General features: G+C 44.9%; 1 protein-coding gene across 1 annotated transcript; it reads right to left on the bottom strand.

Annotated features, from left to right (window-relative positions):
• Nucleotides 1-245: 245 nt before the first annotated feature.
• Nucleotides 246-60331, bottom strand: LOC138568965 (ecto-ADP-ribosyltransferase 5-like). Its single transcript, XM_069646715.1, has 4 exons — nucleotides 60211-60331; nucleotides 54721-55496; nucleotides 25703-25738; nucleotides 246-642 (listed from the first exon to the last, which is right to left on the bottom strand). The coding sequence occupies exons 2-3, from the start codon at nucleotides 55478-55480 to the stop codon at nucleotides 25710-25712; spliced, it is 789 nt and encodes a 262-aa protein (XP_069502816.1). The 5' UTR covers nucleotides 55481-55496; nucleotides 60211-60331; the 3' UTR covers nucleotides 246-642; nucleotides 25703-25709.
• Nucleotides 60332-144179: the final 83848 nt, after the last annotated feature.

Raw genomic sequence — 144179 nt, forward strand, 5'->3', positions numbered from 1 at the left:
GTGCCAGCCGCAGTGTTTTTTCTCTGCCCATATCACATTGAGATGATGGCACCCATCCACAGAGTAGGTGCACAGTCATCACCATTGACCCTTTCGCTTTACCCCTTAGATTAGACGTGAGTATTTTGAACTCTTGCTCTTACTTATGGAACAATATTCGAAGAGTTGTGAGAGGTCTGGACTGTATATTAATACACTGGACCATGTGTCTGGCAATACGTCAGTTACTTTGTTTATTGGCATAAACTGCGCCGATCAGAAAGCTCAGAGAATGAGCCATTATCCATATCTTGGTTTGTAGCATGGCTCATCCAAAACACATATCTGTTTACATTCTCTATTATTGTCTATCTAGGTATTGTTTATTCATTGAAGAAGTGGCAGTTGAGGTTTTTCTCTCATTGGGCATTGATCACAATGGTTAGCCCATTGCCAACTCGTCGGCGAGGCTGCTCATCACTGTATCCTGTGGTCAGTAGACAGACATCTGTATTTAGAACCTCCAGCAGAGCCTGATCTCCAGAGCCAGAGTACATTGTTCTGGTCGCATCGCTGCCCTCTTGCACTCGGCCTTCATGACAGTGCTTTGTGTCTGTAGGTCTCCCACTCCAGCATTGTCCGTCGCAGCTTGGCCTCTTGTGCCTAAGAAATACATAGAAGAGTGTCATTAAAAGAGTGTTCGTTCCTGTGCCTCATTCTGCATAGATGATGTGAGGGATGTCGCTGTATACCGGCAAGTGGGAAATGATGGCGCATGTGTTGACCCTGTTCTCTATGGTGAGTGGTGCACTTTACGTACGGCTTCCAAACTGTTCCTGTACACGTGTGAGTGTAAGAGCACATCACAAGGTAACACCTGTGTCTCGACTCTAGTCCTTGCCCTAGCTATTGATGCGTATTGGTCCAATTCATGAAACTGCATGGGAGCATCAATAAATACACATTAGATTATCACTCACGTGTGTGGGGGTTGGGAGTCATCCCCCTAACCATATCCGTCAGTGAATTCAGTTGCAATGACCTGCCTCAAAAAGCAAGTCACTCCAAATGCACTTTTTACATTTCCAACTTTGTTTACAAGGTGTATGTGTAAACACAAAAAGAAACACTCATGTTAACGTGGTAAAATGTGCCATCCCAGAAGACAATTTTCAATAGTGAATCAGTGTATTTCAAGTCTTCTGGCATGGAGGGCTGAGAAACACATGTGGCAACCCAACACCAATGCAGTTGCTCTCCTGACCGCTAGGCAGGGGCATTCCAAGTCCCACCGAGTTGTATAATTATCTGTGTTTGTGGTATTGATTGGCTTTTCCCCAGAGGCTAGTCGTGGTGAACATATTGGGCTCCTTACAGCACATGGTGTCCGCTCATTTGGTCGAAAAAAAAAGATCGAATGACCATATGGTCGAAAAAAAAAACATGGTCGAAATTTTTTTTTAATTTATTTATATATTTTTTTTGTTTTGTTTGGTTAAAAAAAATATATATATCAAAAGGGGGTATCAAAAAAAAAAGTAAAAAAAAAAATAAAAATAAATTATTCGACCATTTGGATTTCGACCATTTGGTGTCGACCAAATGGTCATTCGACCACTTGGTTGTCCACCAAATGACTGGTAGCCAAAGCACATCAATTCAGCGGGAAGAGAAGAGGAGTTGTGAGGGGGTTTAGTTTAGTTTATTCTTTGTAAGGCGCACCTAACCCTGAGGTAACTGGGTTCTTGAACTTGAGACATAGTTACCGAAGCATACTTGTAGTACATTGGAAATCAATGCTTGTCGACCATTAGTTACAGGTTGGTTGACTTGCAAAATAATACAGAAAAGTGCATGGTAGCTTCGCCGGCGGTTACATTTTGGTTGGCGGTGCTAAGGAAAAAAAGTTAATGCAGTGTGAGTTTATGTTAAGGTACATAGAAAACATAGGTACAAGGATTTCAACAGAGGAGGATCGTGGTTGAACCTGAGGCCTGTTAGTGTTGCATGTCTGAGAGCTAGTTCTTCACTTTGGCTCTGAAAGGCCAGAAGGAGGGTTCGGTTCTGATCGTGAGAGGGAGAGAATTCCAACATTTGGTGAGCTGAGAAGCTGGCACTGCCTGCTGTTTTTAGATTGTACATTGGGAGTAGAAGGATCTAGTCGGTCTGGCTGGCAGAGTTTGAAAGACATTTGTGCACGATCACTAAAATGCAGAGCGAGATTTTATCGCGCACCGGGAGCAGGTGGACATCCCGTCTGAGGCTAGATATGCGGTTAGTCCTGGGGATGTTTAACGCTGATCTCAAGGCATTATTCTGGAGGACCTGTAGTCTATTGATGTTCCGTTCTGAGGAGCCTAAGAAGAGAGAATTACAATAGTGTATCTTTGATAAGACTAGAGCCTTGGCTAGTGTGATCCAGCTATTAGGGGACAGGTAGGATTTGCAAGCGTTGATCAGCTTGTTGGTGTTGGCAGTTGTTGAGGCAGTGGCGCACACTTGTTTCTTGAGAGAGTCCAGATATACTCCCAGGGTCTTGACCTCCTTTGCAACCTTGATTGTGTTTCGCAGTGTTGAAGGATCAACACTGAGGGTCAAGTTTGTTTAGACGAACTTGGGAACCAATGATCAGGGGCTCCGTCTTATCATCATTGAGGCATAAGCTTTGAGCCGCCATCCACGCCTGAATTTCCAGATAGATATTGTTTATCAGCTTGGAATCAGATGATAAACAATATCATAGCAGCCAGTCAGCGTAATGAGAACCTGGGCGCCATCCGCGTAATTTGGATAGGTGACATCCAAGTTATCAAGACAATCAAAGAGGAGCTTGGTGAAGATGTTATAAAGCGTCAGTAAGACGCAAGAGCCCTGTGGAACTCAGCAGTGTATGGGGACGGGATAACCTGATGCTGAAGGATCGAAGACCCTGGTGGTTCGATTAGAGAGGAATTATTGGATCCAGTTTGAGGCGTTTGAGGAGAAGGAAGCAGCTGTAGTTAGGTGTTCTGTACGGATCTGTTGATTGAGCAGATCGAATGCTGCTGAGAGATCCAATAGTAGGATGGCAAGATTGCCTTTATCTTTGGCTTCGTCCATTTGAATTTTTAAGTCCAGGAAGGCCGTCTCTGTATCGTGCCTCAGTTTGAAGCCAGATTGGTGGAGGCCTAATAGATTATTATCCTCCAAATGTTTTTGGATTTGGAGATAGGCCACTCTATCTGACAGAGGCTCCAATCAGGATAAGCAGCTCTTCAACAAAATTCCTAATGTCACTACCAGGTGGGCCAACTTTAAAATTTCCCAGGAAGTGCGCATTGATAGATTTTAGGGAAGCTTCATTGACAGTATATCACCATTTAGCGCAAATTGTTTTTCCAGCGGGGTGCCTAGGCCCTCTTACACCAACTTACTTAACGCTTGCAGTCACTGCCAGCTACTAAATGTTCCAAAATAGCTAAAATAACTAATGTAAGGTTGTGCAACCTCTCCTTAAGACAACCTAAGTATTCGTTGGTGGCTTGCATTAATGATAGCTAGTTTCATTTTGCAGCTGTGGTGGTACGGGCTAGAGGCTTCCAGGATATTTTCTGTTCTTGTTCTCATGAATTTATTGGCAACAGTTTCCTGATGGTAGTCAGCCTTTATAGCATGTTTCCGGGCCGCTACTAATATAGACCAGCCAGAAAACACTGACCAGAGAAGACTGCAAGGTGATAGGAGGAGGGACAGTACATCACACAGCAGGGCTGGAACAAAAATGACAGGTGGCAGTTTGTAAGTGGATTTTTGGGGCCAGAGGTTGGGGGAAGGGATGAGGGACTCAGGTATGGGGGTGGAACCAGGGCCTTCAAGGAATGAACAAGGGTTTGGGGCAGGGAAAGTAGATGCATAGAGCGGGAGAGGGCGATTTGGGCCAGGGGAGATGGGGTGGGCCAAGGGAGGTGGAACCGGGAGTGGGTGGATCCATAGAGCATGGGAGGTGCAGGGTTTGTAACCCACCGCCAAATCCTACCCATTACAGGCTGCTCCAAGACGGACTTAAAAAGGCAGTCTTGTTTGGAAGTGGCGTCGACCAGCCATCCATAAGACATACAACCTCCGTAATGCTATTGTGCTCTCTTTGGAAGTCACGCAGAGATATGCAGAGTGAGACACGACCTCTGGTTGGAAGAAAAAACAGAAAGCAGCAAAGACATTCATAAGACAGGACATCAAGGAACATCTGAGTGAGGGCCAACCACGGCATGCGCACACAAGGAGACAATGGACAAAAAAAAAAAAAAAATGGCCGATGTCTTCCTTCTTGCCTGCAGCTTCTTTCATACTTCTCATGAACCACATGGTAGGAAGAAAGCTAGTATCAACCATGATGGTTTGGGAAACTCCCCACAATAAACGTGCAGTGGAATGAGAGCTATAAAGCATGGCAGACATATTTTATTATAAACCCACCTACTCTAAATCAGAGGTCAGATCCTAATTGTCACAGGAGACACTGGCACCAACTACTCAACCAAATACATTGGCCTGCAAAACTGCGTCCTTGATGTTTTTTTCATTAAAAACAATTCCTTGTGGTATACAACCAATTGTTCCCACAATGCAAACAAGCAAACCTTTTGCTTCTGAAAAACACCATCTCAATCTAAAAAATTAATTCAAAATTTAAAGTATGATGACAGTGTTGCCTAACTATACAAACAAATGAAAGAAGCACACAATAGTGACACAAACTGCTCTCACATAATTCTGCCACAGTTGCTACAAAGTGCTGTAAACGTACAATAACCCTGTCCTGCAGGTACGAGGTTATTGCCAAAATAGACTTAGGCAGGTGCGCTTCAATTGTTCCATTTATCGCACACTTCCAAATGACCTGCAAATAGTAGTAAAATCTGCAGCCCCTTGTTTGCAGCTGAGAGTCTACCTTTCATTAGTCTCATGTGGTTACAACAAAATCGGGCCCTCAGACGAGGAAAAACTGCGTTTGAGAGTTAGGCAACACTGCAGATTTGCAAATTATTTTTTAGTGTTATGTACCACTTATAGTTAAAACAAAGTTTTAAGGGCCACATTACATCTGAAATTTGAACCACTTCTCACAAGTGTCATGTAACATAGGTCAGAAATGATGTTATTTTCCGAAGCGTGCATGAGGACGGGCCTGATTCATGAAAGTATTTTATAATGGCGCAATACCATAGGAAAACATTCCATGAATCAGGCACGTCTGGAAAGGTTTCGCAACAATTGTGCACTTACAATTATTTGAATAATTCCTCTTGTTTGTCAAAATATTATCTACCACTTAGATACACAACTTGAAATGTATGCATTTTTTATTCATTCACTGGTTATTCATAAGGTGCTTGTACGACAAGACAGTGTTTCAAAGAGCCACAAGGCAAAAAGGGAAGGGAACAAGGGAGTAAATAAACAGTGGAAAGACAATGAATAAATAATAAGGCAAACAGCGGTCCTACTAGGACTTGTAACATTCAGAACATACAAGTGCATTGAGAGAGAAAAAGGGGAGGGGAATAAGTGCTATTAGGGTCCATCAGGGGGGAAGTGCAAGAGTTGCCTGTTAAGGGAGGGCAAAAGGTAAGTGCATGGGGGGAGACGTCCCGAGTGGAGAGGGAGGTCAACTGCCCAACAGGCAAGTGCAGGGTGGAGACAATCCACCCAAGGCGGATGTGGGCTCAGAGGGCAGTGTGGGGGGCTGCTGGTGGCGATTGGGCAGAAGGCCAGGACCCTATTGGACTCTTAAGGGACGGAGCCGCCAATCTCAGCAATTGTGACAGTTAATGCAGTGGTGATGCTTAAACGAATAGTGTTATTCAGAGCTGTTGTCTGACTAGTGCAGCACAGATTCAGGAATCCCCACAGCACGTTCCTGAAGCCACTATAGCACTAAGCTTATTGTTGACATATTTCGCTTTGATGGGAAGTGTCCTTGTTAGTAACACCCAGCCCTCTCGAACATCGATTACTTCTTTCTAAGGGCCTCATCACAAGTTGGGCGGAGCGGTAAAAATATGGTGGTAATGCTATTACTGCTGCATTACTGCTTCGCCCTACTATGATTTAGGTGGAAAGTAAGGGATTCACCTCCATCCAGCTGAGGGTAAATCAGCAGACTTACTGCCCATTTTTGGTGCAATTAGCGCATCGGTATTAGCACAGTATTTGCACCACAAATGCGGCATTGGCCCAAATGGGACTTATCGCCCCACCGCAACTTTGGTTCCAGCGCTAATAGCACTGGACCAAGTTGCGCTAATGCTAATTGCATTGGGCCGTATCCCGGCGGATTTACTGCCGGGATACCACCCAACTTGTGATGACCCCCTAAGAATTATGCTGCATCATCCCTTTCAAATATCACTATTCTTACAAATTGTTCGAAATGCCAAGTGATTCGTGAAAGCCAACCTAAATCTGAGAAACAAAACACTGAGCAAAAAATCAGAGCTACACTCTCCATGAGTGAACATAGGTCAATGAGGCCAAAGCTTCAGTTTCCAAAATCACCACTGGCAGGTTAAATCTGTCAGCCACAAAAGAACTTTCTGCCTCAATTTATTCTTGCATTATTAAAAGTACAGTAACAGCCTTTCTCACTCATTGTGCTTAATGCATAAAGCAAGAGGGTAACTTTTGCAATGCAGCCTAAATCACTCATACATGTACATTTCAAATGGTATTTCCCTAGCACTACCTCAACTGCCGTAAGGCATAGTAAATCCATAGCTGTCTGTCTTTTGCAGCCACCTTGCCTCCTCACCCCTAACCCCGCCCCTTTTTCCTTTTTCTTTTTCCTGTTAAGCCTGGCACTATCCCAATTGCCGTTAGGCATAGTAATCATAGCTGCCTGGCTTCGCAGCCACCCTGCCCTCCCCTCCTCCCCATCCCCATCTTTATTTGTTCTTTGCACTTATTCTCATCATTTGTCCCGTGACTTTTGATAGCAGCTTGTCTGTTTCCCCTCCTTCCATCCTTGTCTTCTCCTCCCGCTCCCCCGCTCTATAAAATTTGTCTCTGACCTATTTTTGACAGTAGCTTGTGTTGTTCCTCTCCTTGTCTCTCACTCCAAAACCCCCTCCCCTCTTTCCTCCTCCTCCTGTATACTTCATGCACTACATTAATTGTCGTCAGGCATAGTAATGTTACTGCTGGTTTTGTCTCCTTCTTTTACCTTCCCCTTTGCCTTATCTGTTCCATGCACTTGCACTATCTGAAATGTCGCCAGGCTTATTACGATGGTTATTTTTCACATTCTGTATTGTTTCAAGGACTTTAAGAATGTAACTGTATTTTCCCATGTTCCCTCCCTCCTTGAAGCGCTTTGAAACACATTGTGTATAGGCGCTATATAAATAAACAATCAATTCAATTCAATTCAAATGCCATCAAAAGTAAAACAGGCAAAGAACATTCAAAAACTCACATCACATCACTTCTCATTCACCTACCAGTCACTCACACCTTCTCTTACATCCACACATTGCATTCTCTACACAGGCACACACCCACCCAGAACATTCAAAAAACACATTACATCACTTCTCATTCACCCAACATTCACATACATACATCTGACACGCACTTCACACATGCAAAACACACATCATATTACAAAAAAAGCCTTGTTACCTTTTCTTGCAACTTCGGTCCGTCCTTCCAGGCCCCCTCAGCTCCTCTGTGTTGCTCACAAACAAGAACAAGCCGATAGAGAAGGGGTTGGAGCTGAATGCGGCATGTGACATGTGCCACATGTCACTGTCAGCTTCAACCCCTACTGAGTGCCCCCCCGGGCCATCCTTCACCATGATGGGTGAGGACTGGGCCGGGGACCCACCAGACCTGGTGTGGCGGGTCCCCCCTGCTGCGGGAGGGCCTGCTACACCAGGAGCACCCGTTTTCTTTAAGTTGGGGTTGCAACAGAGTCCCAGGTGTTTCAACTGTGGCCCGCAGGGGTCACACTTGTGACCCCTGCTTACCCCCAAATGACATCCCTGGTCAGAGCCCATTGTCAAAGGCTTTTTCTGCATCAAAAAAGCCTCAGTATTTGCATCAACAGAGGTCTTTGCAAAGTGGATGGAAAAAAGTAAAACGTTATCTGTAGAGAATGTACTACCTAAGAACGCAACTGATCAGCCTGTACAAAAATAGTTTTGTGGGTTTTGAAAGTCACTGGCATACATTTTCCAATCTTGCTCTCATGCAATTTAGAACATGTGAAGGTTCTTTAATGAGCTACAGGATTAGCGCTGCTAATCATTACTGATGGATACAACGCCGGGCCAAGGTGTGTGAATTGTCAATATCAGGGAGATCATTGGTGTGCCTCCAATGATCTCTACCTCAATGCCTGTAACACTGAGATCCTTACCGTTGGGACCCCTGCCCCCTCCTTCTTACCTTCACTCTGGCCTTCATCATTGGGCTCCCCCCCCCCAGTGCCTTCAACTGAAGCCAGAAACCCTCCCTCACACTCAGTACATTGCCAAGAAGTCCAACTATCAGCTCTTCCTTCTCAAAGGAATTCTACCTTTTCTCACTTTCCCTCAGAGGCTCAATGTGACTCAAGCCCTGGTTCTCTATTGACATGACTGCACAGACAGCCTCCTCCTGAATTGTCCTTCTTCCACTCTACGACCCCTCCAGCTTATCCAGAATATGGCAGCGAGACTTATCCTTGGCCTTAAGCCCAAGGACTGCATCTCTCTTGCACTAAAAAGTCTTCACTGGCTCCTGGTTGCTGCACAGATTAAATTAAAATCCCTCTGCATCATCCACAAGGCTGTCTGGGCCCGGGGACCACACTATCTTCAACTTTATCTCACTAAATGCTCTCCCTCTAGACCACTTCGCTCCTCACGCACCAATTCTTTGTGTGTAAAGCATTTTTCGAAACAGAGGGCAGAGGGCCGCTCAATCTCCTCTGCGGGCTCTCGCCTTTGGAATAGTCTGCCCCTGTGCCTTGAGCAGGATCTTCTCAAATTCCAAAAGCTACTTAAGACTTTCCTCTTTTCCTCCTCCTTCCCTCCATCTCTCCACTGCTAATCCCACAGTTGCTGCCTACCTCACAGGTACCCACAAGGGGCATCTCACCTGCCTGTTATATACGAGATCTTGAGGGCAGAATTTCTGGAGTTGACAGAGTCTCTGTGAGTTGTGATCAATAGTTTTGCCTCTGCCAAGGGGAATCTTTATATGTCAAATCCAAGTCCAGCCTGTAATAGTACATGATATGATATGGCATTTATAACGCACCTATACACCTATACACAAGTGTTTCAAGGCATGACGAGGCAAGGGAGGGGGAACAGAGGGAAGACAGAGACAACGATCTTAATAGGCCAAGTGACATTGATATTGTGCAAGTGCAGGGGCGGGCGAGGGGAAAAGTGACAAGGGAAAGGGGAGGGGAGCAGTGCAGTACATGGGATCAGAACAGTAACAAGAAGTGCGGCCAGCAGGTGGCAGGTGAAAGCGTAAGTGTAAATAGCAGGTATCCAAAAGTGCAGATAGGGGGTCTGTAGGGTTACAGATACTGACCCAAGTGCAAGGGTTGCCGGGAGGCAGTGTGGGTGTGCAACTTGGTGGGAAGGGGCCTAGGCCTGAAATCAGAGGGTAGCCAGGTGACCAGTGCAGTATCAGACAGGAAATCAACAGGGGAGAGGAAGAGAGAAGGCGGGCTTCTTCCTTGGACAAGTTTGGATGGTGTGTTTGGTGATTATCAAAGCAATTCCACAAACTGCACAAGTAGTATCTGCGGCATACACCCTTGAGCTGCAAATACCCCTTTGTTAGTAGAGAGTGAATATTAAGGAGTGAAATACCTGTGCCCTAATTATCTCCAGGAACCCCTCCTGCAAGATTCTTAACATCATTGAGGCTTGCCTACTACAAGCGCAGAGCTGCACACTGTACCCGTCATGGTTGAAAAGTCTTTGTTGTGACAGGAGTTCTGGCTTCGATGACTCCAGTTATTTCCTTGGCTGAGAGGAAAAGACAAGGTTAAGAGTACCCTGTAAGAAAGGTGGCCTATAGATACTCACCCTTCCAGATGGAAACAATCATCCCACTGTCTCTCTGCATTCATGCAAGTCATGAGTTACCTTACTGCGTTGCAGTGGATCCGGATGCCGGGGTGACCATATAGCTAGGCCGCTTCTACCTACACATCTTCCTTGTGTAGGGGAGGAAAAGCAGCTCCTGGGCCATAAAGTGTATGCTGTATGTCCCTGCAACTATGCAGAAAACAACCACTTTTTTTGGCCTTAAGGAAAGAGAGCTTACGACAAATGCACTACGCAAAATGGAATCTCTGTAGAACAGGACCATCACAGTACCATCAAAGTAGCATACGCCAAAGGACTTTGTCAGGAAGTGCTAAGACCCACTCTCCTCTTGGGAGACTTGTTGGTGGAGAGATCTTAGTTGTGAGATCAGAGGAGAAGTCTTTCTGCTTAATGTGATTGGTGGCAGGAGGATGAAAGGGGAAAGAGTTTAATACGTTTTACCGGTGACACCAAACTAATTTTACAGATCAAAACTTCAATACATGATGATGAAACCCAGTCCCAGCATTCATGATCTCACGATTGGTGCCTCAGACTATGATTCAATTGCCTAACTTGAATTTGGGCCTTTTAACAAAAATTCTTGTCAAACAGTACAAAGAGTGTAGGCCCGAAAATCAGATACATTAGTGTATGTTGTTCTTAGACCATCATTTAGCAAGATATTGAGTCTCAGAGTTACTGGAGTGAAGCTACAGGAGCTGTTATTTCTATTTCATGACAGTGCTTTGTTTTTGTAAGGCAGAAGACAAGCCAGTGGGCACTGTATTACTAATGTCAGCACCAACATACTAGAGGGACAGAGGGAACTTTTTCAAACATGTGCAGAGCTTGATCTTTTCACTTATTTAGGCACTCCATGTGCCAGAGCTTAGAGGGTCTCATTACAAACGCTGCTCATTACCTGATAGCAGGGCTAGGTGCTGTGGGTACACATAAGGGGCCTCATAGCTTCAAGATGACACTGCTCATTGGCAAAGAACAGTTCTCATTTCTATGGGCATGCCCGGGGGAGCAGAAGGCCTCACTGTGAACCCTATTCAGCAAACAGGAACACTTTTAATTCCTTAGAGAAGGCACTGGCTCGGCGTTAGGCAACAGTAGGATTCTTCATTGGTTGAGCGCCGGTTAGGTAATCCATTAAGCATGGGAGGCTCTTTACAGTAACATTAAGAGAATACATTAAACAGCTGATTGAGGAAATATAAGAGAAAGAATGTAGCTATAGGAACAGTGACAATATTCCCTATGGCAGCAGTCTAGTCAGTCTAGTGCAAAGTGAAAACAAGGAGGATAATAGGTGTTCCATTACATAGGCTCTTGGTGAGTCTAAACAATCACTTGAGGAATAGGATGATGAAGGGTATGTCTGTAGAGATAAGAAAAATCAAATAGTCAAAGCAGAGAGGGGAGTAATTGTTTAGCTGGAGCAAGTTTTGGTAATTATGGTTTAATCTACCTGGTTATTCTTCTGAATCTATTCTGCTAAGAGGCAAGCATAGATGAAGAGTAGAATAGTGGCTGAGAACTGAGAAGAGGACAGCAGAAGGCCACAGAAATGTAGAAGATGCAGGTGACAACTTAAGAGCACAAACTTCTGAAGCTAATGTGTCAGACTCTAAAGGTTTCCACTCCATCCATGAAGGTTCACCAGGTGAGCTGAGGTCTTGGTAGAGGGCCTGAGGAATTAGTCCAGCTAAGAAGAGATACAGAGCCATTTTGCTCTTATCTCTACTCTCTACCAACTCATCGAGCAAGAGCAAGACGTGAAAAAACTGCTGCATTTGTTACTTTCCTCCAATTCCCCTTCCCCTGCCTTCCCTTGACACCTACACAAAGAAATATTTAAAGGAGGGACTTAGAAAGGAAAAAGAGGCTTTTTACATGAAGTACGGGAGGACAATGTGGCTGCTATTTTCTCTCATGACTCTAGTGAATTCCAGAATCTTGTATCTCAGAGTTTCGGCACTCATTCTTTAGTTGATGTGCTAATGTGCAACATCAACAGTCCTAGTTGGATTGAGCATTTTAGAGAGGTGTATGTTAGTAATACAGTTCCACTATGTGCCCAAAAGAGCGATTATCCACACCTGACACAACTTTCAAACAGTATAGAATTAACTGAAGCAGGAAATGCTGTAACATCCTTAGGTTCTCATAAGGCTCCTAGTCCTGATGGCATCCCAGGCGACTTGTATAAGCCAACCAACTACCACTCAGCCCTACTTTTATTACATGTGTTAACAGGTAGTTCTTACAATCAGGGTTTAAGAATCTACCTAGCACAAACCTAGTATAGTTCAGATTTTCGAGGAAGGAAAGAGATATGATAGGATATGATTGGTTATTTATAACACCCTTAATACCCAGAGGTTTCTAAGCGTGGACCCGGGGATCGAACCTGCGGTGCTCCGTCTCGGCTTGCTTCCAAGACGAGCACGTTGCCCCTGAGCTATCCTCCCAAGATGCAACACAATGTGCTAGCACCCCATATTCTTACGTGATATTTCACCCAAGATAAAACGCGTCTCTTTAGACTGCAAGATTTGGATGGAGTTGAAAGGTATGCTATCTATGTAGAGCTTTCACAAGGCTTTGGGTACCCAGGAGCACTGCTTGAACCTACCATTGGCAATGGATATATACCATGAGGGCAGGTTTATTATGTCATATCTTGCCTTCATGGATTTGTCCAAAGCCTTCAATAAGGTAAACAGGCAATCTATGTGGATGGTGCCATCCCCCTGCTTTCCCATAGGTGAAAAATGAAGTTTTACCTGCATACGGTTTGATGATTATGCTTAGCAGTGGATCATCCATTCAAATCACTGGTTACCCCCCAAAGGATAATCCAGCATAATAAACTACACCACATTAGCCCCAATTGAAAGTTAGAGCTGGCAGTACTGCACCTCCCCCAAGGTTAATGGAGAAACACAATAGGAGTAGATTTGCCTGCTTTTTCTACATGAGTTGAAGTTCACCACATATTTTTGTCATAAAATCTTCTTCCAAAGTAGTCAAAGGAATGAACCCTCATCAAGCAATTGGGTCCAAAAAAGATGGGACTGTCTTCGGGGTTCAATTACAGACCACAACAACTTATTTGGATGCATTTGTTGGCATACTTCATGAAATCATAAATTCAGCAAAGCCATCAGTTAACTCTTGAAAAGCCCTCGGTGTCCTCCCCATTAAAACTGCATAGAGCAGACAAGGTATTGCCTGTCTCTGAAAATATGGACTATCAACAGTTTTAGTTAAATGATGCCCCTCTAGACTATTCAAATAAAGATAGAAAAACTCGGGATCCATCACACAACCTTAACAAGCACCCCAGTCGATCACAGAGGAGTCAGTCCAATCCCTTGCTATCCCAAAGCTCAAAAATGCAGTTGTGACAATACAACTATAGACACTTGCATGACGGTGTCTAGCAGCTGGCCATCCTTTCCCAAATCACATGGCGCATGGGGGCATGCCAATTTAGGTTGTTTTCAAGTTGCCAAAACAGGTTTTGAGATAATTATTGGCGGTATCTCCTGCAACTGACACTAAACATGTCTATCAGAAACCAAATAGAACACCTTTGCTATAAATTTACAACAAGCTCTGGTTGTAAAGTGGGGATCACTTTGTGGAATCCCAAAGGCCATTGCTGCTCAGATGAATATTGCAGTTCTCTTATCTTTGGATGCAGGCTTAAATTCATAGAGAATTAATTATGTGTGCACCGAAATACACGAGATGGGTCACTCCTCACTTTTTACGCCTCTCTGGATCATTGGCCTCGCAGTACAACATTTGGTTGTAAAAGACTCTGATGAGAGCTATAATCACTGAATAACAGTTAATGAGATATCTAAAGAAACAATGAAAGCTGTGCATTTTCACTTTAATCATGCTTATTATCTTGCCTGTGTTTTTAATTCATATTACAGAAAGCTCATCACACATTTTTGGTTGCAAATCCATCCTGCTAGGAAGGATCATTGGTGTCTGGTTTCCAACATGATAATCTACCCAGTGAAACAAACATGTAGTTATGATTTTTTTGCCCATGGTATTCATACCCCCGTAAAAACGCTATTGAGAATTCTTGGTTTTAATCAATGTCAAATAGTATATGTTTAATAATGCTTTCACATAATTTCGGAATATGTTGGAGTCTTGAAAATATTATCCCACCATCATAATAATAGACCCTTAATTGTGATAATTTATTATATTTTAGCTATTTCAGGTACTGTTACAGTTGTGGTTTGTTTTAGTGGTTTGGTAGGAGATTACAGGAGCAGCTTCTGTATCAATGAATGTTACTGATGCATGTACTGTTCTATGCAATTATTGCAAAAAATACCCTTTTACAGCTCCAATAGTGATGGGACTCTCACACAAAGGATGTTGCCAGTAGGATCACAATATGTTGAAATCAGTGATTTGTCTTCTGCTTTGTTTTATGAATTTTTCGTTCAAATAAACAATGCACTATTACTAGCAAAGTCGGGGACTGGTGGTCATGACAGTCCCTACAATGGTAAGCGGGGGCCAAGTCCTAAAAAAGAAGTGGGGGGACTCATTAACATATCAAATGCATGTGGTGTTTTTAGTCTAGAAAATGTCCTACCATAGCATAGACGGTATATTATGTTGGCCGAAAACCAACCACATCACATGTCCAGTATCATGAGCACGGAATTACCAGCATAACCATAGAGCGTCCATTTTGTAACAATAGAATTCGCCATTTTGCAATTACGCTTTTTCTTGCTTTTCTGTTTAATGCACAGAGCAAGGCCACAAGTTACATGCTAAGAGACTAGCCCAGACAGCCTCAACTTCAACACACTGTTCTCCCTCCCTCTTAAGTCCTTGGAAGTAAGCAGAAAGGCATTTAATCACCATGCAAGTGCCAGCTAGTCTCGCTGAAATGGCAGAAACTGTAGAAATAGACAGTTAATGGCTTGAATTATACTCTCTTTCACGGCCCCCCTTTCCTGGGCCCCTTTAGATCGAGCCAACCTCTAGCTCACAAATAGAAACCAAGAGATAGAGAGGCTTGGAATGTGTCCCTCCTACGAACACAGCTTGCTTGCAGAACAAGAGCACTATGTTCTAGGTAACAAAGAATCGTGCCTGCACCTTCGCAGATCGCAACTGTTGCTGAATATATGTCTCTAAGGGTGTCATATTCGTCATAATTGTCAATCATCGAACCTTTGCTAAAGAAAGATACATTAGGGGTGGTTTTTGATGTGTCACTGCTGATAGTATGATGGTCTTTTCGTATATATGTAACTGAGGTAAAATGCTCGCTCTCTTGCGTCTCACGAGGTCTGGGTAACCCACGTTGCGAGACGTAAAATCCGGTCGGCCGACTGAGACTATTTGCTTTGCAATAAACCCTAGATTTTGGAAATAGAGCCTTGTGCCTGGCGTATCAGTACACGTGTGGTGATTGTGCCTTGTTTCCATGCACAAGGGTCCCCCAGTGGCCCGTCAAAAAATGGTGCGCGAACAGGGACCCTCCCCCATTTGCTCCATTGTGTACGTTGTAATTTGAAGGCGGAAAGACAAATCAAGGATGAGGCCATCAAACTGGGATCGAGAGCTGTTCGGGGCGCCCCTGTGAAAGTGATGAGAGACTCTGTGCAGATCTGTACACAACTGATCCCTGATCGACGCGTCCTGCCAGAGAGCAAGAAGGCAAGGGTCCCGAAACGAAGCAGATTGAGCCAGATACGCAGACGCGACGATCCTTGGTTGTGTCAGTATACAGACGAATTGCGTCCTCTTGAGAGATGACTTGATTGATCAGGTGAGTCGTGCCCCGATTCTAATAGTCCTGATATTGGTTAAGAGTTGCTCTTGCAAGATCAAACGCCCAGGGGAAGGTACGAATAAGATCAAACATGCCTGGGAAATTGTCTTCCTGTCTAGTGGGATTTTTCCGCTGCGGTAGACAATCTTTGGAAACTGGCCAGGTTGCGCCACCTGTAGGGTCACCAGCGTATGAGATGTATGTGAAGTATGGAATAGGGGCAATAATGTTTTGTGAAATTTGGCATAGGCAAACCAAACATGTAGAAGATTTGCAATGGCCTTAAAATGGGAGTTATGAGATGGCACGCATAGATCATTTGGAATCAGTATTGTTGAGCAAGAAAGCACGCCCTGCAACATTTGACGTCTTTAGAGACTGGAGGAAGGAAGCTCTCCTCCGCGTAAGAAGCAGAGAGAAGCATGCGCGTAGGCACAAATCCAATACAGATAGAGCGCTAGAACAGGAAGAAAAAGAATGGGATGAGCAAATTAGAAAGGCAGACAGGAGTCTCCAAATAGGAATATATAAAATATATCCCCAACAAGAATTGCATGCATCAGGCGAACTAATCAATAAGATTTTAAATGAGAATAGACAAAAAGTCCCGAGAATACAACTGACATAATTGCACCAGTGCCCATTGTTCAGCTTCAGCCCTCAGCCCAGCCCTTCCGTGCTACAGAGCCTCCATTGCAGCCTCAGTTACCACACCCCCTCCCAGTGGTTCCATCTGCACCAGCCCCTCCTCTACACGTGATTCCACTTCCCCCTCCGCCTAGAACAGGAAGAAAAAGAACGGGATGAGTAAATTAAAAAGGCAGACAGGAGTCTCCATACAGGAATAGATAAAATATATCCCCAACAAGAATTGCATGCATCAGATGAACTAATCAATAAGATTTTAAATGAGAATAGACAAAAAGTCCCAAAAGTACGACTGACATAATTGCACCAGTGCCCATTGTTCAGCTTCAGCCCTCAGCCCAGCCCTCCCGTGCTACAGAGCCTCCATTGCAGCCTCAGTTACCACACCCCCTCCCAGTGGTTCCATCTGCACCAGCCCCTCCGCTACACGTGATCCCACTTCCCCCTCCGCCTACCGAGCTTGAATCCACAGTAATCAGAGAAGACAGTATGGGAGGAGCAGGGCCTGCACAAAGTGTGTATGCTAGAATAACCCGTAGTGCGGTCAGCAGGGAGAGGAAGAAGGAGTTGAAAGAACAAGCAGAGATATATATTGAAGGAAATGATGAGGCCACGATGCTAGGATCGATATATGATTATAGAAAGCTCAGTGAAAAACAGGTACTGTTGGAATGCATGGGGGAATATTTTAAGGAGAGATGGAAGCAATTAATTGGAATGGTGCCGCCGCAGAAGTTCGGGAGTTGAATGCCTTTGTGCGTATAAGAGAAAGTGATTCAGAGATAAAGGAACATGTGGACAGGCTTTTTGAATTTAAAAATGAACTTGATGAATTGTATACAGAGATGTTTTCTGTACCTGGGTTTCGGAACAAAGAGATAAAAGAGTGAGACGAGAGGCGGTACATATGTACAACAGCGATTTTTCCCGCCGTCAAAACAGGCTAGTGAGGAGAAGAAAATATGCACACGAGAGGCCCTTAGATGGTTTACAGATGCTAGCATCCCTACAATGGAGGTGCATGAAACATTTGATCAATATACATTAGCCATGCAAAGGAAGGCATTACAGGTAATGGTTGAATATTTACAAGACAAATATGTAGATAACAAGCAGAGTTGTCCACCCGAAATAATGGAAGTGTATAAGAGAGCATTCTCACAAAATACAGGAGAGACTGCCTTATCCCTTGATTTAGCGATAGTGCTTCATAAGAGAGAGGGAGAAGGAAGAATGAGTGCGATATTTCCCATGAAGGAGGTTCCACCCACCTTTGTGCCAAAAGTAGAAATTCTGCTGCGAATGTGCAACCAGCGCAAGTGACAGAAGCACATTATACAGCACAATATGTGCACGTCCCTTTCTCCAGACAAGAGGTGAATAATATAAAACAAACGATCCTTGATTTAAGAAAAAATCCGGCGGGATTCTATAAAGAAATTGAGTCCTATTTAAAATCGTCCATCTTTACGATGAACGACATTGATTTATTATTCCCTGTGATTCTCCCAGCAGATATATGGAAGCAAATTAGGAATTGAGACGATCAGGATAGGTTCAGTGGTTCGTGGGTGGATTTAATAAGAGAGGATGCGGACAGGAAAGCAGGCGAAAAGCTATCGTCAAATATGTCAGCATTACCAACACGAATAATACAGAAATTGAAGATTATAGTTCCCGAAAAAAGAATTTTAAGGGACAAACTAACTGCATGCGTGCAAGGCAAAGATGAGTTGGCTACGGACTATTTTAATAGATTTGAAGAAGTATATACAGATTTTAGTGGACAGGATTTAAGCACTGAGCCTGGGAAAAGATTATTTGTTGACAAATATGGAAGAGGATGGTTACCTCCGATCCAAAATTTGATAATGACATCTGAAAGTGCACGGCAAGCAAAGTCACAAAGTGAGGTATTGCAAATGGCCCAGTATTATGAAAACAGAGTGAATACAGAGAAAGAAAAGGAAGTAAAAGACTGAGTGAAGTTAAAAACGAGAGTGCTACTACAGCAAGTAGCAAATCATAATAGAGGTAGAGGAAATGCACAAGGAAGAGGAAATTATTCGAACATGCATGGAGGTCCACTTGGACTAAACCAATGTGCATACTGTAAGGAAGAGGGACATTGGCGAGCACAGTGTCCACATTTACAAAATAGAAATGGGAATGGCCAGAGAAGACAGAGCAGAGGTCGCCTGGCAGCACAGGGGCAGAATAGAAATTATAGTGCACAGCAGAATCAGAATAATCAAGGAAATAGCAACCAGAATCAGAACTAAAATCAGAATTAGTGGCAGTGGTTACCACGCAAAATATTCCACCAGAATATTTCCTATGGGATTTTCCCATTCATTTTAAACGCACCTCTTTTTTGGTGCAATGTTAAAGATACTGCCGGGTTATTTATTTAATATTTATTCCCCGGTTGGGTCTTTTTGCCAGGACTCGGTTTTAAAATGGCGTTTGTGTTCGCCTCTGTAACTCCAACCCAAGTCGAGCCCTTTGTTCCACTTTTGGCAGGCTTCTGCACAGAAGCCTCCAAAAGTGGTGCCACTCTGTCTGGGTCTACAGGATGTGTGGGAGGGGGGAATAGGCACCCTGGACTGAGTTGCCTCAGCAACTCAAGTCGCACTCTTGTGTGATTGGCCCAGTGGTGAGCCGCCCGGCTCACCACTTAGCATGTTTGAGTGACAGCTAGGACTGGTGAAAGGGGGGTTTCTGCATAAAAGCAGGGCTTTGGGGACTGGAACTTCAGAAGTCACCACAGGACCTAAAGAATCCGAAGAGGGAGAAGCTGAGCCGACCTGCAACGACGACACCACCGGTGGAGCCCTGCTGAACTGACTCACCACTTCCCAACGACAGAGAAGATCTTCATCCTGGAGAGTCTTCTTTCTTTGAACTGGTGGGGTTAACCAGTTCGCCCTCTTTTCGCCTTCCTGGATTGTCTCGTGGTCGAATCACCTGTGCCAAGCACCCCGGCGGCTGGATAGCCACGCTTCACCACTACCGCAAATAAAAGGGTAGTACCTTTTAACCGGGAAACTTCGCGGCTGGTTTCTTCCCTGGCAGTGCAACGACCTACAGCTTTCCTCCACGTCGAGATCTTCTCTTCCCCTGGACGAAGCACTGACTTGCACTCGCTGCCAGGAACAACTGCCCCCGCTGGAGCTTTCTCACCATTTCAGGTACTGAGTCCCGCCTGATCTCCCTTGCAACAGACTGTTCAAGGTGTCCCGTAAATCCTTGGCTCTCTATCCTGGGGTGATCTGGGACCTGTTAACTAACTTTTCTGAACTGATCCAACTCATTTTGAACTATCTGCAAAGACTTTTAAAGCGTACTTCAACTGTGTGATCTTGGGCACATTCTGCCTTTCTCTCTCTGAGAGTGGGCCTGGCCTATGAACTTTCTTTCTCTACAGTAGACTCTGCCTTTCTTGACTTGCTGTGGTTCTTTTAAAAGTGTTGGTATTGTGTGCTTTTCTAATTCTGCCTTTTCCCTCCCTTTTTAAATAATTATTGGAGTGCCATCTTGGTTAAGCGCTCACCTCTGCATTTAATAATAAGTGGTGTTCTTTTCCTAAGACTTGTTGAATAATTAATCAGGGAGGTGTATATATTTCTAATGACTGTGTTTGAACTTGCTTGACATATTAGTGCCAGTGTATTTTGACAAGTGTTTTTTTAAATAAATAATTATATACTTTTATACCAAAGCTCTGGTCAGTGTTTGCTTGTGCTACTGTATTTTTGTACCTAATGTGTATACTATATATACTGCCTAACTCTTCTTGAGAGAAGTCTGACTGCTCAGCCACAGCTAACAGGTAAATCTGGGTGGTACAGACTGCTACCAATTAGGTTTACTGCCAACCCCTGTAGTCTTAAACTTTTTGCAGTGGTCCCTAAGGGAACTGCACAGGTTTCTGCCTAACACTCGTTGCCTGATGAAGCAAACCATTGGGATGATTTTTATAATGTCTCTGGTTGGCTGTAAACTGCAATAACTGTTTTATTTGATGTGGTTGCATTGAATCTTTGTCATTTATCTGAATTTAATTAAATACAATAACAAAAAAAATAAACAACACAAACAAAAACAGATCATCACTCTCCAGCTTCAAAATCATTGTCAAGCCCACTATCTCTTCCACAATCCGCAATCGTGGTTTTGGCCCAAACAGGGAACCCAGACACCCATCCTGGAGACCATAACCACGGAGACAAGGGGAAGCGGGCGGCAGGGACCCTTCTTGGTTTGTCTTTGGCATTTTACATGATAGACTATAAAATTCTTCTTGTTCACCTACCCAATTTCTGTGGTCTATCATGCACAGCCCTGTCCTGGATTAGATCTTTTCTGACAGGAAGGGCGCAGCATATTATGCTGGGATAACAATGGTCAAAGCTGACTCAGGTACCCTTTGGGCTGGCCAGGGGCTCGTGCCCCTCCCCACTGCGCTTTAATGCCTGTACATGACCCTTGATCTTCTTAGCCGTATCTGGGGTTTCAGATGTATTTAGCAGTCACTAAGCTGGTCATCGTCCTTGACCCAACATCATGGAAATGCTATGGTGGCAACAAGTTGTGTGGTTCAACATCCGGCCTGGACGGCAGACATTTCCCTAAACGCATGCACGATGGTAGTCCTCCTCACGGGCTTTCAGGACATGCCGTTCACCCTGCCCTTCTTCTGACCCAGCGAACTTGGTCCAGCACCCATCCCAGATGTGCGAGTGTGTATTCTGCATGTCCAATTCGTTCAGGTTCTTTCTGCCATGAAGAGGTCTCCTATTCAGCTTAGCCTCATTGCTGGACGTTGCCCCTCTGATCAGCTCTGTGTCATTCTGGAGATTCTAAATGGATTGGCTAATCCTTTGACAACAGGTGAAACCATTTATGAAAGTACCTCATGCCTCCAGGACCCACCTGTCAGTTTTAGCAGTACCTTTTTGTCCCAACAATTTGCTACACTCAGAATTCACTAACAAGCTAGTACAACAATAAATAAAGAAAATACCCTAGATTGGATAATGGATCATAATTGTACATCCACTATTACAGTTATGATCCATACAGTTATGATATACATCCACTATTACCTCAAACACTGCCTACCCTACCCACCACTATTACCTCAAACACTGCCTACCCATGGACAGACCACACTTGCATTGAGTTCACCATCCCTACTACCCCTGGCTCCAAAACCCTCACACACGCTCCACCAGCCAAAACAAGAAGCTCAAAAAAACTCAACTCCGACAACCTCCGACCATACCTTGACAATCCAAGTCTAGCCCCCCCATTTTCTCAGGATCCTAACATGCTAGCAGACATCTTTAAAGACACACTTACTAATGCTATAAACTCAATAGCTCCACTCGAAAGCAATGAAAGAAAAGAAATCTTTTCACTGCAACTCTTGGTTTTCGGATGAGCTCCAAATCCATTGTGCACAAAAGTGTCAGCCCCAAAAAAACTGGCAAGCCAATCCTAATGACTCAAACAAGAACAAATTCAAACAAATAGATTGCCAATACAAAGAAGCTATTATCACAGCAAAAATGAACTCCTTCAATGACATGATCTCAAATGCCAATTCTCAAACTAAGGAGATTTTCACAATCTTCAACGAGATTGTCACAACCCCCACCAACACAGATGAGATCATTAAAGACAAAACTTGGTGCGCAAGCATTCAGTCTGAAATGCTCAACAAAATAGATCTCCTCCAAAAAAAAATCCAAGATCACTACAAAGCCCTCCCAAATCAAAAGATAAACTCAGGTACACAAATCAAGCACAATGATACCCCTCAATCCCAATTCTTCTTTAAAAACATCACTTAATCGGAGGTCATTGATCTCATTAAACATCTCAAATCTTCTCTCTGCAAAGGTGACATATGCCCACCCAAAATCATTAAGGAATGTGCCACAGACCTCGCCCCCCTCATAATTGCCTTCATTAATGCCTCATTCAGAACAGGTATCGTGCCTGACAGTCTCAAAGAAGCATGGGTACGCCCTCTTCTAAAAAAGCCTACACTAGACCCGGCCCAGCCCAACAACTACAGGCCTATTCTGAGGACCGTACACATTTTGAAAAGTGATGTTCTATGGCAAAACAACACTTTTCTGAATAGCACCATATTCTGATGCACCACTTTCGATTAAACTTCATGTCAGTGCCTTACAGCCTGACAACAGCCCTACAGACCACAGAGAGTGCAGAGTAGCCAGTGCATGCTCATTCTGCTCGCCCCAGCATCTCTTTTGCCCCTAAAAAAGGGTGCTGAATTACAGCACCCCTTAGGTGTCATTCTGGATAAAAGACATGGCATTTCTTACAAAGAGCTAGAATTTGCTACTTAGAAAGAAAAGGGGCCTCATTACAAGTGAGGCGGTAAGGGTTTAACAGCGCCGGTAAAGGATCCGGCGCCGTTAACCCTGTACCGCCTCATTACGAGGTTCCCTCGCGGGACCCGCTCTGGACGTCTGGTCAGAACAGACGTCCTTTGCGGGTCCCGTGAGGGGACCAGCATGCTAACAACGGGCCCATCATTAACGGCCCGTTATTAGCATGCTCCCCATTCCCATTAAGCCCTAGAGGGGTTCAAATGGAAATGAGGATGGTCCGGGTTCCCTGAATGGGGAAATACCGGGCCCTCCAAAGTCGGAATGGCCCGGTATTTCACCATTCAGGGACCACGGACACGGACCCGAGTTTGGAGGCAGAGATGGCTGCCTCCAAACTCGTAATGAGGCCCAATATTTCTTTAACAAAATCTTTAAATGCTAATAAAAATGTTTGCCACAAGATGGCAGTAGAGTGCACTGCGAAAGAGTGCAGTGGTTAGTTTAAAAAGTCTTTCTTCCCACATGGCTTGGACACATTTCTAATTTACAGAAAGTGCTGTTAGTTATGTATATTTTGTTAGGTTTTCGTTTAGGGAAAAAAGGGTTTTTTAGCAAAAAAAAGGGGGTTGGAGGGGACCCCCCCAAAAAAAAAGAAAAATGTGAAAAAATAAAGAAATATTTCGACCATTTGACCTGTCAACCTTTTGGTGTCGACCATTTGTCCTGTCGACCATTTAGATTCGACCAGTTAACCTACAACCGTCCGTGGCATTGAGCACAGGCTCAGAATCGGGCCCTCAGTCATTGTTCGTATCTGAAGCCAAGCAATATTTAAGTTATCATGGTTATGTGTACTGTTTATTGCATATTATTTTATTTAGGTCGTCAACATTACTTGAAATGCCATGTGTGTATTGTTTTTATTGTTTGTCATCTTGAAGCTGCTTGTCAGTCTTTGTGCCCTTAATAGATATTAAGAAATGGAAATGAACTAAAGTCAGTCGAGAAGAACATTGAGCATCTTTGTCAAAGTAGGTGACCATGAAGACTAAAGAAACACTGAGCAAATCACCATTAAAGATCCTTAAAGCTGTTTAGGGGATCCTTGGAGAGACTCCCAAAACTGACTGAATTGAGCGCTGTGTCTAATGTTGATGCCATTTCTCCAGTTCTGTATGGTCAGTGCTTATGCCGATATCAGAGTCTTGGAGCTTGATTGGGCCAGGGAGATCCTGGGTCTGGGACTCCTGTGTCTGAAGGAGGGTTTGCTGGGATGGTAAGTGGCATAGTTGTTAGATGTGTTCTCCTGGTGGGCTCACGCAGAGTTTAGTGGTTGTCCAGAGTACGCTAGGCAGGGATTTGGGAAAAAGGACACTGTAGAGGGCCCAGGACATGGATCCCACAATAAAAGACACACACATCCCCTACTTTTCTCAACACCCTATGTGCCCACACCCTTGCCACTTACCCACCTCTCCCTCTCGCAGTAAGGTGCAGCGCTGCAGGTAGGCTGTGAAGTAGCAGGCATTGTACCTGCAAAAGAAGAATGCTAGAGCAGGCCTAAGCATCTTGCCTGAGGCACCAGGAAACACCCATTGCAGAAATTCTTGACCGAGATCACAGTCCCAAAGGCTCCTGCTTTGGTGGTCAGTAATGGTGGCTTTACAAGTTTCCGTGGCGGTGGGTAGAGGAGCCGCACAATCTCGAAGCTTCAATCTCCTCATCTCGGGGTTCCAAAAACCCCTTGCTGATGAGTGTTCACCTTGCCCATGAGTAATGGGCAGTATGCATTCGCGATGGGAAAAGATGGAACAATGGCCTTGATTTGTATGAACACACGTTCTTAATTTGCAAAAAGGGGACTGTTTATAGCAAGCGGGGCAACACGATTGCTACGTGTCTTTAACCTTTGAAAGTCCTCTGGGACTTCGAAGGGACATTCATCTACATTCTCAGCATAACATGTAAATTGATACAACCAAATCCGGCATCACAGCCTGGATTTGGTTGTATCCTTCAGGGCAAGAGTACATTTTACATAACCCTTCATCCTTGCTAGCCTGGCTATAATGTCCTCCCATGTTTTCTTATCAACCCAACTTTCTTTTGCTAAAATATCCTACCGGAATGATAAATGCACCAAATCTTTGAATTAACCCCATCCCCAATTGTTGCTGCAATGCCACAATGCAAGTTTGCATTGTGCCGGTTTACAGTGGATTTTAGGAGTTTATGGGATGCTATATAATCTATTTTTCTGTTAGCAGGACCACTGGTGGTGGGACAGACACCAAGGACTGAGGTGACTAGATAGATGGATAGAAAGATAGATAGATAGACAGACAGACAGACAGACAGACAGACAGACAGACAGATAGATAGATAGATAGATAGATAGATAGATAGATAGATAGATAGATAGATAGATAGATAGATAGATAGATAGATAGAACAGAGAGGATATGAAACGTTAATTCACAGGATGGAGATGCACTGGTTGAAAGTTGGAAGAGGGAGAAAACAGGTAACAGAAGAGAGGTTAAAAATGAGGACAATGCACAAAGATGAGGAAAGAGGAGAAATTCATCAGAAAGAGTGGAACGATTCACAAAAGAAAGAGTAAGTGAGTGGGAAAGAATCAGTGGATAAGAGAAGAGGGGAAGACAGTGAGAGTAAAATGGAGAGAATAAGTCTAAGGGAAAGAGAGGCACCAGCAGAGATCTTAAGCAATAGGATAACACAGTAAGAGAAGATTGTCATTTTAGAATTTAGGAAAACCTGTTGATACACACCTTCAGGCTACAGGACTGGGCAAGGGTTGGTTCCATCTGCAAAATAAAGGAAATCATCAGCTATCAGAAAGAAATGTTATTTATATGTATCACTACCACACCATGCAATGGCAAAATCTAGCTATAGATATGCAGAAGTAAATGCCCACTTTATGCAGCCTGCAGCTCTGGTGATGCAGTGTGCAGTGTGCAGCTCTGGTGAGGAGACATAGCAAGGACATAGCCTAACAGGCTCACCGATACAGTGTGAGGATTTGCTAATAGTTGCACGAGACAAATTAAGAACATACATTAAGAGATACTATATATGAAGGGCGTAACTCTGATTATAGAAACAGAGACAATGGGCCTCATTACAAATCAGGCGGTCCGGAAATAACGTTGGCGGTAAACCCGCCACCCCCGTTGTTTCCGGACCACCTGATCCCAACTCCTGCAGGCGGGAGGTGATGTTCCCGCCAGGTTTCTCCTGCAGGCGGACGAGGAAACACTGGCAGCATTACGAGAGGCTGCCGGTGTTTCCATGATCCCCATTCCCATTGAGTCTCAATGGGAATGGGGATTAACACCATTCCGCCTCTGTGATTCTCGGAAAACCAGGGTTGTAATGCCCAGGTAATTCCGGGAATCACAGAGGCTGAATGGTAATACGAGTCCGGCGGTAACCAGGCGGTTTTACCGCCTCGGTTACCGCTGGACTCGTAATGAGGCCCAATATCTCAGAATATGGGCCTCATTACACGGACGGCAGTAAGGGTTAACGGTCACCGTTAATGGCAACGGTGACCGTTAACCCTTACCGCTGTACTACGAGGTCCCTTTGCGGGTTGGAGGATTTAACGCCTGCTTCTTGCAGGCGTTAAAATCCAACCCGCTAAGGGACCTCGGAGCTAATTACGGCACCGCAAAATTGCGGTGGCGTAATTAGCGCCTTCCCCATTTCCATAGAGCCCTATGGGGCAGAAATGGGAATGGGGAAGGGCAATGGCGGAAAGGGGATTTACCGCCCCTCCAACCTTGGAATGGGGCGGCAAATCCCCTTTCCGCCAAGGCGGTGCCGGTATTTTACCGGCATGAGCCATGGCGCTAATAGCACCATGGCTCACCGCCTACCGTGTAATGAGGCCCTTTAGTTTTTACACCTTACAGTGCTTTATCAATACCGGAAAAGGGCCATGGTGGGAGAAAGTGCTAGGAGATGCAGCAGGTGATACATTTGCTGTTATTTCTGATATACCTCCACCCCACTGACACCCACAGCTCGCTGCAGAAAATGGAGTCCTCTCAGTGGTTTTTGGTGTTGCTTTCGATGGTTTCCTTCTTGTAGTCTGTCTGCTCTTTTTATTTTAATTGTTTATTTCTAACGCGCCATAGCCCGCAGGCATCAGGGCGCACATTTACAGAAGGACAGTCGAGGAGGGACAAGAGAAGAGGTCAGAAGTAGTCAGGAAGAATTTAATAAAAATATGTTCAGTTTCTTTCTGAAAATTGAGACATTTTCTCCCGTATGCAGGATTACAGGAAGAGCATTCCAGGCCATGGCGGCTCTAAAGGGGAAATATCTACCATTGCCTTTCGTTCTTTTCACTCGAGGGATGGCGAGAAGATGTGCTGTGCTGGATCTCAAGTTTCTGCAGGTTTAGTGCTGCGTCATTGATTGTTTTAAGTATCGCAGGGCATTACCATTTAGGCATTTGTGGATCCGGGACGAGATTTTGATTGAATCCTCTTTTCCACTGGCAGCCAATTCAGATGTTTCCGGGAACATGAAATGTGTTCTATTCTAGAGATGTTACATATTATCCTAACAGCATCGTTCTGAATAATCTAAAGTTTATACACATTTTCCTTGCTGGCTCCACTAAGAAGGGCGTTACAATAGTCCAGGCGTGCCATTATAATGGCTTTGACAAGTATTTCACAGTTTTTGCATGAGACTAGTGGATTAATTTGGCACAGGACTTTGAGATGGTAATGGGATTTTGACAATGTTGTTAACATGTGCATCAGCATTGAGCGATGCCTCCAGTACGGTACAGAGTGTCTTGATTCTATCGACCACTGGGATAACACAGTCATCCACTTCAAAGCTTGAGCATGCCTGATTGTTTGTCCCTAGCTTGTTTGGTACCAAAAATCATAAGCTCAGTTTTTGGGCAGTTAAGGCACATCCAATTATTTACCATCCATTCCCTGATGGATGTATAGATAGGATTAAGATTATCCAAGTCTGTGTATAGTCTCCACACAGGTGCATTATGAGTTGAAATTCATCAGCACAGTTAGCAATGTGTAGGCCCTTTGTCTCCAGTTGTTCACATAAGGGTTTTAAATATATATATATGGAAGGGCAAACAAGCAGACTGGAGGAGGCAAAACACGGGGACAAGCTCAAGGAGGAAGACAAAAACGAGGAGGGGGCAGAGGGGCCAAAAAACCGACAAGGAATACCTCAGGGCGATCACTGCGCTCTGGGAATTAAAAGAAACAACCGTGGAAAAAAGTCTGCAAATGTCCATTGTCAATTTGTCCACACATACCCTAACGGAAACACAACGCTCAGTGCTAAGTTTGGGTTTGAATTTCTGTCCCGCATCAGAATATGACTATCCGCAGACCAGGATAGACTTTGACCAATATATACGGAAAATAAAACTACGGAAATTCTTTATGATGAATCCTGTCAAAGAGAAGAAACGAATTGCCCAAACTGGGCGGACTGACCTTTCTAAAGCAGATTTGGACACTTTATCCACTCTCATATCCCTACAGGAGGATAGAGATCCAACTTTTGAACCAGCAGAATCCGATTTGGATGAATTGGATATCAATATGGATTGGTATAAAAGTACGAAATTGAAAAGTAAATCCAAGTTCATGCCCCCTATGACTATAGGAGGCACTGTGGAAACATTTCAAAATTTGGTGATAGATGACCTGAAAAAGATAAGACACAAGGAGGCGAGAAAATATAAACCCAACATTGGAAAAGAATATACGAAAGCTCTGAAAGAACTGAAACTCTTGCCCAATTGTATCATCAAGGCGTCAGACAAGGGCAGAAACATTGTGTTGATGACCCGAGATCAATACATATATGAGGCCAATAGGCAACTGAATGATACAACTTGCTACGAAAAAGTTAGTGACAATCCTATGAAGGATTTGGAATTGAAAGTACAGACGTTCCTCAACAAATGGGTAGAAGAAGGAATGCTGGAAGATGATGACATAAAGTTTCTCTACAAATCTCACTCTATAACCCCGACAATATACTTCCTGCCTAAAATACACAAGAATATCTCAAAGCCTCCGGGGAGACCCATCGTTACATCTGTTTCCCTTCGTTCTAACACTACCCTCATATCTGAGAGACACGAAGGACTTCTTATCGAAGATCAATGAATTACCCTGCGAATCAGACTTCCTATTGGCCACGATGGATGTGGTTTCTTTATACACGTCCATCACACATGAGCAAGGGATCAAAGCCTGTACTCATTATTTGAATACCAGGTCATTGAATTTTTCCAAACATTCCGAAATGATCTTGGCCATGATATATCTGTGCTTGACGAACAATGTTTTCTTATTTAACCAAAAGTACTATAGACAGAAGCAAGGTACCGCGATCTGAACGACTTTTGCCCCGTCATATGCAAATCTCACAATGGGGTATTGGGAGAAATATGAGGCATGGAAGGAAAGTAACGAAAAGTTCACGAATAAGGTGATCATGTGGCAACGCTACATTGATGACTTATTCATCATATGGAAGGGCTCTCCAAAGGACTGGATGGACTTTGTGGAACATCTAAATAAAAATGAGTACAATCTAAAGTTCACCGAAACTCACAGTCCCAAGGAAGTTGTGTTTCTGGATGTCACGGTCCAAATTGATGAGGGGAAAATAAAAACGAAAATGTTCCGCAAGCCAACAGGAACAAATGCCCCATTACACGCGAACAGTGCCCACTGCAAAAATTTAATCTGGAGTATTCCGTACGGCGAGTTTATCCGTCTCCGAAGGAATTGCTCGGAACTCAGCACTTATGACGATGAGAGTAAAATCACAGCCTGGGGTTTTAAAAATCAGTGTTATCCCAAACGAATCATCGAGAGAGCTTATTTAAAAGCACGTCAATGCGAGAGGTCCATATTGCTACTAGATCGTAGCAGTAAGACACCTAGTACGGATCAAGAAATTACAACTCGTCTGATCTTGACGTATGGACAATCTGCAAAATATATCAAAAGCATCATACGCAAACACTGGAAGACACTGATAGTGGACCCGGACTTGAGACATTCATTGGGAGAATATCCCAATTTTGCCTTCCGAAAATGTCAATCTATTAAAGACAAACTAGTAAGTAGTTTTATGCCACCTGACACCATACCCCAGCAGCCCACTTGGCTAAGCAGTAGGAAGGATGGCTTCTACAAATGTAGAAAGTGTAAGATTTGTGAATATGCGGAGGAGTGCAGCACATTTCCACACCCTATACTCAAGAGAACTATCTCCATTGTGGACAGAATAACCTGTGACTCAGAGTACATAGTGTATGCACTCAAATGCACTTGTAATAAGTGGTACATAGGCAGTACCAAGTGCAAACTTAAGATTCGCATACAGCAACATATAAGAGCCATCAAAAATCAAGACTATTCATACCCTATTGCCAAACATTTCTGGGAGAAACATGAAGGAAAATTAAGTGACTTTTCGTTTATGGGGTTACAACAAGTGAAGATTGGACCAAGGGGAGGAGATAGAGAGAAACTGCTCAGACAACGAGAAACGAGAGTCATCATTGATTTCGAGAGCAAGTTCCCATTGGGACATAATATCGATGAGGAACTTTATACTTTCTTGGGCGAATAAATCACTGGGATGTTATATTATCCCCCTCCTGGAAAATCAGTAAAATGACTATGCACTGAAGATTGTTAAGCCTTCCCTTAGAATTCCCCCTATGAAAGAGGGTTTTTTCCGCCAGATGGGTTCCACTGGCGTCATTGTTTTTAATTATGTTTAGACTCAGGTTATCCTACCCCCTTATAGAGCCATATTAAATTAGCATGCCTGCCTGCCTTAGATGAGGGAGATGTTCATGATTGGGTGTTTTCATTATTTTCTTGTTAGCACCAGTCACTCTAACAAAAGGTGTATATAACAATCTGTGGCAGATAATAGTAATAGTATGCCGCGGTAAAAATGAGATTGTATGCATTATGCATCGTATTACAGTTCTGCGGTAACCGTACCCGTTGAAGGGATGAATTATGTACCATAAGTCATAGATCCGAAGGGATACGGCATTGGTTCCATACCCCATTAATGGAAGATATTCACAAACCACTGTTTGGGCTGGAGAATTAGATGTGTTCTAAGAAACCTTCAGATGCAATCAAATTCATAAATATACGAATTTAGATTCGAATTGCCATTTGTTGAAACTGGGTTTTTTTTATAAAAAGAACATGTGCACATATAATAATGATGCGATATTGATTGATTTTAACACCCAGTCTCCATGTTATATTGAGTAACTGAACCTATTTAAAAATGGCGGACAGCTTGAATAGGCAGAGGGCACTGAATTAATTTTAGTCCTACCTTTATTTTGAAGGTCAAACTGTAGGGGGAGGGTTTAAATACTGTGTCTTGGAAAACTGAATTCATGTGAACAAGCTACAAGCCGTAGCGAAACGCGTCATCTCTGAGGTTTTCCTTTGTGTTGCTGGGCTGGAGGTTTCCACATGGAACTTTTAAATTTTGTATAGAAATAAAGAAGATTTTTTAAACTGAGCGACGGTGCAGCTGGTTTTTGTTACGAACGTTTTGATTTACTTTGCAATTACTCACAGCATCCCGGGAGTGCGGCTCGAGTTTGCGCCAATGTTTGGTGCAAGAAAAATTATGATATATATATATATATATATATATATTCAATGAAAAACTTTGTTAAAGGGACGTTATGGTTAAGTTGCACTAATAAAAACCTATGAAATTCAATGAAAAAACTTTGTTAAAAGGACGTTATGGTTACAAGTAAAACCGAAAACCCCCAGAAATTCGCCAGTTATGGTAAGCTAAGCAACCATAACTCGCGCCATCACTGTGCACTGCTAAGACTAACACCCAGGACATCAAAGATGACATCACAAATGTCATTGATGACATCACTTTAACATCCTTTTAACAAAGTTTTTCATTGAATTTCATAGGTTTTTATTAGTGCAACTTAACCATAACGTCCCTTTAACAACGTTTTTTCATTGAATTTCATAGGTTTTTATTACTGCAACGTAACCATAACTTCCTTTAACAAAGTTTTTTCATTGAATTTCCTAGGTTTTTATTAGTCCAATTTAACCATAACGTCCCTTTAACAACGTTTTTTTCAGTGAATTTCATGGTTATTACCAGTGCATGCTATTTTCCTACAACTTACTAATATCATACTTACCCAATATAGCAATATTTGTGTCCAATTTACAAAGTGTCACCTTAAAACTCTGTCATTTCCCACCTTCTAGAATCATTTTTAACACTTCTGTACACGTTTTGCTACAATTTCAACTAGTTCTGCATCCGTAGATGTCTACGAACATCTGACTTCATTACGGACCTTCCAGACAGTGCCACATGACCATACGCTGGTGCGCGGCATGATGACGTGTGCGAGAACCCGCCCGCACTTTACGATAAGATCTGTGCTTCATGGACAGTTCGGAACTGCATTTTCTACTCATCTAGGAACTTTCAACTTCAAAATTTCCCTTGCACAGCTCCAACACCTATTCCTTCTCATTATCCATTAACAATCTAGTACACAGTACATACTTTTAGCAAAACTGCTATTAATCTTAAAATGGCATCAGCTAATGCCATCCCTCCTCCCCAAGAGCCACCACCACTGCTGCAATCAAGGAGCATGAGAAACACTGCCCCCTACCTTAGAAATAACACACGCGCAACATTTTCTCCTGTCCACCTACCCCTCCATATTAGCGTTTGGTGCCTCTTCCTCATTTCCCTCACCACCTTTCGTTCTTAGCTCTCCTGCCGAAAAAAAAAAAAATGCATCCAAAAACAACAAAAGAAATGTTCCTTTAGGAACCACCATTACAGTTAAAAAATAAAACTAAAAAAAAAAAAAAACTTATAGATTCCATCTACTTTATATTTCTCAGTAAAGTACATAGACTCAATAAGATTTTCCAACATTTCCATTTGCATTTTGTGTTATGCTAATGGAAATATTGCAGCGTTCATCCTCCCTTCCAGGGACTGGAACGGTGGATACCGGCCCAGCAGCACAAGTTATCAGCCCAAGCAAAGCAAGGGTGGATAACGAGGTCTCTGGACCATTATCCCACCATTCCAGCCCCTGTGATAGGGGATGAAGGCCACTAGCACCCTAGGTTCCCAAATCGGGAACCCAGGGTGCTAAAAAAAAGGATTTTTCTTCTTACACGGCGGCGTCCCGATGTAGGAAGGAAAATCCTTTTCCAAAATGGCCACCATGGAAAGGGAAGGCGGGGTTCCATACAGGGCCCCTCTTCGCTTTCCATGACAGCCTGCAGAAGGCGAAAATAAAACCCTATGACCATAATACCACAAGCACATTTTTCTTCCCTTTCAAAACTATTCTAATTTTGAATAACTTTACAACAAAGACAGTCCCAGGTGGACATGGCCACTTTAACCCCATGTGTTTTCCCTCGTGGTCATGGCCAGTAGCCAGATTGTCCAGATCATGATCTTATTCCATGACACAGAAAATCTGGCCACTGCCAAAGTGGGTCATTTCCATCTCAAGATACTGAAGAAGGTTCTGCCGCTTCTGCCAGTCTCTCTCCATCCCCTTGTTTTTGCTGCCATGGTGCTCAGCCGACTGGACTACTGTAATTCACTATATCTGGCGCAGCCTAAAGGCTTAGTCCAGCGGCTTCAGCGGCTGTAAAATCTGGCTGCACGCACTGCGACTGGCTCCCCTATGGGGAGCATATCACCCCAGTACTGCATGCTCTAAACTGGCTCCCTGTTAGCCAGAGAGTTGAGTTTAAGTCTTTGCATTGTTCACCGAGCAATTCATGGACTGGGGGCAGAGTTTGTACGCTATCTCCCCTCCCGTCCATTGTGTTCTTCATCAGCCGACCTGTTGGTGGTCCCCCCTTACCTTCATGAACGGATTGGAGGTCGGGTTTTTTCCGTGACCGCGGCTCAATTGTGGAAGAACCTGCCACGTAAGATTAAGGCTATTCCTATCCATCTAGCCTTTAGAAAATCTGTGAAGACCTTTCTATTCTAACTCTGCCTTGGCCTTACTGGTTTCCTCCCTCTCTCCTTATTAGCGCCAAGATACCTTTGGTGACAGCGCGCTTTAAAAGTTCACATAACATAACATGACATAACTGTCCAGGGCCACAAGCTACACCTCAGTCACCAAAGGTATATCACTATTTTGTGTACCTACATTATGACAGTCTTCAAAAAATAAAACACAGGCACATTTGCTAAACCATGCTTTCAGGTCCTTGCCAATGCTCCATACACAAGTTTGCTGGAAATCCACCCATGTTTTATTTTTTTCAAAAGTGTCAAATGTATGAACATGCAATCGTCATGTAACCTAGCCCCCACTTGACAAAATCCATTCAGACATTACGAAAACATTTATATCTAGATCTATAATCTTTTTACAAACCTTTGTGTAGATTTGTGAAATGGCACCAAATTTATAAGCCTTTACAATATTTTGGGACCCCCCCTCTAATTGTGTACCCTCTTGAAGAAATCCCACCAAACTTGGCTAAAACATTTATATCTAGATCTATTATGAGTTTGCCAAATTAAGTTATTATTTTGGGACCCCCCCTCTAATGTTGCCCCTCTTGACAGAATCCCACTAAACTTTGCAGACTCGTTTGGAATCAGGTCAGAAATATAATTGCAGAATGTCATGCAGTTTCATTAAGTAGTGCCAAAGTTATAAGCCATCCAAGAACTGCTTTTCACCAACCCTGTAATGCCGAGGTGTCCGCGAACTTCTCAGGACTGTTTGCAAACATCCGAACTGGTCGCTGACTTTTACAGTGAAAAACGCCCATTTTTTTTGCTTCTTGCAGCCATATCCCATCCCATCCTCATCACCCCTCACCTCCCCAGAGATTATTTGATAAATTTGACAAGTGCAATGTTGTGTTTTTTAATATGTTTTTACCGCAGTGTCCGCCGACACCGTCCACTGTCCGTAAAACCAAGATGGTGGGTGTTTCCAAAAATCTGACGCACTTCAAGCTTTTCACCATCCAGTCAGTGGGCGCGTCCGATGTCCGCGGACACCACGTTGCCCTCTAAGCCAATCAGAGTCCTGTCTGCATACTGAACAGGGAAGTGTGTCCGCGGAGCAGACATAGATAGCACACATTTTTTTTCCACAAAATGTATAAAAGCAAAATTTGGTGAAAATCCGTCCAGCGGTTTGGGCTGTAGAAAGTTTTTTTATCCATTCAGTCTATGGGAAAAAAATAAATTTTGGGACCCCCCTATACAGTGGAAACCCGACCAGTACTTTTGTTGCAAAGAACTGAAATGTACGTCTCAAAAAATTAGGGATATCTGGCTCCGCTCTACGGACCCATTTCCCTGTTCGCTCCGCAGACAAAAGTCTCATTGGCTTGCAGTATGCCGTGATGTCGGCGAACATCAGACGCAGCGGTGGTTGGCTGGAGGGAAGCGTGCTGTGCGTCAAAGTTTTTGAGACACACCGCCATGGTATATCGAAGGACAAGGCAGTGCCAAAAGGGACTGACAAACATACTTTACGCCATGTGGTGGTGGGAAGAAGGGATGGCAAGGGTGGGAGAGTGAGAAGTGGTTCATCTGAGATATGTGATTATTAGGTGGACGAAGACGCGTACTGCACCAATTCGCAATGCAGGCAGCCTTCTTTACGGCACAATAGCTCGTGCCGCGGCCTTTTACCCTGGTAAATGGTGCCAGCTCAATTGCAGAAGGGGAGTGCATTGCAAAACATATTGCAAAACATACATTATGCCATGTGGTGATGGGGAGAAGGGATGGAAAGAGTAGGGGTGTGAGAAGTGGTTCATCTGAGATGTCAATAGGTGGACAAAGCCATTGGTGTGCCTGCAGTGTCTGTGCGTACAGCGCCAATTTGGGGGTCCCTGCACATCCAACTACCATGTATGCTGAATGCAGGCAGCCTTCTTTATGGCAAGATAGCTGGTGCGGCAACCTCTTACCATGATGACTGGTGGGAGCTGAATTGCAGAAGGGGAGTGCATTGCACATGACATGAACATTGTAAGATAGCGTGTATTACGGTGTGTTGCATGTGGTGAACCTGTAGCCCATTCGATGCACGGATGGAGGCCTTGCAGCAACAACTATGTGTCGTGCTTGCAATTAGGTTTCACATTGTTGCCTTCTGTTTGTGGTTCGTCAGCATTGCATACATTGTTGATTCCATGGGTGTGGTGATTGTTAGCATATCCGACAGTGTTTACTCCAGGGCTGCAGCTAATGGAGTGAACAGTTGTGCAGTGTGTGCACTGGGTGCAGTGTTGGAATACTGTCAGTATAGAAGAGGGTAGGGTTGAAGTGCATCTTCTATTGCTTGGATACTGCAGTGTGTGAACTGAGTGCAAAATTGAAATAGTGTGTGCATAGAAGTGGATAGGGGTGAAATGCATATTTCATAGGATTGTGTAGTGTCCATTGCGCGGAGTGCTGACTACTGTACTGCACTATGAAGTATTGGTTTTGGGCACTGAATAGAGTGCTGGGAGCAGGGCCACTGTTGCGAGAAGAAAAATTGGTTTGGTTGGCATTAACACCATACTATGTGAATGAAAGTGGGTAGGAGTGCCGGAGGCTGTGTTATGTTTGTAGATTCTGCTAACTGTTGCATGTTTCCAAGCATTGCTGTGTTACGGTGCAGAGGCTGGGTAGCAGTGCCGGTGGCTGTGGTACATGTGTAGAGTCTGGTACTTGGTCACATGTTGCCATGCATGACTGCATTAGATTGCGGTGGGTGTGGCTATTTAATTTGAATTCCAAAAACATCCTTGACTCCTTTAAAAGCTGTATTACATGCAGCTGCACGATGGGTCTCAAGAGTATGAACATTTGATCGCATTATTCCGGTTTTTCATTCCCTCTATTGGTTACCTTTGAAAGTTGAAATACATTTTAAACTGTTATATATAACCTAAAAAGTGATCCATTTTCAGACCCCATGTATCTAGCAGCTAAATAAAAAAAATTTGGAGGGCCGAGAGGGGTCACTGTAGTTGAGACTTTTACTGCTTGAACTAATAAAGTTTAGACATACTACTTCTGCCAAGAAATCCTTTTCAGGCACCGCTATTCACTTTGTGAACTTGCTACCAATGGATTCACAAAAAATCCTAAAGTATTTAAGGTTCAGGAAGTTTCTGAAAGCCTGACTTTGGAAATTCAAAATTAAATAATCTTGAGTGTTGAGTATCAATGTTTTAGTCCATTATTCTGCCCTTTAAATTGACATGTTAGATTTGAATATGTGTATGTTTTAATGTGATTTTCTATTTACTGGTGCCTTGTTAGTGCTATATACAAAAAAAAGAAAATGTGCATTCTGACTACCAGTGCTATCATCTTTGTAAAAACCCTAGGGGCTGATGTTAAGCGAAAGGGGAATTTATGACTTGATAGCCCAGATCAAGAATGGCGAACCAGAGGAATTTCCACTAGGTCCTGTTTATGTGAGTATAGTGGTAAGCATCCTGTAGACCGAGTTTCAAGAAGTATTATCCCTGGGAGATAATTGTGAAAATCTGCTGCACTATCTCCAACTTGAATTTCCTGTTTGGAATTCAGAGATTAAGTCTCTTCCAGTTTAGGCATTCCCAAAGGAAGGAGGCAGGGTTGAACGAGGCTCTTCAGTATCCGGAGTGAATTTTAGTGACCCTTCAACCAACCATCTTGAATGCACATCTTCAAGACTTCTTGGAATTGAGACAATCTTCTGCTCATCTGCCCCAATTAACACCTTGGGCCTGCCAAGATCAAAGATAGTCAGGACTGACGGGTCTTGTTTGGCATGGTCCCCGGCCCTGCTTTTGCATAGCTCCCAGGATATTGATGTGGTACAGAGCCTAGTAAATCAAGTAAATCATATTTTTTCTAATTGCCTGGAACCCAGTTTGAAGGACTAACATCTCTTTGTTTTGGTAATAGCAGAACTGTGTAGTGGAAAAGAGACTTCCTGTCCACATAGGGCTTCTTAACTAGTGTACTCAAATTATCACTATATAGTGTGCCCTCCACAAAGGGTACATATACCGTATACATACGGTATAGAGGGAATGAAAAACCGGAATAATGCGATCAAATGTTCATACTCTCGAGACCAATCATGCATCTGCATGGAATACAGCTTTTAAAAGAGTCAAGGATGTTTTTGGAATTCAAATTAAATAGCCACACCCACCGCAATGTAATGCAGCCATGCTTGGCAACATGTGACCAAGTACAAGACTCAATATATCTATATATACTATCGGCTCAAGACAAGCTGGGTTTAGGCCAAACCACAGCACAGAAACGGCTCTACTGGACCTCAAAATCCAAGTGGATGCCATTAGAGACTCAGTCAAACTATGTATCCTCCTGCTATTAGACCTTTCTGCGGCGTTCAACTTAGTGGATCATGATAAACACTGTGCCACACTAGCAAAAGACTTTAACTTCTCCACGGATGCAACTATGTGGATTAAATCCTTCCTAGCTGACCGAACCTCTAGAGTCACTTTAGGCAAGGAAGCAGCTGACCCCACCCCGATCCCCATTGGAGTGCCACAAGGCTCATGTCTCTCACCCACACTCTACAACGCATACACAAAGCTCCTCTTCTCAGCCTTAGACGATAAGGGTGTCATCTACACCAGCTTTGCGGATGACACCCAGATCCTCATCCCACTTTCAGGTAACTACACCCAAGATACCCTGCTTATTAAAAAAATGTATGCTATTATACAAAACTGGATGGCCCTAAATAGCCTTTGTCTCAACGATGAGAAGACCGAAATTCTGATCGTGGGCTCCCAATCTAACATTAGTGCCCTCCACCTTGACTATGCATCCATCAACATCGACGGTACCATGATAACAGTCCTGAAACAAGTAAAAACTCTAGGAGTTTTCCTGGATGCTAATCTATCCATGACTAAACACATCAGTAGCCTCTCGTCCACCACATCATACACAGCGAAATTAATTGTGCTAGGCAGACAATTCCTCACCCCTGCCAATTGCGTTACTCTGGCTAGAGCGCTGATCCTCTCTCGACTTGACTATTGTAATGTATTACAACCAGGTACCTCAAAATCTAATTTAAAAAAACTACAATTTATACAAAATAAAGCCCTAAGAGCAGCCCTAGGCATCAGGAAATCAGATCATATATCTAAGATCAGGAAAAATCACCACTGGCTACCTGTTGCAGAAAGAATCATCTTTAAAACGTTGTGCATAACATATAAATGCCAATAGGACACAGCTCTCAAGTATTTAAATAAAGCTATTAAAAAAAAGTATTCATAAGAACACTAAGGTCCAACAACCACCGACTTCTAGAGATACCCCGTTACAAGAACACTTAACCCCCAAACATTGGAACTCCCTCCCCAACAGTATCAAAGAAGAGGGCTCCTTTTCAGGATTCAAAAAATCACTCAAAACATGTCTCTTTAACTAGAAGAAAGGATAACCGTATTTAGTGGGAGTAAATATGCTCTATTCAACTTGTACCGACCATCTTTGTGTAATTGAATGTAATTATGTTTCTCGAATGTCTACATTGTGTAATTTGTGAATTATGACTCTGTAAACACGCCGTGATACCTAAGGGTCTGGGCGTGTAACAAATGGAAAGAAAGAAAGAAAGAAAGAAAGAAAGAAAGAAAGAAAGAAAGAAAGAAAGAAAGAAAGAAAGAAAGAAAATGCTCTTCTGGTTTGCTGTCAGTAGGCCAATCTGTTACATAAATATGTCTTCCTACCATAGTAGGGCTGCTTGGTGTTGCTGCTGCAGTAATCCCACCCATTACTGTATATGTTCTTCCATGCACTTAATGGTTGTACCACACTGGGCCTTTGTTTACTGCTGTAGTAATCAGCTAACCCCATTTTAACATAGAATTGGCAAGCTACATTTGCTACACTGAAGTGTATAGGGACAGCTGGTACCTGCATATGTTTGTCTAAAAGCAGAGACTATATTATGGCTTGCCAAGTCCTTTAGAGCCACATCCTAATCCCCATCTGAAGTTTGCCAGTGAGGTTATGCGTAAGAAACTCAGCATGCACCAGCTCAGAAAGGTCTACCATTCCACTGAGTATTAATTCGAAACAAATGTAGGAACTGTCAACTTCTCTGAATCTTGTCATTCGTGGTTCAGGATGTTCCGCATCCTTTTAAGAATGGTGATAGGTTGGACAAGGTGACTGGCATATCTGCACATAAAGTCCTTCACCAGTTGAGACCGCATAACGTTGGAACATTCCTTCCTTACAGTGTTCTCTTCTTGCATAGGTTTGCATCTCTATGAAGCGGGTCCTCTCCAGGGAGCTGTAGCAGTTAAGAAAGGGGCTTGAGGTGATGAAGAAAAGTGTCCTACTATTCGAGTAGGGTCTACCCTGGCATGTAGAGTGACTTTCGGGTTTGAGGAATAGCTAGGGAGCGCAGGCTAGCCCAGCTAAGGTGAGTATCTTTTCAGGGATTCTCAAAAAGTTTGGAGGGGTCCAGAAATGCAAGGACAATTGCACTAAGGGGCATCTTTCTTAACAGTGCACATTTGGTGGTCTTGTTTTATGGTTCAACCACTCTGGTTAGAGGTTAGAGGTTAGAGGCTCACAAAAAATATATTTCAAACTTTGTTCTACTACTCACAGATCTAACAATAACGTTTTTAGGAGGGGTGGAGGGTGGACATTTCTTCAAGCACACTATTAACGCAAGGCAGATGGAGAAACATTTCTGGCAACTAGTGTGACCGTAGCCAGCACTGGCTATCTCCTAGAGACCCTCTGATCCAAGTCTGGTGGGCCAAGCTGGGTAATTCTTCAGTGATGGGGAAACTGACAGCCTGTATCCTTTTATTGAATCAACACTCTGATGACTGTGCAGATGCAAGTAATTGAAATAATTTCCTTTAATATGATGTTCATATTTACACACATTTGTTCCTCGTTTAATTACACTCTGCATGAAAATAGTAATTTCAGCACGCCTAAATATTCCCAGTGCAATGCCATATGTGTTCAAATAAGAGTGCTTTCATTTGATGTGATGCCTAGTTCACCCACCTATGTATATTGTGTTTCTGTTTTCAATATTTCAAGACAGTTACCATACAAAAACCAGAAAGTCCGTCTCCTTTTCATCAATCAGTTCTGGTGGCGGAAATTCCATTTCCCCACATTTGAGAAAGAACACCCGGTCTTCTTTCTTTGATATGTACCAGCCCTTTGCATCTGTGCTGATTTCTTCACCTTCTGCCTTGAGGTTGTTTATTACACTCCACTGCGATCAGGTCTGTTATTGTCTCCTTCACAAGTGCCTTGATCTCAGCCTTAGATTTGAGAAGCACAGAAGATGCAGATCTTCCTCCACAAGTGAGATTTCTCTGTTCCCTGGAGAATGTCCACGAGTAGGACCTCTCTTCCAACTCCTTGTTGTGGTCTCTGGCAAAGGTCTGATCTTTTATCTCCTGGAGAGAGATCTTATTCTGCCCCCAGACCCAGGCCACTGGCTGAGAGTCAGGGCAGGTGACTTGATGGAGCGCCGTCTGCCCCACTGGCAGAAACTGTGTTTCGTGGCAGCCGACCCACCACCCGCACAATAAAGACACACTATTAAGAAGCAGCATTCTCAGTTTTGAGTTCACTTCAAGCACACTGATCAGGAGATTCAATTACCAGCCATGATCCACTGAGCCCTCACTTTCATGTGACTTGCCCAGCACTTCATCTTGTCTACGTCTCCTTGTGCCTCGGTTCCTTACCATGCAATGCCAGCACCCACCAAGGGTTGTACACAGCACCTTCCCCCTTACTCTGGTTCTTCACATCGCCCAGGCTTCTTCAGTGCTGGAAACTCTTCAGGGAATTGCGCAAAATTAAAAGAAAAGAACGAATTCCTGACGCTGCTGTGGCCTTGCCGTAGATTGCCATCGGCCTTCAGGACAAACAGTGAAACCAAGCGTAATTGCCTGGATATTCAGCGTCACAGTACTCAGAGCTGCTCCTATGTTCTTTCTGGTCTTCAAGAGTGAAGAAAAACTAAAACAGGACAAAGCCATCAACAATAATGATGACCTTTTTGCCCAAGTAAGAGGATGGACCAGTAGGGGTTAAATTATAAAAGAAAAGGCTCTGGGGGGTGATGCAGAGACTTCAAAATGCGAGTATTGGGATGAGGGAGGGGACATCCGGGTCCTTTTATGTTGCACAGTGATCCTGATGACACGTTCTTCATCACTTGGTTATTTGTTTGTTATGGTTTAATGAAATATATAAACTTTTCACAAAATATGAACAATATACAAAGTTCGGTAACATGCAAAACAATTGTATAAAAAAAGCATAATTTTGTACACATTCCCCAGTAAAATTCCATACCAATGTGTTACAAATCTGGTCAGTGCTAATTTCCTGCCGTGAAATGTCTCCATTAGAATTCCCCAGTAGTATCTGAATATGCGTGCATTGATTGAGAAAAGCTACTCACCCTTAGAGCCCTTGTGGCTTCAAATTCTGTGAGCAGGGGTGTCATTGTCTCTCAATGGTTGTTTACCTTACACAAGGTAGAGCCTCTATTTTCTCTCCTTATATTTAAGCTAAAGCTAGCACTTCCCTCGTTGGAACCAAATTTTGTCTAAACCTCAAAATATTGCTTGGGTACATCCGGTATAAAGGGAATACGTTTCTGTGTTCCCCCAATCAAAAAGATTCTTTGTACTGTTGTAGGATTACTGAGCAAAAGAGCAGTATCTTTTTTGTTGTTAAGTGTATTATAGTTTAATTAAGCCTTTGCACCATAGAATTAAACAATTTAAATTGCAACACTTAGTGGCAGTTCATGACAATTCAATTGACTAAAAATGTGTAACAAATCAGTCGATAAAGAGCAGAATTAAAAAAAGAAATGACATTAAAATATTCACATCATCTATCCTTTACTATTTCATCAAAACATTTGCTACATCCTAATCTTTTATAAGGTTATAAGCACAGAGCAGAGAAATGGATGTGTTAATGGGCACCCTGTATTCATGATTGTTTTCTAGCTTCAGAAGCACCTCTTTCCAGACGTGCACTGTGGCCCCACTCATTACCACTGAAGATGCAGTGTCGGCCGTACTCCAGAATTGATCTGTACTGGGTTGATCCAGGTTGGGGATGCATTTCTGATATGCTCTACGATGATAATCCCCCAAGTCTGGACACTCCAGCAGTAGATGCCTACTAGTCTCGACCGCTTGGCAGCACAGGAACCATGTTCTACAATCTAATGGCACTCCAGCCCATGCCCCATGATACTCACTTGTGGGCAATTTATTAACACGCATATACATAATAAAACGTCTAATAAAAGAGGAGCACGGCTTCAATAAATACTGTAGAGGGCTTCCATCGATAAAACCAGACATAGCAAATTCAGCATATCGCTTTTTCTTATGCAAACTATCCAAATTAGTCGAGCAATCCCAGTTTGCCGTTTTTACTTTAGGTTGATGAAAGTAACGGACAGTGCTCGTCAGGAATAAGAAATAGACCTATTGCTTTTAAATCCATCTGCGTTATTGCCTCTAAATCAATGCAGAGCAAGTTTTGGGGACCAGTCTCGATGCCCACATTTATCAGGTTTAAAATAGAACAATTTCCAGACAAGGTCTTTTGAGCTTAATCCCAAGGTTCCTGCACCAAAGCAACCAGAGCGCAAGGAGGGAGTGGCGCACAGCTCATATCTAAGCGCTTCAGCCGAGACTGCCCGAGGTACCCCTAGACTAGATTGTAAAAGATTCCCCTCCAGTCTATCTAACTATTTAAAATGCTTAGAGGGTAAGGCTTCAATACCGTAAAAATACTGCAGGGATAACACTGGTTTTATATATTTTAACTAGACCCTCAATGCTGCAGCCACCCTTGCTCAAGATTAACTGGTTTCTACCAGACTGTCCAGGAAAGTGTAATTAGTGGCTGCAAAATCGTTAAAAAAGTCAAGTACCCTAGTGTGCAAAATAAGTCTCATATCCTCAAAAAAAAAGGTTTGGGGGAGGATCCAGTATTTTGAAACATTACAAGCGTTGTATTGAAGCATAATGTTCCCAAACCGTTGCCACAAAGTGTGACCGCTTTCCACTAGAAACATAAGCATGCCCTTTGTGAAGAAACTTTCATTTTGTTGGTCGATCCAGAGCATCTTTGGGGCACATGTATGGATTTTCTTTGTGGCACTCTTTCCTATATGCTTTACCTAATTAACAAAAGCAATGCATAAATGGACGACCACATACAGTAGTTGTGGAATTAAAAAAATGACTGTTTTAAAATCCGGAAGTATTTAAACATGTTTTATTTCAACCCCCCACATCTATTCCCTAGAGACCTGAAGAAGTGACTGTAAACATTAGGTCTGCCAGCATCCAGGCGAAACAAAAGTTGACATAATCTGCCACACTCTAAAACAATCATTTGCAATGCCAACAGTTTGGACCTTTGTGTATGTATGGGAAAGGCACTTGCCAGACACTACATTAATGGTATTAACTGCCCACTGATGGTAGCAGGTGCTAAATGCTGCAAGTACCTAGGCATTTAATAGCAGTGCCTTTTACACAATACAAAACTGTTGGCTTTGCCAATGCTTCTTTTTAACGGACTTCCGCGAAGGACATGCATAGTTATTATAAATCGAGTGGCTGAAGGCTGACCAGGTTAAGACATTTTGATTACACCAATAGCGGGTTTACAGCTCCAATTAAGTTGTTAACTCTCAGAATGGCTTTGAAAAAACACAGGCTGGCACTTTGAGTGCAAAGTATGATGGAAAGACTTGATTAAAGCGGGGTCAAAGAGTTTCCATGATGAGGTGTTTTGAGTGGGATGGGGCAGGAACTGGACGGGAGTGGTCATAGGGAATAGCATGGACATGGGCAATCAATGAGCAAATAACCAAACAACACCTACAAGCTTTGTGTCCCTCTTCCTGTGTCCTTTTTCCCTACCTGTACTCTAATGCAATAGTTTTAGCTTATGGGTAGCGCAAGCGCACCCCAATAGGCCAAACTAAAAAACAATTACACATCTTCAATCACTTCTGCAAGATTAACAATTTATGTTAACATGACACATACCAGCGACACATGAAACTGTATCTGGCTTTGTCTATCTGTACTGCTTGTTGAATAGGCAGGTCTCCGTATTCTCAAAGGGTAAACAATGAGTGATGCATTTTAGGAAGACACGCGCCTGACTGTACGGTTTGACAGGCTCCTAGACCCACACATCTGTGGGGAGGGCATTTCACAGTGTCACGCCCTTAAAGGGACTAGTACCCTTAGTTCAACCATAAACCCACACTCCCAGTTAACAAACCAAACCAAAAACAAACCCCTATTGGCATTCCTAAGGCACACCTTACGGACAAACTCCTGGCGTCGCAGAATAGATCTCCCACTTTTCCTGTTCACACAAGTTCAGTGCGCTCAGTCTCGTTGGCAGGTATGGAGCCCCATATTTTATTGAACTTACTGAACTAACACACAGAGTGCGCCCACCTTGTCCTAGGTTTCCTGCTTGAGTCTCTGAGATTTGCACTGATTTTTTCAATAGGCAAGAACTGCCATACCTTCGACCACCAAATTCCTACTGAAGGGGGCCAGCACTACCTGTCCTGAGGCCAAACATTGGAAAGATTCCAGTTGCCCCCTTGGTTGTCAGTGCTGCGTATATGTTGGAAATCATCCCTTTTAGAGGAATCTACCCCCAGTAAAAAGTTCTCCGATTGTGGTCTTGTGATGTTCGCCTTCACCTCTGGATGGAGTAACCAGTGTCTGAACTGGCAGTATCTAAACTTCTCCCGTTCCTTCACTTTAAAACTTCCTGTACAGTGCTCAATCTCAACGTTCGCCTAGGAAACATCTGCCCGGCTATAAAGCATCCTCCCTTGTTCCAACGTTCTTATGCCTTATCCCGCAGCCCTGGGGTGTATGCTCTATTCCCTATGATAGACGACAAATCGGATGTGAATTGCGCGTCCCACGTCTCCAGCGTGGCTTTTCTTATTGAGTATTTGTAAAGTTTCGGGGCTCTGTGTTTTTTACCAAGCCATGATTGGGCCTATATGTACTCCCCTGCTATTGCTTCTTCTATAAATAGTCATTTATTTTCGGTGAAGCGCTGCATCCTCTCTCAGAGTGGATGCAACACCTGCTGTAGCAACTGCTCACTATCCCCATGCATGACGAGATGTGTTTTCAGTGGAGATTGAAGTTTTTCGTCTTTCGGTCCAGACTGTGGAACAGCCTTCCACTGGAAGTAAGGAAAGCAGAATCTCTGTCAACATTCTGAACAAAGTTAAAAACTCATCTCTTTAAAGAGCCCACTCAATAACTGTAGGCTATTAGCGATATATGATTGGTGATAGTATTATCATATAATGATGTTTGTCAACTGCGCCGGGATACGATTAGGTTTGGTGTGTGCACGATATAAATTCCTCAATCAATCAATTAATTCCCCAATCAATCATTCGAAGTTGTGAGGCCAGACAGTATTTTAGCACATCCAGACATCCCAAAACTCTCTTCTTCCTTGGCGACACCTTCTTGTTCACCCTCGCTCTTTTACCATCCTATACGAACGACAGGAGGGCTTCTTGACATTTCTTAAGCTCCTGTTTAGGATTTTCAATGGCGACTGACCAGAACATATTCAATATTCTGGGGTGAATGTTAATTTATATTGCTGCAAAACGACCCATCCATGAAGGGCACATTCCTCTCCATTTGGCGAGCGCTTTCTTAATTGTCTTAAAGAGATCTGGGTAGTTGGCGTTATACAGCTTGGCATCAGGTTGACCTCTAAATACATAATGGCTTTCTTTGCCCATTTAAACCTGGCCTGCCCTTCAAGCATCTGTAACTCAATTCCTTTAATTTTAAGATTTAGTACTTCAGACTTGGGCTCATTAACTTTAACCCCAGTTACTTCACTGAATTATTCAACTATTTTTTTATCTATGAGATAGACTTGGTCGGGTCTGCAACCGAAAACATTACATAGTCTGCAAAGAGACTCATTTTATGTTGGGACCTACATTATCTCAAGCCCCTTTAGAATCAGGAAGAATTTGAATATTTCTACCAACGGCTCTATCGTCAGAGCGAACAAAAGTGAAAACAACAGGCACCCTTGTCTTGTCCCTCTATATTGCCCAATGGGTTTAGGCACTCTAACGATTACCAAAACCCTGGCCCATGGATGATTATAATTTGCCAGAATCATTTTTCTGGTGTATGGGCCAAACCCAAACTTTTGTAGGGCTGCATCCAAAAGCCTCAAGTCCATGCAATCAAATGTTTTTTCAACATCTGGAGTTAGTAGTACAGAGAGGATTGGGGATCTCTGCGCTTTGTCAATTAAGTGTTGTATGCATCTTATATTATCAAAAGTATTCCCATGCATTACATAACCCGATTGTCTGGGTCTACCAAGGAGGGTTGCACCCTGTCTAAATTGTTTGGGATGATTCTGGTGTACACCTTAATGGGCAAGTTTAATTAGTTTAATTAATTAGAAGCACACCGTTGTTGCCCCCCTTCTGAAAAAAGCTAATTTAGACCCCCAGGAGGTTGCAAATTATCATCCCATCTCCCTTCTTTCTGCTATCATGAAACTGATAAAGGTGCTGATCACTCTTCAGTTTTCGAGATTTCTGGAACACAACTACTGTTTACATCCATTTCAGTCCGGTTTTCATCCCACTATGGGCAGAGAATCTGTTATGTCATCGTTACTGGGTGATCTAGCTCTTACAGGACTGCAGAGAGTCAGGAGTTCCTATTCTCCTTGATCTCTCCACAGCTTTCGATACAGTGGATCATAACACTCTGCTAACCCGACTGGAGCTAGCGGGGTTGGCAGGTTCACTATTGGCATGGTTTGGGTCATTCCTTGAGGGGTGGTCTCAGAGCATTTCTTTTCAGGGCTGCCTCGCACCCACTCTGGGTTTGACGTGTAGGGTTCCGCAGGGCTCAGCCCTCTCCCCCCTTCTTTTTAATCTGTATGTCTGCCTTCTTGAGACCTCTTTTATACCTATGCTGATGAAACTCAGTTAGTGTTTTGGCTGGACACCCCTCAGACTGATCCTCCCGGAGAAACCTCGGGATTGTCTGTACAAAATCAGTAAATGGATGGCAGTGAACTGGTTAGAATTAAACGGAAACAAAACAGAGGTTTCTATGTTCGGCCCACAAAGAACTGATAACCCCTGGAATGACCAATACTGGCCTGATTCTTTGGCCCGCTGTCCAGTTGCCTGTGCATCTGTGAAAAGTCTGGGGGTGAAACTACTCTCAAATGGCTCACGAGAAGCGCAGATCTCAGCAATTTGCAGTGCAGGTTTTGGGAAGCTCAAATTTCTGAGGAAAATTCTCCCCATGCTCCTCCATGCATGCCTTACTATGGTTGTTACCTCCACCATAATGGGGTCATTGGATTATTGTAATGGTATTTATTTGGGTTAACCAAAGTACCAAATTCAGCGGATGCAGGTTCTTTAGAACACAGCGGGTAGACTGGCACTAATGACGCCCTCGCTGACTCTGTATATGGAGCTCCTGCAGCGTCTCCACTGGTTCCCAGTGGCGGCAAGGATAGAGTTTAAGACGCTCTGCGTCACTCACCGAGATGTGCATAATGCAGGTCCAAAATACCTCAAGAAGAAGATTGAACGGTACTGTCCAGTCAGACATTTGCACTCTGCATCACAGCTGCTTCTAAAAATACCAAGGTATCAGCGGGCTTGGCTAGGGGGCCAGTCATTTTGGCTCCCAGACTGTGGAACTCACTTCCCCCCTCGCAACGAGCCATCGAGGACTATTTTCCTTTTTGTAGGGCGCTGAAAATGTATTTGTTATTTGTTCTGGCTTGCCAATGTGCCTCTACTTCTTATTTGAAGCTGTCTTTCTTGATTTACTGCCTCCCTCCGCGCCTAGACGCCTTTGGGCCTTAGTTTGCACTTTTTCAAATTTCAAATAAATAAATGGGTTTTGGGCCTGTAGGAGTGTCACAGTTTTAGGATTTTTTCTACCTTAGGGATCACCACAATCCCGGCTCCCCTCATTAACTTGAATATTTCTTCTCCTCTCCTGAAAGCATCATACAGATCTGGCAAAGGTTCGGTTTTAAGATGGGACATACATTTACGAAAAGGGGCTGTAAACGCATCCAGTCCTGGGCTTTTATTGTTCTTTAAGTTCTTCATCACAGTGCTAACCAACCTCCTGTTCATTGATGGGTGCTTCAATATTCTCCCTTTGCTTCTTGGTTAGCTGTAGTCTGCTATAATAATGTAGTTTCTCCATCATTTCCCCGCTCTGCTTCATGTAACCGCGTGTAGAACCTTTTCAAATGCTCCCCATTTATGCTGCTCTTGACTAATTTCTTTACCGTTCTCATCTTTAATGGTCTCAATAAATGCCCTCCCTCTTTGACCGCTAAGTGTGTTGGAAATATTTGTCCTTCCTTCTTCCTTGTTCAAAGAATGTTTGTTTCAGCTGAGCTCCTCTGCCTTATTCTGGTTAAATCATTGTAGCTGATTACGGGCAGAATGTAGTGCTCGTAGGTTTTTCCTTGATAGGCTCACTTTGTGTTTTCCCTCCCTTCGTGCTACTTCCTGTGCTAGACTGTTCTCTTCCCTGTTCCTCAGTTTCTCTGCCCCTTAGTTGCTCTGCCCCTAGTGTGTCCCTTGGTGCTCTCCTGCCTTAATGACAACAATCCCCCTGTGCAAGCCTCCATCCCCCCTCTCCCCCTCCATTGAACTTTAAACTAAACCATTGAGCTCTTCTCCTTCTTTGCAGTATTGGTGTTGCTCTCCCTCTATGGGTTTTCAAACTACTGTTGCCTTGATGTTGCCCTGAACCAACTAGCATGACCCCACCCAACCCCCTCTCTGCTGACAACTTAGATTTGTGGGGACCCACTATTTACTTAAGCCTCACATGCCTGTGCTTAACTCCTTTTTATAGCAACCCACCCACCCCCCCCATTTTCTCCTGTTTTCATAGGTAGGCTTATGGTGTTCTGGTTCCATTCCCTCTGTCCTCGAAAGAGTTTCCCTAAGTGGGCCCCCTTCTTCTTTTCATTTGCCATAGCAAGGGTGTGTTTCTTCTGTCCTCTCCCGCCCTCTCTTGGTCTTTTCCTGCTTCTGCCTCCAGCTCGATCCCCAACATTTTTTACCCTTTGTTCGGGTTTATAATTGTCTTCACTAACCCCCACGACCGAATAGGTATGTCCACTTGTAGCATGTGTCTCTTTTAGTTAATTCCAGCGTAATTGATTTAATGCACTCCTCCTTATCAGAGTCACGGGGGACAGATCTTGGAATAACTGGACCTAACTGTCCAGAAACCTAATGTCCTTCATTTTGCGTGGAACTATAGACAACCCCTTCTTCATGTAATATTCATTGAACTTCACTGTTAAGTCCCATGGTGGAGCTTTCCTAACCTGCTTCATGGGGCCCATCCTGTGCGCCCCATCTATAATGACATCCTAATTTTGCCCCCCTCCCAGCACATTTGCAAACAAGGTTTCATGCATTCCATCATGTCCATTTTGGATCCCTCCATCAACGATTAGATTTTCTCATCTAGTTCTGTTCTCCAAAAGTCTCCATTTTGCATTGCAGAAAACCTGTTGTTTCTATGAGGCGCTCCGGTTGGTCCTTCTCAAGTCACCCAATTACGATCTCTACTTGGGCCATTCGCTCGCCCAGGGTTGCAATTTCCCTGTTGTTTTCCACTTCAGGCCATCAGTTATGTCCGTTATGGAGCTATCTCAGACAGAGGTGTATCCTTTGATTACAATCCCCCTCCTGGCTCTACATGCTCAAACCAGTGTTCCCCCTTGAGGCTACCTATCAATCTTTGATGGCTCTCATCTGGGGAGGTGGGTCTTTTCACTGTTCCGTTTGGCCCCCTTTTCTAAACTCTCCGCCCTTTACCAGCACACCCATTCTTCCTCTGAAGGCAATCCTCCTGCCGGAAACTGCTCCACTCCCTGGGGACAGAGATCTCACAGCTCCTATATTTGTATCGGGCACATGGTCGAGGGAGGGGATGCTCAGCTCTCGGACTCAAACACTTAGACCTCTGTGTGCTCCAGCCTCATCGGGCCAACTGCCCTCCTCTCCTCACCTCTGCCAGGCTGCCCCTCCACCGTACCTTTGAGGCCGTTCAGAGTCCTTGCCACCTTATGGCCAGGGCGCGTCTCACATGAGGACTCCACACCGAATGTTCTCTCCATCTCCCTCCACCTCCGCAGCAGCCCTCACGCACTCTCCTTGTGGCTCACCTCTACCTCCTCATTACAGTCGCCATCTTGGGTTCGCCTGCTGGGTTTCGGTTCTTTCCCTTTTCTTTGCTCTCCTTGATTTCAGTAGAGTATTCCTTTTCTCACTTTCTGAAGCCGATCTTTAATTTAGCACCATTGAGGGGTAGCACCTAGAGCATCCTCAGGGCACATCTTCCTGCTCCGCCATCTTAGCCACACCCCATCACTGATATTGTTTAAAGATGTATGTGCACCCAACAAAAGAAGCTGTGTAATAAGGTCACTTGCTTATAGATATAATCAGACTTTGCAGATTGCTATTCATGATGTGAAGAACATTTGAAATTATAAAAAAGTAAAACTGATTTTTGTGTCAAATAAGCAGGCTTGACAATAAGCCCATTCGAGGCATGTTCGCTTATCTCTAAGGCCCTCAAACTCAAATAACCTGCATGAAAATAACGAGCAGGCAATCGGCTAAACAATGCTTAGAATGCAAACCGTTTCACCAAACAAAGCACAGAACTACACTATGAGAGTAAATACTCTGCCCAGGATCACTATGTGACTCCAAGATTTTGTCCACTTTCTTAAATTCTATTACTTATTTTTCGCTCCCGACTAACGCATTATCACTCAATTGGGATTGTCTGTCTAGTTTTTCCAACCCTCATTTGGAGGAACCAAGCTCTAGACCTGCGCCAAACTGATACTTTGTTAGTTTTTATAAATAGCACTTTGTGATGTGGGTTTGTTGTTTTCAGCACCGCGGTATTATCTTTTTACTTACAAATGTAACACCTGAAACACTATGAACCTGTTTTTTAAAGACTCGAATGAAGTTCATTGCCAAAACGATTGTAACATGTTATGTTTCAGGAATGATATCATATGGCCGGGTGACTCCGCAACCATGGCTAGGTGCATGTGGCTAGAGGCAGAGTGGTACGCTGAGGGAGCCTATGAAGTGGCAGAGAGCACATATTGCTGCACTCTTTTCATTATTTTTAACTATAGGTTCTGTGGCCATGTTCCCCCTCAAACCTGCCAATATGCATTTCATCTTTATTAATTTCATTGAAATAAAATTGCCTTGTGATCGGCATAGTCTCCAAAAAAGGGGGAAACACTACACAAGTTGTGCGAGAATAAATGCGCAAACCATATGCACTATACTGAACACAGAATGCATTGCAACATTAATGCATCATTGCCAATTGGTTGTCAACAACCTTCTTGCCATCATGCAGCCGGCCTGCAGTAACTGCTTGGTTCTTGTAAAAATGGAAAGCAACCGTTAACAAAGTTCAGAATCTCTGGTTTAATAAAGAAGTTTGTTCGAAACATTATGGAAACTGTTCAATGAATCAATGTCTCTCTGCCGTGCTGTCAAAACAAGCTTCTGCTAAAATAGCAAAGGCATTAATCAGGGGTATCCTTGCCCTGTGAGCTAGTGTTGTGGTGCCTATCGCTCCCCTCCTCCACGGGTGCAGCCACACCAGTCCAGGCCCACCCAGTGACGTGCACCCTGCACTTTTAAAAAAAGAATAGCTCCCCCACCCCTCGCTGCCTTAGCGGGACCCTACATCAATGATGCACCCTCGGCCACTACCCAGGTCGCCTGTGCCTAAGGCGGGTCCTGACTGTAAAAACTTTCCTTCATTTAATATTACACTTGAACCCATTGCATTTAACTTTTTTTCTCTTTGTGATTCATTTGGCACCCATCATGCATAGCCTCTTCATAGGCCCCTCCCCCCTCACCCCACGCCCCCGAGAACAAGGGGAGAAACATGTTTCATGTTGGGTCAACTATCCAAAGTGCTCAAACAATGGGCTGATAGGAGGTGATCAGATGCTGAGCTGAATGGACAGAGCTTTTATGTTATAGTGTGTGACATTTATGTAGCCCCTAACTAGCAATGTTATGAGTCAAAGAACTATGAATTGTCTGGTAATTCGGTACAACATAGTCTGGACATTTCATGGTACAACTGTACATTTCATTGCAGGAAAATAGCAATACATTTGGCAGAGAAAGCTACTACTGGTACATTACATTGCAGGAAAAAACAATACATTTGGCATTTCATTGCAATAAAAAATGTGCTTTGTCACTGATGGCTAGTAGTGTAACATCATCTTCGGTAATTATTTGTTGGGAGGGGAGTACTGTGCTCGACTATGTCTGGGGCTTAACTATCTATCCCAAAAAAGATGGCTGCAGTATTGCACACAGCTGTCATTGGCATGACTTCACAGTGCTGTACTCTAATCTCAGGCTGAAGTTGCTGCACAGTGGACTGCATGTGGTACATGACTGTCACCACACATGGTTAATTTACACCTGTTGCTTGTCTACAGTTTACTGTCAGAGGAAAAGTCAACTGGAGCTGAGTGTGAGGGCAAAAAAGGAGTGCTGCAGCCCAACGATGTAAGCGCCAGGCGCACCAAAAAGTCTAAATCACAGATGGCCAGTTCTATAGTAGGGATAAGTGGTTGACAAAGAAAACACTGCAGCAAACCTATGAGTATTCCTGGGGCATTGTGGAGACCTCTTTGGTTGGCGTGAGTGGTTTCCAGAGGATCCCATAAACCGCCTCTTTCCTGGGCTACAGTTTGCTAGTTAAGCTAACATATAGCAGTATGGCGAACCCAGATAACTCTTGGAAAATTGGTCAGTTAACAGGACTACCTGCTCTTTTTACAGCACTCAACAAGACTGGGACAATTGCAGGATGATGAGCAAGGAGAAGGGAAGGGAGAGTATGTGGAGGTAAAGAGGGCCTGAAACCTGAGTGCCAAATTTACCTGGCTACTGTGGGAAAATAGGCTGAGCATGGGTGTGTGCACTGGCTCACCCGGAAGTGAATGCTCTCTGTGTGGTGTGCTCTCTGTCAGCTGTTTGCCCCTTCTATCACCAAATCGTGCCTCCTCAACTGAGGATGGCCAAGGGTTTTCAGAAGCAAGAGGTTTGCATGATGTTTCAGGCATCAGGCAGCCACAGTACTTGTAGAAGAGGACACTGAATCACTGCAAAGTCAGGGAGCTAGGACTTAAGCCTGCCAGAGATATTGTTGAGCTTGCAGAAGTGGCATGAAGTAGCATGTGTCTGGTGGACTTCAAGGCAGGAGATACAAGTGACACTCAACAAGCAGGTAGGACAGTGAATTCAATAGAAACAGAGAAGGTAGAACACAGCGGTTGGTCTTGGTGACAGTTAAATCCTTTCCAATGGTGTTGCTCTTTGTTGGGACACTAATGTCAAATACATGACTGCATATACAATAATGTACACTTTAGAGGGATCATCCTTTTCCCCAAGTTTTGATAACTTGAGTACAATAAAACAATCATTATGTCTCAACCAAAGACTCCTTACCTTTTCCTGGCCTACATTTCGAAGCACTGCATTCACCGCTTGGGCTGAGGTAGTAAGTGTTCCCCTTGTTCTTGGTGATTGTGAACCTCTCGAATGGGGGGATGAGGACATCCTGAAATGGGGAGGAAGTAATTTTCTGAAGGGAGACTCCGTAACATGTATCAAACACCAGCAGGCTCTGGTGTGCAGGAGATTGCATAACCGGTTTCTCCACAGATGCAATGTAGAACTGTCCCAGACACACAGGCATGCCATCCTTGGAATTGAGTGATCCATTCAGTACACTATACACAGTTCTGAAGCAGTGGGACTCCGCCCCTCTCATCAGCTGCAGGCCACGCAGGAGCAGGCGGTACAGGTCCCGCAGTGTAGTGTTAGCTAGCACCCTACCTTCACGGATGGCCCGGTTAAGATCATTGGCAAACGAGGTTTGTGGATCTGTGTAAAAGATTACTGCTGTTAAATAATCCGTCTCAGTGCCCTGATGGACGATCTCTCTAGCTTTGTGGCTGGAGGCCTCCCAGGTGGGTATCCAGTCCTTCCGCTCTCCCAACAATTCTGCGGTGCTTGTGTTGTCCATGCTGCCTGCGGACCTGGCACCGAAGAAGTCATCATCGATGATTGGAACGTAATGGACGTAATTCACGGAATTGCTGTTGTTGTTAGAAGTATAAACAATGGCACAAATAATGGCCGCTATGACTGCCACCAAGAGAAATGTGGCACCGATTATGGCAGCAATCTGATTCTTCGGATTCATGGAAGCGTTCTGAAGCCTATGGGTAAGATTGCCAATGATTATCTCAACAGGTCAGTTACAGTATGCATGCACACAATTTCTCATACTTTCCCTTTAGAAAGGCAGTCTCTTCCGCTGCCTCGGGGTGGACTTCCACACGGACATCATTTGGGGATTGCCAGGGGTCGCAGCTGCGACCCCTGGTGATTCCCATGCAACCCCTGCCACTGCCTCTGCGACTCCTGCTGAAGGAGTGCAGAGGCAGGGCTCCTGCGCACAAGTGCAGAAACCCGGAAGCTCTCTGTGAGACCTGGTTTCTGTTCTTGAGCGCAGGAGACGAGGGGACCTCAGAATCAGCATCCGACCCGGCACTGAATTTAGTGTATGTTATATGTACGTACGCATATGTGAATGAACGAGTATGTGCTGTGTAAATGCTGTTTAAATGCATGACTATGTGTCTGAATAAGTGAGTTAATGCTGTTTGAATTTATGAATGTGTGTTAGAATGCTGTTTGAATCCGTGAATGTGTGTTTGAATGAGCAAGTACATGCTGTTTGAATGTGTGTTTGAATGAATGGGTGAATGCTGTTTGAATGAGGGAAAGTGTGTTTGAATGAGCAAGCAAACGCTGTGTGAATGCTTTCCGAGATGAATGCTGTGTGAATGTATTTTTGAATAATTGAATGAATGTGGGGAAGCTTGTGTTGGGTTTGTGCCAGCCTGGGAGGCTGATTTGGGCAGGGTGAGGGGTAGGGAAGAGGGGAGGACAGGGAGCAGATACATAGATACCGAGTAAAATATTCATGCCACAGTAAGAAATGGCTAGACTGATTGCATGAAAATGCATTCTAGCCACGCAACAACACTTATTGTGCTTGCTTTAAAAGCATAATAAAAGCAAGCATGATGAGTGTTATTACATGGCTAGACTGGAGTCATTTCTTACTGCGGCATGACGTTTTTTGCTGCCCATCTATGAAAGAGTATCATAGAAGGCCTGTAAAAATGTCATGGCATAGTAAGAAATGTTTAGATTTAAGACACCAAAAGACCAGTCTAGGCAGGTAATAACACTTATCATGCTTGCAGTGTTATTGCATAGTTAGTATGCATTTTGATGCAATCCATCTAGCCATTTCTGACTGTTGCATAACCTTTTTTTTAACTGGGCAAAGATGGACAGTAAAAAATGTCATGCCACAGTAAAAAATGACTAGACAGGTAATAACTCTTACCATGCTTGCTTTAAAAACATGATAAAGCAAGCATAACAAGTGTTATTATGTGTCTACGCTGGCATTTTAATGCAATCAGTCATGGTATTTCTTATTGTGGCATGACTTTTTTACTGGCCATCTATGAGACAGCAGGAATGATAATCGTTATTACATGACTAGACTGGCATTTTGGAACAGCAAACCTACCTATAATACCTTACTATGGCATGGCATTTTTTATTGAACAATCTATGATGAGGCTATTATGATAAGTGTTATTATGTGTCTGGACCGGTTGCATTGGAGCATCCAGTTGAAACATGTGTCCTTATTGTAGCATGGCATTTTTAATGGCAAAGCCAACAGAAGCATGTTCTTATGTGCAGGTACTGCACAGATTGGCAGAGCCAGTCTAGAAATGTTTTCTTATGGTATAATTACTGGCATTATGCTCAACATGAGCATGTCCTTATATGGGACTACTGTCATATATAGGTGCAGCCAGCATGGAAATGTAGGGCCACAGGCAGTGTAAAAATGTTTTTATACTGGCATATATTATTGTGAACGGCATCAAAAAAATTCACCTGCGGGAAAGGCTCCTGTGCACTGTTGTTGACTTGCGTCAATTGGATTTTTTTATTGATGTAGCCCACAAAATTGCAAACGGTCTGGCTTTTTAACTGATTTACCACAGAGAGTGTGGTAGAATCCACCATTTTAACCTATTATTGAAACATTTTCAAGGGGGGGAGAATCCCCCAGACGTGGTTGGTTGAGGCTCCCTCACTACGCTTGATTGCTCTTGCAAAGTTGTGGCAAATATTTATGCCTCACCAATTACAAAATTCACCAGCCGCCACTCACGCTGTGACGTTTGGATTTCTCTAATATGCCATATTCACAAAGGCAAGGGTGAAGAGTGGTATATGTCTGTATAAATCAGACAGAGTGGATGCTCCAGATGAAGAGCTACCTATTTAGAGTCAACTTGTTTGTTTTGTTTTTCGGAATCCTATCATTTTGTGCAGAAATACTCACCGTCTTGAAGTTACTGTGGCATAGATTTTCCCATATACAAGTAAAATATGGTTGTTTCATATTTGTATGTCTGCCTCCTGATACCTCCTGCTCTTAAGCGCTGTAAAAATATGAGTTATCAGTAAAAATGTAATAGTGCTTAGTGTATCAACCTTAGAAGGATGAAGGACTGATTCAGCCCTGCTGAAATATGAACATGGAAAGTGCAGGCTGACATTTGTCAGAGATGGTCCTTTAGCTCACTGAGCTATCCAATTGCCACACACAATGTTGTTTAATCAATTGTGCAGTTAAAAACATTATTCAGGCTATCTACCCATCACCCCCTCCTGTTCCCTCCCGTCCCTTTTATAATCAAAAGTAGCATTACTTTTATCAGGTTTACTAGTGGGCCATGACATTACAGTATTTGGTATTATATGAAATGTAAGCTTTCTTATGTTTTTAAACCTGTTAGTCGCTTCAGGTTATGACATCGAGGATAAATGCCATTTCATGTGATGTCACCACAGTCAAAGGTAATATTACCTCACTTCATGTGATGTCATTGGGTGTGTGATGCCACGTCCGCTACCCCTGGCATTTTGGTGAATTTACGTCCCTGGACTTCCATACCTTTAGTTGGCCTGCTTCTGGTCTGGTGAACCCAGCTCAGCTGAACAGCATCCCCCCCTGGATCAATGGATCACCTGTTAAGAATGTGCTTCTGATTGTGTTGAGTCCAAATGTTATGGGGTGAAGCCTCAGAACATGTTCAAGGGAGCAGGGCTCCCATGTGCTAATGTGTGTTACTTAGTTTGGTTGCCATGGTTGTGATGCATAGAGGGCGTAGTGTCCCAGGGAGCCTTGTTAGGTCTACCTTACTCCCAGTGTCACTAGAGGACTTGCACTGGGTTCCTGGAGTGTGGCAGGGGTGTGGGCGTTTGGGTGTGTGTGTGTGTGTGTTTGTGTGTGTGAGTGTACTGTGATGATATAAGACCAGGAATATAATGTCCAAATCACAGTACTATGGTCTTATCTCTTTTTCTCTCTCTGTCCCTCTCTCTTTTGTTGCTGACATTCTCCAATAAAGTAAAACCTTTCAATGATAGAAACTAAACTTTATGATTTAGAGAACTTACAAACAATGTCAGCGTGCCATGTGAAAACAACAGCAAACGAAAACAAACATTGGCAATGGCAACAGTTTGGCTTTTGTGCAGACAAGGGAAAGGCACTTGTAGATAACAGACTTGCCAAGCACAGCCATGGTTGTATTAACTTACCATTGATGGTAGCAAGTGCAAAATGGCTTGAGCATCTGGGCAGCTAATAGCAGTGCTTTGCAAATGCGTAATACTTATACACAAGCCAAAACTGTTGGCTTTGTCAATGCTCGTTTTTAATAAGACTTCAGCGAAGGGCACACAGTGCTCATAAATCGAGTGGCTGAAGGCAGACCTGGCAAGACATTTTTTTATTATTTTATTACACCTGTAGTGTTTAAGCTACAATTAAGTCATGAACTCTCAGAAGACTTTTTTGAATAAACACTTGCAGGCACTTTGAGTGTAAAGTTTGATGGTAAGGCTTGATTTATGTGAGTTCACAGAACTGACAAGAGGAAGTGTTTTGAGCAGGGAGGGGTAGGAACTGGGTGGGAATGGCCATAGGTATTAGCATGGCCATGGGCAGTCAAAGGGTGCGCAAATAACCAAACACCACCTACAGGCTGTGGGCCCCATTCATGGAATGTTTTGCACGGTTCAAAGTGACTTTGCACTGCTGAAAAGTGACTTTGCACTGCCAACACAAACCCAGCTTCAAGGAACTGTGAAAAGTGCATTCATATTGCAATGTAAATTCATGTTGTACTGCACAATTGACTTTGTACTTACTTTGCACAGACTTTGCACTGCAAAAATACACTTTGCACAATTCTATGAATCAGGGTGTGTGTCAGCTGGGCAAAGTTACTTTTCAGCAAAGCCCTTATTCTGGCCCTGTTTGTCCCTCCTCACGTGTCATTCCTCCCTATCTGTACTCGAATGCAATAGTTTCAGCTTAAAGGCGCCCCAATGGGCACCCAATAGCCCAAACGAATGCATACAGTGGACAAATGCACATTATAAACAGGAAATTAACCTGCCTGCTCAAATCGGAAGAATGGGCATGATTTATAACACTTTTTCTCCACCCCCCCCCCCAATTTTCTTCACTTATTTGGCTCCCGGACGGCAGATAATATTTTAACATGTAACTGTATTTCAATGGGGGTTTCCCATTGAATAAGCTTTATAAATCAGACCCAGTATCACAGATGGGGAAACGTTTGACCTCTTGCCATTTTGGCCTATTTATTGGAAGCATTCTTATGTTGGTTTCTCGAAAACAATAGCCCACAATGAATAAACATTTACACTGCGCACCGTAAGGAAAAAATTACCATTTCCAATTAGAAAACAATGTACACAAAAATAAACAGCGTATACGCAGTGAACAAAGAATACCTTTGAGAAGGATGATGATGGCGGGTCTCGGGTGAGCACAGAGGGTCTCTCTCTTTCTCTCGCTCCCGCTCCCTCGCTCACTTTCCTGCTCTCTTACGGGTGATTTCAGGTGTGGCTCTAGTGCTCTTTTATCTGCCCGAGAGTTATCAGAAACAGGAAGGAGGCGGGAGCTGGAGAACTGGAGAGTGAAGATTAGCAGCAGAGGTGGGGCTAATGCGAGAGAGGGGGGTGTTAGGGAGAGCTGGGAATGAGCGAGTGAGTGTGCTGGTGAAGGGAGGAGTGTGTATATGAGGGTGTGGGCTCTGTGGAGGCAGTGATGAGTGAGGGAGTGAAACATGAGAATTTGTGTGTGTGTTAGGTAGAGGGCAAGTGAATTCGTGTATGGAGATAAACCATGAATAGGGGCATGTGGAAGTTTTTTTAGTTTTTTTATGAGCCGAACATGGTCCTGTGGTCATTTGGCCAAACTTCTTCACTATTAGCGTCCCTTGTTTTTAACAGTAAATCCGACATGTGACAAGTGCCTCGAAGGTGACGTTATTTCACATTGTGGAGTCCCATTGGGGTTTGCAGGATTCACCGGCATCGCTAAGTACGACATCATTAAATACTTCATTTAACTGGTGGAAATATCTCCAGGACTTTCTCATGTTCGAGTTGGAACGTAGATGAATTTTGAATGACTCCACGCTCATCTAGCTGTTTGTTTCTAGCGATAGTCTCTATCAATTTCCAAATTGGGGCAAGAGACTGTGCGGCCCATCTCAAGGGAGAGTCACTGTGCTGGCAGCTCCCTACACTGGTATATCCAAGGCTTGGTAATATCTATAAACAAGCCATTTTTAAGGCCAAGAAGGATTTCCTTCATAAAGAAATTTGCACCACCAGCCATCAGCCAAGAGAAGTATCTAGGTTCTGCAAGCCAAGTTGTATTGCGTCGTCTCTCGAGCCCTCGCCAGCACAGGCTAACATCTTTAATGTGTTTTTTAAAGAAAAAATAGAAGTGATCCAAGAAAGTATTGCATCCATGTCTCAGGAGGGACCTCTGTGTCCCTCTATTTTAGTTGGGTCGGGATCAACCCCACTATTAGGCACATCGGAAGCCGAGAATAGAGAGGATTGTGTGTGGTTTGATTTTCATCCGGTCACAGAGGACCAAGTACAATAACTTATTTTAAATCTCAAACCTACCAATGATTCCTTGTTCACTGTTCCTGTCTGTACAGCCAGATGTCTAGCTCAAGATCTTACTCCTTTTATGACCATCTTTATAAACAAATCGCGAACCCAGCAGATTGTTCCTAGTGAGCTAAAAAATGACATTATTACACCTTTACTAACATAATCGAGTCTGGACCCAGCCAGCCTGAGGAATTATCCTTCGGTTGCAGGTCTGCCATGGCCCGGAAAGATACTGGAGAAGGTGGTTACCTTCCAGCTGCAAACATTTGTAGAAAACAAGTCACTGCTGGACAGTTGTAAATTGGGATTTCGGCCCAAGTATTGGGCCAACACTGCTATGGGGGCTCGATGAGCTGTTGCAGGTACCAGATATATATGCGACATGTGTTCAATATTGTGAAGAGTCACGGTTTGAGCTATCATTTTTACGCCGATGATATGCAGATTTACATTAAAATTGGTAACATCGAGGATGCCTTCCTTAAGAACAATCGATGCTTGGAAGATATAAATAAGTGGATGGCTAAAAACCAGCTCCAGTTTAACCCATCGAAAACTGAGCTTATATTGATTGGGCCTAGACAGCTTGTTTTAGCTGCAATAGAATCCTTTTTCCCAACTATCCTTGGGGGAAAAGCTTCAATTTGCCTCTAAGATAAAGAATCTACGCTGCCTTTGGCAGGATAATCTGGGTAGCGAAGCTTAGGTTAGCGCGAAGGTCCAAGCAGTCTTTTACTCTTTGCGCATGCTTCATCAGGTTCTACCATTTATTCCTGACAAGGATCATACAATAGTGGTGGGGGCCCTAACAAATGCCCACCTGGACTATTGCAATAGTTTTCTGATGGGCATTCCTGCTAAACAAATGTACAGACTTCAAAAAGCCCAAAATGCTGCTGTCAGACTGGTTGGCCGGCTTGGTAAATCGGCTCATTTATCTCCTATTCACAAAACATTGCATTGGTTGGCAGTCGAAGACTGCATCTAATTCAAGGTGGCTTGTTTGATTTTTAAATGTTTAAATGGTCTGCCTCTGTCTTACTTGAGTGCTAAAATGTCCCACTACCATCGATCAAGAATGCTTTGTTCAAAAGATCAGTTGCTGTTGAGTGTTCCACGTTCAGTATGTGTTTCCAGAGGAGACTGAAGATTTTCTGTCTTCGGTCCTAAACTCTGGAACAATATCCCTATGACCATCAGGGGCTGTCAGACGCTTATTCCATTTTGGAAGGTCCTTAAGACCTTCCTGTTTAAATAGTAGTAAGGCGCTCTATATGAGTTTTTGATTCATTTTCTCTCTATTCAGCAAATCTAAATGTTCATCCTTTCTGTGCCATTTGAGTGATATATTTTTTGGGTTCCAGCTGCGACTTTACATGGTTAAGTCTGTCTTGTGCACGTTATAATTATTCAAAATCAAAATAAAAAAATGTTGAATTAGATCAAGAAGGTCTGTTCTGTGTCACGCTGTAATGAAAAATGTTGAGTGACACATAGGAAGGAACAAAAGATGTTTCGGATCCAATACATGTGTAATTGAATTCTCAGTTTGATAGCTTAGAAGCTTCAATGATTGACTCAAAACAATCAGCTGGTTGGTGCCATGTCTGTAAAATGCTGCAATTGCATTAAACCGGGAAGAATGTTAACACCTTGGGGATAAGGACAGAAACATGTTGAATTTAGAACATAATAATCAAGTATACATGTTCATCTATGCATTTTAGAGTTGTGGGCAGCTCCTTTCAGATTTTGTACATTTATGTACATTTTTTAAACAATATACACATTGGGTTAATGTGGTGAAGGTTGTTCTCTTCTTAAACCTTCCCTATGGGTCGTTCAAACATTATGCACAAGAGTTATGGTGAAATATGTTTAATTAATGTTATTCAATATGAGATGGCACACATCTTTGAGCTTTTACAATTTTTTTTTTGTAATACGAGAAAAACAATACATTTATCTACCATCAATATGGGCATAGAATCTCTTACTCATGTAGCTAAAGAGATGTTCGAAATCCAGGTACAGTAAGGGATTCTTTGAATACCAGGGTCTTATAGTATTAGGGTGGAAATACCTCCAGCCAAGTGCTGGATGTTTATTCTCCCGGAATATGGAGGTGCAGTAAATCCATTACCACAATATTATACCGCACCACTATACTCGTAAGGAGGCCTATAGTCCTTTGACAAGAAATACATTACAAAAGAACATTTAGCAGCCAGAGAAACCTGATTGCTGGGTCATTTTCAATCATTGTGCATATTTGATGAGGAAGTTATGAAAATCTAGGGTTTTAGAGGCAGAAATCTGGACAAATGCGAGGCAACAGCTGTGGCGAATCAGAAGTAGGAGGTAGGTGAGAAACTGACATGCTCAAGGTTTGTTTATTTAAAATAAAAGACATACTCCTAACTAGCTCTGTTTCTATGAGGGGAGTTCTTTAACTTAAGGAACTAAAACTAAGGGTGTACGCCAAAGTCCAAAATAAAAGTCTTCCACTCAAATCATAACCAACTAACTGGCCCTGCCACTTTAGAAAACAAAACAAAAGAAGGACACCAGGACAAGGCCTCTACCTTGGACTGCTGCCTGGCCCAACACTTGGAAAAATGTCTTCAATGTGATACAACAGTTCACGTCCTTCAAGCAGAGTTTGTTGTTCAACAGAAAAGATCCTCTGTATCGTTTACTTTGAACACAAGTGTCTTGGTAACAAGTCTATGGCTAATGGGCACTCTAAAATCCCTCAGCTCTCTAGCAACCTTGCTCACTCTCACTCTTTGTGTTTTACAGAGCGTATTTGTCTATTTGGGTTTGTCAGGTTCTCGTAACCTCTTCGGCCTGCCCAGTCTGAATGTAAATTATTTGAATGTATATCAATTAGATTCATGTACTTCACATAGGGTGCTTGCCCACCCTGGTTTCTCAGGTTACTGTAACTGTGTCGGCTTTGCAGCCTGGAAGTAAAATGTGTGTCTCTCTTTCGTACTAATTCCCAAGGGCACTTGCCGATTCTGGTTTCTCAGGTTCCCAAAATCTCAGACTTTCTCAGTCTGGATTCAAAGTATTCATACTGCACTCATTCTACTTATCATGGGCTGTTTGCCCCCTTGTGTTTCCCAGTCTAGTCTCCCAAAATCGTGTATGCTTCCCCATGCTTGTCTCACAGTAATGGTGCGTCTCCATCACAGATTCACATGCCCACTTGCCCCCTCAGGTTACTCAGGCTCTCAAAAACCTCATTGGCTTCCTTGCCTTGTCTCACAGTATTGGTACCTCTATGCAGTCTCCCCGGTGATCTGGTTTCAGTGTCAGTTACTGAGCCCGAGACCCACCAAGGCTTCCCTGTGGTCGTGCCACCAGAGGAAATGGGTGCTTCTCTATTTACACCTCTTCCATCGACCCTGACTTCTCAGCTGGATGGGACGCCAGCCTTCCAGCATCCGGCTAGTGCTAGACTCGCTTTCCACGCTACCGCAGACTGCGCAATCTAGCGTGGCTCTGCCAATCCAGGACGTCTTCTCCACAGAGACTCACTTCTGCGTAGGAATCACTCTTCTCCCTGTGTAGGAGATCCCCCTCCATTCACAGTTCTTCCTGTGTTTAAGTATGTCTTCACAATCACAAAGAGTGAAGCCAATGGGGTGGAAGGAGGATCACTGGTAGTTGTAGTCAAAACCTGAGAACAAACAGTTTTTTAAGTCCCATTTAGGAGGACAATGTTGTATAGAGGTGCCAACCACACCCCCTCAACTGAATATAGATAACATGATAAGCAGATCAAATGGTTTGATTATTGCAGAAATCAGCATTCTAGTGCCTTTATTTGAGGAAAAAGTGCACATGGAACTGCGCATATTTGGGTTAGAATGACCCAGGATGTGAAGGGTGTTTTAAATATCACAATCATACCATAAGTGTATAAATATATATCATGAATAAGGGATACAAAGTGAGAGGTGAATAAAAAAAAAAATAATAACGCTCTGACAAATTAATACAGTGTCAGACAAAGATATATTTCAAAATGAATAACTCAAGTACAAAATGGTATCCAGTTCTAAGCCAGGTGTGAAAAGCTATGACTCATGCCAAGAGTTTTCAGACAAGCAACAGAGACTGATACATTAGAGATAATCTTTGGCAGCATCTCACAGTGAGATAATTGGGTTTGTTAAGTTACAAATGGAACTTGGCAGGAAAAGCAGACAAGATTAATTATGAAGTTACATAAAGCAAGGGAAACTTGGATATATGTATCTTTTAAAAGGGCAAAATGTGTTTCATGCAGACCATTTTCAGAGACCAGCTGTATTATTTGGCACCATATAATTGAGTTTATCTATTTCTCCAGAGTGTAAGGCACTAACTAACTTGGCAGCACCTCGGAAATCAGATAAAGAGTAGACATTGATGTGATGAAGGGGTTTTGGCAGAAGTTGAGAACTGTCATAAATGTGTCCAGCCAAGTCTGAAATAAGTCAATCAGTTTTGTGCGTCAGAGAACATTGTGGATGCCAGCTATGCTAATGTGGGTTTGGTGTACAGCAGATAAGCCATCCAATGGTATTAAACTGATGTTTTTTTCTATGACTAAGAGGACCGATCAGAAGCATTCTCTGACCAACGTAGTCATTTGCATAAGGATGTTGCATCATCCAAATAGCCTATATGAGCAGGTTGAAGGCAAAATGTTTTGATTGTTTTTCCAGAGCGTGTCTTGCAACTACAACTAATGAAGACTGCTTAGAATACTCCCGAGTGCTTCATTTTCTCTTGTTTCTGTGTCTGAGGGGTGTTCATAGATACCATATGCTTGATGGAATGGGAAGAGGACCTGAAGTTCAATGTAGTCCTTATCTGACTGGGAGTACTGGTCCCTGAGAGGGGAGGCACTATCAGTGATTTCCCACTTGCCCGGTCACCTAGAGAGGGTGTTAAAGAGCCAGCCCACTCACTAGCCTCACAGGGAGTGACTCCCCTCTGGAGAGAATGGATGAATTGATCAGATTTATCACACAGCACAATCGCATAAACATAGCATGTGTACTTATAAAGTGCATATTCATCCCTGGGGTTATCTTAGTGCAGAAAACAGATGATGTGTCATGCCCAAATTAACAGTACTTACTTCATTAACATTAGAAGGATAAAGCAGTGAGTGGACCTGCTAAGATCTGATCTTCTGACCATGAGGTCCAATGCGGATTCCTATAGTGGATGCATTAGTTCACTGAGCCACTGGCACGACTTAAATGCTAGCAACATGAACAATGTGCAATATTGTTGCCTTGTTGCACTCTGAAACACTTGTCTATGAGCGTGATATAAATAAAATATCATATCATATCATATATTCAAAATTTGTGTCATATGAAGTCCAACGAAGGACTGGGCCAGAGACTAATTCGATAGTTGGTGCCACTGAGTCTTGTCAGGGGTCTTCCAGGGCTTGGAGGTTCCCCTTCAAGTCAATCTTAAATAAGAGGGATATAGGAGTGTAACTATTTGAAATGGAAAATATTTAGGTTGAAGGCAAAATGGTGTCAGTGTTTTTCCAGAGCATGTCTTATAACTACAACTAATAAGAACTGCTGTGAAAACTCCTGGGTGCTTGATTTTCTCTTGTTTCTGTCTCTGCGGAGTGTTCATAGATGCCAGATGCTTGATGGGAAGAGGACCTCAAGTTCATGTGACGCCAAAATGTGGGGCCCTGGAGTTTTTCATGATATTCAGGGACAAAGACCCAGGCTTCATGGTGAGGTGCTGGCGGACAGGGGAGATGCCTGAAAAAGATGATGAGGTGAGTGGCAAAACTGCAGTATGGCATCATTTCTGTCAGGGGCGTCTCCTCATGACCACAAGCATGGCACCCCTGGCATCTGTGAATTATGGTATGTATTATGAGAGATAGAGGCAACAGAAAATGAAGAAAAACATGTTCATGTGCATATTAAGGGGATTGTGATAATTGTTGAGTAACAGGAAATATTGTGTGAAGAGAGAATAGTGCCTAGAGATTCCTAGCTCAAGGGAGTTCAGAAGAAGACGTCTCAAACTCCAGTGGGAGTAGAGTGAAAAATATAATGCGTCAACAGGTTCACGTAAGGTGACGTCTTAAACCCTGTACAGGGTGTTTAAATAGAGGCAAGGGAGAAAAAAGTGTGATCACAGTGTTTTATTAAATTTGTAAAGTCAACTAGTCTGTGTGTTGTTTGTAAAGTAGACAAATTGAAGAAGCGGTAGAAGTTGCGAAGTCATGGAAAAGAATGAAGGAGCTATAAGTGTCATGATGCCTGCCCCTGGAAGACCAGACCAGACCCAGCAGCCCAGGAAGCAGGCATCACGCCTCTTGGAGAATGCCCAAAAGCCACAGTTAGGGGCTGTTTGGGTGCAGTCCTGGCGCCTATGGCGCCAGGCTCATAAAGATAAAGTCAGTCCTGGCGCCATTGGCGCCAGGCTCATCATTGATAACTTACCTGAAGCAGACCATGCTGCATACTCACCTGAGGCAGACCATGCTGCATGAAAACTCAAGCCAAATGAGGCTTAGGAGGGACTATTTTACTGAAGGAACTATTTTGTTACTTGGGTGGGTCTGTGGAAGAATACTTACCTGGATCTTCTTCCAAGGCTATTTAAACCACGCCCGGACAGCCACATGTGCTTCGCGTTATTCTGCTTGCTGCAGCGTAACGCTCACCGTGTTTTCAGCAGCTCCAGTCTTCAGCCACGCCCGCTTCAGTCCTGGGACTCCTGAAACAAGAAGAAAAGAAGGATAAAGGTTAGAACAGGAGTTTTAACTTTAATCCTTACCTGAATCCTGATCCATTTCGCCATGGAACTGAAAGACAAAAGTCTTTGAAGCATCGCTTCGCATTCCTACGGCGCCGCGCTGAACTCACCTGCTTGGCGGTACTTCAGCATTCCATCTCGCTCTCTCCATCTCGCGCCCGCCCTCCGACACCTAAGGAGACAAAGACAGCAAGAGGACTCTCTAAGGCTATACAAGCTACCCCCAAGGACTTACCTGATTTACCACGGGAGGTACTCACCTCATCTCGGGTCGGTGCAGTCAACTCTGCTTCATCGCCGTACCCGGCCCCTAAGGGGAAAACCACAATAGACCTACCTGAATCTTACCAATTGCCATTTGGAAATCTTCGAGTCGATTAATCGGCAACCTGCAAGGAATCGGACAGAGTGAAGATCAGACATTTGAACTCTTATGAACAATTGGACTTTAAAGTCAATAATGGAACTCACCAATTCCTCTACGCCAGTGAAGTAACTGGTCATCAACGCGCCCCTGCGGTCGACGCAGGATGGAGAGCTCATCCTTCCAAACCATCAGGTGAGACTAAGGAGGGGACATCAAGAGTGATCTGTGGGAAGACAACGGGAGTGGGGAAGGTGGGTTGACACTCAATTCCAGGGTGGTTAATTCCTCTTCTCCTTTGCAGAAGAATATTCTTGCGAGCCAGACAAACTAGGCTGAGCGGGCCAGTCCAGTCAGTCATCTCGGTGCTACATGTCACGCTGGTGGGAACAACAGCGGCCCAGTTCTGGTCGATGCCCCCGTGGGAACCAGGTGAGCGTAACAATAAGTAACTACCCTAGCAAAGTGGCTAGTACCAATCCAGAATTAGACATAGCTATTGAGAAATTAGAGGCTTGAGTAGCGATTGATGGTGCATGCTCATTCTGGTTGTTTTAAAATGTTAAAAGAAATTATTTAAGTTTAAGAAATCAAGGCTTTATTTAAGGATCTGGTAAAAAATAGGCAGTCAATTATAACTCTCCTCTACAGTTTTTAAACAAAGCAGTGAAATTAAACAAAAGGTTAAAGAAGTAGAAATTATATACTCACAAAGATAAAGCTCTTGACAGATTGCAAAGCTTTGAACGATAGAAATCCGACTAGCGGATCACATGAACGAAGGAACAGATAAGACAGGTGGGAGATTTGCAGGCATTTCTTTCTGACAAAAAAAGTGTGCAGTTGAAAGCATTCCTTAAAGCTGGGTTGTGAGCTAAACCAACAGTAATTTATTTTTTTGTTTGAACAAATGAAGACAGTTTGTACATGGCATACTCCAAAAAGTAAACAGAAGATAGAAATGTATTCCTTTTAAAAAGTACAATGTGCATCGTTGATAGAAGCCAAGCACATCATGCAGGGTGAGATTTATGTTTCAAACCGCGACGCCTCTGAAGTAACCCAAGGCTCCTTTTTCCGAGCTAAGATAAGGGCTGACATGGAGCCATGAAGTGATTAATAGTTGCATGGTTAAAGCAGTTACATTGCATTGGTTGGCAGTCGAAGACTGCATCTAATTCAAGGTGGCTTGTTTGATTTTTAAATGTTTAAATGGTCTGCCTCTGTCTTACTTGAGTGCTAAAATGTCCCACTACCATCGATCAAGAATGCTTTGTTCAAAAGATCAGTTGCTGTTGAGTGTTCCACGTTCAGTATGTGTTTCCAGAGGAGACTGAAGATTTTCTGTCTTCGGTCCTAAACTCTGGAACAATATCCCTATGACCATCAGGGGCTGTCAGACGCTTATTCCATTTTGGAAGGTCCTTAAGACCTTCCTGTTTAAATAGTAGTAAGGCGCTCTATATGAGTTTTTGATTCATTTTCTCTCTATTCAGCAAATCTAAATGTTCATCCTTTCTGTGCCATTTGAGTGATATATTTTTTGGGTTCCAGCTGCGACTTTACATGGTTAAGTCTGTCTTGTGCACGTTATAATTATTCAAAATCAAAATAAAAAAATGTTGAATTAGATCAAGAAGGTCTGTTCTGTGTCACGCTGTAATGAAAAATGTTGAGTGACACATAGGAAGGAACAAAAGATGTTTCGGATCCAATACATGTGTAATTGAATTCTCAGTTTGATAGCTTAGAAGCTTCAATGATTGACTCAAAACAATCAGCTGGTTGGTGCCATGTCTGTAAAATGCTGCAATTGCATTAAACCGGGAAGAATGTTAACACCTTGGGGATAAGGACAGAAACATGTTGAATTTAGAACATAATAATCAAGTATACATGTTCATCTATGCATTTTAGAGTTGTGGGCAGCTCCTTTCAGATTTTGTACATTTATGTACATTTTTTAAACAATATACACATTAGGTTAATGTGGTGAAGGTTGTTCTCTTCTTAAACCTTCCCTATGGGTCGTTCAAACATTATGCACAAGAGTTATGGTGAAATATGTTTAATTAATGTTATTCAATATGAGATGGCACACATCTTTGAGCTTTTACAATTTTTTTTTTGTAATACGAGAAAAACAATACATTTATCTACCATCAATATGGGCATAGAATCTCTTACTCATGTAGCTAAAGAGATGTTCGAAATCCAGGTACAGTAAGGGATTCTTTGAATACCAGGGTCTTATAGTATTAGGGTGGAAATACCTCCAGCCAAGTGCTGGATGTTTATTCTCCCGGAATATGGAGGTGCAGTAAATCCATTACCACAATATTATACCGCACCACTATACTCGTAAGGAGGCCTATAGTCCTTTGACAAGAAATACATTACAAAAGAACATTTAGCAGCCAGAGAAACCTGATTGCTGGGTCCTTTTCAATCATTGTGCATATTTGATGAGGAAGTTATGAAAATCTAGGGTTTTAGAGGCAGAAATCTGGACAAATGCGAGGCAACAGCTGTGGCGAATCAGAAGTAGGAGGTAGGTGAGAAACTGACATGCTCAAGGTTTGTTTATTTAAAATAAAAGACATACTCCTAACTAGCTCTGTTTCTATGAGGGGAGTTCTTTAACTTAAGGAACTAAAACTAAGGGTGTACGCCAAAGTCCAAAATAAAAGTCTTCCACTCAAATCATAACCAACTAACTGGCCCTGCCACTTTAGAAAACAAAACAAAAGAAGGACACCAGGACAAGGCCTCTACCTTGGACTGCTGCCTGGCCCAACACTTGGAAAAATGTCTTCAATGTGATACAACAGTTCACGTCCTTCAAGCAGAGTTTGTTGTTCAACAGAAAAGATCCTCTGTATCGTTTACTTTGAACACAAGTGTCTTGGTAACAAGTCTATGGCTAATGGGCACTCTAAAATCCCTCAGCTCTCTAGCAACCTTGCTCACTCTCACTCTTTGTGTTTTACAGAGCGTATTTGTCTATTTGGGTTTGTCAGGTTCTCGTAACCTCTTCGGCCTGCCCAGTCTGAATGTAAATTATTTGAATGTATATCAATTAGATTCATGTACTTCACATAGGGTGCTTGCCCACCCTGGTTTCTCAGGTTACTGTAACTGTGTCGGCTTTGCAGCCTGGAAGTAAAATGTGTGTCTCTCTTTCGTACTAATTCCCAAGGGCACTTGCCGATTCTGGTTTCTCAGGTTCCCAAAATCTCAGACTTTCTCAGTCTGGATTCAAAGTATTCATACTGCACTCATTCTACTTATCATGGGCTGTTTGCCCCCTCGTGTTTCCCAGTCTAGTCTCCCAAAATCGTGTATGCTTCCCCATGCTTGTCTCACAGTAATGGTGCGTCTCCATCACAGATTCACATGCCCACTTGCCCCCTCAGGTTACTCAGGCTCTCAAAAACCTCATTGGCTTCCTTGCCTTGTCTCACAGTATTGGTACCTCTATGCAGTCTCCCCGGTGATCTGGTTTCAGTGTCAGTTACTGAGCCCGAGACCCACCAAGGCTTCCCTGTGGTCGTGCCACCAGAGGAAATGGGTGCTTCTCTATTTACACCTCTTCCATCGACCCTGACTTCTCAGCTGGATGGGACGCCAGCCTTCCAGCATCCGGCTAGTGCTAGACTCGCTTTCCACGCTACCGCAGACTGCGCAATCTAGCGTGGCTCTGCCAATCCAGGACGTCTTCTCCACAGAGACTCACTTCTGCGTAGGAATCACTCTTCTCCCTGTGTAGGAGATCCCCCTCCATTCACAGTTCTTCCTGTGTTTAAGTATGTCTTCACAATCACAAAGAGTGAAGCCAATGGGGTGGAAGGAGGATCACTGGTAGTTGTAGTCAAAACCTGAGAACAAACAGTTTTTTAAGTCCCATTTAGGAGGACAATGTTGTATAGAGGTGCCAACCACACCCCCTCAACTGAATATAGATAACATGATAAGCAGATCAAATGGTTTGATTATTGCAGAAATCAGCATTCTAGTGCCTTTATTTGAGGAAAAAGTGCACATGGAACTGCGCATATTTGGGTTAGAATGACCCAGGATGTGAAGGGTGTTTTAAATATCACAATCATACCATAAGTGTATAAATATATATCATGAATAAGGGATACAAAGTGAGAGGTGAATAAAAAAAAAAATAATAACGCTCTGACAAATTAATACAGTGTCAGACAAAGATATATTTCAAAATGAATAACTCAAGTACAAAATGGTATCCAGTTCTAAGCCAGGTGTGAAAAGCTATGACTCATGCCAAGAGTTTTCAGACAAGCAACAGAGACTGATACATTAGAGATAATCTTTGGCAGCATCTCACAGTGAGATAATTGGGTTTGTTAAGTTACAAATGGAACTTGGCAGGAAAAGCAGACAAGATTAATTATGAAGTTACATAAAGCAAGGGAAACTTGGATATATGTATCTTTTAAAAGGGCAAAATGTGTTTCATGCAGACCATTTTCAGAGACCAGCTGTATTATTTGGCACCATATAATTGAGTTTATCTATTTCTCCAGAGTGTAAGGCACTAACTAACTTGGCAGCACCTCGGAAATCAGATAAAGAGTAGACATTGATGTGATGAAGGGGTTTTGGCAGAAGTTGAGAACTGTCATAAATGTGTCCAGCCAAGTCTGAAATAAGTCAATCAGTTTTGTGCGTCAGAGAACATTGTGGATGCCAGCTATGCTAATGTGGGTTTGGTGTACAGCAGATAAGCCATCCAATGGTATTAAACTGATGTTTTTTTCTATGACTAAGAGGACCGATCAGAAGCATTCTCTGACCAACGTAGTCATTTGCATAAGGATGTTGCATCATCCAAATAGCCTATATGAGCAGGTTGAAGGCAAAATGTTTTGATTGTTTTTCCAGAGCGTGTCTTGCAACTACAACTAATGAAGACTGCTTAGAATACTCCCGAGTGCTTCATTTTCTCTTGTTTCTGTGTCTGAGGGGTGTTCATAGATACCATATGCTTGATGGAATGGGAAGAGGACCTGAAGTTCAATGTAGTCCTTATCTGACTGGGAGTACTGGTCCCTGAGAGGGGAGGCACTATCAGTGATTTCCCACTTGCCCGGTCACCTAGAGAGGGTGTTAAAGAGCCAGCCCACTCACTAGCCTCACAGGGAGTGACTCCCCTCTGGAGAGAATGGATGAATTGATCAGATTTATCACACAGCACAATCGCATAAACATAGCATGTGTACTTATAAAGTGCATATTCATCCCTGGGGTTATCTTAGTGCAGAAAACAGATGATGTGTCATGCCCAAATTAACAGTACTTACTTCATTAACATTAGAAGGATAAAGCAGTGAGTGGACCTGCTAAGATCTGATCTTCTGACCATGAGGTCCAATGCGGATTCCTATAGTGGATGCATTAGTTCACTGAGCCACTGGCACGACTTAAATGCTAGCAACATGAACAATGTGCAATATTGTTGCCTTGTTGCACTCTGAAACACTTGTGTATGAGCGTGATATAAATAAAATATCATATCATATCATATATTCAAAATTTGTGTCATATGAAGTCCAACGAAGGACTGGGCCAGAGACTAATTCGATAGTTGGTGCCACTGAGTCTTGTCAGGGGTCTTCCAGGGCTTGGAGGTTCCCCTTCAAGTCAATCTTAAATAAGAGGGATATAGGAGTGTAACTATTTGAAATGGAAAATATTTAGGTTGAAGGCAAAATGGTGTCAGTGTTTTTCCAGAGCATGTCTTATAACTACAACTAATAAGAACTGCTGTGAAAACTCCTGGGTGCTTGATTTTCTCTTGTTTCTGTCTCTGCGGAGTGTTCATAGATGCCAGATGCTTGATGGGAAGAGGACCTCAAGTTCATGTGACGCCAAAATGTGGGGCCCTGGAGTTTTTCATGATATTCAGGGACAAAGACCCAGGCTTCATGGTGAGGTGCTGGCGGACAGGGGAGATGCCTGAAAAAGATGATGAGGTGAGTGGCAAAACTGCAGTATGGTATCATTTCTGTCAGGGGCGTCTCCTCATGACCACAAGCATGGCACCCCTGGCATCTGTGAATTATGGTATGTATTATGAGAGATAGAGGCAACAGAAAATGAAGAAAAACATGTTCATGTGCATATTAAGGGGATTGTGATAATTGTTGAGTAACAGGAAATATTGTGTGAAGAGAGAATAGTGCCTAGAGATTCCTAGCTCAAGGGAGTTCAGAAGAAGACGTCTCAAACTCCAGTGGGAGTAGAGTGAAAAATATAATGCGTCAACAGGTTCACGTAAGGTGACGTCTTAAACCCTGTACAGGGTGTTTAAATAGAGGCAAGGGAGAAAAAAGTGTGATCACAGTGTTTTATTAAATTTGTAAAGTCAACTAGTCTGTGTGTTGTTTGTAAAGTAGACAAATTGAAGAAGCGGTAGAAGTTGCGAAGTCATGGAAAAGAATGAAGGAGCTATAAGTGTCATGATGCCTGCCCCTGGAAGACCAGACCAGACCCAGCAGCCCAGGAAGCAGGCATCACGCCTCTTGGAGAATGCCCAAAAGCCACAGTTAGGGGCTGTTTGGGTGCAGTCCTGGCGCCTATGGCGCCAGGCTCATAAAGATAAAGTCAGTCCTGGCGCCATTGGCGCCAGGCTCATCATTGATAACTTACCTGAAGCAGACCATGCTGCATACTCACCTGAGGCAGACCATGCTGCATGAAAACTCAAGCCAAATGAGGCTTAGGAGGGACTATTTTACTGAAGGAACTATTTTGTTACTTGGGTGGGTCTGTGGAAGAATACTTACCTGGATCTTCTTCCAAGGCTATTTAAACCACGCCCGGACAGCCACATGTGCTTCGCGTTATTCTGCTTGCTGCAGCGTAACGCTCACCGTGTTTTCAGCAGCTCCAGTCTTCAGCCACGCCCGCTTCAGTCCTGGGACTCCTGAAACAAGAAGAAAAGAAGGATAAAGGTTAGAACAGGAGTTTTAACTTTAATCCTTACCTGAATCCTGATCCATTTCGCCATGGAACTGAAAGACAAAAGTCTTTGAAGCATCGCTTCGCATTCCTTCGGCGCCGCGCTGAACTCACCTGCTTGGCGGTACTTCAGCATTCCATCTCGCTCTCTCCATCTCGCGCCCGCCCTCCGACACCTAAGGAGACAAAGACAGCAAGAGGACTCTCTAAGGCTATACAAGCTACCCCCAAGGACTTACCTGATTTACCACGGGAGGTACTCACCTCATCTCGGGTCGGTGCAGTCAACTCTGCTTCATCGCCGTACCCGGCCCCTAAGGGGAAAACCACAATAGACCTACCTGAATCTTACCAATTGCCATTTGGAAATCTTCGAGTCGATTAATCGGCAACCTGCAAGGAATCGGACAGAGTGAAGATCAGACATTTGAACTCTTATGAACAATTGGACTTTAAAGTCAATAATGGAACTCACCAATTCCTCTACGCCAGTGAAGTAACTGGTCATCAACGCGCCCCTGCGGTCGACGCAGGATGGAGAGCTCATCCTTCCAAACCATCAGGTGAGACTAAGGAGGGGACATCAAGAGTGATCTGTGGGAAGACAACGGGAGTGGGGAAGGTGGGTTGACACTCAATTCCACGGGTGGTTAATTCCTCTTCTCCTTTGCAGAAGAATATTCTTGCGAGCCAGACAAACTAGGCTGAGCGGGCCAGTCCAGTCAGTCATCTCGGTGCTACATGTCACGCTGGTGGGAACAACAGCGGCCCAGTTCTGGTCGATGCCCCCGTGGGAACCAGGTGAGCGTAACAATAAGTAACTACCCTAGCAAAGTGGCTAGTACCAATCCAGAATTAGACATAGCTATTGAGAAATTAGAGGCTTGAGTAGCGATTGATGGTGCATGCTCATTCTGGTTGTTTTAAAATGTTAAAAGAAATTATTTAAGTTTAAGAAATCGAGGCTTTATTTAAGGATCTGGTAAAAAATAGGCAGTCAATTATAACTCTCCTCTACAGTTTTTAAACAAAGCAGTGAAATTAAACAAAAGGTTAAAGAAGTAGAAATTATATACTCACAAAGATAAAGCTCTTGACAGATTGCAAAGCTTTGAACGATAGAAATCCGACTAGCGGATCACATGAACGAAGGAACAGATAAGACAGGTGGGAGATTTGCAGGCATTTCTTTCTGACTAAAAAAGTGTGCAGTTGAAAGCATTCCTTAAAGCTGGGTTGTGAGCTAAACCAACAGTAATTTATTTTTTTGTTTGAACAAATGAAGACAGTTTGTACATGGCATACTCCAAAAAGTAAACAGAAGATAGAAATGTATTCCTTTTAAAAAGTACAATGTGCATCGTTGATAGAAGCCAAGCACATCATGCAGGGTGAGATTTATGTTTCAAACCGCGACGCCTCTGAAGTAACCCAAGGCTCCTTTTTCCGAGCTAAGATAAGGGCTGACATGGAGCCATGAAGTGATTAATAGTTGCATGGTTAAAGCAGTTATGAACCAGTTTTGCACAGAGAAAGAGGAATATGTTGTTTTGGTTTAGTAAGATTGACAATATTTTTTACAAACACTAGTAAGATCATGAGAAGCCTAGAGAAATGACAAAATGTATATATGAATTAACATTGAAATAGAAAAATAGATTATGCATGTATGAGCATGCATAGGATACTAGAAAGTGTCTCCAGTCATTGCACATATGTGAACTAGGGTGGTCCCATTAGGTTACTGTTTAAAGTCCTACAAGTCCCCTCCTATTTAAAAGAGTTTGGTAGTTATTTTGGAGATAATGCTAGATACATTCTTTGTTAGCACACTAGAGTACCCCTGATTTGTTAGTCTCATTTTAAATCAAAATAGGCATTTCTTATTAGTGATAAATGGGACATTTTGAAAGGGCATATATCATAAAGCATGCATGGGCCAATCACAGAGATAAGTAAAAGATAATCGAAAGCAACCATTTAGAAAGAAATTCTAGGCGCATTAATGGAAAATAAATGGGGATCAAAGGAAAGGTGCTTCGCTAAAACGTTTCAGTGCTTTACCAAAAGGAAGAGCAGATGCACACTGTTTATTTTAATAGAATTTGAAACAGAAGGCAAGGAAATATGTCAGCAGAAGGTAATAGGAAAGTGATTATAGAAGGAGAGAATGAGAATGAGAAAGGGACACAAAATGATTAGGAGAGCAAAAGACAGAGATTGCAAATGGAAGCATAGGAGAGTACGAATATTGGTGATTAAGGATAGTGAGAGGAGGCATGGGATATGCACCCTAATACAATTCAGAGTTATAAGGATATTACACATGCAGACTCTAGCATATGCACCAAAGTCACAGCAAATTATACAAGCTTCAAGAGGGGGGACAGCATCTCCCCCACTGCACAGCATAGAGGTCTCCCCCACCTGCATTGGAGTGGTGCCATGTTATGCAGCCTTCCCTAGGACCAGATATCTGCTCCTAGGAAGGGACGCCTGAGCCCAGTGAGAAGTGCAAGACAGCCCCCAACGTATCTGCCCCCGGGGAGGGCTACATGAGATGCACCACCCCTCCAGTTGGGGTGGGGGTGGAGAGATGCACCCCCCTTCACAATAGAAAATGACCTGGAGGTGTATGGGGCCCCTCTGCCTGCCATTTTGAATTATTTTCATTGTTTACTAAACTTGCCTTGGCGCAGAGGGGCAGATTGGTGTGCCAATCTGGCCCCGGGGTGCCAAAACCTTACTTCTCCACCCACTGGGGGGGCTGTCCCACAATTTTTGGGGACCCTCTCCCCCCCACCCCAAATGGAGGGGGGGTGTACCTCACGCAGCCGTTTTTAGGCGTCTCAGGGAGGCCTGCATGAGGAGGCCCCGCCACCCATTTGGGGTGAGGGGGAAAAGGGCCCCCAAAAACTGTGGGACAGGCCCCGCAGTGGGTGGGGCAGTAAGGTTTGGGCATCCCAGGGCCAGATTGGCACACCAATGTGCCCCTCTGTGCCAAGGCAAGTTTCATAAACAAAGAAAAGAATGGAAAATGGTGGAACACATTTTGGGGGGGCTGTGTGTGATGCTGGAAATGCGTCGGAGGGACAGGGCCTCCATATCCTTGTCCTTTACTGCCTTTTTATCGTGTGTTCTGTCGTGTTTTCCGTGCAGGAGTTCATGTGGGACTCCTGGCGGTGCAGCTCTCTCTCTTTTGGTTTGGTGAACAGACCCATAGGATACCCTTATGGCACCCATGGGTGGGGGGTACAAACCTGTGCCCCTAGTGTATGTTTTTGGGCACCTGTGGGTGGCCGGCAGAGCAGGGTATGGGCTGGTGGCAGCTCCATGCTGAATTTGACAGGTGCTCTGAGTATCCTCCATTTTGGGATACCCAGGCCCTGCCATTGGAATCAGTTGATTCCTGATGGAAAACAAGATGGCCCCTGTGGCCTCTTGCTTTCTATTGCCTGTTACCTTGTTTTCCCAAAGTCCTGGGAAGCCCTGACTCTGTCCCTTCCCCCTGACTGGCTGTTGGGTGGACGTTCCATATATGGTGTTGTTGTGAAGTCCAGTCCAGACTGGCTGGAGCCTTCCCAGTGACTGTATGTTGTGGGTACACCCTGTGGGTGAGACCTGGGTAAATGGAGTGTGTGACCAATACGCACTTCTTGTTGTGGCTGTCTGGTTTCTGGTATGAGAGACAAAGACTGAGACAGCCCTGCCCGAAACTGGCCTGAATGCAGTGTGTAGTGTTGAATGGCTGGGTACTTGTCCCAATCCACATTCCTTGTTGTGAGTGCCTGAGAGGGAGGAGGATGGCCTGAATGCACTGTGTGCCTGATTGGCTGACTGACTGCATGAATGCCCTTCTGTATCATTGGCTGCTGCATGTGACCCAGCAGTGTGGATGAGAGACAAGGTAGTATATCTGGGGACCTCTCACCACTGGAAATTGTTCAGAACCTGTGTCTACACTTGAAGAGTAACTGGAACTGCTGATCCTCGACGCCCAGCTGGAAGAAGAAGAAGAAGACTTGCTGTTGCATTTGCTTCGACCTGATCTGAAAGCTGCCGAATTCGTCAAAGACTGATCCGAGAGAGGACCTGGTAAGGCGCCCTCTTCCCGTGCTCCGAGGGACCATCGAGCACCTCTAACCTTCGCCGAAGCTCCCTGGAAGTCAGACCCTCGAGAGGATGCCGACCCGAGACGGGACTGCCGAGGAGAACGAAGCAAAGCACCCGGACTTCGCCGCTGTCGAAGTCTATTGCCATCGACCAGGGTTCGCAGGTTTGTGTAACCGCTGGAGGCCCGTCGAAGTTGTGTTGCCCAGCCGTGGGGTCCACTTGATGCTGTGCCGCCAATGACCAGAGCTGCCTGCTCCTTTGCCTAAGAACATTTAAATCGAAGGACTCCCTTGTCCGCAACATCGACCGCTTTGTCCCTCCGGAGAAAGTCGAGGATGACCAACGCGCTGAGGAGAATCCACCGGTGGGTTTCCCGCCACCTGAAGGTCACAAAGACTTCGACTTCTCGACGCCCTTGCTGGTCCACAGTCCTTCTGAAACTCTTGGCGGTCCTGAACAATCAATCGCCGAGGTGCCCCGCACACCTCATCCTCGCAGGACGTCGCTGACGAGCATCGCCTGGAACGATGCTGTGGTCTCGGCACCCTTGAACTTCTCATCGACACTGTCGACGCCAAGTTCACCATCTTCAATGCCTCTAGACGATCTGTGGATCCTGCTTTAATGGGAGTCACTCAAGAAGGATCGTTCGACGCATCTTCGAAGAACTCTACTCCACCAGGTACATTGGGGGGGTAAAACATTATAGGAGGAAATAAGACCATTGAACAATATATGGATTGGGTTTGTGCTATATATCTTTATTTTACAGGCTGCCCAGGTGGGGGGATCGCCACACAGAACTGTGTCTATCGGTAGGGGCCAGTATTCTGCTGATTGTTTCAACCATCTTGCTTTCCTTCCTATCTCTATTGCTGGTTTCCTCGTTATTGATCTGTGTGACATTTTAACCGCACAGTTGATGCACTTTAATGACATTTGATAACATTGGTGGTTCCAGTTTAGAATTGTATATATTTATCATTGTTGATTTCCGAGTACAAAGTGCGTTATTGTGATCGTGTACATACCTTTGAATATTAATTATATAAAGACTGTGTTTTCAGTAATACAGTGTGTGGACATTCCTTTGTGAGGGTTCGGGGACTACACTGTACTTAAGAACCAGCCTGCATCGCCTCCCGAGAAGCTAGGCCTTGATTGCTCGTCTATTGCTACCCTATAGAGAATCTTGGCTGGGGTCCTCTGTGCCTCTCCTCTACCATATAGAGAGCAGAAGTGCAGGCACCCCCCACCAGTATCTTTACACTGGTGGCAGCGGTGGGATGCTTATGGTTTTAAGAATCAGTGTATAACCGTGCCACTTACAAAATATCTGAACTTTATTAAATTAAGGTTTGGTTGTGTACAAAATAACTGCATTACAGGCAATGGAGTCTATTGCAAATGGTAAATTGATTAGGATGAGCTTAGAGGCTCTCCAGAGTGCTTGTGAAGCCAGGGAGTTAAACTTTGTGGATAAGTCTAGGGATGAGCTGATAGCTGCCCTGGTGGACTACCAGACTGATGGTGAAACTCCTGATGAGGGGGGGGATGCAACCAATGAGGACTCTGCCCCTGGGGGTTCTACTGAATCTGTTTCTGGGAATGCCCCCATTCCTGCTGCCTCTGTTCCGAACCCCAGCACTGCTCTTCAGGGGGAAGCCCTGAAGATTGAACTTTTAAAATTGAAGCTACAACGGGAAGAGAGATTGGGCTAAGTGTTTGTTAAGCAGAGTGCCTCAAACTGGGTATGCCTGTATTCTGAAACTGAGTGTGGAATACAGGGGTCAGTATGAGTGTATGAAATCTGCTTTGATTGCCAAGTTTGGCAAGACACCTACCCAATACCTTAAAAGGTTCAGGGATTTTAAGAAAAGAGAAAATGTGTCTTGGTTTGACTGGGTGAATGCTGCGCACATGAACATGATGGGGTGGATTGATGGTTACAAGGTGAAAACTTTTGTTGAATTGTCCGAACTGTTGTTTTTTGAGCATTTTTCTGAAGCCTGTTCACCGGAGCTGCTTCAGTATTTAGCTGACCAGAACATCTTGGATCCCTTTAAGCTGGCTAGGCTGGCTGACAAGTGGGTCTCCCACCGGGTGTCCCCTAAGGACTCCAGTGGGAAGGACAAAGACAAAGAAAAGGGGGCTTCTCAGAAAGCTGAGGAGTCCCAAAAGCAGCCACAGTCGGGTAAACCTAAACCCTCCTATCCTAAGACCCAAAACACTAGTGGGGATAAGTCATCTGTGGGTGGGAATAAGAGTAGTGGTCCACCTGCTGCAAAGCAGGCTCCCAGTGGTTCCAGTACCGTACCCCACACTCCCGGCACGTGTTGGGATTGTGGGGCTCTGGATCACAAGAGGGCTGACTCCAAGTGTAAAGGTAAGGCACTTGGGGTACAGGCTGTCAGCCTGACCTACCCTTTCCCCATGTCTGAGGTGGTGCTCCTGTAGAGATTTCCTTAGTGTCCCTTGGGGCCTGGGACCAGTACGCAGAAGTACTGCGACTATCCCACAGAACACCCGTAGGTTTTTGAGAAGTGTCCTCCTGAACGGCCAGCCTTCTACTGGTTTGAGAGACACTGGGGCAAGTATGACAGTGGTGGACAGGACCCTGCTCAAGCCAGAGGACTATGTAGGTGCTCCTCTGAGAACCATCAGGTTAGCTGGTGGGCCTCCCAAATTATCGCCTGTAGACTTAGTCACACTCGTAATTGGCGACAAGACAGCAAAGCTTCCTGTCCTGGTTCAGGACAATGTCCCTGCTAACATTCTGTTAGGTAATGACCTAGTAGAGTTGGGATTGATCTCGGATGGTCTTCCCATGACTGCTGCTGCGGTCACTAGGTCACAGGTGACACAGGGTCTGGCTGTGAGTCAGGTACCTGAGCCAAAGGCGATGCCTAAGGCAAGACGAAGGAAGAACAAGAAGACCACCTCTGTGGAGGGAGCTCCTTCTCTTCCTGCTGTTCCTACAGCACCCATTGGGATCCATGCTCTGGACGGGCTGGGTCCAGTGGTAAACCCTGTCTCAACTCCTATGGGAGAAGAGCCAGAAGACTCTCCTGTGGGAGAGGTTCTCAACCCGGAGGATCATCCAGATCTCCAATGCTTGTTAGCTGAGGGGGACCCTCCCCGGCAGACTTCTGTAAAGGACATAGAGAGTGCCACTCTCTCGAGGGTCTGAGGAAACAGGCCCTGTCCCAGGCACAAGGAGAAGTGCCTAGGACATTCCAGATTTATTGGGAGGGTGAGCTCCTTGTTAGTGAGCCCACTAAGCCGGAACCTGGTGCCCTCAAGAGGTTGGTGGTACCCCAGCTTTACAGGCCCTTACTACTGCAGTTGGCGCATGAGGTGCCCTTAGCTGGTCGTCTTGGTACCAAGAAGACTAAGCAGAGGCTCTCTGCCCATTTCTACTGGCCTCGGATGGGAGTAGAAGTGGAGTCCCACTGCAGGACCTGCCCAACTTGTCAGTTGTCTGGCAAGACTGGAGGCAGTGTCATTGCCCCGCTGCAGCCATTGCCAGTGGTTGGCACACCATTTGAGAGGGTGGGCATCGACATCGTCGGTCCCCAGGACCCTCCCACTTCAGGTTGACACCGGTTCATCTTGGTCTTGGTAGATCATGCCACCTAGTACCCTGAGGCTATACTCCTTCGGACTGTAACTGCCAAGGTGGTTGCCAGGGCTCTCCTGGGCATTTTCACCCGTGTTGGATTCCCTAAGGAGGTTGTCTCTGACAGAGGATCCAACTTCATGTCTAGTTACATGAAAACCATGTGGAAAGAGTGTGGGGTAACCTATAGGTTCTCCACCTCTTACCATCCCCAGACCAATGGTCTGGTTGAGAGATTTAAAAAAACTCTCAAGGGCATGATAGGTGCTTTGGAAGAGCCCCTAAGGAGGAAATGGAATCTCCTTCTGCCATGCCTGCTGTTTGCTTACAGAGAGGTACCTGAAGAGGGTGTTGGTTTCAGCCCCTTTGAGTTACTCTTTGGACATCCCGTGAGGGGGCCCCTTGCCTTGATCCGAGAAGGTTTGGAAGCCACCCCTCCCAGTCCCGCCAAGCAAGTGGGGGACTATGTGTTAGGCCTCAGATGATTGGTCAGGCAACAGCGAATCTCAAGGCCAGCCAGGAATTGAACAACTACTGGCATGACCTTAAAGCGTTGCAAGTGGATTAGACTCCGGGACAGGAGGTCCTCGTGATGGAGCCTACCAAGCCTCGGGCATTGGCAGATAAATGGACTGGACCCTTCAGGATAATCTCCAAGATGGGCGAGGTCAATTATCTGGTTGACATGGGAATCCCAGGGGTAGCCCCTCAGGTATTCCATGTTAATAGGCTCAAGCCTTTCCACAGGCGAGCAGAAGTCTCATGTCTCTTGCTAGCTTCAGAGCAAGAAGAGGATTAGAATGAGCCCCTTCCTGATTTGCTGTATAGCAACCCTCAGGATGGCTCAGTGGAGGGAGTGCATCTCTCTCCCGATTTGACAACAGAGCAGCAGAGGGCCTGCAGGACTTTGCTCCAGCAGTATGCCTATCTGTTTTCCCTGACCCTGGGCCTTATACCGTGGTGTAAGCACGAGATTGACACTGGTGACAGCGTGCCTGTCAAAAGCAGGATCTACCGTATGTCAGATACTGTTAATAACCACATCCACGCTGAGGTCGCCAAGATGTTGGATCTGGGCGTTATTCAACCCTCAACCAGCCCTGGTCCAGTTCTGTGGTCCTTGTCCCCAAGGCAAGTTACCAGGCAGGTACCAAGGATTGGAGGTTCTGTGTGGACTACAGAGGAGTCAATGAGGTCACCAAGACTGACGCGCACCCATTGCCCAGGGCTGATGAGCTCGTGGACACCATAGGTCCTGCCAAATTTGTGAGCACCTTTGACCTCACCTCAGGCTATTGGCAAATAGCTCTGACGGACCATGCCAAGGAAAAGACGGAGTTCTCAACACCAGAGGGACTCTACCAGTTTAGGGTCATGCCTTTTGGGTTGAAGAATGCCCCTGCCACCTTCCAGAGATTGGTCAACCATGCGCTCAGTGGGCTGGAAGCCTTTTGTGTGGCTTATTTAGACGACATTGCCGTCTACAGTTCCACTTGGGAAGAGCATTTGACACATCTGGGTAAGGTGTTGCAGGCCTTGAAAAGGGCTAACCTCACTATCAAGGCCACCAAGTACCAGATAACTCATGGGAAAGTCACATATCTTGGTCATGAGGCAGGTGGGGGTCAAATCCAACCTCTCCCCAGTAAGGTACAGGATGTACAGGACTGGTAGACTCCCACTACTCAAACCCAGATGAGAGCCTTTTTGGGCCTCACTGGGTACTATCGCAATTTCATGGCAGACTATGGGACCATAGCTGCACCACTGACAGCTCTGACTTCACCCAAACAACCTAGGAAGGTTAATTGGACTGAAGACTGTCAGAGGGTCATTGATAGCTTGAATGAAAGTCTGTGTGGGGCACCTGTGTTGTGTGCGCCTGACTACAGCCGACCTTTTATCGTCCAGACGGATGCCTGCGACACCGGAATTGGAGCTGTCTTGTCCCAGTTAGATGCAAAGGGAGGGAACATCCTATCATCTTCATCAGTAGACAACTCAAGGGTAGAGAACTTAGGTGGGCTACTGTTGAGAAGGAATGTTTCAGTATAGTTTGGAGCCTTAGGCGTTTTAGGCCCTACCTTACGGGGTCTACCTTCAAGGTCCAAAAAGATCATAAGCCCCTGAAGTGGCTTATGCAGATGAAGGGTGAAAACCCGAAACTGCTCAGGTGGTCCATTAGCCTGCAAGGTCTAGACTGGACCATAGAGCACAGACCAGGGAAGAGTCATGATAATGCAGATGGCCTTTCCAGAAGGTATGCTGGTCGTCTGGATGAGGGTGTCTATCCCGTGGGAGATTAGGCACCCTCCACCTCAGTCTGGGGGGGGGCGACTGTGATGCTGGAAATGCGTCGGAGGGACAGGGCCTCTGTATCCTTGTCCTTTACTGAATTTTTATTGTATGTTCTGTCGTGTTTTCTGCACAGGAGTTCATGTGAGACTCCTGGCGGTGCAGCTCTCTCTGTTTTGGTTTGGTGAACAGACCCATGGGATACCGTTATGGCACCCATGGGTGGGGGGTACAACCCTGTGCGCCTAGTGTATGTTTTTGGGCACATGTGGGTGGCCGCCGAGCAGGGTATGGGCTGGTGGCAGATCCATGCTGAATTTGACAGGTGCTCTGAGTATCCTCCATTTTGGGATACCCAGGCCCTGCCATTGGAATCAGTTGATTCCTGATGGAAAACAAGATGGCCCCTGTGGCCTCTTGCTTTCTATTGTCTGTTACCTTGTTTTCCCAAAGTCCTGGGAAGCCCTGACTCTGTCCCTTCCCCCTGACTGGCTGTTGGGTGGAAGTTCCATATATGATGTTGTTGTTAAATCCAGTCCAGACTGGCTGCAGCCTTCCCAGTGACTGTATGTTGTGGGTACACCCTATGGGTGGGACCTGGGTGAATGGAGTGTGTGACCAATATGCACTTCCTGTTGTGGCTGTCTGGTTTCTGGTATGAGAGACAAAGACTGAGACAGCCCTGCCCGAAACTGGCCTGAATGCAGTGTGTAGTGTTGAATGGCTGGGTACTTGTCCCACTCCACATTCCTTGTTATGAGTGTCTGAGAGGGAGGAGGATGGCCTGAATGCACTGTGTGTCTGATTGGCTGACTGACTGCATGAATGCCCTTCTGTATGATTGGCTGCTGCGTGTGACCCAGCAGTGTTGATGAGAGACAGGATAGTATATCTGGGGACCTCTCACCACTGGAAATTGTTCAGAAGCTGTGTCTACACTTGAAGAGTAACTGGCACTGCTGATCCTTGACGCCCAGCTGGAAGAAGAAGACTTGCTGTTGCATTTGCTTCGACTTGATCTGAAAGCTGCCAAATTCGTCGAAGACTGATCCGAGAGAGAACCTGGTAAGGCGTCCTCTTCCCGTGCTCCGAGGGACCATCGAGCACCGCTAACCTTCGCCAAAGCTCCCTGGAAGTCAGACCCTCGAAAGGCTGCCGACCCGAGACAGAACTGCCCAGGAGAACGAAGCAAAGCACCCGAACTTCGCCGCTGTCGAAGTCTATTGCTGTCGACCAGGGTTTGCAGGTTTGTGTAACCGCTGGAGGCCCGTCAAAGTTGTGTTGCCCAGCCGTGGGGACCACTTGACGCCGTGCCGCCGACGACCGGAGCCGCCCGCTCCTTTTCCTAAGAACATTTGAATCGAAGGACTCCCTTGTCCGCAACGTCGACCGCTTTGTCCCGCCGGAGAAAGTCGAGGACGACCAACGCGCCGAGGAGAATCTGCCGGTGGGTTTCCCGCCACCTGAAGGCCACAAAGACCTCGACGACTCAACGCCCTTGCTGGGCCACAGTCCTTCTGAAACTCTTTGCGTTCCTGAACAATCAATCGCCGAGTTGCCCTGCACACCTCATCCTCGCAGGACTTCGCTGACGAGCACTGCCTGGATCGACGCCATGGTGTCGGCACCCTTGAACTTCTCATTGACACCGTCAACACCAGTTCACCATCTTCGACGCCTCTCGACGATCCGTGGCTCCTGGTTTAAAGGGAGTCACTCAAGAAGGATCCTTCAACGCGTCTTTGAAGAACTCTACTCCACCAGGTACATTGGGGGGTAAAACATTATATGAGGAAATTAGACTTATGAACAATATATGGTCTGGGCTTGTGCTATATATCTTTATTTTACAGGTTGCCCAGGTGGGGGGATCTCCACACAGAACTGTGTCTATCGGTAGGGGCCAGTATTCTGCTGATTGTTTCAACCATCTTGCTTTCCTTCCTATCTCTATTGCTGGTTTCCTCGTTATTGATCTGTGTGACATTTTAACCGTACAGTTGATGCACTTTAATGAGATTTGATAACATTGGTGGTACCACTTTAGAATTGTATATATTTATCATTGTTGATTTCCGAGTACAAAGTGCGTTATTGTGATCGTGTACATACCTTTGAATATTAATTATATAAAGACAGTGTTTTCAGTAATACAGTGTGTGGACATTCCTTTGTGAGGGTTCGGGGACTATACTGTACTTAAGAACCAGCCTGCATCACCTCCCGAGAAGCTAGGCCTTGATTGCTCGTCCATTGCTACCCTATAGAGAATCTTGGCTGGGGTCCTCTGTGCCTCTCCTCTACCATATAGAGAGCAGAAGTACAGGCACCCCCACCGGTATCTTTACACTGTGGGGCACCACAAAGGGACGGGGAATTTTCTAAGGGGCCGTGTAGTGACCCCGTCTCCCCCACCTGCAATGGATTGGGTGCCATGTCATGCAGCCCTCCCTGGGAACAGATATCTGCTCCTAGGAAGGGACGCCTGAGCCTAGGGAGGAGTGCAGGACAGCCCCCAACTTATCTGCCCAGGGGAGGGCTACATGAGATGCGCCACCCCTCTAATTGGGGTGGGGGTGGAGAGGTGCACCCCCTTCACAATAGAAAATTACCTGGCCGTGTATGGGGCCCCTCTGCCCCCGCTAAAGGGCAGCCTGCCATTTTGAATTATTTTCTTTGTTTAGTAACCTTGCCTTGGCGCCGAGGGGCACATTGGTGTGCCAATCTGGCCCCGGGGTGCCCAAACCTTACTGTCCCACCCACTGGGGGAGCCTGTCCCACCATTTTTGGGGGCCCCAAAAATTGTGGGACAGTTCCCCCAGTGGGTGGGGCAGTAAGGTTTGGGCACCCCGGGCCTGATTGGGACACCAATGTGCCCCTCTGTGCCAAGGGGAGTTGGGTTACCAAAGGAAAAAAGGGAAAATGGTGGAACGCATTTTAGGAGGGCTGTGGGGCACCCCAAAGGGACAGGGAATTTTCTAATGGGATGGGGCATTGACCTCCCCACCCACCACCCGCAATGGAGTGGGTGCCATGTTATGCAGCCATCCCTGGGATCAGATATCGGCTCCTAGGAAGGGACGCCTGAGGCCAGGGAGGAGTGCAGGACAGCCCCCCCTTATATGCCCCCCAGGGAGGGCTACATTTTGCTAGTGTGACCATAGGTAACACATGTTTTTTTGTTTTCTTTACAGCTTTTTCTACCCGAGCAGCTGCAACGTTATGTGAGTACTGATTTTTATTATTCTATGGTTAGGGCCCACTGTCAGTGGGGTGGGTGAGACTGGGGCTGGATTGTTGGTCTGAGTGGGAATGGCCTGTCAGGGCAGATCACCTCCAACTGTCCTGGAGTTACAGCTGCGCTGCATTACAGCTTTTCCCTTCGGGGAGGTATTGGCACACTGACGAAACTCCTTGGTGGGGAGAAGCTGTAACACAGGGCAGCCACGGCTCCAGCAGCTCCAGCAAAGTCGGCGGTAATATCCCTGGCCTTGGGCACCCATGTCCCATGTGGGTCTTTGCTGGGGGTTCTGGGTAATACATTCTGGGCCGATTTGCATATGTCAGACCTCTGTGGATTCCCACGGGTGTCCTCTTTTGGGAAATGCATGGGGTTCCCTGTTTCCCTTGCTGGCTTCGACACCCTAGGCCCAAATCTTTAGGTTGCCCACATGAACAAAATGGGCAGTGGCGAAAGGCTTGGAGTTACCAGTGGATTACCCTTTTCCTTTTGCGCCCCCGGTAGGTGCACCCACATATGTTAGGTACCGTTTTCATCGGGACACATGTGGGAACGCGGGACGGTAGGCCATGTGTTGTTGGCGGCGTGTTTCAATGGGTGCGCCGAGTGAAATGTGCGGAAAATGCTTTTTTTTCACAGATTTTGGACTTTGCGGGGGTGTCTTGGTAATATATTTCTGGCCGATTTGCACAAATCATAACTCTGCGGATTCCCATGGGTGTCCTCTTTTTGGAAATGCATGGGGTTCCCTGTTTTCCTTGGTGGCTTGGACACCCGAAGTCCATATCCGTATGTTGTGCTTGTCTGGAGAAAGTGTCAAATTCAGGTGTCGAAACAGACTTGGGGTTACCTGTGTTTTAGGCTTTCCCCTTGGCGCCCAGGTAGGTGCACCCACACATGTGAGGTACCATTTTCATCGGGACACCTGTGGGAACGCGGGACGGTAGGCCATGTGTTGTTGGCGGCGTGGTTCGATGGGTGCGCTGAGTGAAATGTGCAGAAAATGCGTTTTATTTCCCACTTTTCGGAATTTGCGGGGGTGTCTAGGTAATACATTCCAGGCGGATTTGCGCAAATCATACCTCTGCGGATTCCCACGGGTGTCCTCTTTTCGGAAATGCATGGGGTTCCCTGTTTTCCTTTGTGGCTTGGACACCCAAGGCTCATATCTGTAGGTTGTGCTTGTCTGGAGAAAGCGTCAAATTCAGGTGTCGAAACAGACTGAGGGTTACCTGTGTTTTAGGCTTTCCCCTTATCGCCCAGGTAGGTGCACCCACACATGTGAGGTACCATTTTCATCGGGACACCTGTGGGAACGCGGGACGGTAGGCCATGTGTTGTTGGCGGCGTGGTTCGATGGGTGCGCTGAGTGAAATGTACAGAAAATGCGGTTTTTTTCCTACATTTCAGAATTTGCGGGGGTGTCTGGGTAATACATTCTGGGCGGATTTGCGCAAATCATACCTCTGCAGATTCCGATGGGTGTCCTCTTTTCGGAAATTCATGGGGTTCCCTGTTTTCCTTGGTGGCTTGGACACCCGAGGCCCATATCTGTGTGTTTTGCTTGTCTGGAGAAAGTGTCAAATTCAGGTGTCGAAACAGACTTGGGGTTACCTGTGTTTTAGGCTTTCCGCTTGGCGCCCAGGTAGGTGCACCCACACATGTGAGGTACCGTTTTCATTGGGACACCTGTGGGAACACGGGACGGTAGGCCATGTTTTGTTGGCGGCGTGTTTCGATGGGTGTGCCGAGTGAAATGTGCGGAAAATGTGTTTTTTTCCCACATTTCGGACTTTGCGGGGGTGTCTGGGTAATAAATTCTGGGCCGATTTGCGCAAATCATACCTCTGCAGATTCCCACGAGTTTCCTCTTTTCAGAAATGCATGAGGTTCTCTGTTTTCCTTGGTGGCTTGGACACCCGAGGCCCATATCTGTATTTTGTGCTTTTCTGGAGAAAGTGTCAAATTCGGGTGTCGAAACAGACTTGGGGTTACCTGTGTTTCAGGCTTTCCCCTTCGCACCCAGGTAGGTGCACCCACACATGTGAGGTACCGTTTTCATTGCGATACCGGTGGGAACATGGGACGGTAGGCCATGTGTTGTTGAAGGCGTGTTTCGATGGGAGCGCCGAGTGAAATGTGCGGAAAATGCATTTTTTTCCCACATTTCGGACTTTGCGGGGTGCCTGGGTAATAAATTCTGGGCCGATTGTGCAAATCGTACCTATGCGGATTCCCACGGGTGTCCTCTTTTTGGAAGTGCATGGGGTTCCCTGTTTTCCTTGGGGCTTGGACACCCGAGCCCCATATCTTTATGTTGTGCTTGTCTGATGAAAGTGTCAAATTCAGGTATTGAAAAAGACTTGGGGTTACCTGTGTTTTAGGCTTTCCCCTTGGCGCCCAGGTAGGTGCAACCACACATGTGAGGTACAGTTTTCATCGGGACACCTGTGGGAACGCGGGACGGTAGGCCATGTGTTGTTGGCGGCGTGTTTCGATGGGTGCGCAGAGTGAAATGTGTGGAAAATGCGTTTTTTTTCTCCGACATTTCAGACTTTGCGTGGTGTCTGGGTAATACATTCTGGGCCGATTTGCGCAAATCATACCTCTGCGGATTTCCACAGGGGTCCTCTTTTCAGAGATGCATGTGGTTCCCTGTTTTCCTTGGTGGCTTGGACACCCGAGGCCCATATCTGTATGTTGCGCTTGTCTGGAGAAAGTGTGAAATTCAGGTTTGAAAACAGACTTGGGGTTACTTGTGTTTTAGGCTTTCCCCTTGGCGCCCAGGTAGGTGCACCAACAAATGCAAGGTACCGTTTTCATCGGGACACTTCTGGGAACACAAGAAGGTATACAATTTGTTGTGTTTGTGTGGTTTTCATAACGTTTTGACCCATTTGCTGGTGCCCTTTGTCACACAACCCTTTCATTTCCCAAATGTGACCTACATTTAGTCGCTGCTTTAGGCACAATACACTTTTGTAACCTGCACAAGTCACCTACCCTTGAAAAGGTCTGCCTGTGGTCTTTCAAAAAATGGATGCTTGCCATTCCTCACCACATTTGTTTTCCCGATTTACACATGCTAAGTGCATCTGTTCAGGCCGTGAGCATAAAACTCCTGTGTACCATGGCTCAGTGTTTGGCTTGTTGTATTGCTTGTTTTGTAAAACACTACACAAAATGTGTGCTTTCCTAACTGCAAGAGTCGGGGGAATGTAGCGGAGCATTGCTTTTCTGAAAATTCATAGAAGCCATTTCCGTACCAAGCCAACCATGTCCAACACATACCTTTTTTTTGTCATTTTCCTGCTTTTCCTCCAATCTATGGCATTTTCCGCAACCTAGTTGTTGCCTGACCTACGCAAACCACCCCTTCCTAAACTTGGAATTTTGTCTACTTTACAGAAATATATGCCTTTCTGTCCTCCAATTCAGCTTTCCTACCCTTTTGTTCCATTCCGTCCATACATGTCAAATTGGCAAAAATGGCCGAAATCTCCTACCTCTCACAAAACAGTTGATAACCACATCAAAATATGTTTTTCTCGTTTCCACTCAACCTGTTCTTGAACGCCAGGGAATTGGGGAATTCAGCACAGCAAACCATTTGTTCCTAGCTCTTACAAGGAAAAAAACACAGGCTTCTTTGTACATCATTTCATTGGCATTTTTTGAAAAAACCCAAAATTTGTGCCCTTTTTGCTTATTTTCTCTCACCCCACTTCAGCAACCTAGGATTCCTGGGTGGTGTTACGACCGCCTACATGTGGGGAAAAAAGAGCCAAATTTGTCCGAGATATATCATGTAACAAAAAAGTTACAAGGTTTTGAGTGGCCACATACCGAAATCACCAAAAAAGGCCTTGGCACTAGGGGGAAAAACCCATGGCAGTTAAAGTGTTAATACAATAGTAATTATACTAGATTAAGCACAGTGAATACTTATGGGGAATAGCAAGAATGAATGAGATAAAACACCTCTTTTCAGCAAAAATGTTAAAGGTGCATGTATTGATGCAAACATTTTTATTTAGAAAGGGGAAGTAGTAAGTAATGAGAGGAAGTACTCTCAAACACACCAAGGCTAAGGTTATAAATAATATAGATAAAAAGGAAAAAAGCATAATATATTTAACAGTTGTATTGAGGAGAGATCTCACTAAATAACTAAGGAGATAACATGCACTAGATATGCACTAGGGATTAGTTATGAAGACACAAAATAAATCACAGTAGTATTTTTAAGGCCTGAACATATAAAGAAGTGTGCCATTAGGCTAAAGGAGTGTTTTGTTATAGAGCACACACCCTGATTAATATGATTTTCAACAAAAAGGAATGCATTATTTAGATTGTTTGCATGATTTGTTTATTTGTATTTGCATTTATTAATCTTATATAGCGCCTTATACCAAAGCGCTGTACAGTTACAACAGGGTACATTTAACATAACAAAAATTGTAACAACAGAAGCAAATTACAAACATGAATCAGTCACCAAAAACAGAATGTAGAGCAATTATTCAGTGGGGCCAGGGGAGAGGAAGGGGAGGGCTAGGAAGAAGAGGGAGGGAAGGTAGGAGGAGGATGGAAGGAGGGGGTTGGGAGGGGATAAGGGGGGAGGAGTGGAGAGGGGATAGGAGAGGGGAGTGAGAGGAGGGGGGTGTCATGGCGGGGAATGGAGAAGGAGAGATTTGAGCGAGGTGCAGAAAGAGTAGGAGAAGGGCGGATAGAGAGAGGCAAGGAGTTCCAGTGGAGGGGGGCCAGGAGTTGGAAGGAGCGGAAACGGGAGGAGGCACAGGGGGAGGGAGGAACAGTGAGGACGAAGTGGTCAGCGGAACGAAGGGGACGAGAGGGCATGTAGAATGAGAGAAGGGAAGAGAGATAAGGGGGAGCAAGATCGTGGAGAGATTTGAAGACCAGACAGATGAAGTGAAATTTTAGTTGAGAATGAAAGGGGAGCCAACCAATGGAGGAAAGGGAAGCAGAGATGAAGTCACGGTGGGAGAGGAGACAGAGAGTACAGACGGCAGAGTGATAAATAGATTTGAGGGGGGCAAGATGTGAAGTAGGATATGGATTACTATTATGCACAATTAATTGATTTATCGGGGGAACTAGAGAGAAGTAGAATTTAGAGATATGAAAAGAGCAGGCAGGAAAGGGTACACACTATAAAGCTTCATATAAGAGTTGTAAGTATTCCTACTGGCAAGGCCAGGTAGGAGAGTGTGCATCAAATTCCCAGGAGCGGTAACAAAAAGAGACGGCAATACATACACTAAGACACTAGAGGAAAAATTTACATATGGGAACAAAATAAAAGTACACACATGTAAGGGATAATAATATGTAAAATATAAGAGTGTGTGTTGTATTTAGATATAATATTAATATGAGATAACAATAAACAGTTAAAACTAAAAGCGCTTAAGTAAGAGGTTCCTAACCAAAAGATTGATGTCAATCCAGGGGGTGAAATAAATAAATAAGTAAATAAAAAATAATGAATGAATGAATGAATGAATGAATGAATGAATGAATGGATATTAAAGCAACAAAAAAAACACAAGTTGATAGAAGGTGTAAATAAAGGAACAAAAAATAACATTGCGAGACAAGGGTGATGGAGGAAGGTGGGGATAAGATATTCAGATTTTCAAACAATGAGCAGCAATGAATGGTGCTTGTTTAAATTGATCAGTGCAGTATATTTGATACAAAATAAAATTTGATTAATGAAAGGGAAAGAAGATATAGACAGCCAAGATTAATCTAACAGTATGAGAGAACTTTTAGTAGAATTGCACAAAAGAAAATTTGAGAGTAAGTAACAAAAACATTGGGTTTATATGAAGATGTTGATTTATGTATAATAGATTAAATAAATTGTCATTTTTGGAGCACAGGTAGAATGTCTATATGGCCTTAGTGGAGTATAGCGATAAAATGTGTAGAAACATTTTGACAACAGTAAGTACTAGTGTACAAGTAGAGAAAGAAAAGGTAGATATCAGTGGCCACAGTAAGTGTGTGAATAACCTTATTGATCATTATTAGGAGTAAGAAGACCCAGGTGAGTACAGAAAAAGGTAGTAAGAGATACAGTCCTTTTAAATAGATAGCGTTTTCCCCAAGAAAGGTGTAAACAGGTGTGAGCACAAGATAGTGCATATATGCAAGTATGGCCATATCTAATGAAGAGAATGAAGAAGACTTTTGGATAAAAGGTGGAGTAAACATTTTGTAATCCTGATCACAAGGAATGTCAAACATGAACATTTGGCAAATGCATGAAAGTTTAAGGAAAGGCAAAACATAGCTTGTTTCCAAATACCATGGGTAGGTAAGATTAGTGTAAGAAGGTAACAAAAAATGTAATTATGTCTCAACAAAATAAATGCAGCAAAAAAAGAAGACACTGCGGTCCCACGCCATCAGGCGGAGGACTACAAAAGTACAGAGAACATTTTCAGCTTAGCATAAGAGATTTAAAACAGGCCTATCACTACATTTATGACAATTCAAAAGGGACTATAAGTACACCATCATTTTAATTTTCAGGAAAGCAAACATGAATATATTGGGCTGTGAATACCAAGACATGAACTCAGCAACATCATGTTAAAGGAAAAACAAAGGCCTATTTTAAGCAAATAACTGAATTTGCCAGCTTATCATGACTTTGCCTCTATTTTGGTTTCTACAGGGAGCAAGAAACCATATAAACTACGGATAAGCCAGGAAGAAAGAAGGGGAGCGGCTGTAGAAGAACACATCCTTTTTTTAACATTTGTTTTATTTGTTATGTTGTTGGTTTTGTCTTTTATTATTTTTATCATAAGGAAGGAGACCATGAAATGTTTCCTTTATCACTTAGAAAATAAGCACACAAAAAAATTGAATGTAAGCCCATGAAAAAATGGGGCAATTAAAGGAAAAAGCAAATATGTATGTTCTTCATGGTCTCATGTCATAGGCCACCCAGGTATCAGCAAGTGTATTTGAAGCATAGGTGACATTAAGATATGAAGGAAGGGGAGAATGAAGCAGCCATTCTATTATATTAGAAAAAGAGAAAATTCAGTAGGCAGTTGTTTTTTGGAGGTAGGAGTACTTAAAGGAAAAGGACATGGTTATTATAAGGTTTAGGTTTGAAGGGGCAGTACTGATGATAAAAATGTACTTATTCTTCAAGAAAATCATCCAGTTTTTATATTACAGATAGATGAGAGGCACCTGCACTCCAGGTAATATTGGGCAACCAATCCTGCGAGCAGGGAGAAAAACCCATATAGTTGGGAAAAGGGTTTTGAGGGACTCAGCCAGATGCCCAGTTGCAATAAAAATGTACGACTTTTCTTTATGAAACTTCCCCATCCTTGTGTTACCCAGAAACAATCTAATGCCCCCAACTGACTATTTTATGCCAATCAGAAGATTGAGATTTTGAGTCCTCTGTGGTCACAAAACAGCAGATCCAAAAAAGACAGGCCTATGAAGTAAGGGGCCCCTGAACTTGCTGCAAATCAGCCCAAAGGGCAAATAAAAAATAAATATGAAATACATTGAGAAAATAAGGAATAAGGAGAATAAAAATTTGGGTGGAAGATGTGCAGATGGAAGACACATAAGATGAAGTCAAAACTGAATGTGCATGAGTAGAGGGCAGGGGCCTAGGAAGTGTTGTGGGGTGGGAGGAAGAAAAAAATAGATATGAATAGTAAAATGTTGCATGCGGAAGGAACAGTAGAAAATGGGCTGGGGGTTCCCTCAAGGAATGAGCAAAGATTATGAATGATCTCTCTTGATTCTCGTGGTGGCAGAAATCACTTGTTGTGCATGTTATTTTAACATTAAATTGGGTAACAGTGGTGGGAACCAGACAGTAGCAAACAAAGGTATTGTTTGGGGATACGTACATACAAAGATTAAAAGAGGGTCAAACATATGCAATGGTCTTTTGACAGAAAAGAGATACATTTATATCTTAGATTAGGAGAATACAATATGGTTGAAGACACTGTTTATTCTTTTATGATGTTGAGATAGAGCATTAAATTGAGGGGGTGACTGAGATAGGGATGCATAGGTACACTGCATATGAGAGAGGGTGGACACTGGGTGTAGTGGTTGAATATTGACCAGAGGGGGACATGTATATCGGGTGCCAACCACCCCCCTCTCAATTGAGTATCGATAACATGATAGGCAGATCAAATTGTTCTATTATTGCAGAAATCAGGATTACAGTGTGTTTATTTAAGGTAGAAAGTGCACATGGCACTGCTCATATTTGGGCTAGAATGAACCAGGAAGTGAAGTGTGCTTTAAATATCACTCACATACCATAAGTGTATAAAGATATATCATGAACAATGGATACAAAGCGAGAGATGCTTACATAAATAAATAATACCTCTCTGAAGAATCAGTACAGTATCAGACAAAGATATATTTCAAAATGTATAACTCAAGTACAAAATGGTGTCCAGTTCTAAGCTTGTTGTGAGAAAGCTATGACTCATGCCAAGATTTTACAGTCAAGCAACAGATGTTAAAAGATTAAAGATAGTCTTTGGCAGCAACTCGCAGTGAGATAATTGAGTTTGTTAAGTAAAAAATTGGGCTTGGCAGGAAAAGCATACAAGATTCATGATGAAGTTACATAAAGCAAGGGAGACTTGGATACATTGATCTATGAGAAGGGCACAATGTGGTTCATACAGACCATTTTGAGAGACCAGTTGTATTATTTGGCACCATATAATAGTGTGTATCTATTATTCCACAGTTTAAGGCACTAACTAACTTGGCAGGACCTCAAAAATCAGATAAAGAGTAGAGATTGATGTGATGATTGGGTTTTTGGCAGGAGTTGAGAACTGTCATAAATTTGTCCAGCCAAGTCTAAACTAAGCTTATCAGTTTTGTGCGTCAGAAAAAATTGTAGATGCCAGCTATGCTAATGTGGGTTTGGTGTGAACCAGATAAGCCATCCAATGGTATTAAAGTGATGATTTTTCTATGACTAAGAGGACCTATCAGAAGCATACTCTGACCAAGGTAGTAATTTGCATAAGGATGTTGTATCATCCAAATAGCCTATACAAGCAGGTTGAAGGCAAAATGTTTTGAGTGTTTTTCCAGAGCGCGTCTTGTAACTACAGCTAATAAAGACTGCTTAGAAAACTCCTGGACGCCTGATTTTCTCTTGTCCCTGTCTCTGAGGAGTGTTTATAGATGCCACATACTTGATGGGATGGGAAGAGGACCTCAAGTTCAATGTAGTGTGGTCGGGGAGGTCCTCATCCGACTGGGAGTGCTTGTCCCTGAGAGGGGAGTCACTATCAGTCATTTCCCACTTTCCCAGACCCCTAGGGAGGGTCTTGTAGAGCCGGCCTACTCACTAGCCTCACAGGGGGTGACTCCCCTTTAGAGAGAAGGGATGAATTGACCAGATTTATCGCACAGCACAATGGCATGAACATAACATGTGTATTTATAAAGTTCACTTTCATCCCTGGGGTTATCTTAGTGCATTAACTTAATTAACTTTAGAAGGATAAAGGAATGGGTGGATCGGCTAAAATCTGAACTTCTGACCATGAGGTCCAACACAGATTCCTATAGTGGATGCATTAGTTCACTGAGCCTCTGGCACGGCTTAAATGCTAGCAACATGAACAATGTGCAATATTCACAATTTGTGTCATATGAAGTCCAGCGAAGGACTAGGCCAGAGACTAATTCGAGAGACGGTGCAACAGTGTCTTGTCAGGGGTCTTCCAGGGCTAGGAGGTTCCCCTTCAAGTCAATCTTAAATAAGAAGGATACAGGAGTGTGACTATGTAAAATGAGAAATATTTAGGGAAGCAATAGAACGATGAAGGGAAAACACAGACAGGTAAGTGAATTATGGAGAGGGAATGTGGAGGAGGACACTTGTACTGTAGAGAGCATGTGCAAGATGAATCATGTGGGAAGGAAAACAGGGGAAACATGATGCATTTAAGGGAATCTAGAAGAGCAAAGGCATATTATGGAAGGAGTATTTAAAGGAGGAAATATAAAAGGAGCATGATCAATTCAAATTGAAATTCATATGCACACATATAGTGCTAAAACCTCAAAGTGGCAGCTAAGCGCTAGATTCATATGAGAAGGGCAATAAGAAAACAGGTGGGCTTTCAACATCCAGAAACTTGTGAATCTTGTGTGTGTTAGCAGGTGGAAGAAGCTCACTCCCACTTGCGCTCAACTCACAGTGGGAGCCACTGGTTAATGCCCTAATTACCCTCTGAACTACATACTTCACAGCCCTTACATGTTATTGATGCCTGTGGCAAGCCATAAGAAAGACTTGGGACAGAGGAGATAGGTTTCAAGTCTTTTTATTTAACTGAAAGAAAATGCCTTGCTAATCTCCTATTGCTACAAGGAGATTACCTGTCTAACAAAACTAAGGTACTCGTCATTAGTCCAAATGAAAATAGTCCCTACCATTTATAAAAACATAACAAAAATAAATAGTTCGAGTACCCTGTACTCTTGGGCATCTTGAAAAAGTTTCTCCAGGTATTGCAAGGACCTTTCCTGGATCAAGTTCCAGTGTTCTAAACGTCTAACAGTTCTTCCTTAATATACAGTTCTTGTCAATCACTCCATGATTCAAAAAGTTCTCCACATCTCCACACAACACAAAAAGGGAACAACAAAATGTTTAAGAGTTTTTAGGTGGAGGGTTATTTCCGTGATTTCTCTTTTCCATGTATCTGGGCTATTTATCACATTCAGAAACTAGGTTCCTCTATGCTTCCCATTTTCTTGCTTGTTATGTCCTTCCTGAGGATATCTTGGTTCTCTTGGCTTTGCGGTTTGAATATGCTTCCTTTTCTCCCCACTTGCTCTCTCTACTTTCCAGGTCTCTAGGGTCTGGGCAAACGAGTACCTTGTATCTTGAAGGGTTTGACCCAGGTAACGCCAGATTCTTCAGGGAGGTTCACCACAGCTTTTCGCTCGCCTTCTATGTTTGCAAGCGGTTGCTGCTCTCTGCTTCTCTAGACGTTTTTGCTCCCCTCTGCTTTCTCGCTGGGAAAGAAGAAGTTGTTTTGTTCGGTTCAGCGCAGTATTCATATTTTATGTATTTATTTATTTTGCATTTATTTCAGTGCACAAAGCCCTCAGGTTACAGAAAGTGCATGGTACATTGATGTAGTACAAGAAAATGCTTATGGTTACAGACATACGATGGTGTGTGTGAGTAGACTGGCAAAGCCTCACCTCATGATGTGGAGTGCTACATCAGACAGCACATGAGTCAAATAGGTACAGTTATACGGACTGGTAAAGCCCCACCTCATGTTACGGGGGCTACATCAGACAGCATATTAGTCAAATAGGTACAATTACACAGACTGGAAAAGCCTCACCTCATGCTGCGGGGGCTACATCAGACAACATATGAGTCAAATAGGTGCAGTAACTCAGAATGGCAAAGCCTTACCTCATGGAAAGAGGGACAACATCAAAGAGACTGCTGCACAGTAAAGACTCCGTAAATTAGTGAAAAATAAGCAGTAAGCAAAGAAGGAAGGTGTTAGCCACGTGAATGGCACTGTAGGAGCACTCTAAGCATAAAAACGAAAGTGGTTGCACAGATCCAAGAACACTTAAGTTTCATTTTTTTACACAAGGCACTCTAAGCAAAAAACAAAAGTGGTTGCACAGATCGAAGAACACCTAAATTCAATTTTCTTTCATGAGGCAGAAGCACAAAGCGAAAGTGGTTGCACAGATGTAAGAACAACTAAGTTTGATTTGTTTGCATAAAATACTCTAAGCAAAGGAGTCTATGAGCAAAGTAGTCACTCCGCTCTCTTCCCTTGATCTCAGCTGCTATTCACGGGCCCCTGGCCCACCACTTTCGTGGCTTGATCACACCTCTAGATAGCCAGTGCTCGCTTACTTCCACACCACTGCTGGCTCTGTGGGTCAGTGCGGCTCAGCCCCTTGTTTGAATTGTTACCTCAGAGCAGTGCCTCTGCATGTGTTCTCTCCTCCTCCACTCCAGTTTCACTGTAAATATATTCTTGTTGCTGAAATGAGAGGGGGCGGATCGTTCATCACAGGATATTAAATGCATGTAAAGTTCCACATTCTTTGAAGTAAAAGGCATTGTGGTTTCATCCACGTCCACTATTCCCGGATGTATACCATTTGTACGCATCAATTTGCCCGTGGACGATTTAGGCAGGGTTTTTTAGGCCGTTTTGAACGCAAAGATATGCAGGGGAACCCCCTGCAGCCCCTGCCTCCAAATCCCCATGCCTTATTTATTACCCCAAACCCACCCCCATGTATATTTGCAATCAAAACAGCCGCAAATAATTCAGCCAAAGCGGTCGCAGGCAAATCTGCCCCGGTCTTCTTGGGTATTACCCTGTTCCCATGTAAGCAGATAATATCTTTTTAGTAGAAAGTTTCACACAGGAATGGGAGTTCTTGTCCCCTAGAGGGGAGTCACTCCTAGTGAGGTCCCTCTTTCCAAAATCCCAAGAAAGGTTTTGCTTAGCATGATCACCTCCCTATCCTCAAAGAAGAAAGGAGGTGGCTTCCCTGGATACTTTTTAAGACCACTTTAAATATGTCCTTCTAAATACCTAGGTGGTCACAACTTAACCCCCAGTCATTATTATTATTATTTTTTTTTTAGTGGGGCCCTAGCTTTGTGTAGTAACGCAGTGCTTTACAAGTTAGAGGGCAAAATACACAGTGAGGGAAGCATATTGCAAGGGATCAATACAAGGATGCAAGTAGCTAACAACAGGGCAGGGCCGGTAATTCGGAAGCAAGGATAAACAAGGAAGAAGGGGGAAGATCGTGTAGTCACACCAGAGATCCAGTTCCTATGCAAGGTATGAAAATAGCAGATCAATGGACTATCAATTGGTAGGGAAGGATGTAAGGAATGGGACAATAGAGAGTGCAGATCAGAGTAATGAGGCTTTCCATACATTATAAGTCCCTTATCATTGTCCCACTTACTCATTCCTCTCTTTTTATGTATTGAAGGATAACTGCAGCAAAACAAAGTACCATTGCGACAAACTATGGAACGAAAAACACAAACACTACTTAATTGCTGTCAATACATGCCAAGTAACTTAAAAGTACACAAGACAAAAACATGTTTTGAGTCTTCTCATCGTGAACAAGGGAAAATGGAAGTAAATACTCCCAACCCATCTGAAGAGTCAGAATAACTTCTGACCCTCAATCTGTAATGCAAAATAAAATTAAAGGTATAATGAAAGGACCATGTACCAGCCCCCCCCCTGAATATTAGCGATACAGATATGCTAAACCCCTGCCCCCAAGAGATAGACATAAGTGTTATGTTATGTAATATTATTTAAAATTATAGAGCGCACGCTCGCCCCAAAGGCATCTTGGCACTACACCAGCAGAGAAACAGCTATTTTATTCACAGCCTAGAACAAAAGGGTTTTAAGAGAACAACGAAAGATGAGATCATCAGAAATACCTCACAGAGGATGAGGCACAGCATTCCAGGCCTTAGCAGCAGCCACTGAGAAGACTCGACCACCCATGCAGGATAGTTTGACCCGAGAAACTGGAACCAGTAAGGCCGACTGAGAGTGAAGGGACCGAGAGGGAACATACAGAGGAAACTTTGCTTGAAGATATTCCGCCCCAGATGTGTAGAAGGCGCAGTGGACAATGCACACAGATTTTAAAATAATCTGCTTCTCAATAGGCAGCCAATGAAGCATTTTAAGCAGAGGAGATATATGTGCTCCAAATGGGGGATGAAGGATGGACCTGGCAGTAGCATTTTGGAGCATCTAAAGACGATTTGTAAGATAGCGTGGTTGACCAAAGTAGACCGAATTACAATAGTCAAGTGCGCTAAGGACAAGAGCTGCAACCGCCAGCGATTGAAATTTAGCCAGGATGAGGGGAAGGACTTTGTGCAGGATTTTCAATTTAAGTGCCCGGCCTTACAGACAGCCCAACCTGCTCATTCATAGAGAGAGACAAGGGGCCTCATTACGGGTCGGGCAGTCCGGAAATAACAGTGGCGGTAAACCCGCCGCCACTGTTATTTCCGGACCACCCAATCTCGAGTCCTGCAGGCGGGAGGTGGCATCACGAGATGGTGCCGATGTTTCCATGGTCCCCATTCCCATTGAGTCCTATGAGACTCAATGGGAATGGGGATTTACCGAATTCCAGCTCCGGATTCCTGGGACACCGGGATCGTAATGCCCCGGTAATTCCGGGAATCATGGAGGCGGAATGGTAAGACGAATCCGGCGGTAACCGAGCCGGAAAAACCGGTAGGTTACCGCCAGACTCGTAATGAGGCCCAAGGTCATTTTTATCCCCAAATTCTGTACCGGAGAAGATGGCAGAGGGAACGGACCCAGATAGATTGGCCAAACATCTGCCGTCCAGAAGGAAAGAGGACTAGAGGTTCCGACAACAAGGACCTCCATTTTATTATTGTTTAATTTTAGCCAATTCACTGCCATCCAAGAGCCCAGGTCTTCAAGGCAACTCCTAAGCCGTGCCGCAGTATCTGATCTAGTGAGATCCAGACGGACCAAGATCTGCATCTCATCGGCATTGGAGTAGTACCTGAAACCATGGAATACAATAAGGCGGAGAAGTGGCTAATGTAAATATTAACCAGTATTGGTGACAGCGCGGAACCCTGCGGGACCCCACACGACAGCAGCACCGGCTTAGAGCGGAAAGGAGGGAGATAAACCGACTGGTAATGATAGCCAGGAAAGCAGAAAACCATGTCAAAACCTGGCCAGACAAGCCAGCTGCAGATTGCCGGGAGATCAGGGTAGAATGATCGACTGTGTCGAACGCAGCAGATAGATCTAACAATAATACTACTCCGACTCCACCCAGATCAACCAAGCGGGCCAGGTCATCCAGCACAGAGTTTAAGACTGACTCAGTGCTTCTCTCAGGCCAAAAACCCCAAAAGAAGTCAAAGAACCCAGAGGATTCCAAGAAAGAAGAGAGCAGCGGGGATACAAAGGCCTCCAACACCTTCATAAGGAAAGGAAGGAGAGAAATCGGGTGGTAATTGGCAAGCACTGCGGGATCTAAAGAAAGTTTCTTAAGTAGGGCGATCACAACAGCAAGTTTCAGAGTGTTAGGAATGCATCCGTCACAGAACGACGCATTTAGTGCTACAGTGATTTGGGAGATCAGGTCTCCTGAGATTTCTTGAAGAAGAGCCAGGGGGATGGAGTCGGTCAGTGAAGCCGATTTTAGCTGATGAATAGCCCTGAGAATGTCTTTATCAGAAAAAGTGAGAAACGCCGACCAAATAGAGTTTGGTACAGGTGATGAATGAGAAATAGGCACAGTCACAGACTGACCAGCAGTGTTGTTGATATTTTCACAAATATTCTGAATCTTAGTGCGAAAGAAGGAGGAAGGAGCACAAAGATCCTGAGAAGGTACCGCTTGAGGTCCAATATTTGTTGGAGAAGAAAGAGATTGAACCAATTCAAACATGGCCTTGGGATGATTGAGAGCATTTTCCACCTTCTGACTAAATAAGGATTTTATTGCAGATATGATCGCCCTCTGATAGAGTATGAAAGTACAGCCGGAATGCGGCTTTGTCCTCATTAAGATAATTTGCTCGCCATTTCCTCTCCCCTTTCCTACATAACAGTTTACCAGCCCTAAGGTCATCAGAGAAACAGGTCTCGGAGGGATGGTATTTTTATTTGCAAAGCCTAAGGGGAGCCCGCAGATCAGCAGCTATAGTAAAGGAAGTGTCCAGTGTTGTCAAGGAGAAAGGGAAAGCCTGATCACACTGTGATCAAAGGGAGGCCACTAGCTCATGATTTGCAACCCTCTGCCAGCTGCGTTTAGGGATAGCGGATTTAACCGCAGGTAAAACGGGATGCAGCTGGAGAAGAGAAAAAGGTACAAGAAGGTGGTCCGATCACACTAATGGACTGGGGGGAGAGACAATTGTGGACAACCTGGAGGCACAAACGAAGTCCAGGATATTTCCCAGTCAATGGGTAGGCTCTGCAGTCAACTGAGGGAGACCAAGGTCAGACATCAAGGACAGAAAATGTTCTACCTGACATGTATTAGTTACATTTGCTGGGAGATTAAAGTCTCCAACAATCACCACATTTTTGTTATTTAATCTGAAGTTCCAAAGCAAAAGCAGGGAAATCCACAGAAAAAGGGACAGCCGTACCAGGGGGTCGATAGACTACCAGAATGGTTAACGTCGAGGTGGGGGATAAGGAAACACGAGAGAGAAGACAATCCATCTTAAGGGAGTGCTCTGGCACAGTACAAGAAATGTTATATTTCCCCTTATGTGGATCTACTCAGGACTGGAGGTTGAGAGGACATTTATCCTGATCATATGCTTCCACCCTGGTAGACTTTATGTACTGAAAGAGGGCAGCTGCTGATTCATGACCCCCTTTTTTACGTAAACTAAAAGTGACCAAGAAAGAACAAAAGGACATCTACCCAAATAAATCAAAACAGCCCACTGGAGGTCCATGAAACAGAGTTTTTTTCCCTGCAAAGAAGGAGAAGGAAAATAGAAATGAGAGACAGATCTCCCCAGATACATTAAAATAAGAAAGGACTTTAAGCAAAACCGAGGGTTTTGTGCACAAAAACAACACATCGAGAAGGATGTGCAAATCTGGAATAATTGTCCTAAACAAAGGTCTGGCCACTTGAAAGTTATCGATGGAACAAGACGCATTATTCCCCACCTTGGGATGATCCCAATCAAGGCACTTTTAATGCTTGAACCATGCGTATTGATCACTGACAGGCAGATGTTGTGCATGTGGCAGCATTGAGGAAAGTTTCACATCTTACATACATGCTCTATGCTCCAACACCCATCAAGGAATTGTCCAGTTAAAAAAATGTGTTAAACCAAGTGGGTACATTTGAACTCCTGGAACGACAACATTGGTTCTCTTGCTTCAGCCGTGGCCGATTTCTGCAATCATTTTCTCGCCATTGGAGATTTCCCCTCTCCTCTCAAGCACTCCCTTGTGAACCGCCTACTAAAAAAGCCTTCTGCTGACCCCTTCATCCCAGCAAACTATCGCCCAATCCCTATTACTCCTTTCCTGGTCAAACTCCTTGAGACGGTGGCTATCTACCAGCTAATCCTCCACACTGAAGCTGTTGGTTGTCTCCATGACGATCAGTCTATCTTCAGAGCAGCCAGAGGCATGGAGATTGCTCTGCTGAACAGCTGTGAAGATCTTCTCCCTAACCTTGACTCTAGATCTCCCTCTGTCCTCATTCTGCTTGACCTATCCTCTGCTTTCGACAAAGTGAACCACAACATCCTGATCACCCGCCTCCATGATACCCTGGGCATCATAGATCAGATTCTGTCATGGCTGTCCACTTTACTCTAGGACTGCCCGTCCCAGGTTCAACTTGGGCCCTTCCTCTCCACCACCTTTCTCACCACTTGTGGTGTTCTCCAGGGCTCTATCCTCTCCCCCTGGCTTTTCAATGTCTACCTAGCCACTCTGGCCCTCCTGGTTTATATCCTTTCCTCTAATTTCCAGTGGTATGTGGATGACACACAGTTCTCTTTCAGGCTACCGTCAGCTCCTCCTCCTCGCTCATCGCTGACTGTCTATCCGCTATTCAGGGAGGGTGGGCCTCTAATGATCTCTGCCTTAACCTTAATGCCAGTAAGACTGAGATCCTTCTAACTGGGACCCCTGCTCCTGCGTTTCCCCTCTCACACTGGCAGGCCTCCCTGGGCCCTCTGCAAAAACCTTGGGGACATCTTCCACTCCACTCGCTCCTTCTCTCCACACATCACGGACCTTGCCAGAAAGGACCATTTGCAGCTACACCTACTCAGAGGTATTCTCACTTTTCTCACCTATCCCCAGAAGCTCACTGTCTCCAGAGCCCTGGTTGTCTCTAGGTTGGATTACTGCAATAGCCTCTTTCTCAATCTGCCTAACTCTACTCTTTGCCCTCTACAACTCATCCAGAACAGGACGGCAAGACTTATCCTTGGCCTCAATCCCAGGGACTTCATCACTCTGGCCCGTTAATCCCTCCACTGACTTCCGGTGGCTGCAAGTATCAAGTTCAAGACCCTCTGCATCGTCCACAAAGGTTTCTGTGGCCGGGGCCCTCACTATCTCCAACTCTCCCTTCCTAAGTACCTTCATATTAGAGCCCTCTGCTCATCTACTTCTAATTCTCTGCGGGTGAGTCGCTTCTCCACACAGAGATTGGTTTTAGATCTATCTCCTCAGCAGGTGCCTCCATCTGGAACGGCCCCCCTGCCTCTCTCCATCTTGAGCCAGATCTCCTTAAGTTCCAGAAGCACCTCAAAACCTTTCTTTCCTCCACTTCTTTCCCTCTTCCTTTCCCCTGCTAACCTCCTCCTTCACTGTTCTGCTGACTGGCTGCTTGGTTTTCCTCTGAGTCTTACAGGACACCAGGACCCCCCTGTCCAACCAACGAAAACCCCCAGGCACCCCCAAATTTACAAAGAGAGGGTGGATCGGTGGGGACAAACGCTACTTCTCCAACCGCCGCTTGCTCCCGAACCTTCCCTGCCCCCATATATACCCGCTGAGATGGCGCTCTGTGCGCAGGCCAGCTCGCTAGCCTCTGCAGTGCCAAAACCAGCCAAAACCCCCACAGGGGGGAAATGCTTGTGTGTAAAAGGTTGCTTTTATGTGACAGACCCCAGCTGACAAAAAAAGCTAACCTGGCCGCCTCGCCTTATAGACTAACATATCAATTTTAACAATTGCCAAAACAAATAATAAATAAACAATTTAAATTCCTCCCTTCCTGTCCCTAGCTCCATCTCCTCGCCTTAAAATCCTCTCAGCCTTCATTCCCGCTTTCTGCCACCTTCTCCCCGAGGCCACATCCCTCCTTCTTCAATACCTCTTCCCCCTCTTTGTACCCCCGGCATAGCCCGTTTGTAAAAACAGCACCACCCCCCTCCTTTACTGCGCTACTGCCCCATTGTGCTTCCCCCAACCCTCCTCCAAAGGGCCATGTCCCCGGCACCAGAAAAAAACTCCCCCTGAGGTGTTCTTTCTGTCCCACCCCTTTCCTACCCAACTTCACATCTACCTCCAACTCTTTAAGATATCCTCCACACCCAACCTACCATCACCCAGGTAGCACATGTTCCCCAATAATGACAAATGCATCACATCCTCCTGAAATAGTGCAAAATCCTCGCCAATGATCTCCTGGTTTGCCAACATTTCCACCCCCCAGGCTCTGCAAAACGTCACCATCTCCTTGTTCATCTTTTTCCTCGTCCTTTCTACCACACCTTCGTCCACAGCCCACCTCCAAACTCTTCTTGGAAACAACTTGGTTCAAACCAACACCACCCTGGGCCATATCTCCTTCAACCAAATCAGATCCTCTTCATCTTTTTTAGCAATGACACCCCCGTATCCCTGACTCGATCATTCTCCCCTGCATGCAAAATTATTGCTGCAGGAAAGCATGACACTCCCTCAAACCCGCTAGCATAGTTAGCAGCTGGTCCCACCTGAGCCCCCCTACCCTAGACCATCTCAATAAAGCACTGTTATACTTACATCCTAACTGGGCCCCAAAAATTATTTTTGCTGCATCTTTCCCTGCCCATTTCACTATGAAGAGTCCACATCACCAGATCTGCAGCAACTCACCACTCCTTCGTGCCATATTTGAAAAAGAAAAGAATTTGTGAGTCTTCTTTTCATTACCCCCCGCAGGATTCTCCCTAATCTCCTTCCTTTACTAACCGGCCCATATACCCAGATTTCTAATGTATCCCTTGTATTTTGCCGGTTTCCATCACACCAAACTCTTAACCTTCTCTTCAGATAAACCCATCCTACTACCTTCCGATGCCGCCCCATCCTAAAAGAATGAGTACCAAAATCTTCAGCTCTCTCCCCCAAAGCTGACAGAGATCTCCTCATGACCACAAAACTTGAGCTGCCGTCACCTCAGACCCATTTTCTTGCTGGAAAACCAAACCCTCTCTTCCTTTACATTTTTCCCGCCACAATGCTCCCTCACTGGAACAAATCTTTACTGCCTCTTTCCAGAGGCACCCAACAGCCCTTTCCTTTCTGATCCATCTTTGATCTACAAATATTTATATCTACGCTCATTTCTTAAAAGTGTACATCATTCCACGGTAGACCTCCTTCGCCTCTTCTCCCCGCTACTAGTTCTGACACCCTAAATGCTCTGAAAACAACCGAATAACGCAGGTCGAAAACATGTCCCTCTCCCATGATGACCAGCACACCTCCTCCCAAAACCTTGGCCAACCTCAATAACAGGGCCTCTGAATTAGGTCTCCTGCTATTCTTACCCTTCCTTTTTTCCCTTGCCCATCCTTCCAACACCCTACGTGCCATTTCAGCGCCACTGGGCTGAAAGCCCCAAAACCATTTCCCGTAAAAATCAATGCCTGCTAATTTCCCTGCTATTGTTGTCCTAGACCAACCCATGTTCATACACCCCAGTATAAAATCAACCACATCATTCATTCTTCTCTCCTCCGCATCCTCATACTCTTCCAACTGCGCACTCCCCCTTTTATAAAGTCCAACCATGCCCTCTTGTATGCATTCCTAGGCACAGGGGCTAGAGAACCCTCTACTAAGCACAATGATCTCAGTTTCCTAGCTGCCAATGCTCCTCTGGGATCCGATGCCCGCTCACGTCTGCTTCTGGTGCCATTCCACAGAATCTCTGTCACTGAAAATGAGATAATGCATCAGCGATGCCATTATCCTTCCCTGGCATGTGCGTTGCTCTTAACACCACATTCAACTTCATACATCGCAGTACAAATTATCTCATTAGACTGGCTACCTTCTGGTCCCTAGCTGACTGCCTATTCACAACATTGACCACTGCCTCATTGTCGAAATTTACGTTCTTATTCTGCCACTCTCCGCCCCACACTTACCCTTCCAGAACACTACAAAACTTCCTGAACCTGACGCGTCTGAAAAAAGTTGGACTTCTCACAAAACTGGGCCCCCCTGCAGCCACATTGACCCTCCATTGAATTCTTCCAAAAATCTTAGCCAAATCGTGCAATCCTCTATAACTGCTCCAGACATCTTCACCCTGTGATGTGGATACTTAGCCCCCACCATAAAACGTGCCATGTTTCTACAAAAAGTGTGACCCAGGCCACTACCTGACACATGAAATTTAGATGGCCCACTGACCTCTGCATGTCCACCAGTTTCATTTTTTGGGCCGCTATTGCCTTCTCAAGCAACCCTACAAGCCTGCTCAACTTGACGTGTGGCAAGCATGAGGTCATGACCACAGAATCCAGCTCTATCCCTAAAAAGGTCAACCCCACCACTGGCCCTTCAGTTTTATCCTCGTCCAATGGTACTCCGAATCCTGCATCAATGTCTGAAAAACCTCTAGCATTCGCTGACATTCCTGTTTTTTGCCCGCCCCACTGATGAAAAGAACATTGTCCAAATAATGCAAAGCTCCCTCACAACCCGAACTGTAAGTAAAAACCCACTGCAAAAAAGAGCTAAAATGCTCAAACAATGCACATGAAATTGCACAGCCCATTGGCAATGCTTCATCAACATAAATCTGGCCCTCAAACTACATCCGCAGCAGCCAAATGCCAAATGTCTTCCGGATGCACCGGTAATAAACAAAACGCTGCCTTGTTATTGCACTTGGCCATGAATGCCCCACACCCTTCCTTCCTCACTAAGCCCACTTCCTGATCTACACTGGCATAGGACACCCCTCAATATTCCAGTGCAATGAAGTAATTCACTAATCTAAATTCTCCTCCTGCTTTCTTAGGCACAACCCCCAAAGGGGACACCATCAGGTCACCCGGCAAATCCATAAACGCCCTACCACTCTAGCCGCTGTCACCTCCTTGTGCAACTTCAGTCTCACCACTTCCAAATTCTGATGAGCAGACTTCAAATTTTACCGCCCACTGCCGCAGCCCTGGCCCCTTCCATATCTGGGTAAAAACAGAGCAATTCGTCCAAAGGCTCTGCCTTAACTAGAGTATAGGCCTTTCCCCAAAACTCATCGCCCTGCCCCATGCCTCCTGCCTCTGTCAAGTGTTTGAAAACATTGTGTAACAGGGTGCCGTCCCACACATCAGGTAAAATTGTGCCTAGATGTGCATACCGTTCTAGTGCAGCTTTCCTTATTGAATGCTCAGCATGCTGCTGATGGCTGACCCCTGCCTCCTCCCCCCACCCCCTCTGAGGCTGGCCGACCATGAAAGGGCCAGTACGGCATGGGTAATCCACTTGCTGTATGCAGTGTCGGTGCTGGACACATAGGCGCCATCCACTGTAACCATAGGTCCATGTCGATCTCGCCCCATACCACTTGGTTGTCCTCATCCATCCTTGCCTTAAATTCTTCATCATATCTCACCCATGCAAATCCCCAAAATTTGTAAAGGCTTTCCTGATTACGTCCATGTATTTTAGCAAGGCTACACACCTTTCGGGGTCCTTTTCACAATAAACACTAGCAAAAGCGAGTCATGGCTGGTGGAAATGTCCACCCGCTTCTTGCATATGATGAATGGCGCATCAGCAGGTGACATCCCCCCAAATGTAACCTGGGAAAGAGGTGAGCAAAAATCCAAATTGGATAACTTTTTTGTATCCGAAAGAACATCACATGAAATGAAAGCCTTACATGTAATCAAATCACCACAAAGTGGTCACAATGTGGTAATAATGGAATGGCGACAGAGACATTGGCAGACATTAGAACAATGGAAGATGCAGATTGCGTTGGAACCAGGTGGCAATCGCCTACGCCTAAGATCCAGCGATATCACGGCACTGGCAGAATTGATAAAACTGAAAGATGGGGACAAAGTGATCGATCTAATTGACTATCAGGCCCTGCTAGAGGTATACAGAACAAAAAAAATCTCGCAACAAACCGACTTTTCAAAGACATCATTTTGACCCTGAAGTTGCTCGGAAAAAAAGAGATCTGCGCTCGGCCATAAGAAGAATATCTATGAAAGTGATGCCTGACCAAAAACACGAAATAAGAAAAGTAAAGAACATCTACAATAATTGGATCAAAGTGCACCGCGGGCTCCTTGAACAGAGGGACGCAGAAGCGATTCTAGTGACACTGAATAAAAACAACCCAAGAATATTTTGGTCAATAGTGAATGAGTTGGACAATCCTCAAAAAGCAAGGCTAGCAAATATGGTGTCCGAAAATCAATGGATAAGCCATTATGGCAATTTATTCAAAAGAAAGAAAAACACTACCTCACCAATCCTGATTGTAAGTTTGCCATGGGATCTAGTATTCGAACATGAAGAGATCTTGGAACACCATACAAAAGATCAGCTCCTCAAAAGCGGCAGGTCCCGATGGGCTCTCAAACGCCATTCTTAAAAGCAACATTGAGGAATGGACAGACTTTTGCAATATACTTTTCGAAAACATAACAAAAGTAGGCCAGAGTCCAACTGCGTGGAAATTGGGAATAATAGTCCCAATATATAAAAAGGGCGACCGCATAAATCCAGCAAACTACCGGCCCATAGCCCTATTGGATGTGATTGGGAAAGTATTTGGTAGTCTCCTCCTAAAACAGATGTCAAATCGGATAAAGTCAAATAGGATCTTTGACGTTCGTCAGAGAGGCTTCATCAAAGGCGTAGGTTGTAGCCTAAATCTGTTGATTCTGAATCTGTTGAAAATAGATGCCATTAAATCAGGCAAGAAAATCTACCTGGCATTCATAGTTCTAGCCAACGCATTTGATGGAGTCGACCGAGAAATTCAGTGGACAAAACTAAAATTGAGAGGCTGCCCACACAGCCTCATTCAGGCCATAAAAGAACTCTACTCGGAGACCCAAATCCAGATTCAGCTCGACAGTGAAGGCCACCTAACTACCCCATCAAAACCAAACGAGGAGTGAAGCAAGGGTGCCCATTGGGAGCTACCCTCTTCAACTTCTATATCTCAGGGGTAGGAACCTCACTAGATGACGTTGTGTCATTCCCGCCAAAAGTAAATGAGAAACCCATTAGCTGGATCCACTGTGCCGATGATATGGTCATTTTGGACTTAACACCGATTGGTCTCAAGAGAAAGTTAAATGCCCTGAAACTGTTCATCGAGGACCTGGCCTTGAGATCAACGTTGCCAAATCAGAGATACTAGTCCTTGAAAACAGGAAAGGTCGACAGCCAAAGACAAAGAAGCTGAGATGGACTATGGCGATGGAAGCCCTGAACAAAGTAACATACACAAGATACTTGGGGACGATGATAAACTCAAATTTCAACGATGACCCAATGATGAAGAAGATCGCAAGCAACTGCAAACAGCTAAGAACGCAAGGCTTGATTCTGCACAAAAAATACGGGAAATTCTCTTATATCCTGATAATAAAGTTTTATAAGAGTAAGGTGTCCTCTATCCTGACCTTTGGAGCAGAAAGTATGTTTGGGTGTTCAACAGAGATTTGGGCCAGATGTGAAAGGAAGTTCTGGAAACAAATCTTAAAAATACCATTGAGTTTCCTGACTGCCTGTGTGTTATACGAGGTGGGGCTTTCCTCACTAAACGCAAGGTTAATGTGGAACAAATTGTCCCTATATAGGAATACCCTAGAAGAGGCTGAACTAGCTCCCTTCGAAGTCCTAATGGAGTCTAAAGAAATGCAAGACCAAAAGTCTGCTTTATCCTCATGGAGACAGCAATGTAAAGACATCCTAGCCCAATTGTCCTCTGATGAAAAAACACTATGGGGCAATCCAAACACAGTATAGAAAAAACTCCTGCAATTGGATTGGATCGAGACAGTGGATAAAAGATCGAAGCACAAATGAATGGCCAACTCGCCGGTGGAAGCTAAAGGAGTCAATACAATTCCGAATTACATGACCATGTGGCCATGTAAATGCTTGAGGAAGTTGTATCTAAAATTCAGACTGAATCTATTCGAAACAAAGGAAATCTTTGCTCAAAGAAGAATGATTCATGCCGAAAAAATGTACTGTAGATTTTGCAATCACAATGAAGAAAATCTAAAACATCTACTTCTTTTGCCCGCACCTAAGAAATATGAGAACTTTTTTCTTGGGGAAAGAAATGGACAAATGCACAACCTACAGTAGCGAGGACTGGTTGTGCCAAATGCACAACAGTGATTGTAAAAACCTAACTCTAGCGCTCACAAGGTATTTGGAAAAGCTTTAAAATAAGTTGGATGCAGAGAAGTGTCTTCTTGGAGATCAAGTCTAGTGTAGGAATATACAGTAGTTTTGCTTAATGTCCACTTTCTTTTTATTTTTTATTAATGTAAAAGTGAGAATTTTATTTAAGCATTAATTTTTGTAGTAAGCAATGCATTTATTTCAAAAGTTTAATTAAACTGTGTGAAATAATAAAAAAAAAAACACTAGCATACATTGTAAATGTCGATGTCCAATTTTCAATTGTCAACGGTACCCTTGGTCTTGCCGCCAACTCCTGCTCTTCTTCCTTGGACCCTTCTTTTGCTCTCACCTCCCTGTGTAAGAGTTTTAAAACATCCACAAACTCCCCAACCCATATTTTTTCTTTTGTCACCACCATCAGATGCGCGCCCAGTGGCTTTGTAATGCCCATATAAGGCATCTTCTTGGCATTCTCTGTACTCTCAACCGTTCTCTCCGTATGAACCTCTATCACCCCTTCGGCCATGGGCTCTGGAACCTTGTCCATTTGAACTTCAACTGAGGAGACACTGCTTCCACTCGCCCTACCAATGCCCTTGCAGGCACCCTCTCCATTTCTGCCCCTGCCCCCTGTGCCCCAACCCCCCCACTGTGTGGCCCCACCTAGTACCCAACCTGACCCAATGCCGCCGACCACTCCCTTTCTTGCTCAACTCTTTCTGCCCAGCCGTCACCTGGAAGTGTCATCCTGGCCTCCACACCAACACTCCTCCTCTCTTTTCTCACTGGGCTCCTGCTAAGGGGACAACAAGCATCAGCAGAGTCTCCTGGGCCAATCGCACTGACATCCCTGACATCCTCTTGCACTACTGCTTCCCCCAGCCTCACCTTCCCTTTCAAACCATGGACCCCTAGTCACCTTTACTCTCCCCCGCAACTCCCCTTGCTCCTTATCCCTCAATGCACAAAATTCTCCTCCTCCAGTTCATCCTCCCCTGTTAAATACCAGTCATGTTGTGAGCATATGCTCAGGCCGGGCAGATCCCCTTTGTGCGAGCACGGGGTGTCCACCCTGATGCTCCTGTGACAACTTCTTGGCAGGATCACACCAACCCCTTCCTCCTCCACCATGTGCTCAGCCGTGCTAGGGTCCATACTGCACTCTCTAGACTGTCCTCTTCTGTCTGCCAGAGGGGCCACTCTCAAACCCTCTGATTCGACCTCCTCTGTGACCACGGGGGCTGTACCATTCCCTCCACGTACCGCCCTATTTTGCGGGGAGGTTGCTCCATACCTTTCCCTTTATTCGCTATCTAACAGGGATAGAGTCATTCTCCTCCCACCTGCACTCTTCGGCAGGTATTTCCTCCCTTGGTCCCTCTGCACCATCACGCATCTTGGGTCCAAACCGACACTAACATTATCACTAACTCATCCTGTGCCCACCTCTGCCCCTATTCCAGAGTTGCAGCCTCAAAAGAGCATTTTAAAAACCTTCACACATTCAAGGAGATGGGGGAATTCCCCAGCATACCTCGAAGGAGGAATGAGGAGGATGAGTACTCTCCTTTGTGAAAAGGGGATAACAAGGGAAATGACCCTGAGAGTTCACAGAACCACAGTAGAGATGAGTCCAAAACCCATAATTCTGGGAGGTTTTCCTAGTCTCATAGAGGTAGGGAGCATCTAGGAATGGACCCGCAACAGTAGCAGCTCTAAGTCAGAGGGTGAATGGACTCAGGTGCAGTGTAAAAGGAAGTCCACCAAACAGAAGAAAGGTCTTGTGAAAGACCCAATTCAGCAGATAAAGACCATAAAGGGCTTCATGACTTCCTACCATAAGAATGCCAAATATTCATTATGGGAGCATCTACAGCTTTATGAGCAAATTATAACATAATTTGGAATTAAATTGTGAAGTGAAAATTCTCCTCTGAGTACTCCAGCTTCTTTGCAGGACTAGACAACCAATATCACCATAAACGGTCCAACTAAAAGGCAGCCATTTTAAAACACTTCTCCATTATAGAAACCAACAGGAGGCCCACAAGACGGCATACAACCTGCAGTGTGGGGAAGACCAGGCGCCTAGAGAGATGGTGCAGGAGTTGAAACAAGCATTTGTCCAGACTTCTGAGCAGGTGAACACCAATGGCAGGGAGTGTATCAATACATACTTCCATGCGCTCACGACATACATTATGACACAATTAGTAAGGAATTTTCATAAGCATAGGACCCTGGATTTGGTGATTGAACAGGCCACCAGGATCTATGAGATCCAAAAGCTCAATGAAAATAAAAATAACCCCAAAACCTCCAAACCATCCAACACAACTGCTGCTGCAAAGGTAGCAGAGGTAGAAAATACCCCTCCATTGGACTTGGAGATGGGGGGGCTTAAAAATACTCCTTCTGCGAAGAAGCAGAACTACAGGCAGAGGAGACCCTCATATTTAGCCCAATCAAGGGGGAGTCAGGCAGGATATCAGACAAATGATCCTGCCAAATGTGTAAGTCCAAAATACAAAGGTACAAGACCTATTCCCTGATATATTTGGACTCCCCAGCACAAGGAGTGGGGTCCAATAGGGTAAGCACCACCCCAGGAAACCTCCCTCCAAACTTCCCTCTGCTCTCACTCCCCGCTTTCAGGACAATAGATTCATGAACCTGGGAGAAGAGATACCTAGGATGGAAAGTTATCAGGGAAACTGATAATAAACAAGCTACTCCGTGAGAAGGGACAGTTACCCTTCACAGGAGCAGCAAAGATATGAATCAAGACCTCCCTACCAGCCAGAAAAGGTTTCACAACTGGAGGGACAGATCTAAAAACTAACCCAATACCTGGGTCTAACCCAGAACTGGAACCTGCTGCCCAGAATAATCCAACATTCGGGTCCGAGGCCCAGGGGGGATATGACTGAAGAAAATTCCCACAACCAGCAGGTTCCCTAGAGGAAGCGTTCTTTCCCACTAGAACAAAACCTCTGGAAACCACTGAGCCTGAATATGAATCTTATACCCCCGAAAAGCTGGTTCTGGGAAATGTGTCCAGTAAAATGGGGACAGCAAATAATCTGAAGAGACAGAGGATCCCTCAACTCTATGTTTGTCTGGATGACAAAGCTTTTTTCCAGATTCCCGGACTCCGACACAGAAAACTATCCAAGATCACACAGTGTCAGAGTTCAATATAGAAAGGTTTAACCCGCCAAGCTGGCAAATAATGCACATTTTCTTTGGCAAAATAAACCTCCCTCCAAGTTTTATGTGGCATTCCACACTGGAGCAAAATACTTCGAAATGTTATACTAATCCAACAATCTGAAGAAAACACAAATCCCATGACAAAAGATGAAGAAAGACTGGCTCAAGGTCATCCAGGTAAAGGTGAACTGCTGTTTTTCCTCATTCAGATGAATGAGGGGGAGTAGCCTGTTCTAGACAGAGTATGCCTGATCAGTGAAGCATTATTCACGAAACTCCCAAAAGATCAGACATTCCCACATTTAAATTGATTGATAAATGGGAAGTTGGCCTGGAAACCCCAAATTCCAAACATCTCCTGCCTAGCAGGTTTCTGCTAAAAATTTCCATTTTCGACAAAAGCATAGAACATAATTGTTGGGTCATGAGAGATGTCCCTTCATCCTTTTGCTTAGGCATTGACATTCTCCATCGATTCACAATTGATTTGGACCAATTAATAATGAAGCCTGGTCCCGACTGGGGCTAACCCCAGGGCTTTTGACAAAACTGAGAAATCATTCCAGTTAGCTCAATTGCTGCCTTATGCGGTTGAAGTTCATGTGAGAGAAGAGGGTACCATCACAGGACAGGTGCGACAATTTACAATTCCTCTAAGAATTAAGCGAGGACAGAACCTCAAAAATCAGGATGCCTATATAGATTTGAAGGGATTATAACTCTCAAGTTGTGTAAACTCAAAAAAGTTATGAAATAATGAGCACAAATAGATGATTGAATATATCAGTATAATTCACTGATTTTTCCTTAGTGTAGGAGCACATTTATATAATGTACTTTGAACTCTGAACCTCAGTTAGATTCACTAAAGGTTCCCTCAGTTAGATTCACTGGTTGATCAGTTTGTGAGACTCAATTTGTGCAGAGTATAATTATGCATTTTAATTATCATCTCCAACAACAAGGTTTGTATTTACATATGACACCCCTAAATTACCTAGAACACAACATCATTTGAATATTGGTGGATAACAGCGACCTTCGAAGTATCTCTTCGGGCGTAGACACCTTTCTTGGAATGGTGGTTGATTCCTAACATTATTCTATTGATTTAGGTAGTGGCGATTGAGAAAAGGCACTCCTGGCAATGGTGTGGGCATTGAAGAATTACTGCCCATTCACACAGAGACCGCAAATCATTGTCTAGAATCCTCACCAACCCTTGCAATATCTTCAAAGTGACCGAATCCGAACAGGGAATGTAAATAATTTCAGAATTACATCCGGGATTCTGTCCATGCAAGGCTTTCCGGTGAAGGTCATAAATGGCCAAAGCAGGAAAAGTTATTTGGTGTAAGGATCGGCTGACTTGCATGACTGTGATTAAGAAAAGGACGAAAGTCTAAGGACCAATGACAATTTGGAGGCATATCTAACTTCCCAGCACAAAGTCTATGGGGAAAACACGTGTCAGGGCATAGCCACCATTTATGTGGATGGGTGCTCCTATCATGTTGACAATAACATGGAAAAAAACAGTGGCTGGCATTGGGAATGCCCGGGTAAATGATACCCCAGAATCCTGTGCTGGTTACAAAATAGGACCCCGAAGTAGTCAGGTGGTGGAGTCAATGGCTGTTTATCAAGCCATCCTCACTGCCGAGCACCACCAGCTCCAAGAACTGGTCATATGGCCTCATTATCAGTTTTCCGGTCTGGGAACTATGGTATCGGTAAGCTTGCCGGTACCATAGGTCCCAGACTGGCAAACTACAAGTTGTGCTCATGGGTGCCTTTCTAACCGCCAGGTTGGACCTGGCGGGCAGAGCGGCACCCGCGAGCACAGCATGTCGGATGCACCCCTATGGGGCTGAATGGGAATGGGGAGCATCTTTTTTCCAGCGCCTGCAAATGGTCAATTACTGGGTCTGGCAGGGTCGTAATGACCTGGTAATTGCCCATTCGTGGGCGCTGGAAAAAAAATGACACTGGAAGCAGCCATGCCTGCATTACAGGCACGACTACAGCCGAGGTCATAATGAGGCCCATAATCACTGATTCAGACTATGTCAGGAATGGCTTTGTGGAGCACCCGATTAACTGAAAAATTGAGGCATGCTGTATGTAAACAATAAACCTCTAAAGCATGGGAAATTTATTAAATCAATTGATGAGCTGGTAACCTCTAATGAGATGACCATCTATTGGATAAATATTAGAGGTCACACCAAAATAGTGGGACCAGACAAGACAGGGAAAGACTTGGCTGACAAGTTGGCAAACACCGTAGCCATTCACTGGGATTTCATAGAAACCGAATCCCTGTTGGGGGTAATCCAAGTCACTGCGGTCACCAGGTTCCAACCCCATGCCAACAATGAACTCTCAACTCCCCAATGGACTAAAGAATCTCCAGACACAGATTTGACCACTGCACAAAAAGAGGACCTGATTATTGGGAAATGTTATCAAAATATTGAAGACCCTGTGAATTTTTCTCTGACAGAATCCAAATATATCAGGAAAGAGGATCTCCGATGCTGATGAAGTTTTCTAAAATGTTCTGAATCCAAGACAGTTTGTTGGTACAGAGATCCATATCTGGATGTGACCAGTGGGTGGTAGCTACCTCATTCTGAAGCCTGATGTTGAGTCACGCCCATGACGCGGCCAATGACTGTCATGGGGGTTTCATACAACATCAGAAATCTTGGGGGTTGTCTTGTGTGTGCTCAGTTTCAGCCACATTCTCTCACACACACAGCTCCCCTACAGAAAAGGGGGATGACACTGCCTTGGTCGGATTCGAAAGTTGATTTCATTGTGCCAGTGATTTGCTCCTTTATAGGAAACAAGTACATGTTGACTGTAACATGCTTGTTTACCAAGTGGTTAGAATGTCTTCTGTCCCAGAATTGTAAGGTGGAGACAGCTGCCGCACTAACAATCAACCAAACCTTTTCTCATTTTGGCTTCCCACAAAGGATTGAGTCAGACCGAGGGAGTCATTTTACCAGCAAGGTGATGACCAAGATGTGACAGATTCTAGGGATAAAAACAAAACTCCATATTACTTACTGTCTAGCCTCAATCGGGGTAGTTGAGAGACAATAAGACAATTGTGGGCATCTTGAAAAAGTTCATGGAATACTCTGGAGCTAGTTTAGACATCCGATTACCGCTTGTCCTGATGGCCATTAGTTTCAAACCATCTTCAGCCACAAAAATGTCTCCATTTGAACTCATAAAAGGACGAAAGATGGTGTTACCTCAGCATCTGCTCTACAGAACCCAAGAGCAGACCCTGATAAATGCATCCACAACTCATGAGTACATTGAAAAGTTATGGAAACACCTTCAGCATGGTTTTTCTTATGCTCAGTGCAATTTAGAAAAAGGCAGCAGAAGGAATGAAAACATACTATGAACTTAAAAACTACCAGGAAGGAGTACAAAATAGGTGACAGGGTCTACCTTTCCAATTTCCAAAGGAACAAGTCCACAGAAGGAAGTTCCTTCCCTCTTGGCGCAGTGCCTTTGAGATCATCAATAACATTTCCCCCGTTGCCTATAAGATCTGCATCCCCAAAGGAGCACATATGGAAGAGAAATGGGTTCATATCAATCAGTTGAAGAGCTGTCACCCAGACAGGTTTTACGACTGATTGAAGAGCCCAGTGAGGGTGGAGCCCAGGAACCATCTGAACAATGAAAGGAAAGAATGGAAACCCAGGTGGAGAATATTATATATATACAGGGAAAAATAAAATTAATACTTAAGAAGAATGTATACAAAATAGAGAAATATAATGTTTGTAGAAATATTCATGGGACTGAAAATCGATGTTAATGTTTGATGTTGTTTTGTTTTCAAATTTGATGCCTATTTACTGGGGAAAGAAGTTCTGTATAATATACTAAACCTCTATTTTACTCCTCTCTGCAGACTCAATCACTCCTTACCTTCACAGGCTGGTGGTAAGAAGTTCCAAAAAGTAAGGGGTTCCAGGACCAAAAACCCAAAATCCAAAGAGAGGGGAGTGCAGACCAGAGAACCCACTATCTCAGGATGGGAAAAATAGCAGACATGTTTTAACAAGTAAAACCATCAATAAAAAGAAAAAAGTAAAAAGCACTCTCCCTTGCTCTTTCCTACAAGTGACCCATGTTAAAGATCCAGGGCGGGGATATGTGTGGTGTACATTCAGCCCTAGAGTGACAGAGCCTGAGACGCCATGCAAGGCCTCATTGTGGGAATGAAGTTGGCTGATGTTGAGACCCATAAGGATGTGCTGGCCAGTCCAAAACACTTACTTTCCAACATGAGGCCTAGTGAATGCAAAAAGTGGGCCACACCCAACATTACCAAAATGGGCAGACACTCAAGTGAAGGAAAATGTGCCTGAGAAATGAAAACTGCTGGATGTGCCCGATAGATTGCAAAAGACAGTTGTGGCTAAAAATACTGTTTCATAAAATATGAAAAGCTACTATATAATTTAAGGAAACAGATAGCAGCATGTCACATTGAATTCAGTGCAGCACAAGAATGTGATCCAGAAATCTAAAGTGAAGCCAAGCACTTTGCATTTGTCACAAATTAAATGATTTTTTCAACATTCAAAATGACATAATGTGAAAGGAGAGGCCTACTTTTTGCAGAAATGAACACTAGTTTCATATGTTAACTGTGGCATATGTGTGAATAATATTGAAAGTGAGACACCTATCTTTTTAATTAATGTATTAAAGGAGGATTGTATTCCTGGACACAGGCCCAGATGTGATGCAAAATGTTACATGTTAAAACACATCTTTTCAATTTAAAATGCTATTCTGTTAGAACTATGTATGTAGCTTGTTTTCCCCATTGAACTAAAGCCTGTGTCCTTGCAACTCTGACCTCAAAGACCTTTGGATGAGGGTCCACCAGGAAAAGCAGGTCTGTTTCATTAAATCCAAAGAAATACAACAGTTTTAGATCAAAAATGTGGAAGGGTTAGATAAGCCTGTCGTAAATCTCCCCCCGTCTCACCTGGGATCGCTTCTTGCTCTGTTCCGCGGGAGGATTCCTCTTGTGGACGGATCGGGTCTTGTATAGGCTCGCTCGAGTCTCGTCCGGCTCCAGAGCGCGTTCAGAGTTCCAGGAAGGTCGCAATTCCATGGTGTCCAGGAAGAAAAGTAGCGGTCGCTAAGGTTGAGGATTCTGGGAGCAGATTTAGAGGGAAAGGGTGGAAGGAAAGAAGAAGGAACCAGGAAACTAGGAATAGTGGATTCGCCAAACAGCACACACACGTCAAGTCACTACCTAATGATAGTGTTGAGACGCACAGGGCCGTGGGGGTGTGGCCAATTTATAGAACATGCCGTGTCCGACGTGAAGGCTGGTGCGAGGCAAGTCACTTGGCACAGCCACGTTGGGAGTAACAAGGAATACAAGCTCCGTCGCGATAAGGACCAGGAAGTCCAGAAAGGGCAAGTTCTATGGGTCATGACAGCATGCCTCCTCCGAAGACCTGTTCGACCAGGTTTGCCCCGGTGTATGAGATGGAATCTTCTAAGCAATCGAGGGGTATTTAAGTTAGAAACTGGTTCCCAGGTTCTCTCGCTAGGAGGATATCCTTTCCATTCAACCAGGGATTGAAGTCGACCCCGTTTATACCTGGAATCGCATATTCTGGACACTTCATATTACAGCTGATTGTCCACAATCACAGGACTGGGTCTGCAGGATTTCCGGGTGGATCGGATGTAGGGTTTCAATAGAGAAGTATGAAAGACTGGGTGTATTCTCTTCCAGGAGTCTGGTAGCTTGAGAAAGGATTGATGATTTCCTTTATGGAAAATGGTCCATAGTACCGAAGGGCTAATTTGTTTGGCCGTAGATGTTGTGGTAATAGTTTCGAGGACAACCAGCCTTGATCACCAACAGAATAAGAAGGCGCTGGTCTTCTTTTGGAGTCCGCATAACGCTTAGTGCGTGTCTGGGCCTCTTCCAATTGTTCCTTGGCTTCCTTGTGTATGTTGATGAGAGTCTGAATCCATGAGTCAAGAGTAGGTACTGGTGTGGGATGTGGAAGAACAGAAGGTAAAACGGACGGGTGAAAACCTTGACTGCAATAGAAAGGGCTGACCTTGAGTGCGGAGTGATCAGAATTGTTGTAGGCAAACTCGGCCAAGGGCATGAGGGGAGACCAGTCATCCTGAACCTTGGTGGAAAAACAACGAAGATATTGCTCCAGAGTCTGATTTACACGTTCCGTGGCTCCGTTGGATTGTGGGTGATAACCTGATGAGAGAGCACGTTGGATCCCTAGAATACGACACAGATGTTTCCAGAATTGTGAGACGTATTGAGGTCCTCGTTCCGATATGATCTTGGAAGGAAGTCCATGAAGACGGAAAATGTGTTCCAGGAAGATTCCAGCAAGTTCTGAGGAGGATGGTAGTTTATACAGAGGCGTAAAATGAGCCATATGAGTGAACAAGTCTATGGTTACCATGATGGTCGTGTATCCTCAAGAAGGTGGTAATTCCACAATGAAGTCTGTAGCAATAAATTCCCATGGTCTTGTTGGCAGCGATGGTTGCAGTAGAAGACCCGCCGGTCTCTTGTTATCATGTTTGTTTTGACCGCAGACAGCACAAGCCTTGATGTACTGTTGTACATCGGTCTTCATTCCAGCCCACCAAAACTGTCTTTGTATAAGACGGAGGGTGTTAGTTATACCACGATGTCTGGAGTGAAGGGTATCATGGCGGAGGTTTATTATTCTTTGTTGTAATTTCTGTGTAGGAATGACCAGTGCATTGTCATGAATAAATATCCTTCCTTAACTCTTAGATTCCATGGATTCTTCCTTGAAATATCCTTCCAGAGGTCAGAGGACTGGGTTTGCACTCGGATTTCTTCCAGGAGGTTGACTGCTTGAGCTACAAAGATAGTGTGGGGAAACATCTTAGGATAGGCCTTGTCTTCAGTGGCTACGTAGTCAGGATGTCGAGATAAGGCATCAGCAATCATGTTTTGTGATCCGGGAACATGAGTGATTTGGAATTGGTACTGGGCACAGAAGTAGGCCCAACGCACCTGACGACTGTTCCTGCACTCCAACGACTGTAGAATTGGGAGATTCCGAGGGTCTGTGCGGACCTGAACTGGATATCTAGCACCCAGAAGCAGATGTCACCATTCAGTGAAGGCTTGGCCGACGGCTAACAGTTCCTTCTCCAGGACGGAATAGTGTGTCTCACTGGGAGTCAGGGTTTTTGAGAGGTAAGCAATGGAGTGTTCCAGTTTATCCTCAAGTACCTGTTTCAAGACCGCTCCTATGGCGTAGTTAGAGGCATCCGTTTCCACTAGGAATGGGTGGTTTATGTTGGGTTGGGCCAGGATGGGGGCTTGCGTGAACTCTGTCTTCAATCGTTGCAATGCTTTATCTTGCGGTGTAGACCAGATAAAGGGGGTGTCTTTCTTCAAGAGAGCAACGATCGGCTGAACGATCTCGGAAAAGGTAGAAATGAACTTCCGGTAGAAGTTGGCAAGCCCCAGGAAGGATTGAACTTGTTTCACAGATGTGGGAGCGGGCCAAGCCAGTATGGCCTTTACCTTTGAAGCGTCCATACCAATTCCTTCTGGGCTAAGAATGAATCCTAGGTAGTGAACGGAAGTAACGTGAAACAAGCATTTTTCGGGTCTGGCTAAAAGTTTGTGTTCACTGAGTCGTTGTAATACTGCCTTTACATGTTCTTCATGCTTTAGAGGATCCTTGAAAAAAATCAATATGTCATCCAGATAGACAATGACGAAGAGGAATAACATGTCAGAGAACACCCTATCCATAAAACGTTGAAAGACTGCGGGAGCATTAGCTAGTCCTAAGGGTGTTCTAAAGGCTGTTTTCCATTCGTCTCCTTCCCGGACACGGATGAAATGGTAGGCACCCCGGAGATCCAACTTCGTGAATATTACGGCGCCTCTCACAGCTTCCAGGATATCCGAGATCAGGGACAGTGGGTACCGATCTTTGAGGGTGCATTGATTTAAGCCTCGATAGTCGAGGCAAGGTCTGAGTTCCTTGGTGTCCTTCTTGGGAACGAAGAACAACGAAGCACCCGCTGGAGATTTTGAGGGTCTATGGTGCCATTTTCAAGATTGGTGTCTAGGTATTCCCGGAGGGCCTTTTTCTCAGGTTCGCAAAGAATGAACATTCTGCCGAAGGGAATCAGGGAATCACTTCTGAGGGATTTGTATCTATGGCACAGTCTTCAGGCCTGTGAGGGGGTAAGCCCTGGACTATGGCAGTAGAAAATACATCAGCATATCCCTGATAGGCCTCTGGAACTTGTATGATATTGGAAACCATGAGTGGTGTTTTTTGGTCTCTTGGTGGTTCTTTAGGAGGTGTCGAGGAGGGATCCAGGGATAGACAGTGGGACATACAGAACTCTGAGCCCAGGAATAGTGAACCTGCTGTCCACTTGATATACGGATTGTGCTTTTGTAACCAGCGCATACCCAATACCATGGGGTAATGGGCTGACTTAATGATGTCGAATGTAATCTGCTCTTGATGATGGTTTATGGAAAGTTGGATCTCTTTAGTCTGCAGGCTTATGGGTCCTGAAGAGAGGGGTCCTCCGTCAATTGCTTCCACCGGCTGCATGGTGTTTCGTGTCTCGTACGGAATATGATGACTAACAACCCAGTCTTCATCAATGAAAATTCCCATAGCTCCACAGTCCACCAAGGCCAGAATGGGATAGGTTTTATTCTTGGAGGGCGACAGGAAGGCCTGTAGTATCACCAAATTGTTTTGTCCAGGAGAGTTCAAGGATGGAATTGATGTGGAGCAAACATCTCTCTCCCGACACCTCGCTCCATCTAGGATCGGGAGCTGGCGTTTCCCGAACGCCATGGAGGGGCTAGAGGACATTCTCTAACAAGGTGTTTATCCGAGGCACAATACATGCACAGGCCTGTATGGATCCTTCTCATCCTTTCTTGTGGGGAAATAGGTCCACGGAAGGCTCCTATTTGCATGGGTTCCAGATCTATGTCAGGGATTGGGGCAGGACCGTTTTTTACAGAAGTCTCAAGGGAGTTCTTTTGAAAGGGTATCTTGGTCTTTCTTCTTTCAGCCTTTCTTTCCTGGATTCGGAAGTCTATTTGCATGGCTAGATCCATAAGAGCCTGGAATGAGCTAGGACGAGCCACACTGGCTAATTCGTCCTTAATATCCTCGTTTAGACCCCTGCAAAATAGATTGAAACTTGCTTCTGAGGACCAATCCGCTTCCTTGGCCAGTTGTTTGAATCGAGTAACATACGTTAGCATATCCTGGGATCCCTGTCGGAAATCAAGTAACCGGTCCTGAGCACTAAAAACCTGTTCTGGGCGGTCGAACATAGTTTTGAGTGCCTGAATGAATCCATCATAATCATCCAGGAGGGCAACTCCTGAGTTGACTAAGGGTGTGGCCCAGGTCAACGCGTTCCCTGTGAGGTGCGAGATTATGAAGCCCACCTTCGCCCTGGAAGTTGAAAAATAGTAGGGCTTAAAAGTAAAATGCACCAAACAGGAATCCAGGAATCCACGTAAGGACTTTGCCTAGCCATCATATTTGTCTACCACTCCACCCAGTAACACACTGTCCTTGTTAGCGGAGTCGCGAGACAAAACAAGTTGCTTTAACGCAGCATTCTCCGCTTTTAAGTTCTGTTCTTCAGTTGTGAGTTCTTGCATGCCACGCATGAGGTCCTGGACTGCTTTCTCCATAGCAGTATCAATGTCGGTCGTTTGGCGTCTCAAACTGTCGTAAATCTCCCCCCCTCTCACCTGGGATCGCTTCTTGCTCTGTTCCACGGGAGGATTCCTCCTTGGACGGATCGGGTCTTGTATAGGCTCGCTCGAGTCTCATCCGGCTCCAGAGCGCGTTCAGAGTTCCAGGAAGGTCGCAGTTCCAGGATGTCCAGGAAGAAAGGTAGCGGTCACTAGGGTTGAGGATTCCGGGAGCAGATTTGGAGGGAAAGGGTAGAAGGAAGGAAGAAGGAACCAGGAAAGTAGGAATAGTGGATTTGCCAAACAGCACACACACGTCAAGTCACTACCTAATGATAGCGTTGAGACGCACGGGGCTGTGGGGGTGTGGCCAATTTATAGAGTGTGCCGTGTCCGACGTGAAGTCTGGTACGAGGCAAGTCACTTGGCACGGCCATGTTGGGAGTAACAAGGAATACAAGCCCCGTCGCGATAAGGACCAGGAAGTCCAGAAAGGGCAAGTTCTATGGGTCATGACAAAGGCAGCCATCAGAACTGACCACTTAGACTGTCTTGACACCAATAAAATGCCACTAATGGATTTTCAAAGACTGCGTTAGAAACATACCCTACTGATAAGCAGATGTTCAGGTCACAAGTTTCTGAGGAAAACAGAACTGTGTGTATGTGCTTAAAATATGACACTACAACTTTTCATATGAATGGATGGCTATTTGATTAACATTGGACTCCTTTTTCCTTAAAAACAGAAGAATGTGCATCACAGTGAGCTCATCCAGGACTCATTTTAAAGATCAGAAAAAGCCCATCAGTGCAATGTACGAATTGTATGTGATGTATAGAATTTGAGATAAAAATAAAATCATGATCATGACCTTCTCATAATTCAGAGGACTTCGAAAGTTGGTGAACTAATACAATGCAAAATTAATGTCTGGAGTGTGAAGGGGCATATTTTTCACTATTTTGGCCCAGGAGAAAATTGTGAAAAACAATAGCATCTTCCAGAAAGGGCATGACAAAGTGAAATTAGTATTTCCCGATTCGCCATAAAATGGAGAATTTGAAAATATATATGTTCATACAGTTATCTGAAAAATAAAGCTAGTTGTCAAATCATAAACCAACATGTCATTTTGTAGTGATGCATTTTTTCCCTCCCTTCAGTCTCTATAGTCCACAGCTGCCAACTCCTTGTCCTATCAGCAGGCAGTGAGTGGAATTGGTGGGGAGGGGAGGGAGAGAGGTAGGCAGGCAATCAATGCCGTGGGAATATTGATAGTGTGTAAGTGTCATCAACACTATATAATATCAATTTCCTATCTGAGAGGGGATTCTAGCCAGGAACAACTAACCCGAGAGGCAAGGAGAGCTACCACAACCATCGGGGTACCACTTTTCCAGGAGAAAAGTTGTTTAGCTGGATCGGCCTTACCTTACAGGGGAGGCAGAGACAGGGAAACCTAGAATCTAACCAGGCCTGACATTGGAGAAGCCAGATGAGCACTGGGTACTGGTGACTATCCTTGACAGAAGCCTTTTACCAGATCTGTGCTTTCCCATGATGAGCCCCGCTGTTTACCTGATTGCCCAATAAAAAAAGGTCTTCCCTCTAAGTAGGTTGAGTCTGATGACAACAAAAGTGTGGGGGTATCCTGCCAGCCTTCATTTCCTTCTTGCATAGTGGGTAGTGGGAAAAACTATGTAGAGCCTGGCCATATTTTACTAAAAAGATAACTCAACTAGTTCCTCATAGAAAAACCTCCTATCCATTTAAATTGAATTGTGTTGGGAACCACCTGCCTTAATCCTTACAGAATAGAGGTGTCCTTAATCCCAAAATAAGAATCCCTAAAAATCTGCCTTTCAAGTGAATGTAGTGTCTGCAAAACAAATGTTACCATTTATTCCCATGTATTCCCAAATCATAAGCCCAAAGCCCTGGGGGGGCGCTGTTGCGCCGAAGTAAGATGGCCGCCTAACTGCGGAGCTCCGAGCTGGGAGAGCGTACGAATCCAAAAAAAGGACTCTACTGCTGCGGCTATCCTCCTGTGTGCAGGCGGTGCTTCCTCCTGAACACATCCGCTGCACTACTGTGGATTTCTGGCCCCCGCGGCCCCCCCTGGGGACCGTACTGCTGGCCTCGACTCCACCGGGACTGAGTGCGCTTGGACGCTCCGCCCCGCGGCTCCACCGGCTGCGGCTCTCCCTTCCACTTCAGGGCGCGGCGCTGCGGGCCGCTGTGCGGGAGGGGCGCCGGAGCCCTCCTCGTCGGCCCGGGCCGGCCGGCTCCCATGGGGGCCCCGCGCTCCATCGACAGCCTCATCACCCTTCTTGCGGACCCCACGCACCCTGCCGTGACCTGTGACCGCCTGCATCGTCTGGCTCCCGCGGCGCTTGTGACGCTGCACTGCTCGGCTCCCCTGTCTCGTGCAGCAGGGAGCGGAGACATCACCGCGGACCCCTGCTTCTCCACACCGCCTGCCTTCGGCGCCCCCCCTCCAGTGAGGCGTAGCCCCCGTGATCCACGACAAGGTAGGGGGGTGCGGGGGGAGGGGGCCGCTTGGTTTTCTCCCGTCTCCCACGGTCCTGGGCCGCAGTTGAGCCTATGTGCCGTGCTAACCACAGTGCTGTCCCTTGTCCGCTCCAGTGACTGCACTGACTTTGGACCCTGAGCCCCAGCGGACACTTGTTCTGGGGCACCGCAGCTCTCTCCGGCCTCCATCTCGCCTGCCCCCCCTAACTCTGGATCTGGACCCCTCACTGGGCAACCTTCGTGTAATACCCCTCTCAGCTCCACTTCTAGCCCATGGACAATTGGCTTCCCTCACCTGTCACCAGCCAACCCACTGTTACCAACTGTGTGGGCTCTCCAGCGCTCCCAGGCTTTTGCTAGCAGTCCGCCAATAACCCCGGAGCGCTCCTGGAGGAAGGGCCCTCGCCCCCTACAACTACGGAGCTGTCCCTACACATCACTGGCAACCCCACTTCTGGCCTACCCCTCTGGTCCTTGTGCCCGGCGGTCTCGCTCTGTGTGCTATGTTGGGGACCCCTGGTGTCTCCCCCAGCCTCGTCAGCTGCTCTCCACACCTTCCCTCCTTCCCACCTGGGCGTCCTGCGGACCGTCGATCGGAAGGCCTCCTGCCATACCTGCACCTGATCCTGGGCGCCGGACGCGTTCTATCACCATGACCAAAGGAGCCGGGTCTAACAAGAGGCAGGCCTCGCTAAATATGTTTGCTAAAACTCCCTCCAAGCCGCTGACTGACCCCCCGGAGGAGTCGCCAGTCACCGCAACTCCCTCTACCTCCGACGACACGCAGAAAATGATGGAATACATGCGAGAGGGTTTTACCGCGCTCCACACTAAGCTGGATGATATGAATGGGACCATCTCATCCATAAAGGCCAATATCGAAAGAACAGACAGCAGGGTCGCTGAGATCGAGACAAGGGTTGGCACCGCAGAGGACGACCTGGTCTCCCTTCGCACAGCTGTGACCACCCTGACCAGCCGGGTCTCTATGGTCAAAAAGAAAAATGATGACCTTGAATCCCGCTCCAGGCGGAATAACCTCCGCATTGTTGGCATTCCGGAGGACGATATCGGGGAGCCCATGGAGGACTATGTAGAGCGCACCATTTTGACCCTCCTGGATAGCCCCAAGCTTTTGGCACAATTTGCAGTGGAGCGAGCTCACCGCTCTTTGACCGCGAGACCCAGGCCGGGTGCCCCACCCCGCCCTATCATTGCCAGAATCCTCAATTTCCGTGACCGCGACACCCTGCTCCGTGCGACCAGGGCCACGGGTGAGCTTCATCTTGGGGCAGCGAGGATACACTTGTACCCAGATTACTCTGTGGCTGTGCAGCAGGAGCGTAAAACCTTCCTTGCGGTGAATAAGAGACTCCGGGACCTAGGGGTCAAGTACTCCATGCTCTTTCCCGCCAAACTGAGGATTGAACACTCTAATCAAACACACTTTTTCACTTTCCCCGAAGAAGCCTTGAAATTTATAGATGAACACTTTCCTGGTTGATGTAGACAATGTTGATATAGGTTGTATGGTTTCTCAATGATTGCTGTTGTAACTGGGCCGTGGGTCGGGGCCGCCATGGCGCTCCCCCCCGCGATTGCCACTATTCATCGTACTTAATTGTAGTTCATGTTGCTGATGTTGCTTCATCTCCTATCTGTGTGGGTGTATTTCGCACCCTGCTGTTGCACCGCTGACTGTAATGACCATTTCTCAAGGGTCCCTTCTCGGAGTCACCCGACATTTCATCCCAGTCACTTTGTTCGATTTGACCGCGGGACCCAGGCCCATTCTAGCTAAATACGCACCCAACTATGTTGCTACCGTGTCTTATCACACGGCTGCACCCCAATCTCCGTTGGGCCCACTCTCTCACGGATTTGGTCCCAAGGTAACTCGCATGCACTCTAAACGCCCTGCCTAATCCTACTACGTAGCATAACTCTCCTTACGCTCCCCCAGTCTGGCGCGCCATTGCCCGGCTGCAAGCAGGCCCCCAGGCGTTGATGCCTAAAAGTTTACGTTTGTTGTGGTTGTGTTTGGGTTTTGTCCCTCTGATTGGGGGAGGGATGTGGGTGGGGGGTAAATTGGGAATGTTATGGTTTGTAAAAGTCTTGACAGCCTTCAGAGGCGCCGCAGGCACCGCGTGCAATCAATTCACACATATGGTCGGAAGGCCGCATACTCCATGGGTACACGCCGTTCACCTTACTGGAATCCACTCTTATCTATTCCACCATCACCCCTTCAAATATGGCTGATACAACTCTGACCTTTATGAGTTGGAACGTCAGGGGACTGGGCAACCATAAAAAGATGAGACAGATTCAGCTTCACGCCGAACGCCACGGAGTGAAGATCCTATGTCTACAGGAAACCCACACTCGCTCGGAGCACTGTGAGCAGTTTGCCAAGCAATGGGGCCCCGAGAGGTATTATACTAATTATTCCACTCAGAGCCGTGGCACCCTCACCCTAATACATAAAAGCCTGAAGTTTACGTGTCAGCACTCCCACATAGACCCGCTCAGTAGGTTTGTGCTCATCACCGGTATATAACAGCAACAGGAGATAGCCATTCTGAACATATATGGTCCCAACATTGACGACCCTGACTTCTACCTTCACCTGGCCACTCTACTCGAGAGCTACCCCCTAATTCCTATTTTATGGGGCGGTGACTTCAACACGATACTAGATGTCACCTTGGATAGATCGGGTTCTCGTCCCAGCCAACTTTCTAGGGCAGCATACTCTATCCTTACCTCGTTCCCCCGCTTGGCATTGGTGGACGCCTGGCGCCTGATGTATCCTGATGACCGCACATACTCCTTCTACTCCTCAGTGCATGATTCCCACTCCAGGATAGATAGGTGGCTCGTCACAGATATACTCGTTAGATGCATTACCCACTTAGCCATTCTTCCCAGGACGCTATCGGACCATTCACCTGTACTCATCTCTTTGAACTGGGGATTAGATGCCAATAAAACAAGACAGTGGAGGCTGAGCCCCCACTCGCTCCTTGACCAGGTTTTTGTGTCTGAGCTTGAGACCTCTATCGAGGAATATTTCAAGTTTAACTTACATTCTGTCTCAACACACGCGGTGCTCTGGGAAGCCTTTAAAGCACACACTAGAGGGGTTGCCATCTCCAAGTGCAATGGTATACTTAGGGACATCCGTGCCGATATCGCTGCCAGCGAATCGGCCCTGTCCGTCTATGAATCCCAATACGCAGAGGACCATTCCCCGGCCACGCTAGCGCTGCTGGGCTCTGAGTTGGACAGGTTCCGTGGCCTTGCTGAGCACGAGGTCAGGTTCCTAGATTCCCCTCAATCAGCGAGGAAATATGGCGAGGGTGAACGGCCCGGCAGAATGCTGGCTAGACTGCTGCGCCGCGAGTTTGGGGCCCCCGATATCCCGGCCATTTCTAGACCAGATGGCACACTTGCCACCTCCCCGCAGGACATCAATTCTGAGTTCCTCGCGTTCTACACGTCCCTGTACTCGGAGGTAGACAGTTCCCAGGTCTCCGACATCAACTCCTATTTGGAGAGTCTTCCTCTATCAGTCTTGTCGGACGACGCTAGCGCCTCCCTCGAGAGGCCTTTCGCCCTAGAGGAAATTGTGGAGGCCATTGAGTCACTGGCATCCGGTAAAGCCCCTGGCCCCTATGGGATCCCGATGGACTTCTATAAGCTATTCAAGGCCCAATTGGCGCCGCACCTACTGATGCTTTGGGAAGAATCATGCGACAGGGGCATACTTCCACCGTCCCTCCGGGAGGCATTGATTACAGTGCTCCTTAAATCAGGAAAAAACCCTACGCAGTGCAGCTCATACCGTCCCCTTTCTCTGATCAATAGTGACATTAAAATATTTGCCAAACTACTTGCTAACCGCTTAGCCCCCTACATGTCCCACATTATCCATCCGGATGAAGCCGGCTTCGTCCCCGGCAGGTCCACTTCCCTGAATTTGAGGAGACTTTTCAATGTAATCACCAGGATCGACCCTGCCACTCAGGCAGTGGCGGCTGCATTGGACATGCAAAAAGCTTTTGACTCAGTCTCATGGAGATACCTGTGGTGTGTTCTTGAGAAATGTAACTTCGGTCCTAATTTCTGCACCTGGATAAATCTCCTTTACACCGCCCCGTCCGCCAAAGTCCGCACAGAAGATAGGTGCTCTTCCCCCCTCCAGATTTTTAGAGGAACACGCCAGGGATGCCTCTTCTCCCCGCTTATCTTTGCTATTGCCATGGAGCCCTTTGCTGACATGATTAGACAATCGCACTCGCACAGGGGGTTGCGCACATCTGGCCAGACCGACATAATCTCCCTCTACGCTGACGATACCCTGCTGTATGTTCGATCCCCTGTAGTCAACCTTCTGCCCATACTGAAGGATGTGGCCCGTTTTGGTGACACATCCGGTCTGAGGATTAACTGTTCTAAATCTGTATTGTATCCGCTCACAGACTCCACACAGGCTCCCCCCGAGCTACATGGGTTCAACTGGTGTCCTAATAGCTTCACCTACTTAGGGGTGGTGGTCTCCCGGCACACACCTCAGCTGCGCGATGGTAACTTCCACACTTATCTAACTACCCGGCAGGCTAAGGCCGCCAGCTGGACTAAACTTCCCCTCTGGCTTGCAGGCAGGATTTGAATACTCAAAATGATTGTATTGCCCCAATTACTGTACCGATTTACTAATCTGCCTCTATGGCCAGGGGACAATTTTTTTTGAATGCTTCGCAGCATATGTAACACCTTCCTGTGGCACTCCGGGGCAGTCCGCCTCAAATTTTCCACACTATCCGCCCCTAAGGCGTTGGGCGGTTTTAGCGCACCCGATTTTTGCCAGATACTGGGTGGTGGCCCAATCACAGTTTGCTGCATTTTGGTTCAATACCTTTGACCCCCCCCCCACATGTTCGCCTCGAGAAGCTGTCTGTCTGTGACCATGTGATTGGCTCCCTGATCCTCCAACCGATCCTCTCTGATCCGAACTCTGCGAATCCAGTGACCAGCACATCCCTGGCCTTGTCCAAATTCTGGTCCATGGTTGACACTCCCTGTCCGTTCCACGGGGATCTCCCACTGTGGAACTTCCTGCCCGATGTCCCGCATGTTCCACTTTCAGTGGTCACCCGCTGGGCTACTGCAGGCTTCTTGACTCTGTGCAATGCCTTTGAGCAGGGGAACTTTATAGAATGGTCTGACCTTCCCCCCTTACTCAGGCGCCGACCCTCGGTGTGGCTACAGTACTCGTCACTCCACGGACACCTTAAATCCAGATACTCAGACTTCCCTGCCTTGCCCCCTGATGAACCGATAGTGGAGGAGCTCTGCTCCTATCTTTCCTTCAGAGGCAAAGTGTCGAGGCTCTACTCCTTACTACAATCCAGAGCGGCCCCCCACTTCACCGAGCTGCGACGCAAATGGGAGAGGAATTTTGGCTCAGAGATCACTGATGAGAGGTGGGCTCGGATGTGCGCCCGCACCCACGAGGTTTCCTACAATACTAAATTCAAACTCATCCAGTTCAAAATCCTGCACAGGTATCATTATACACCTATGAGACTCCATCGTATGTCCGATGCTAACCCCCCCTCTTGTCCCAGGTGTGGCACAGACCAAGCTTCCTACATGCACATGTTGTGGCTCTGTCCCCGGTTATCCCAGTTTTGGCTAGATATTTGCTCTACATTGTCTGACATTCTGGAACACCCGATAACCCCTACCCCACTGCATTGTTTTTTCCATGACTTCCCTCAGTTGCCTCGAGATTCTAAGAAACTGGCAGGTCTCTGTATGCTGCTGGCAGTTCGCTGTATATTATTATGTTGGCTCCGCCCTAGAGCGCCTACCTATACACAATGGCTTAGTTCGGTCACATGGGCTCACGACACCGAGCAGTCCTGGAGTGCGATGCAGTGTTCCCGCTCCAGGCCGAGGGATGTCTGGCCGAGATTTCGAGACTATATTTCTGCCCTGGCCTCACCATCAACTTCCGCCACTGCTTCCCCAGGCGGTCCCCCATAGTGGATGTCCTGTTAAAATGTATGTGTTAATAACTTGTACTCTCCATTCTTCCAAAACGTCATATTTTGATACAAATTGTATTGCCTAAAATTCTCATTGCGTGCTTTCTGCACTGGTGCCATGTGGCTCCCTCTGTTTTTCTTTGTTGTGCTGTCAAGTTAATAAAAAGAAGTTTAAAAAAAAATAAGCCCAAAGCCCTGTATGTTCATCTGAATGAGTGTACAAAAAAGATTTTCCCATTGAGTTCATTTTCCAAACCTTGCCTTTCTAATAAAAAGCCAAAATGATGTTCCCACTGTATTCCCACTCACTGGACCGTGCCTTCAAACCAAAGGGGTCATATCTAATTGATGCCTGGTGAGGGGGAGGGGGGGTTCTGGTAGAAAAGAGCATTGGGAGCAACTAAGCAATCACTGTGTGTTCTAAACTTTTTCGATCGGTTAATTTACAAAGTGATCTGATGTAAGCTTTGACTGCAAATCTCCGAATTCTACATGTGTTGTTTTAGTAAATGAAGGTCTATTAGAAATACTGGTCCATCAATTGATGCAAGTCATTTGAAGTTGTCCACTCCTTAGAAGCAACGTCCTGTCTGGGGGCTCCAGACCAGGTGAAGACTGCTCCAAATTCCACACTTAGCAAGATTCCTGGTCATGTTAGTAGGACACGGTCACCAAAGTGGGAGTTCTCAGCCAAGCCGAGCTCGGTCAGCCTCCTCAGGTCAGTCAGCTGCAGGCGGCTGACTGGTGAGTGACTGGACCCGGCTTGGGACTCTGGACCTGTTAAGGACAGATAATGGAATCCTTAAAGGCGCAGCAGCAGAATGCGGCAGAGTGTAGGAAGCCGAGTTTTCAGGCAATCGTTTTCTTTTTTCTCCACGACGACACTTCAGGGAGAAAGAAGCACCATGTCTAAATGCCATCATTCTAAATAAGATCACATGACTTCACTGCAACAAACGTCGCCATCTGCCACTTGTGTTGCTTTTCTTTTAATTAAATTAAATTATTATAAATTAAAAAAAACATACAGCCTCGAACACCGGTCTGCGAGAATTCAAGGCGCATCATTTAACCACTAAGCCACAATGGCTTGCTGTTATTTGGGGCATAGTTATATATCATACTTAGCCTATAATTTAATATGTTCAGTGATAAAAGGCTACGTATGAAACTTGCGAAAATCCAAACAATAACGTCATTGTACCATAATGGTTAAGTGCTGTGTCTCAAACTCCTTAAGGTCAGGGTTCTCTGATAGCACTGTTCAGCATAAATGTGATTTTTTAAATTTCATTTTTTCTGTTTTATAAAAATGTGGATGCTGTGTTTTATGAGATATTTAAAACTAAGAAAACACACAGCATTCAGGACTATGGACTGTCTGCCATCCATGCAATAACTGGGACCGACCCTGCTTAGTTTCAAAGCGAGAAAGGATACAGCCCCCCTAGCCCATATTTCTCTAAGTGTTCGTTTAAGGAGGGGCCCATATATTAGGCAAAATGGCCTTAGCGGGCTGACCCCTTCCTCACTTTCAAACTACGCAGGGTTCATCCCATTTGCTACAGGGATGGGAAACCCACTCTTGCTGTAAAAATACCTGTTTTTTAAAATGTTTAATTATTGACTGGGAGACTACAAATACCAGAATGCAATTCAGCAAAAGGCAAAACATTTTCTCTGAGTGCTAAACCTTCAAGAACTGACAGTAGCAAGGTTTAAAAAAAAGTAAATAATTCAGATACCCATCCATGCAGTAACCGGGACTGACCCTGCTTGGCTTCAAAGCAACGCTGGCCCTGCTTAGCTTCAAAGCAAGAAAAGGGTTGGCCCATTACTCTCAGTGGTCTTGTAAGTTTGGCTTGTTTATCAGGCAACATGGCCTAAGAAGGCTGGCCCCTTCCTCAATTTGAATGTAAGCAGAGTCTGTTCAGGTTACTGCATGAATGGGAGACCTGGATGGCAATTGAGTCCATGGGGAGTGATTTTTCACCCCCTATAGTTATACAAATAGCTTTAAAAAAAAATAATTAAAAATGTAACCGTGGGTACTGAACTACAAATACCTGTGGTTATTTATAACCTTGGATATAGCACCGAATGTCGGCAAAAAAGGTGGAAAAATGCTTTCCTGCCCCCCAGGCCATCACCAAGTGCCCCCTCATCTTTGCCAGCTCCCCCCAATCCCCAGACGGCCTCCTCACCTCCCCTGCCCTCTTCCAGTCACCCCAGAGCACATGCTGCTTCTGTGACGCAGTTTGCTTTCAGATGTCGGCTATTTGCGGGTATAGCAGAGGCTACTGAAAGCTTTGGGTTGTAAACTCATTCCCTGGACACCCTCCAACTCCCAAATTTCACTCAGTGCTTTCTAGCCATCCCCCCACCTCTACCCTGATGGCATTTGAATGTTGTTTGACTTGCAAATAGCTTTTTACTGCGTTTCATTTTCCCATAACCTCGGATATAGCCCCGAATATCTCTCACTTCGAGAGAAAAACAAGATGGTGGTAGTTTCATTTCTGAAAACCATGATCCTGCAATGCACCATGGGAGATATAACTATTTTTTGGGGGAAGAGGGAAACCCCTTCATCTTTAAATTTTAAAATAACCACAGCACGGAATAACTCCAAACCCTGCATGGCGTACAAGTCAACGCTTCGTGCCCACGTTGTTTTGAGCCTGGTCCAAATCCGTCCAGCGGTTTGGGCTGTGCGCGTTGGCAAAAATTGACCTTTTTGTCTATCAGAAAAAAATGAATGGGAAGTAGGGCGCACTTTTGAAAACAAAATGTTTTTGATGCTTAGTAACCTTTTTGATTTTTTAATGAATCTTTACACAACTTTGCAGTCTGGGGGGGGCTGCAGAATTTTAATCACTTCCAAAACTTTGGCCAAATCCGTTACTCAAATCAAAAGATATTAACAATAGAATTTTGAGTGGTTCTTATGTGTCTCCGATTCGCCTTAACCCTATTATATATATATATATATATATATAGCCGTTGGCCACAATGAGTCACTACATACTAAGGCGGCGATCCGCGTGATCTGGGCCACCAGGGAAAGTATTCTGTTGGCAATCGGCAGTGAGAGAGCAGCTTGGATTTTTGACACTCACACAGGCCTTTCGTCTAAGTATAGATGAAAGTCGTGCAAGTATGAAGGTGTAAGATAGCCAAGAAAGGAAACACAGTAATAATCGGAAAAGAGAGACAGAGCAAGAGAATGCAAACTTACAGAGCATTATACTGTAGAAGTAGCAACGCGTCGTTGCTATGGAAACCACACTCATAAATAGTGTTCCGTGATTCTCAACCACCAGAACAGGGGAGATGTTTTTGACACGGCATGCTAAACTTTCAACAGTTAGACCGTAACAATAAGCAACCAGCGCCTTATTGCGAGGACTCATCTCGAAACAATTAACACCTTTCCATCATCGCCAGAATGAAAGGCTTCTGGAATGTGACATGACAGGTAGTGTCTGCTGAGGGTATTACCCCCATAGGCATGGCTCATTGCCTGGTGGGTTGGTGTTGTGGCTTGTAGATGTGGTGGTGCTGGGGGTTCACTCTGGCACTTGGCCTGCACCGGTACACATGGGTGCTTCTCATGGTTGCGTGGGCTCACATGCACATTTCCTCTACAGTGTATGTGTATGTTCACAGTCTACCATCTGCCCTTGCATATGCATGTGGTGGCAATGTGTTTGTACACATTTCCACGTGGTTGCACATTCCCCTGTCCATTGGGCCCTTCGATGCTGAGGGACACATGCAGGTGATGGTCATTTGGCCATTGCATTATCATGGGAGAGGGGATATTCATACTCACCAGTTTCGCCTTGGCTGTTGGCTCCGACCTCGACACTCCCAACACTGTCAGTCCCTTCCATATGGAGGACGCTGCTTGCTTTCTCCTCCCACAGGGTCAGGACAAGGTTCTCCACTGTGCTGCCTCCTGTGGCAGCTGTATCACGCCAGTGTTTTGACAGGATGCTGTGGACTCTGGCCTTGAGGACATTCCAGCACTTGCAGCAGTCCTCGCTGCCCCATGGAACTGTGCCCACTGCCACAACCTTGGCATGAATGCTGGCCCATCTTGCAGCCTTCCTCTGCCCAGATGTCTTCCTATGCCTTGACCCATATAGCTCATCAGCATGAGCCACAACCTCATCTGTAAGGCCCTGCAGCTGAGTCTCACTACATTTTTTTCAGCCTTATTTCTGGCACCATTCCTTTGGCTTTCTCGTGTGGCATTTTCTCTGTTACTTCTGTGTTTAGATGGCTTCAGGAATTGGGAGATTCAGAGTGGATTGGATTTTTAAATATGGCCACCGCCGGGCTTCCTGTTCCTGGAAAGATGCTATTTCCATCAGTGATAATTCCACCATCGCCAGTTCCGCTGGCAGAATTAGCTCTGGTGCGACTGCCGGGAATGGTAATTCTGCCTCAAATACGCAGAATTGCAGTCGATAGTTGCATTTCGGTGGTAATTCCATCATATGGAATGACCTTTGCAATGATTGTCTGTGCATGGTCCCATCACCTTCTAATACAGCAGTGAATCTGCCGGACTGCAAGGCGAGAACGGTAACACCATTTAGATAACTACAGAGACAGGGGAGTACTAGGCCTCTATAGTCCCTAGAAAGGAGGTGGGAGAAAGGGTTGGACAGTCTAGAGAACAGGCACAAAGTGTCAACAGACATCAGATAAAATCAGAATCTCAGTATTGTGTCTGACTAGGACCCACTTCACCCCATAAGACCAGCTGCAAGCATATAACTATACACTGTTATTGCAACAATATTATGCTCTATGGTGTGAATTATTACACTAAAATGTACAGAAAATCACCAGTACTGTCTAGAATGTTGTTTTATGTCCAGGAAACCCCAGGTCCCCAAGGTAAGTCAATTTAGCATCCAAGTTTCCAAACATTTTTCCATAGGTAGCAATAGGACACACCCAATAGGCCTGCCATGGTTATAGGGAAACATTGGGCAAGCTCTTGTTTCACTCTGCATGTGCTGCAGCAGTGCAAATCAGAAACTTGTGGAACCAGAGCAAATCCCAAAGAAGAGTTCCACCCTAGGTTTTGAGAACAAGCAGGCCTGGGAAAGCAGGCTGCAAAGGGAACCCAAGGCCCACTCTGTTCAATGCCAATCAAGGGTCGAATGGGTGGGCTGCAAAACCCACTGGATCAAGGGGACCTTCAAGAATGTGACCAACTATGGAATCATGGTGTAGGGAGACGGATATAGGTACCCATGGCATTAGGTGCTGCCAAAACAGCCAAGTATTGGAACATGCATAGGTAAGTTTGAGTGTCTGGTTTAGGTCTCGCTACAGGCATTTGAGGTTTGGGTCAGTGTGACTTGAACCAATGACCCAGCCAGGACCCATACAAGAGACAGCCAATGAGGATGATCCCAGAGCAGATGATTCACAAGCACAAGGAGCACTCTGCGGGACACAGCAAGCATCACAGGTCAGCCAAGGTAAGCATGAGGGCCCAGCTACACAGCAAAGATAAAGTCCTACAAGGAAGGCAAAGTCTGGAGGTGACCCAGGACATCACAGGATGTAGCTAACGTAGAGTAGCAAGCAGTTACTCTGGTTTCCAGTTCAGGACAGAATGGAGAGAACCCTAACCTTTAGACACTTGTGCCAGAAGGATGTCACCAGGTTTACAGCAGCTCCAAGCAAGGAAGAGTCCTGCAAGGACTAATAATCACACCATCAAGGCAGATAGAAAAAGCAAAGGCGTGCACACAAGGGATTCCACCATCCCAGAGATAGAAGGACTAAGGGCTATGACCATAGCCAATATGGCCCTACCAGGTTCATCAGCAGAAGCACATCTCCACAGCGCCTTCAGGTGAGTTCAGGAATATATATGAGCAATGCACATGATCTCCCGCTGATAAAAACATTCATGCAGGGCTGGGATAAGCCAGCCTTCAAATCGCACTCCATGCAGCACACAAAGGTTTGGATCACCAGCCAGTCATGCATAGCCACAAATTCAATTGCAGTACCACACAGGGTGTACATTGAGATCTCTGGAGGACTTTAAACCAGTTTGCATTGGCATTAACCTAAACCCAGGGTGCCTCTGTGGGTTTAGGATGAGCCTAAGTTATCAAGATGGCCATTTAGACCATGCTTATTTGCCTACACAGATGAATGATGGTGGTACTAAAGAATAGAGAGGGTCAGGCCTTTGAAAAATATCTTAGTATCCCATTGGCTAACATGTAAGAGCATTGGGTGACTAATGCGGTACACATGGCTACAACCTTAATGTACTGAACACTACACAGCTGCCACCAGCCTACCCTGGGACTGAAATGGGGACTTAAAATGCATCTCTACCCTTGTAGCCACGTAGGCAGTGACAAAGAGACCTCTTTTGAAGTCACACTATTGACAAAAAAAGTTGAAAAACGATGAAGCCGGTAGTGCATTTTAAAGGACCAACAAAGTTAGGTACAAGAAAACGAAAATGGAATTCTGCTCTTAGGTAATGGGAGAGGCTAACTTGGAACTGCTCTTTGTACAGCCAGCACAGGTGTGTTTATAATCTCGGAATCGAAAGGAGTGAATGTTGTCAGCTGGGGAAGGAGGTAGAACTTAAAAGTGAGCAGAGACCAGGCAGAGACTTGCAGGATACTGTGAGTGATGAGTGAAGGGCAGTAGAAAAATTAGAATGGCATAATCTTTTGTACTTTAGCAGTCACTTAAAGCAGGGCTTTGATGCCATCAAGAAGCTAGGCAACTTCTCTGAATGGTTGGTGGACTAGTGTGTCAAACATTTAAGGGAGAGACGTCTAAGTCGGCCAGGGCTTTGGCAACATCAATGTCTGCTGTCATTTGAGATAAGATACAAGACAGCAAAAAGTCAAGGACAAATTTATTACCTTGCTGTTCAGAAGTCAGCCTGGAATTGATCTGGGGTGAAGTTTCTTAAAGTTGGAATATGCACAGAATTTAGCAGGGAAAGGGAGATTATAGATGTACCAGAACTTAATTAGCAATTTTGAATCATGGCAGAGCCCTTCCTTCTTGTGAGGTCCTTAAAATGAGTACCATTAAACTGAATAATGATAACAATTAGTATTACAGCACATAGAAAGGGGAGGACTCTGATATATAGCACTGCATGAAAACCTGATAGGATCTATGTGATCCAACCAGATCAGTCGAGATCGGGCCATAGTTGCCAAGCTGTTGGATGTGGGATAAGTTCAAGTGGCCAGCCAAACTACCTCTACCTTGTCAATAAATAAATATCTTGTATGCAAGTCACGAAATAGTCAAAATGCAAACAGATGTCAAGGAGCGGTAGGGGGTGACTTGATTTGTGACATAGATAATAATCAACAACGGAATGCAGAACAACAGAATATACACAATAGCTTAAATACCAAAGTCCTGCTATTGGGTACAACCAGTTCCAAACTCTGCCGCAAACGAGCAAATCAAATACGCATACAGCTTCAGACAGATCTCCAGACTGACCCAGACAGAAAGGGAGGAATGATGTGTGTGTCGGCTTCTGAAATAAATACTGAAAGGTTGAAACCCTCCACATTGCAGGGATATTTGGAGGCTCTGTGAGATCGAGTGAATAAACATGAAATTATACCACACCAGTAGGTTGATGGCACCCAATAAAATGTACCAGGTGGCCACAATAGACCTGAAGGAGACTAGAGCTTTCCCTATCATAAATTTAATAAAATGAAATATCTGAGAGCACTACATCCAAAAATTGGTGAGGTTATTTCCCTTTGAGACAAGAAATAATAATCCCCTTACATTGAAGTAAAACTGTTAATCAGATTCTGTTGGGTTGTAGTTTGGTTCATCTTTAAATATATCCATTAAATGCTATACATGTGAAACACCTTTGCACTTATCTATGTCAGTTAAAATACTTGGTGGTCATCTTTCCCACCTCTGATGTTAGGTCAAATGGCCAAAGCAATTCTCATACACAATAATTGTGTAAATTAGGGATTTGTTTTGAGAGAAAGCAACCATCTATACTGTCCTGGAAGATCTTCAGAACTCAGAGGCCCAGGTGTCAAGGCACACACTCACTTATCTCTCTTATCTTCCTATTCATTTTCAAATTATCTATCTCATCCACTAAACCCCAACGCTGCGAGCCTCTATCCTTTAAAGTGCATCTTAACGTTTTGATATGATGAATCAAACATAAAAGAAAGCATTTTTCTCTTGGGCTTCAGTTCTATGTATTACCTTATACCTTTCCTAACAATTACATTTTGAAGTATTCTTATATTTTTATTTTGCTCTGTGTAGTAAATGTGTTTGCGTTGGGATCATCAAGTACATTTCTGTGCAGACATGAATATTTCTGTCTCTCTTGGGCACCTGTAGATTGAGTGGACTTCTTCAATGCCTGAGAACATGATACGAGAGATCAGGGAAGCCTTGCTTCCCTGTAG

The sequence above is a fragment of the Ambystoma mexicanum genome, chromosome 2q (assembly GCF_040938575.1).
Source record: "Ambystoma mexicanum isolate Mex_15411 chromosome 2q, UKY_AmexF1_1, whole genome shotgun sequence".
Classification (NCBI taxonomy): domain Eukaryota; kingdom Metazoa; phylum Chordata; class Amphibia; order Caudata; family Ambystomatidae; genus Ambystoma; species Ambystoma mexicanum.

Bases quoted from the DNA above. Each gene is read 5' to 3' on its own strand.
- LOC138568965 (XM_069646715.1), bottom strand. From the start codon at position 55,480: ATGAATCCGAAGAATCAGATTGCTGCCATAATCGGTGCCACATTTCTC. The intron at 25,739-54,720 runs GTAAGGAGTCTT...TTTATTTTGCAG, and splicing joins GAAATGTAGGCCAGGAAAAG to ATGGAACCAACCCTTGCCCA.